Genomic DNA, 144179 nt, shown 5'->3' with positions numbered 1-144179 from the left:
TCTAGTTTGGAGAAAAGATAAATCTCAGGGAAAATAAGTTCGGCCATAAAAAAAAAACCAACAGAATCCTACAACAGGATAAAGCTCTACCAAGATAGAGCTCTTTATCAGGAAAAAAAAAACACCAAACTTTTTTTGTCACTCATTGTTATGGTTAATATGACTTAAGTGCATTTGCCACAAAGAGGTCTGATCTACGTTTATGTGAAAAGAAACGCTCAAACTCTGGACACAAGTGAAGCGAGAAGACCTCACCTTCTGCTGCCTCGCGTGTCTTTTCCGAGTTGCTGAGCGTTTTATTACACTCAGACTGTGCCAAAATACTGTTGACTGGGGAACTTGCAGAACAACTAAGCAGCACCAGTTGAACGTGAGGTCAGCCCTCTCAAAAAGCTTGGTACAGCACAGTGGAAAACAGGCGGATTGCTGTCAAGAGCCAGTTGTCCGCATCCTGGGATCCGCTGCTCAAGAAATGGAGGGATAATAATGTCGTTTTTTAAATCATTCTGGATAGTGAGCGCGTTTGAAGGGCTTCTGCTGCAGCCTGAGCTTTGCCAGTGACATTATTTGGCTGCTCCTCGTTAGAGAAGCCGATGTCCGCTCCTGGATCCGGCTCATGCGTCCCGTTAGCAGTTCGTTACAAGTCGGGGCACCTACCGGGAAAGCCGTGCACGTTACTGCAGTGGGTTTTCTTCATTTTGTTTTTAGGAAATGTCAGAAGAGAAGCAAAGGTTACTACAGAAGAGGAAAATGCTTGCAGAAAAACTAAAAGAAGAAGTTATTAACAAGCGGTAATTTTAAGAAGCTCATTGCAGAACCCAAGATCATAAGTATGTTTTTAGAATAAATTATATAAATAATAATTGGATTTGTTTTCCAATATTACATCTAGTTTTATAGAACTTTCAGACAAGCAACTCAGTACTTTATATATAAAAATATTTAAAATGAAACTGAAATACACTAAAACCACTTATTTTCCAGAATGCTGGAAACTCACTGACTTTAACTGGAATGTGTGGAACAGTGAGGCCACTGAACAGACCTTCTAACTACTGCCTCAGCCACTTGACATTGTATAGAACAAAGATCTGTGACAATAATTCCTATGTGAACAGTTCTGAATGAGTTAGAAATTCTAAGATTTTTTTATTTTCAAAATTATGGAACTTTCTTCCTTTTATTAGAGTATTATAATCAAATTACTATTTTCAGCTGTGCAATGTAATAAAGTCTAATTTCACAAAGAAGTGCAACTGTGACCATCTTATTTTCGAGTACCAGATAACGCAGCTCGCAGTTGAGATGTTTCCATATTTCTGGATTATGTTATTTTACGCAGTTTCGGGGCTGTTGACCAGTCTTTAGGTCCAATTTTAATATAAATGCAACTTTAAATAAAAATAGTTGCTTTACTCGCAAAGTAAAAGCTTGGATGTCATGAGCAATTCCATTTCAAATCAGAAATCTTTTAAGATAGTTACTGGTTTGGCTTTGACAGACTTGACCCAAGGCAGGGAAGAGAGGCTCTTGATGGCACCTCATTACGTAGCTGCCTGCAACAGAAACTTAAAAGAAGTATTAAAAATCAACAGAAACAACCCAACCAATTCAAGTTTCATGTAACTTTTTATTAAAATAGCATTTATAACTGATACATGTTGGCAGATGTTCTGTTCTTTTCCAAAAAGAGTGGTAGTGGAAGGACCCTGGGCACGGGAACGCAGCTGCCCGTGGGCAGCACCCACCAGCTCAGCCTGGGAAACAGCATCTGGGGGGGTGACAACCCCAGACAACAGCCAGTTGAAGAGCGCTGCGTGTCACCACCCACAGGGATGTGAAATATTTTTTCCAATGGGACATCTAATGCCACTTTACACAGTCTTTTTCTAGTAACTATAAAAATTCATGACATTCTTGTTTTCGCTGTAAAAAAACCCTCATGTTGGTCTGAATGTTTTTTTTTTTTTTTTAAAGCTCCTGACGGTACTTCAGGGTTGAGTTGGGGTGTTGGGGAACACTGAGTAAGGACTAACACGTCAGTCAGAGACCCTCCGAGAACTCGTTTGGGGCAGCTGTTAGCGAGCCATGGGGCCGACTCGGGGCCGCAGCCCAGGCGACGCAAGTTTTCAGCCTCGGGTTAGTAAAGGCACATACTGCGTAAGTGCTGCCGGAGTAGCGCTGGAGGACGTTACTCATCGTTGGCGCCGGAGAGAAACGACTCCTCGGGAGGAAAACCAGATGATGGTCAGCAGGAGAGCGAGCGCACGGCGAGGAGACTACGGCTACGCTTCCCCAGCAAACGCTTCCTCGGATCCTCTGCGTCGGGAGCCGACGGGACGTTTCGTTGCACAGGTGGAAAATGAGGAGTCCCGTTCCGGGCTGCCTGGAGCAGCGCCGTTGTCCCCAGGTCCACGTGCGTGAGCTCATCCATCAACGCTCGTGCGGAGCTGACGCGTCGGTAAGAACGCAGGCGTTCCCTTCGGGATGTCGTCTAGTGGTACAGAGTTGCTTTTTAAAAACTGCACGGATCACTAATCTTAAAAAAATATTCTAAAACGGCCACATTTAGAATTCTGAGTTAACTTACCATGTACAACAAACCAAACAAAAGCAATAATTATGGAATTACAGGGTCACATTTTAATTCCTGAATTTTACAGTTCAGCATTAATATCACCACATGTATACAAATGGTGTAAAACAAGTACAGTGGTATTTTTAATACAAAATAAACTTCTGTTTTATGGAAAAAAACTATACTTCATATCTACACAGACAGCCCATCTTTTTCCAAACAATAGCTAAAATTAAAATTAACTACAAAAATCTCCAAAACAGAGAAACTGCTTCTGTTTAAACTATTCCAGGAGAAATGGACCCATAACACATAGTACAAGAGTGATCGATGTGGTGGATTGCAGCTGGTCTCGTCTTTTACCATTTCTGACACGTGAATCGTCGCTGGGAAGTTCCCTCTCGCTTCGTCATGATCTCAGACCACCCACGGGCAAACTAACATTAAAATATTTACAGTTCACTCGCTGCTCTTGCCACAAGACCCGCACCGTTTGCCTCTCTCGACTCGCCATCAACTCACCGATTTTTGTCGCCGTTTGCTTAACCTACTACGTGGAATGTGCTTTTATTTTTTTAAAAAAAGCAGCTTTTGTGTTACACCCGGATTCAGGTGCTGCTCGTTGGCTCTGCCTCAAAGACCGGTGTCCCGTTAGTCGGAATTCTGTCTTGGTCCAAAGTGACTTTGGTGTTAAAACGCCGCTAAATTCATCGCTACGGAAAACCTGTTGGTGTTTCTTCTTACCGCCTCAGTTACGCAATTTCAGCTCGCAAACAGGGAAAGGGTTTGCTGCTCCGAGAAGAGACAGCTCCTTCAACACTCCGAAAAGCCATTCCCGTTCCGTACCCTCCCCACGGTGACGCCGACAGCTGCTCGAGGGTGCCATGGAAAGCGCCACTTTGACACCAGCAGCTCCACGAGCTCTTTTGGAACCATCGTTCCCCGGCGCAGATATTGCTGGATCTCTCATCAAAAAACCAAGCGAAACCATCCGTTCTGAATCCAGCTTCCATTTTCTCCTCTTGAAAAAATGCAAATTAAAACTGATTTGTAACTGTTTTAAACACTCAACATGCGCTGTAACGGCAGCGTCCCTCCCTCCAGCCATGAGAAATGCGATTTAATTGGTAATAAATGGTCCCAAAAATCCGGATTGTTCTTATGCAAACAGTTAGTTTTTCCCTTAGATTTTTTTAAAAAGAGGCATTGCGAAGAGAACACAGCTGACAGCACCATTACAAAATTAAGATTACTGGGTTCAAAATTTAAGCTTGAATTTTTTTTTCCTAGTTCTGTTAAACACTTGGGGAAACCCTGCAATATTTTTGACAAAGTGTTTACCATACCTTTCCCCTCCCCCTGCCCTCCCGACACCTGAGACTTTCCTTGCTGAGAAGCCATCATCCAGGTTCTGTGAATACTAACCCACTTTTTTTTTTTTAATTTTTATTTTTTTTGACAGCCTGAACGGCAGACTCCTTATTTACTAGAAAGATACCAAGTTCCTTGGAAGCCTTGTGTTTACAGAACTAACCCTTTCTAGCTGATATACTGAGTTTCTTTTGCTACTCCTTGTATTATCTTATATACTCATGGGAGAAAGCTTTCTCAATCAGATTCTTTTTAGCTCTTAAAACAGTTGCAGCATTTGAAACCCCATAATAAATGTTTTTATTCCAAAGTTTTGGTTTCATTTATGAACCCAGACGAGGTCTTTTCCGCGGAGATGTCTCCTCCTCTTCATCATCATCTTCATCATCAGGATAATCCACTAGGCCAACTAGACTTCCCTGCCAATTTAAAAAAAAAAAAAAAAGAAAACCAAAAAACTTACATTGGAAAAACCACCCAGGAACGTGCAAGTTTTGTACAGAACCCCCAGCCAGCCTGTCTGGGACGCACGAGCCTGCAGAAGGTTTCTAGGTGACGCCTTTTTCCACTCAAACACCCCTTTGTCTCGAGAATGTTTTTGAACCTTGAGGTTAAAAAAGTCCTGGTACTTCCTTGCTCCTCTGGGCCTGGCCTCAGAATTGTCACTTCCTGTACTTCATCTGCTTAAAACCACTTAACTCCCCAACAGAGGGCAGGCCGCTAACATAATTCAGACAAAACCAATCCCGTATGTGCATCACACACGGAGCAGCAACTGGCCAGTTCAAGCTGAGGAGCAGGAGCAGCCAAATTGATGCACGATCAAACTGTGCCCACCAGATCACCAAGAGCCTCCAGTCCCGCCTAATGCTTCCTTAAACCTTCCCCAAACCCAGTAAAAACCAGTAAAGGTTTAACTAGGCAGGGCTTGGATGAACTTGGAGGTAACTACACACCCTGCCCCGAGGCTAATGCTGACCTTGCCACATTACAACTGCTAAAGCCTCCCGCCACGGCTCCGCTGCCCCGAGCGAGGGCAGCAGCTCTTGCACACGAGCTCCCACCTTCGTGGCGGTCACCGCCGTGGTCAGGGTCGCGTTCTTTGAGGAGGAGCCGTTGGAGCTTGCTGGTGACGTCTGAGCTGCCACGGATTTACTGTTTGCGCCGTTTGCACCATTGGCTGCGCTGGCTGAGTGGGAAAAAGTGAATTTGAATCCCCCAGCTGAAGTCCTTTTTGGAAGATTCTCTTTGTCTTCACTCTCCTTAGCTGAGGGACAAACATTTCCGTACTTAAATATCAGCTGCACACCACAGAGTACAATCCACATCACAGTATAATTCCAGGGCAAAAGCCACCTTGTTTGTTGGTTTTTTTTAAAATTCAGATTACATCAACAGCTCACCTGACCTCATCCAAAGCCCGGCAACATTCACCCTGAGAATCTGCTGCGGACACGGGACGGGGCTCACTCAGCCCACACGAGTCCATATAGAGTTTTGCTTCGGAATGTCATTTAAACTAGATGCTCCCTTGGAGCAATTTAAATTCATTGGTTTATTCATTCATAGATTTCTAGGTTGGAAAAGACCTTAGAGATCATCGAGTCCAACCGTCCCTAATCCCCATTAAACCATATCCCCAAGTAGATCATCCACCCTATTCTTAAACACATCCAGGGATGGGGACTCAACCACCTCCCTGGGCAGCCTATTCCAGTGGCTGACAACCCTTTCAGAGAAGAAATGCTTCCTAACATCCAACCTGAATCTCCCCTGACTGAGCTTATACCCATTTCCTCTTGTTCTATCACCCAACACTAATGTAAAGAGCCCTTCCCCTACCTTCCCACCATCTTTTCTCAAGTATTTGTAGGCTGTAATCAGGTCTCCCCTCAGCCTCCTCTTCTTTAATCCTAAACTGGCTGGCAAAGACACGGTAGGAATTCACCGCTCAGCTGTATACAACACCCTCGCTCCTGCTTGTGACACCGAGCACGAGCAGCTGGTTTGTTTACACGACACTCCACATATCTGGCACAGAGCACTTTGGTGCTGACAAGCTGAAATAGAGTAAATACCTTTTTTAGTTTCCATAAATTTTTCATAGCTATCTGGAAAATCATCCTCCTGTTTCGACTTCTCGACTGGAGGCACAACAGCTTCACCTTCTTCCTCTTCGTCTTCATTGAACCACATTTCTTCATCCTCCTCTAAGGCTCTTGCATCTCTGCGAAATCTATTGCTACGCAATATAGATGGAACACTGTAAGAGACACAGGACACGTGGTTCAGGTTTTGCCTGCTGTTCCAGGCTCCGCCGGGATCACAGACGGCCTCTGACGCTTCCGAGTGATCTCGGTGCGTTTGAGAGGCAGTCCAGCGCCGTCCCCAGTTCTACCATCAAGGTAAGCTTCCCCCAAAGCCCAGCTGACGGTAAGGCAGACCGAGTCCTAACTCCCAGTGACAGAAGATTCTGCTCTTCCTAAGCTGAGAGTTTTCTGAATGTAACGCTGAAAACACTGACAAAATTCCAACCGTGCTACAGCAGGCCACGGGGAAAGCCAGGCGGGGCTTTATTCTAACTGAAGAACTTTTCATCAAGAATGAACACCCCACCCCAATCCCAGCCTTCTGCTTTTTCTGCCCTCTAGGAAAGAAAAAAACAACCAGCAGTAAGCAAAGATACATAATGGCACCCGATAAAAGCCTGGGAATACATCAACTGGGTCGTACCTGTTCAATTTCTGGGTTTGTCGGTCTTTTTCTTGCTCATATTTTGTCTTCAATCCCTTGAACGTCTGAACATATTCAATAGATTCAAGTGCATTATAAAAGTTTTCAACTATATGTGCAATAAGGGACTTAATATCTTCCTGTGTAAGAACAAAACGGGGTTTCAGTCTCAAATATGAACACGCAGAAGTTCAGAAAGCTTTAAAGTTTCAAAGTAACTGGAGTCAAAACGTTATTGTAAAGAACAAATGTGAAGTAATCAGATCGATCTTTAATAAAAAAGCTGAAATCTAGAAATAATTATTAAATTTCCCATATAAATGGACAAGACAGTACTGTCCCAATTCTCTTTGTGATAGTTTGAATAAACCACGATGCTTGCTCCCTAGGATTAAGCCTTCTTCAGATAAAGAGGAGTTTGGCTGTGTGTTCCCACAAGTTTCCCTCTCTTTCTAGCCCCCAGCAGCACGCATAGATATCCTACGCTTAAAAACTGCCCTGCATCTCCACAGACCACAAAGATTCCTGAGAAGACTCCCCCACATCAAGGCATTCGAGCAGCTCAGGAGCTGGTGCAAGTCCTTGTGTTCTGCCCCAGCACCACACGGAACTGGGCGCTCCTGCTCGTCCTGTCTGTCCTGTCCACACACACGTCGTTCCCGCAAACGCTGCCGGCGGAAAAGCCACTGATTCAAAGCTGAGGCTGGCTAAGAAAGCACATGTGTAGGATTTTCAAGGACAATGATCATGCAAGTTCATAGTCAAATCAGTCTCATTTAGACCAAACAATACCCAGATTTACTCCCACGTTACATATTTCATTTATTTCCTCACTTCAAAGTTTGGTCCAGAAACAACACATTCCATCACTTGGAACACTGTAACCTACAGGAGCTTTTACACAGACTTGTGTGTAAATAGTGCAGAGACGTGCTCTGTGATGGGACAATCGAGCAAAACAAACAGGAAGCAGCTCACGGGCTCCTTTCAAGTTGAATATTTATCTGTGGGATTTCGGTTTGTGGTTTTACCTGGTACAACGCTACTTCATGTGAAACGTTGACATTTGGTATTTCTACCCAAGAGCTGAAGTAGCTGCTCAACTCACCACTCTGATGAATTCAAACAGCTCAATGACAGCAGAGTTGAGCAGGTTGTACCTAGTTCCATTATCCAACAGAGCATTTATAACTGGTTCAAACAGGTTTCCCTTGGTGATATAACGGTTATAAAATTCATCTTTTAGGCCAATTATCCTCCTCATAAAGCGAAGAGCACCTATATGAAGAAAGAAATGCAAGAATTTAATAACTACACACCAGGGCTCCAACCTGCTTCGCCTGGAAAGAACTTAAAACCCCTGATGTTACTGAGAGGAAGATGCACCCCCAAACCAGAAGCATTAAGAAGCACTTTCTGAAAGTTCAGAAGAAACATTTGCTGACAGGTAACCTTTCTTTCATTCTTTGACTTTCCTGGGCATTTGAATGTGATCAGGGTCTATTAATTTCTTTTTGAAATATAACAGTAATAAACTTCAGGACACATCAAATTAAATTATTGGCTCATTGCTGTGCTTTTCTGCGTGCACCTGCAAGAACCAGCCCCTATTCCTTAAATACCTGGTGCACACCACTTCACCCACTCCCCACAAGGAGCACTGGGTTTACGATGTTGTTACGAAATGACAGCGTTTCCATTTAAACGAGGTAAGACAGCTGCTCACAAGTGATCCTTACAGTCATAAAGACTTGAAAGATCACTGTGGACTTCAGAAGACACAATTCTCCTTCCACCATGAGCTGCATTGGCCTACCTGAACAGACATCTGCTACCTCTTTTCAAAATTGCTACACAACTAACCAGTAATAAATAGGAATTTAACATGAATTTTGAAGTACACTCTTGTACTTGTACGCCCTCCACAAAGTACGTGCAAAGCCTCAAAGGCGATCACAACAGCTCCATACTCACACAGGGCCAGAAACGTGTGTTTTGAATTCATCAAGACCAGTACTCTTCTTAGCAAATCCTTGTTCATAATGTAATTCTTGATGTGATACGTGTGGTGTTCAACACAAAAAGTAAGCAGCTCCAAAATTAAGGCAAGCAGTTGTGCCGTTTGGTAATTATCTACAAGAAAAATCGATGCCTTAAGTTACACTCAAACCGTGCTGGCACGTACCAAATCATCACCGAGCTCAGTTGCCATTACAGTTCCTGACGTGTTTTTGGTGGCACACTGAGCTGCTTTCGGAAGTGAGAACAAAACAACACAGAATAATTTGGCCTCCCCTCCTCCCCAGTCACAAAAACCATCCTGAACTGGCAGTGAGACTCCTTCCAGGATCAGCGAGGTCCCGGTTACAGCAATCCAGGTTAATGGTACGTGGTTAAAAGAAGAAAGGCAGTTAGACCTGCATTCATTGGCAATGTCTTTTCACAAGGCTCAAAAAAGATAAAAATCCAAACTGTCAAAGCTCAGCCATGTCTCTTTAGTGCATATTCTACTAAACTGATTTAAACTTTCACTATCAAGGTAGACTAGGGGAAAACAAGTGAAACCCAGTAATTCAAAACCAGACAAAAACGTTCCCTCAGCTTCCTGTCGTCTCACATGAAGCAAAGCACCTACATCTATTACAATAAAAAGTATTTTAAAAAATTAAATATGGACATAAACAACTTTTTTTTTTTTTTTAATTTAAAACCCCATACACAGCATTTTAACTTTTGTCAGCCCTGAAGTGGTCAGGCAGTTGGACTACATGATCGCTGCAGGTCCCTTCCAACTGAAATACTCCATTCTATTCATACAAGACAAGTTTCAAAATTCAACATCCATTAAAACTTACCAGGACAAATTGTATTACTCTTAGTGGACCCAACTACTGCATCTGATAAATAGAAAATGAAAACAAAAATCAGAAAAAGGTTTTCAAAGCACTGTAAATATTTACAAGATGGGGATAAACAACCAACCAGCTGTTCAAACTTTTCATTGAATCGAAAGTTTCTGTAAGCTACAGGGAAAAAAAAATGTAGAGCAAGAATGCACGCTGGATGAGATTTCTGTATTCAATTTACATTACAAAGTTTCAAATTCAACCAGGTGAAAATTCATAATCTAATACTTTGGGATATTATCCCTACCTAGACTAAAAGAAAGTGCCTAGTCTAAATTTTTCAAATATTATAAAATAAGTACTACTGATATTCTACAAGCTTTATTTTCATGTAAAATGCATAAAACATTTATTTTTTGACTTAATATGAGAACATGGGTAACATGAAATAAATGTTTTTACCAAACACATATTGGTTTGATTTAACCTCTTGAAAGAGAACTCAGAAAAAAGCCTAACTTTTTTCTGAGGTTCCAGCCTAAAAGAGGCTGTAATGATGTTAAATTTCTGTTTGTAAACCACTAGAGACAAACTCACAAGGGTTATTTGTGTGCACCAAACGAGATTTCCAATTCATTTACTGTTACCAGGAAAAATAATAAAAAAAAAGAAACAAGATAACGGAGCTCCAAGTTGTGTTTGTCCGAATAGTTTTCTTTCAGCCTTGCTATGCTACAGCCAAGTGAAAACTAGTTTTTGGAGTTCATCACCCAAGCTCACCCGATGCTTGAAACCATGTAACCACTGATGACTGTCACAGTATTTGGTTAACTTTTAGAAAAAAGTACCTGTGAACTAAAGACACACTCTGCTTTGCAGCAAACACTCTTTGGAATTATACTAGTGGAACCAGTATCCAATTAACAACGCACATCAGGGAGATACATATTTTAAAAAGATACGTTTTCATTCAAAGCTGCCAGAAAGGGCTTTTAGAACTTCTGCCCACAGAAGCCCTACCACTGGGGGAACCACAGTTCCCAGCAAGCGCGTTCCCAGCTTGCGTCGCAGCCTCACCGCTGCTACCAGGACTGAAGTCACTCGAAAACATCACAAGATGTACAGCAAGGGGAAAAAAAATAAAGTAACATTACCTTTTTCACATTTATCTTCTGATGTATTAGCCAGAAGTGGTGCAGTAAGAACATGCATACAATGGTTGTAGAAGAAATTGAGAAATTCACTTTTTTCTGTTTTCTAAAACAAATACAACTTTATTAAACACTCGCATTTGTATACTTCCCTTTCAACAACAAAAAGACATAAAAGACAGCCTGCAAATAATTCTATCAGCTCCCTCAAGCCTGCCTGTATCTTTCTGGTTGGTCCTGCAACATCATCTTCACTCCATAACACACATTTCTTTATTTTTGTAAAAGATCTGAGACACACGAAGCCAACCTCACTATCACAACCCCCCCCCACGGATGCAGATACGCTATTTCACTGAAGCACGGAACTGTTTAGTTTAATAAACACTTGCACAACATCCATTACCTATGCCTTTTATTGTCAAAAGTTAATGGAAATTTTAGCTTATTTTTTAGCTTGTTTAAATTCAGTATCAGACCATACACGACACTGTCAAAAAAGAATAAAAACGTCTTTTTTTTGATCCTCCCACCACAACAACAGCAATAAATATCAGGCTTTTAATGTTGCTGAGACAGTAAAGTGTCTTTACCCCTTTGTATTTTCTTACATTAGCTGTGGCCAACATGTTCTCTGGATCGATCAGAGTACGCAAGAGCCCCATTAACTGAACGGCTCCTCCAAGTTCAGGATCAGTATCGCAGATCATCTGCTCAATGACCACATTGATGAGGAGGATATCCTGAAAAAAAACAACCAAAAATAATTAGGCATTCTTTCAACAGTGGATGATTTCTTTAGTTTCTGTATTAGGTGCCTTTTTTTTTTTTAAAAACAGAATTTAAGTGAAAAAGCAAACTTAAGAGTTGCATTTAGACACTGGAGCTCTGTCAGGCACAACCCTCCCCACCTAAAACTGTAAATCTACTTTTTCCTGTTTCTAGTATTTACATTTTTGGGCTAACTGTATCCCAAATTCTGGTGACGTTTGTTTTGCTGTTTCTTCTAAAACTATTCCATTCAACAAACTCCAAGCCACTTTTACTTACATCGTCGCTCTGCTGGGCCTCTTGCATTACGAATTCTCGGACCATGGATGGACTAAATTCTACTAGATAAGAAAATATATCTGTAGCAGCAGATCTAACTTGCAGATCATCCATCCCCTAATAAAAAACGACGAGATTCGTTTATTAGAGTAAATCAAGTTTGGTATTTATCATCAAAAATATTATTTATTATTTTGGACAAATCAATTTGTACACAAGTTTCTATACTTGTTTATAGGCAACAAGAATGAATAATTTTGCTTAGGGTATGGGGTTTTCTCTAATAACTGTACAATTTCTAAGCCCAAAATATTAACGTAACAGGAAACATTTGGACTGGGCTAACCCTGGAAAAGAATAATAAGATTAGAGTTCATCTAATCACTGAACATCTACACGACTTTTATGTTTCTGTAACAGTCAGTGTCCTTTGGTAAGTTCACAGGTTGTTATGCTGGAATATAAAAAATCCTTGAATTCACAGTTTGAGCGACAGCAGCACTGACAGAAGAATTGCAATGGTCAGGCAGCAACAGCTGCTCCAACCCAAGGAGTGAAAAAAAGAAATTATGTTTTCACATTGCTGATTAAGATAGATTAATCAGCTTTGTACCTCTGAAAAGACAGGATTACGTGATCTTTTGGAGAGCAACAAGCTAACAGTTCAAGATTATCTAAAAATACCTCTTTGGCACCGTTCCAACAACAACAGGAAAAAAAAAATAATCAAGCTGCCACGTGAAAGAGAGCGTCTTTCAATTTTTACACTGCATTTACCACAGACTCCTCCATCATGCAAAGTAAAAATAATAGCAATAAAGTTAGGCTACTTCTGAAAACCGGGGACATCTTTTGGATTCTGAATGTTACAATAAACTTCAACTTTCAGCAGAGCAAAGCTGTCCATCCAAACTTAAACAAAGGTGCTTAGCAGATCTGAAAAATGGTTAAATGGCTGGGGTTTTTTTATTTTTATTAAAATCAGCTTGAAGTTTTGACTTACCATTACAATTTCAAGAGCTGGAAGAATTCCCAACTTTGCCAAAGTTTTGAAAAACGCATCTCTGTTCTGAGGTTGTAACGTCTGAGAAAACGCGCAGAATTCCTTGAAAAAGTTAACCTATGGTATAGGAAAAAAACCTTTAAGGTGCATTTGATTCAGAAAACTCTCTGAAAATAGGAAACCATTACAACTTGTGTCAGAGTTTGTGTACTGGCTGGTATATGCCTTCCTAGAAAATGGTATTCTAGTTCTCTCTTCTCTAACCTTCGACCTCAGAAAGAAACAGTCACCTTGCAGCTATTTTATCACCAAGTGCACAAAGGATTTAAACTCCTGCCTGGTGTGCCTTTTGTTTGAAAGAACAAAGATGCTTCCCTGGCTGAAGGCAAGATTTTAACACGGCAATTTAAACATCTTCAAGGATAAATAATGTTTGTGATATATATATTAAGGGACTACTGGCAATCCTCAGTCAGAGGACTTCAAAGATCTTTTTGAGTAAAGTAGAGTGAAAAAAAGGAGTGTTTGTATGACAAATATAAGGGATGTGGTACGTTGCAGAGTATCAGGAAGGAAGTTCACCTTTAAGTCTAGGATGCCAACTTAGTGCTAGTACTTTCTCAACAACAAAATAATTATGCAGGACAAATAAATCCGAGCTTACCTTGCAAGAAAGGCTGAGCCTTTCTAGCCTAGAATCACTAGGAAGTGATTCTAGAGTCACAGAAATACCTCAATGACCACAGAACTAGCAGAACAGTTTCAATATTTCTACTTAACTTCTGTAGTTTAAAGCATTCAAAGAACTATGAAGACCCACTGACTTACCAATTCACACCGTTTGTCATCGTCTGTAGCTTCATCTGTTAACTGTGCAAAAACTTCAGACAAAAATTTCTCATCTTCCTGCGTAACACATAAGAAGAACATGACTTACACAATGCATCTTAAAAGTGAAAATATCGATCTTTATTGGATCCCCCACTGTAGAAAGTCAAACTTAATTGAAGCTTAACTAGAAACAAAGAAACAAGAATTGGTAGATTTGGTAGATAAGGTGGGTTTTTTTCGTTTTTTCTCCACACCTACGTTATTTTATCACAAAAAAGGGAAACGCAAGACACGCATTCAGGAGCTCATCTCCAGTGTACTATTTCAGCGCTCATTCTGTGCAGTGGAAGCAGGTCCAGAAGACCAGAACCATACGTTAAAACCACCTTCTGAAGGACTTGTCTCTATAGAACACGTCCTTCCTTTCCCTCTCTGCCACGCCGCCCGCTGCACGGTTTGCCACGCACCCCCGTGCACCAAAACTGCTGAAAGTGCCAGCGGTGGCTGCAGGCTCCTTCCCCACACCTCGCGTGGGACCTTCCTGCACGTTCCTACACTAGGAACGGCCGAGCCAGGTGCAGTTTTCACCACGCTGCATCGGTGCCGTTCACACCACGCTGTGAACATCACGCCTGTATCGCTCACCCTCTGTGGATCTGCAGCACTGCAAATGTTTTTCCAGTCCCCCTGTGCAAGGGTGACTGGAATATCTACTACCGAGAGAGACTTATTTTTAAGTGTACTTAGAGCAACATTTCCCTTCTTGTTAAGCATTTCAGTTTCACCATTGCTTAAAACTCAAGAGGTACAAGAAAACCAGGGTGAACATCGTCGTCTCTCAACTGTTTGGGCACTTTCTGCCCTCGCAGTACATCAATTTCTCTGCACTCCTTCACGGGGAAAATAGCGTTGGCGTTCTCTCAAATCAAATATCTCTGTTGGCTTTCAAACACAACACCAATCCTAAAGCAAACAGAACATTTTACTACAGCGTTACAAAATTACGCATCGCTGTACGGGTTTAAGTCTGTGAACTTTACTTATGCATTGACCAAGCAGGAACAGAAGAGCAAACGGAAGAGCAGCATTCCAATAAATATATATAAACATCGCATGGCGTAACGCAGAGGGTGCTTGCTTCTCTGTCGTTCTGTGTGCTGTCGCTGAAATCTGGGTGCTTTATTGGGCTAACACAACACAGAACTGGTACAAGTTGCAGGAATGCCAGCCAAAGGCTCACAGAATTTGTTTTCCTGAAAAATGTTCAGACGAGGGGAAAGAAGTGCTTTACAAACAAAGGACACCTGGAATCAACATCAGAGTGCCTGCAACATACACAGACTTAGCAGTTTATTCTAAGCTTTGCTGGCTTTAACAGCTTAATTGAGCCTGTTAGAAAAAAAAACACCCACCATACCACAATCACCAAGAGAAAACCCCACTACAGAACACTTGGCAACGGAGAGATCTCTTGCTTGCAGAGAGCTGCCCCACAGTCTAGCCCTGATGTCCCAGAGCACAGGAGGGATCCAGGTTTGTTTTCCGTGCTCGCTCCGTTTCCCACGCGGCTGCCCTTCACCTACAGCAGCGCTGGGATCGACTGCTCCGCGGCACGTAGAAAGGAGCTTTACTGCCGGAGCAAACTCAATCTCTTACTCCTATAAACCACCTTCTCCTAGGGAGCTTTGCCAGAGTATTTAGGGTAACAACACTTCTAATGTGTTCACCAAACTCCAAGGAGCTTTAGAGCTCTTGTGCCCCAACAAAAAGCTGATTTCCAACAGGGAACTAACTGTGAAAACAGTCCTGAACCTGAGGTCCACACTACCAGATAAATTCCCCAAGCGTGCTATCAATAACACCTCTTCCACGTGTGCTTCCTTCTTCGTTTGGAAAGCTCAAGGCAGCTCAAGTGATGTATGGCATAGACATGATTTGTAAATCTACACGCGCGGCAGTTTTATGTTAAGGCACAATTAAGCATCCAGTACAGTAAAATTTATCTGGAAAAAAAAAAAGGAAGTTTACAGAGTTAAAAATCTCTAAATGGAAGCAGGACTGTGACCTCAGGAGAATGATACTGCATTTATTTTTAGTTTTAGAAAAGTAATACATGCAAAAAAATAAAATAGGAAAATATGTATTAATAAAAAGTCATTAATTTTGCAAGTGGGATTTACTTTTTAGTTTCCTTCTGCCATTCAACCAAAGTAGAAAGAAGCCCAAAAGCTTATTCGTGCAATTCTATAGTTTTGATTTTTTTCCCAGTTCTCTACTGCATTCTTTAGAAACATTCCTTATAGCAATTTTCCTTCTCCAGTGCCTCTCTCTTTCCACAATTTTACTGCTCTCTTCTTTTTGACACATCTTCCTATTTCCCAGAGACTATCCACACTCAAAACAAAACCTAAGAGGTTTTTGACATTCTATCCTACACAGACGTGCCAGTTTTCTAAGGACACGGATCAGAAACAGAATACACCCACTCTGGCACCCGTTAGTTTGCACAACGAAACGTGAGCAGAACACATCCCAAATGTCCCCAAGTTCACACACGGCTCTTCAGAAGGCTCCTCCTGCAGCCCCACTGCGTTCTCACACCCAACCACCTTTAAGCCTGCTTCTGACTACAAATAATTCACTAAGTTTTTCCACATAGTAACATGTTGGTTATGTATTAATTATTACTTTTGGATATCAGTATGAGGAAAAAGAGAGAATTACTTAATACTACAACATGAACATTTGAAATTAATACCAAAGTAATAGTATAACAGGAATTATTCTATTCTGAACACGCTCTTTCGAACCACAGATTTAGAATTTGTTATAAAGATGTCACAAATGGCCCTGACATATAACACAAAAAGTTGCTTGTTCCCTAAACATCTGTATAAAACCAGCTCAAAACGCGTATGTTGCTTCTGAATCAAGGAGAACCTTTAACTCTTTACAGTCCATTAAAAAGAAATACACACTCCTGAAATCTACCATTTTTAAAAATAAAAAAAGTAAAAGGCATCAGAAATAAGGGGAAGCATTCAGAACATTATGCAAATGAAAGCAGTACGATTAACTTGCACAGTGGTAAAGACCCGTAAACAATTTCAAAACTACAGCTAGAGGCATCTATCCATAATCCATCAGTACCATATCAAAAACCACTTACCTGCAACATACTGACAATCTCAACTTTGTTGAAGAAAATAAAGGAAGTGAGGGTAGAAAGAAAATTCTCTTCAAAAACAGATGGTGTCGGCAAGATGATGTCCTGAATATACTGTACCCTGTAAGTCTGGTGGATTTTTTGCCTGAGTTCGGAGTCTGTTATAGGAATAACCTCCTTAAACTTTGCTGTTTTGGTCAAGAACTCCCTGTGCCGTTTTGGCTGAGCCAAAGAAGGATCGTACTCAAGGCATCCAACAACATCCATAATACACTCATCAGAAAACATCACCTCAAACAGAGTCGCTTTGTTGAGGAACAAAATCCCTCTAATAATTTCATACAAATGATGCAAGCCTTCAGTGTTCTCTAAATTCTCGCAGACTTGGAAAAGCTGTAGTAGTTTTTTAATATAGCCTTCATTCTCCAAGGCCAGCGCTAGCTTTTCTCTACGGATGGGTGAGGAGAGAACAGAGGTAACTAGGTCAGCAATCTCTTCAAGTTTGTTGAGTTCACAAGTAGGAAGGTCGATCAAAGGACTAGTTTCAGGCATTTCTTCTATGTGTTCCTCTTCTGACTCAATAAGGTCCTGCGTGACTTCCACTGAAGGATCCTTACCTTGAACCTAAGAAGAGAGCGCGCACAGTTACTGCCTCATCCCAAAACATTCATAAAAATAATCAGGTCAATAACTGAAATAACACGTGCGTAAGCACTTTTACACCTTCAACAGCCTGGAAAACACCTGCCCGTGCAGAGGAGTAGAGTCTGCTGCCTCTAACTCTGCTGTCGCTACCGTTATCCTCAATAGCACATCTGTCAAAAAATCCAACCATCCTATACTTTTCATTGCCCCCACTGACCCAGAATTCACAACTCTTGTTGTGAACTCCGTCACAAAGGATCACACTCATGCCAGAGTCTCAAAGGACAGAGCAGGAAGAGTTTTGGAGCCTGACGGTTTATGTTATCCGATCACAAGACCACCTCCCTCTCAGACTGGTCATCAGCTCAGCCCCAATTTAAAACCTGGCCTATCTATTAGATGCATACACTTGTGGTAACTACGATCCGTTCCTTTTAGCAATGGTACTCCAGAACTGGCTGAGAGAAGACTTTAATACCCCAAAACATGCCGAGATTAAGAATGCACCTAAATTGCCTAGTTTGTTCAAAGGAAACTGCTAGGAAATCCAAGTTCTATGTTTCTTTAGTCCTAAACAGCTTTACATCGCATCATTTCCAAATCCGAGAAGGTTATGATAAATTCCAACATGAAAGCCCAAGTTTCTTCTTTTAAGTACACATAGTGCAAGTCCACTGACTTGTTACTTCCAGAGCTGAAAGTGTAAGATCTAAACTGTTTTGTAAATATCCAAAAGATACAAACAGTCAGTAAGACTTAGGTGTTGATGAAAAAAATCCCACTGAGATTTCTGAGCTCACACAGCAGTGTCACCTCCTCGTCTTTCACAGCAAAATATCTCACTCCTTTGGCATTGTAACACAGCTATTTCCAGTTCCTCCTAAGGCCACCTGGGAGAAGGACAACTCAAACCTGGTACTCTGGCATTCCTCTTTTTAATAAAAACAAACAACCCCCTCCCTAAACTGCCCAGCAGCACCTGAGTTTCATGGTTACATTGATTCTTCAAAAGTGTGAAATTCACTTATGAAACAACAACTGGTGTTCTGAACATCAGCGACTTAAGATCTTATGCAGAAAAGCCATAGAAAATAATGTTAAATATTTGCTTATTTCACAAGTAGGTTTAAAAATTACAGCACAAAGACATGAAGTCACAAAAGACACTAAGACATGTGGAAGAAACAGAATATTAAAAGTTAACTGTACCTGGCAGATTTTTTCCCAAATTTCATCGCAGCCAGCTTTTTCTTGAAAACTCAGTGCTAAATCATAGTTTTCCGCTTCTGACCAAACAATCAGGGTGTCCTGTTTAAGAGAAAAATAACTGTTTCTGAAAGAGGTCTACGCTGCATATTCATCCGTATTCCGCTCAGTCATATGTCTGAAGAAGAACTGTAATTAAAGTTACACTTGTCAAAAAAGAACCCAACACACTAAAATATTAAATCACCTGCTCTGCCATAAGTGACATCACCTTTCTTTTTTGCTATTTTGTGACTACTACCTTACACATCATCCATTTAAATATACTTTTTTTCATATCCAAACCACTTATATCAGCATTGCTCCAACATGCTCCTGAGCCAACTGTCTGGAAAAGGGAACGCACAGCTGGGAGGAGATTAAGCAAACTTGCAGTATAGCCATTTAAGCCTTTTCATATTGTAGAAACCAAACCCCAAGATTTCAGTGTTTCCTCCTCAGAAAGGGTTTAATACAGCCTTAGCAACATGAGAAATAATGCTAAAATATTCTTTTCTGAATTAAAAGACATACAGTCTGAATCATGTAAAACTCCTAAGTTCTTTCTGAAGTTCCAAAGGTTTTGCCAATAGGTATGTTCATTTGAGCCATTTTTTTTCCTCTGCCTTTATCAATTCGAGCTGTGCACTTGCACAATGTATCTGAAAGATTTGCTTGAATTTCTGAAGAGACTAAAAAGGGGTTTTAGGAGGTTTTAGGCCACTTGCTGCTGCACTGTAAGGAACGGCAGCCTGTGCTTTGACACTCCATATGCAGTTCAGCATCCTACAGGAAATTCACCTTCACGTTAAAACCTTCAAACCCAGCAGCTCTCTGCTAAATTCGCAGCAGACTTGATGAGCTCCAGCAAAACAATTCAACATTCTGCCAAGTTAATTGACCTCCTGAACTGTTACCACACCTTTTGGGTTTTTTTTCAAACACCCACAAGCCCTTGCTTAATGCTCAGTAAGGTAATTTACTTCCTGCGTTGACAAAGGTCAATATTCGCTGCACCATTTATCGAGGCTTGTAAGCCTTTACCTTATGCATCACTTTTATCATCAACAAAATATTCGGAGTGGTACCTTTGAGCTTAGCACCACAGGCGAACAAACATCTGACTGGCTTACAGATACCCAACGTACTTGAGGAAACGTCAGGGGCACCGAGAAACAGACACTGCCGTTGTCACAGAATCACAGAATGGTTTGGGTTGGAAGGAACCTCAAAGATCATCCAGTTCCAACCCCCCTGCCATGGGCAGGGACACCCTCCACTACACCAGGTTGCTCAAAGCCACATCCAGCCTGGTCCTGAACAATTCCAGGGATGAGGCAGCCACAGCTTCTCTGGGCAACCTGTGCCAGTGCCTCACCACCCTCTGAGTGAAAAATTCCTTCCTTATATCCAATCTAAATCTCCCCTCTTTCAGTTTAAATCCATTCCCCCTTGTCCTGTCACTACACGTCCTTGTAAAAAGTCCCTCTCCAGGTTTCCTGTAGGCCCCCTTTAGGTACTGGAAGGTCTCCCTGGAGCCTTCTCTTCTCCAGGCTGAACAGCCCCAACTCTCCCAGACTGTCTCCATAGCAGAGGTGCTCCAGCCCTCAGATCATCTTCGTGGCCTCCTCTGGACCCGCTCCAGCAACTCCACATCCTTCTTGAGGTGGGGACCCCACAGCTGAATGCAGCACTGCAGGGGGGTCTCACAAGAGCAGAGTAGAAGGGCAGAAGCCCCTCCCTCAATCTGCTGCCCACGCTGCTTTGGATGCAGCCCAGTTGGCTTTCTGGGCTGCGAGCACACAAGCCCTTTTCCTCAGGGCTGCTCTCAATCCATTCTCCACCCAGCCTGTACTTGTGCTTGGGATTGCCCCGACCCACGTGCAGGACCTTGCACTTGGCCTTGTTGAACTTCATGAGGTTCTCACAGGCCCACCTCTCCAGCCTGTTGAGGTCCCTCTGGATGGCATCCCTTCCCTCCAGCGCGTCCAGAACTTGGTGTCATCTGCAAACTTGCTGAGGGTGCACTTGATCCCACTGTCCATGTCACCAACAAAGATGTTAAATAGCACTGGTCCCAGTACTGACCCCTGAGGAACACCACTCGTCACTGGCCTCCACGTGACATTGAACCACTGACCACAACTCTTTGAGTGCGACCATCCAGCCAATTCCTTATCCACCGAGTGGTCGATCCATCAAAACCATGTCTTTCCAGTTTAGAGACAAGGATGTCATGCGGGACAGTGTCAAATGCTTTGGACAAGTCCAGGCAGATGACACCAGTTGCTCTTCCCTTATCCACCAACGCTGTAACCCAAGGTAGAAGGCCACCAAATCAGTCAGGCAGGATTTGCCCTTAGTGAAGCCATGTTGGCTGTCACCATCACCTCCTTATTTCCCATGTGACTTAGCATAGTTGTCAGGAAGATCTGCTCCATGATCTTGCCGGGCACAGAGATAAGACTGACTGGCCTGTAGTTCCCTGGGTCTTCCTTTTTCCCCTTTTTGAAGACAGGGGCTATGTTTCCCCTTTTCCAGTCAGTGGGAACTTCACCAGACTGCCACAACTTCTGAAATATGATGGATAGTGGCTTAGCAACTTCATCTGCCAGTTCCCTCAGGACCTGCAGATGCACCTCATCAGGTCCCATGGACTTGTCCACCTTCAGGTTCTTTAGATGGTCTCGAATCTGATCTTCTCCTACAGTGGGTGGTTCTTCACTCTCCCAGTCCCTGCCTTTGCCTTCTGTGACTCAGGCAGTGTGGCTGGAGCTCTTGCCAGAGAAGACTGAGGCAAAGAAGTCACTGAGTATCTCAGCTTCCTCCATATCTTGGGTAACCAGGTCTCCTGTTTCCTTCTGGAGAGGGCCCTCATCTTCCTTAGTCCTCCTTTTATCCCTGACATACCTATAGAAGCTTTTCTCGTCACCCTCAATGCCTGTGGCCAGATTTAATTCTACCAGGGCTTTAGCTTTCCTAACCCGACCCTTGGCTGCTCAGACAACTTCTCTGTCGTCCCCTTGCGTCTCCACTCCCCAAGTACTCCCTCATTCCCTTCGTGCACCAAATGACAGGCAAGATGAAGGTGACTGATGACTATCTGTAAGGTGTTCACTATGCTAAAAGGCCAATCCATGACATAGTATCATACAACAACTACCTGGTCACCGTCCTTTACGCATCCCCCAAAGACAGAGGGACAAAGACATAACTAACACCAAGTGATCATCGCGATTCTTGAACCTACTATCAGCATTCCTTAAGCACTTTCCATCCAAATCAGGTTAGTTTAGATGGTTTAAACAGACCCTTGTTAATGCAGTTACCTGGGCTTACACGGGTCAGGGAGCACTCCTAAGTGTTTCCACTGAGAGATGTGAGGGAACTAACATTTGGGACAGGACTGCTGACAAGCAGCTTGCATGGGACAGTAGGTAAACTCCTTCACCAGCACAGCTCTCTGAAAAACACACGTCTGTCTCAAACACAACTTGCCACCCGCTACAATTATCACCCTGGAATATGAATAAAAATTAGCATGGCTGATGTGGCATTCATTCTTCAGTTCATCTCTACAATCATCTTAATCTCTCAATATCAACATGTAGTTGTGTGTTTTGGGGGTTTTGGCTTTGGCTTTTTATTTTTTGTAAAAAAAAAAAAAAGTTTAGCATAACAGCTTTTCTTACAGCAACATTGTTGACAAATGCCTAACAACAGATCAGCTTCTTTCTCCCAAAACATTATCACAGGCCACACTAAAAACAACAGCATTCGCACAAGCTCAATTTTTTTTTTTTCTTTCTTTCTCATTTTTACACATTCCTTTAAAGAAACAAAGGTTTCCTGTTCAGGAAAGAACTGAGCTCGCTGCACTACCATTTTAATGCCATTCATGAGAGTTGTTTATTTATACTACAGTGTCCTGTATTACATTTGCTACAGTCACAAATATTAATAGGTGGTCTCCCTGCTCCAATTCACGTGTGCAAATGGTACAGCTTCATGTAGCTGACAGGGTTTTTGCTTACAGCTGTCTGCCCTCATCTCCAGCTCACGGACAGCTAGATCTCTGTGTTTACAGTGTGCCATTTCAGAGTGAGCACTTGAACTGGGCTTCAAGGAAAAAATAGTAATTGTCAACTGCAGGCACTGAAAAGTCTTATCAGCTCACTGATGCGGCTCTCAGGTTAATAAAAAAATAAGAATTCTTAAGAACAAGTTTATGGCTGTTACAGAACTCAAAATCTGAAATGCTTATCTTGAGATGTTCTGTGAAATTACTGATGCCCTGACACTCAAAATCAATACGCTTCCAGGTGAGCTGAGGCTCAGAGGTGCCCCAATGAACAAAGAAGGACAAACACACGAAGAAGTCCTATTCATAGCCCACAATGATTCAAGTAGGAGATATATTGCAGTAACTCAAATGACTGCATGCCTCCAGAGACTGCACTCGAAATTTTTGTTAGAATTTCGAGTTACTGAATCGTACTCGCTACAGTCTGTACTGCCCACACAAAGCAGAAGTTACGTAAGCTTCTCCAAAAATATTTCTGAAAGACTAAACAATAGTTTCTTTAGGAAATAATTGTTCAACACCAATATAAAATTTACTCATCCGGCGTACACTTCCTGCATGACCTAAGACAACCCACGAAGACCACAGACAACATCTTCCAGGCCTAGTTGCTGTGAGAGACTACTGCTCCCACCTGCTCAGATCAGCACTCACAATGCTGCTCAGCCAACGAGCAACAGCAACGTTCCTTAATTCACTCAAATGCAATATAAGACAAAAAACCACAAGTGATTAATTCAGAACAACAATTTTGACTAAAGAGACTAGTTCGAATGCCACCTCAGTGTTGACAGGGGTTTGCACTATGTCTGTTTTGTCTGCAACATGTCTAGTTTGCTACTATGTCTACCTCTCCTTGTTCCTGCACCAGCCCCTCATCTCCCTCTTGGGCCAGCACAAGCGCGCTATACAGTGACCCAGACAGGGGAACACATGCAGATAAAAACTACTCCAGCAAAAAGGGGTATTTCAACTGGATCAGTTCCCACATCTAACCTGTCACCCAGTTAACACGAATAGCCATGCTGGGATGAAAGAGGAGCGATGCAGCCCTCTGGCAGCTGCTCAGGCTGGCTTTGACAGCACCCCTGGAAACGTGGTAAATCCTGGCCTCAGGTAACTCTGATTTTGCCTCCAGCAAATCACTCTGTTGTCACGAGCGGTGGAAACTCCATGCAAAAGACAGTATTGGCACATGTTCTTCGTCTCAGATCTGAAAATGGATAGAGCACACCTAAAGGAGAGTTAGCATCAGAAGGCAGTGTCCACAGGAAGGATTTCTGTGGCAGTTCCAAGTCTTTCAGCCACCCAACTGAAAATTACCGCCCTGGTAACTGAGCTGGAGAAACAAAGCACACCCAGGGATCCATCTGATTTCTCACTGACGACACGGTCTTCTGCCAGTTTTGCCAGGGAACAATAACCTCAAGCAGAGGGTGGAACAACCACTGGGTGTGGTAACAACTTTTTAGAGCACTCCTGCTAGAGCCTCCAGAACACATCTGACCCTGCCCTTTGGCCAATATGGGGTGTCCAGTGAGGGGTACGTAACTCTCAAAGCCTATGTCCAAAAACCCAGGGGGATCTAAAGCTCTTCAGGCTCTCATATTCTTTGCATGCACAGAACAAGAGATTCTTCTATGTTGTATTGGGCACCTATGTCCAATCCAAGTCCTATTTCTCTTAAGAAAGAGGTCACGACTATATTATGCCTAACACCCTGACAGAAACTCTGGACGACAGCTAGTGACCACAAACATGATTAAAAAAGGCAGGTAACAGGTCTGTCCTCTTTACAGTTAGCCAATAGTTACAGCACTACTTGGCACAAACAGTGTAACGTTGGGAATCACAGACCAATGCACAACAACTAAAAATCAGTTGGTTTTCTTCTTCTGCAGAATGTTGTTATGCAAATCGCAATTTAAGCAATGACTATCCTGTAAGTCCACTCAAGTCATTTGCATGAAGACAGATGTGTAGGCAGGGCATGTTTCCTTTCCATCCAGCTGCACCATCTCGTGGCTTTCCCCAAACCCAAGGTGATCAGCACCTTACTGAAAACCTGCAAGGGAACTCTAGCAAGTAGAAGAGAGCGCGCTCCTCCATGCTGCCAGTCAGCTCCCAGCATCTGCCCTGGGCAGACTGGTACAGCCTCCCAGTCTTCAGGCTACCTTCGTAAGACTTCACCGTTCAAGTAGGAATGACAAGGAAAGACCATCTCTCTTCATCTCCAGCTAGCTAACATAATTTACCTAAATCTTTCCACCGTTGTTAAGAAGGATCTGCTCCCGAGACACCCAGGTTTGAATACTGCAATCGCTGAGTGACGAGACTGAAATCTCACAAAACTGAGAAAAGCACGGGAATGCTACATGAAGGTCTGCTTTTTGCTGCTCTACTCAGAAAGGAGCACGTGAAACTTGAGGACAAAGCTCTGTCAACTAAAAGCTGTATGACTTCAGAGGGTAGGCAAACCTAGAAACAGTCCTTGGAAATCATCAATCATGATTCCTCTTCGAAAAAACCCAAACTTCTTCAAAAGAGTGAACAGTGAAGCAAACACTTTCAGCCACGAGGACGCAGAAGTATTAGAATCAATAATAAAAAACAACCAAAATAAACCTCAGCCTGAGCTTTTCAAAACTACAACCTACAAAGACTCCCACAAGAAAAATGACAACAAAAGCTACGGAAGTCACTTGAAACTTTCTTACCAGTTAAGTAAAGATGGCTTTCAAATAATCAGTTACATGAAGTTTCAGAAAACAGGCTGCAACAAGAAGCAATTTAGAACTTTACAGCAACACAGTCTGCATTCATGTTTCATGATGTATCAGTTTCCTCTACTACAGGAAGCAGTTCAAGGCTCTTGACTTTTAGAATCCTGCAGAGCTCCATGAACATCGTCCTCCTTCCTCAGCACAGCCTGCCCGAGGAAAGTCTACAGCCACCATCCACCTGACCACAACCACCAGTATCTAACGAGTGAGAAAGTGAAAACGACAGAAAACAGAGCCTTCTGAAAAGCCAGGCCTGAGACTGACTCGCTCCCAAGCTGATGTCAGCTGACCCGTGCTCAAGAGCTAACGAAGTCTCCTTCCTCAAGTTCTCCTAACATAACCTGTCACCTTCCATTGGGGGGGAAAAAAAAAAAAAAAAAAAAAAATCAATCCACACAAAATCCTTAAAGATTTGTCTCTTTATGATTTAGGAAGCACAAAATTACTGTTTTCTAGTGCTGAAACACTTCTGGATACAATACTGACAAAGAGCAGTATAAAACACTGAACAAAAGCAACAGAGAATCTACTGTAGAACAAAGGAACAGACAGGAAAAAAAAAACAGTAAAAACCATGAGAACAATGAAAGAAGAGACACCAAAAATTAATGCAGAGAAAGGAAAAGGCAATATTAGCGAGCTCGTTTTTTTAGTGGATTAAACAAAAATGACCTATTAACACAGCTCCCTGTGCTTTACTACTGCTTTACTACTTAGTAAACTTTAGTTCTGCAGAAGGTTATTCCCAGGAAAGGCAACCGTGCAAGGAATTCTCACCACAGCTAGTCACTTTACTTAGGACAGCTGAAGTTTTCAAGGCTTAAAACAGAAACTAAAGAGCAACAATTAAAGAAGTCCCACAAAGACAAATTCTTTCATGTTATTTCCCAAAAAAACACCTCAAGAAGTAAATACGCTGTAACAGAGGTGCCAAAGTTTTGCCTTCCTAATTCAGCAATTATTTCATATTGCCTAGGACGGGAGACAAAAATTACAAGTCTATGTTGCTAACTATTTTTCCTGTAATGAGCTCAATATTTATCCAAATTGTGTATGTTCTCTTCAAAGCCTGAAGTCTAAAAAGGGTTTTTTAGGAGACCTACATTTTAATTTCTAGAACGCGAAGTATTATAGCACCTACAGGCTTCTAAGCAAGTTTTTCACCTCCATCGAGGTGAAAAAACCATCAAAAACCACCATCGACAATTCCATGCCACGCTGCTTTCCTTTTTTTTTCTGAAAAATCCAATTACTCTGAGCATAAAACAATTCTTCAGCATCAGTAATGAGGAAAAAATAAATAATACTCACCTGCTGTTTTTGATATGCCGTATTTGGGTTTATCTTCGATTCTAACAGTAGTGAACCTGAAAAAGATATGATGAGATATTTACTGAGTTTAACAAAATAAACATCTCCATCTATCTTACAACCACCACCCGTGTGCCAGCCGACACGTGCTCAACTTCATCTGCATCTCACAGAAAATCCAGGAGAACCATCTTCTTTAGACATAATTCCCTAAAATAAGCCAGGTAAACCAAAATTCAACAGAAACAACCAGATTAAAATGTACTTTTTTCTTCTAATTTAGGCCATAATTCTCTGTAGTGCTGGTTTTTTTCCCCGACATTTGGCGAGACAAGTAGCTTGTTTAAGGGCTGCGTAGCAAACCCATACAAATTCGTACCAGGCAACACGCTGCCCAGCATAAAAAATGGTTTTGCCCGCAGAAGCCACGTGGGCCCTTTGCTTTTATTTCCTTCAACTGTCCTTCCGAAGTGAATCATCCCGATACTATAAACCCAGGGACTTTATCTCGTGTATGCGAGTAGTGTGTGTATCCTGGCAACGGCTCCGGAGTAACTTACACCAGTCTTAGGTGGTTTATTTAGCACATTAGCACCTGTTGGCCGACACAGTGGCCAGCGGGCACGCTCCCCCCCGCAAAAGAGACCCTTAAGGTGACTGTAAAGTGCAATAAAACACGAGGAACGCCCCACGACTCCAACACAATCAGGGAATTTCTAGGGGGGAAAGAAAACAAGCAACTTTTTCTAGTAGTAAGGGGAGTGCGAGAGCACTTGGAAAGCGAACGAAGCGACTCCGAAAGCGAACAAGATGTCGCCACGCTAACAACTTCCATCTCATTCAGTCGGGAGGGATGCAGCCGCCGGGGGAACCGGGGAGGAGAAAGGCTGCGGCCACGGCGGTAGGAAACTTTGGGCAGAGCCGCGAGCTAAAGCAAAGAAAGGGGAAAAAAATAACCGTCCGTGATACACGCGGCGGTAGGGCGGCGGGAAGGCACCGGCAGCCGAGCGCGGCCGCGGCGGGTGTCAGCGCTGGCGAGCGCCGGTGCGGCGGGGAGAGGAGAGGAGGGGAGAGGAGGGGAGGCCCGGGCCGGGCGGCGGCGGGGAGCGCGGGGAAGGAGGCCCGGGCGGCGGGGAGCGGAGCGGAGGGGAGGGGAGGCCCGGGCCGGGCGGCGGCGGGGAGCGCAGGGGAGGCCCGGGCGGCCCAGGCCTCCGCGCGGCCCCGGCCACGCTCTCACCGTCCGACTCGGCGCGCACCAGCAGCGACATCCCCTTGAGCCGCTCCACGTAGGTGGAGGAGACGTGCCCGGTGCCCCTGTCGTCCCATTGCCGGTCCTCGTTGAGGGTGTAGACCTTCACCCGCCGCCGAGTGTCCGACATGGTGCAGCCCCGGCCTCGGGCCTCCGCGGCGACCCCGGGCCCGCTCCGCCTCCGGGGTTGGGGGGGTGGGGGGGGAAGCGACGGAGCGAGGGCGGGGAGAGGAAGCGGGGCCGCCGGGCGGCTCAGGGGCTCCGCGGGGCCTTTAACGCGCCGCTTTTCATGGCTCGGCGACGGCGGGAGAGCGGCCGCCGCGCCCCGGCTCGGGCCCTCGCTGGCGCCGCGCCGCCGCCTCAGCAGCTACCGCCGCGCCGCCGCCATCTTGTCCGCCGCCTCTCGCCGCCTTTCTCTTCCTCCCAGCGCCGCCACGGGCTCCCCGCGCAGGGGCTACGGCGGCCGGCAGCTGCCGCCGCGCCGCCGGCAGCACGGCGGCGGCGGCGGGCGGGGCCGGGGGGACGAGGAGCCCGCACCCCCCCCCCCCCCCACCCCGCGGGGAGTTTTCCGAGGGAGACGGGAAGCGGGAGAGCGCGCGCACGTTTCCCGGCCGTAGAACGCGCCTACGGCCTCCGGTCGATGCGTGAACGATTTTCACCCCCGTTTTAAAAAAAAAAAAAGCCCAGAACCTCGCGGTGGTGAAACAAAAACGGTCAAGTGGCTCCTACGAACGCTGCGCGACTTCAGACAGAGCCTTGCCAGGCGGCGCGGAGCCCGTAAATCTCAGTTTTCCGTACCAAAAACCAGCTACGCGCTTCCTCTGTGCTAAGAACAATAGTAAAAAATGATTATAAAGTGTTTGCGTGGGAATAGGGGAAAAGGAGACAAAAACGTGCAAGAAGTCAAGCTGTGTGGATTAGTGAGGGCTCCGGGGCAGAAGGGAAGTGTGGAAGTGGCTCGGGAATAAAATGTTTCGGGCTCAGAAGTGGAAGGGAGATGGGAGGGCAGGTGCTCCCCGGGCCAGGGTGTGCCTCATTCCCAGACAAAGCAAGGCTTTTCCAGCTCCTGCCTAATGGCAAAAGCAGTTACACCGGTATAGCTCTTACGAGACTGGCATTGCTCTGGTGTAAATCCAATCTTGTTCCAGATGAAGGGAAAGAAAAAGTTTACTACGGAATACGCTGCTGTAAGTAACTATGTGCAACTTCTCCAGGGGTTAGAGAAACATTCTCTAGGCAGATCTGGAAGATGTGCATCTATGTAACATTTAAGCCTCTGCTTTTGCTCCCCCATTTATTGTAACAGGCCTCCTAGGATTTACTGGCATTCAGCACAGGGAGTGTTGGTGCAGTTCTCAATCAGCTGCAATGGTGCAGCTGAACAGCTGAGAAGTCTTTTCCATTCCTGAGGAGCAGTCAGTCTGCTTATTTCACACCTGCAAAGCATCCAACTCTACAGAAGGTTGAGAGAGGCTCCCTTAACAGGGTTCTGCAGGACTAGGGTTCAACCTCAGCCAAGCCCTTGCTTTAATTTTTAACATGGGCCACTGAAGACACATTATGAGTTTTCTTTGCAGAACATGGCAACTGTAAGATACACCTCTGAGAACCATCATAAACACTTCTCTTTAGCTCTATACAGTATAGGAACATACTTTAGTGTATATGCATCAGGTCATTACGGATAACTAAGTCAGTAACTGTACAAAAGGCCACATTACGTTAGTGGTTCCACCAACCATGGTTTGAGAGTCACATGAACCAGTTTACAGTTGGGTTCCACACAAGCCTTGCCCGCTACACATCAGTGGCTTTTTCCACATTCCATGGCCTGATCCCCTCAAGGTTTTACACATCGAGCGCATTGCTGCCTCAGTGAAAACTCGGTAAAAAGAAAACACACAACAAGAAGCACAAAACCCAATGGCCACAGCATATTGCTGCTTCAGGACGTCTGCCACTCGCAAAGTCTCTCTCCTTTCTGCAAGGCTTCTATGCACGCTCTCTAGCTCTGCAAACCGAGTGCAAGGAACTAAGCATGATCTCCTAAGTATGACCCACCCTAAAGCAGGCTTGCAAGAAAGCTGGAGAGGGACTTTTTACAAGGGCATGTAGTGATAAGACAAGGGGCAATGGCTTTAAACTGAAAGAGAGGAGATTTCGATTAGATCTAAGGAATAAATTTTTTACAATGAGGGTGGTGAGGCACTGGACCAGGTTGCCCAGAGAAGCTGTGGCTGCCCCATCCCTGGAAGTGTTCAGGGCCAGGTTGGATGAGGCTTTGGGCAACCTGATCTAGCAGAAGGTGCCCCTGCCCGCAGCAGGAGGGTTGGAACTCAATGATCTTTAAGCTCCCTTCCAACCAAACCACTCTATGATTCTATGACTACCACAAAGCCACAACATATAGCCGTTTATCTAGACAGATGTCTCTGTTCTTGATTAAAACAAAGAATTTTGTTAGGGTAGGCTGCACACAGAGCAAGTCGTCAAGTGTCACAACACAGAGCAGCAGGGAACTCTTAATTTTTTTTGTTGTTTTCAGAAGCAAGACGGAAGACTCATTCCTAAATCACTTAAAATTTCCTGGAGTGAAATTAAGAGACTGTATCACTCCCTCCGGCATGTAATCCCAGGAGTACAATCAGGCCAGCTCTTACGCTTTTATTATAGTACTTGTAATATTTATTGCTGGCATTTAAAGACACCCCAGCTCGTGACGCTGCGTGCCTGTGTGAAAACTTCAGCTTTGTCAAACACATTTCTGGCCCTCTTGACCTGGTGGAATGCTGGGACTGCCCAGCTTCACTTTCCAAAGCAATTCCTTTCAATGGCTCCATTTAAGACGGGTCATTACAGAAGCTAATTACCTAGAGCAGCAGAGACAAAAAGCACTATTTCAACCATGAAATAACAGCTACTGCAATAGGGCTGAGCTTGCTCTCTCAAGCACTTTTAACCTACTTGCTCTCTGATCACAGCTGGTATCACCTGAGAGTCAAGTATCTCCTGCCACCATCCAACCTGCTGCTACGGATGGCTCTTGGGTGAACCCGGGACATCTGAAGCCAGCCTGCCTTCCCTCTGGGGAGGTTCAGACTATCACACACTTACTCAAGTTCTTGGCTCCCATCGAGCTTCTCTCCTCAGGTAAGAGCAGCTGGTTTGTGCTCCTCCCAGACAGTTCGCAAGCAAACTTTTTTCTGGCCCTTCCCATAGGGCCTAAAACTTGTTACAAGCGCGGAAAGTCAGGCTGACTGTACAGGTTCTGTCACAGGCACCTAAAAAGTCTTTTTCCTACTTTAGGAGTTAAAGAGAAAATCCCCCAGCACTGGAACAGCTGATTTACCGAGACCACCGCCTATCACACAAATCATTAATACTCCTGTTACTGCAGGGAAGAAAATGCCTTTACAGGAAAGAGTGGGATTCTTTTGGCTCCTACATAATACATTTTCACAGACTCAAATGCAAACATCCTACTCGTAATGTGCTAGCTAAAAAAAAAGTTTCTAAGGTTAGTATTTGATGTAGTATTTTAGTAACTAGAGCATCCATCTGTTCTACTACAAAAAAGAGCCTTGCAGAATTATTTCTAAAAGAGAAGATGATAAACCTTGGAAAACCACTTAGATTGCAGATGTCAGTTTCTGAGAACAGTTATGAGAAAGGGAAATGTTTGAGCTTCTGTTTGGGAATTTTAACATTTGTCTACATTATTTCATTAACACTATTCAGGATATGTAATGAACAAGATACCAGTCAATTAACTCATAGTAAGCAAGGACATAAGGACACTAGAATTCTTACTAAGAAGTAACAGAATACAGTCCTCAAAGAGGAGGAGAAGATTGCTAGGGAAAACTTTTCAATCTTACATGATGAAAGACAGACAGACAACTACAAAGAAGAGCACCAGTCATTTCTTTCTTTCTTTAATATTTTACCTTAGAATAAAAAAAAGCAGAACAATTTTTACTGTACATTCACATTTCTCCTCTCCCTAGTGGTTTGTTTTTTCTTTCAGGAGGTTCAGAGCCCACTTGCCATCAGGTGGGAAGCTGATTTTTCTTACTAGGTCTAAATACAAATTGGTGAACATCAGAAAAGACACGTCTGATTTTCAAAATCTGTACCTCACAGTAGAAGAACAAATTGTTCTCGTGAGCCCCTGGGAAATATTCAGATGTTTAAGAGATATCAGTGAACCCAACGATGGAACATAATCAGTAGAGGAATTCTGACACTCTTAATGAGAGTGTTTTAGGGGGAAAATTTATCATATCAATTGTTTATTCCAAAACAATTATTTTAATCTTAATATTTTAATTATAAATTTTAAAATTCAGTGTTAGCGCACTCAGATAATAAATGATGATGTTTCAGCCAGGTTGTTGCTTTGTCCCCGTTCTGCTCAGATATTTTACCAAGTCTGAATCCTAGGACAGTTATTGTATTATCTGAAACAGTGTCAATCATGCTAAAGGTGATACTTCTAAGTCTTTATGTTTTACCTGACATTTCAATCTTGTACTCTGAAAAGCCACTAAAACTTTGGCCAAGTGTGCCTCTCAACCAAGTACACAGGATAATTCCTTCTCCCAGGAAATAACTGGTAAGCACTTGCTTCTCATCTTTATATTTTTATTTTGAGATGATAGTGAGGAGAATCTTAAGCACTGAAGTGTAATCTGCTCTTCAGTCTGTACAATTCCATGTTCTTAGTTTCTATCTCACCCTTGCTACACAAGGTAAGAGCATTGATTGTTTCTATTTTAAAAGTTTTTAATCAATTTGAAGACTTTGAAGTTGTACATCACCTTTAAGCATAAATAGTGTCTATTTTAAAAATATGAGTCACTACCATCCACCTGCAGATTCTTGCGAAGACATCTACAGATTCTAGCAAAGGTCACTTGTATTTCCACGATCTATCGTGCCTTTTTTCCTGAAAGAGACAGAAAATATTCTGTAACCAGCTAATTATATCAAGGCATAAAATCCAAAAACATGTCTTAAAAAAACCTAATTCTTCAGTGAATTTTAATTTCTTCTAGTGTGGTGAATCATTCCTAGAAGATTGCCAGAGATTGCCTTAAGTTATCATTGCTGTGTTGCATTTCCATTTGCCAATCTCATTGTGTAACTGCTCTTGATTTTATGATTAGGCACCTTCCTGTTCTAGTAGCTTCCTAAAGGAAAAAAAACCTGTACACAACAGTTTTGGCAAAAGTCTAGGCACAAGTCTATTGGCAGTCAAATACAAGCTGGAAAACCAGTTCCAGGGAAGAACTTTAGGCATTTTGTTAACTTATTGAGAAGTTTCCATTAATTGGCTCAATTCTTTCAAGAAAGCAGCTTATATTTTCTTCTCTTCCCCTGTTCTACTTTTTTTTTTTCCATAAAAAATGGTGGCAGGGTAGAGAAGAGGGAATGCTCACACAGATGTTGTAGATGAATAAATAAGTTTGTTTTGGAGAAAGTAGGATGTCTCAGATGCCTGAAACCATCAAGGCACTTGAACCAATTTTACGATATCACGCTCTTTACAACTGCAGCACATGAAAGGGCAGTCACTAACTTACAACACGTTGTAGCATAACTGCCAAGTAGCATTTGCACACCACTGAAGGGTAACTGTACAATATAAAACTAGACTGATACAATTCTTTACAATAGTTGTAAAGAAAGCACAGTACTGGGTCATCTTAAGTTGTGTCTATGGCCTTACCTGTCACTGGGATGAAGTAGATGACTGTGGAACGGGACCTCCCAAGACAATACTGTTTTTGTCAGTTAGGGTTTTAAGTGCAGTTGTGGCTGGTGACTGCAGAATTTTACGTGAAAGCCTCATTCTACCATCAGTCGGATCACGTCCGAAGTATTTAACCTGTTAAGAAAACAAACCACTTTAAGACTGACCGATTTAAAGAGCTGTGATTAGCATTTTCCTTAGAAGGTGGTGATTTTGAGTTTTGGTTTGTTTTTTTTCCAATTTGATGCTAGAAAAGCCATAAACAATAGGCACCATTTAGCCTATATGGCTCTGTCAAGTTGATGTAGTGCCTAGATAGTAAGAGCATGACACTAAATAAACTTAATTTAAAATGATCAGGCCTTTAACCAGCACAAAAAGGGAATCTGACATGGTAAAATATTTTCTACATAAGCACAAAACAAAAAAAAACAAAACCAAGCAAATTCTAAAATAGGAACAGCAGTTTTTTAGCATTTTAATGTTAAAAAAAAATTACCTGAATTTCTTGTCCAACTTCTAATCCCAGGGCACTAGGATGTTTAATCTAGAACAGTGTTTTTCAGAAAAATTTATTTCAGTGTGATTAATTTTGTAAGGTTAGTTATAAAAGTTCCTTCTTTTAGAGATTTTTCATGCTATGCTTCAGATAATCATAGTGGCTCAACCCTACCTTACAAACAACAGGTTTCTAAATGTTACACAGAAAAAACTATTGCAGATCTGAAGAAATTGGTGACGTGCATAAAAGCATAAACAGCTGGATTGTAGCAGGCATATAGTTATAGGTTGTTGGCAGCTTTAAGTACAGGGCAAGCAGAGGTTAAACAAAAAAGTGATGCTAATCCAACACAGCTTTTAACATGAGAACGGACTCTAGAACAACAGTATGTGTCTTACAGCTAACGCAGAACATGTTTAGCGAGACTAGATTAAAATCAAATGTGCCTGGTTTCTACTTGTTAAAGCACGTTATTACCTTTCTTTGATCAAGCTGTGAATTATGAAGCAACACCGGTGTCATGTTTGGATACAATTTTACCATCACGCCAGAATCTCTGCAACAGAAAACAGCGCGGTTCTTTCGAAACACTGACAGGAGTCTGTAGGTATTTCACTCTGCATGTTGACCCCAAAGGAAGCATTAGTGAGCTCTTCATAAACAAGATTCCACTATTCCCTTTTTAAAAATCTTATCTCAACCACAACATGTCCACTCTTTTTACCTTAATTGGAAGTGGATGGAAATTACTTATTTCCGGACACTGTATTTCAGTAATAAGTACCATCCAAGAAGTGCATGTAATTTCAATCCAACATTTGTCTTCCAAAAAAGTGAAAAGTAATTTCCTGCCATCTCTCCCAGATACAGAGATGAAAAAAGGCCTTATGTTTTATAGAGACATTCTAAAAACTAAACAAACAGCAAAAATAAACAGCCTATTAAGAAAGAAAATAATATTTTCAAAAGAGAAAAATCAGGAATGATGCAGGTGCCAATGTCACCAGCATAAGTTTGGCATCCTTAAAAATGAATTCTTTTACATCACATTTAGGTATTGGGAACATAGCTTTGTAAATAAACTAATTTCTACTTCAACTTTTCGTACCTTATTTCAGTTATTGTGGCTGTATAAACTGCACCAAATTCTAAATTAACTTCTTGCTGTAGGGGGAGCAAAGGAAACAGTTAAGACCCAAATCCACAAAACGCAAACTGAAAGAGCTAACAACAAAAGTCTGTCCTTACGTCATCTTTGCAGATTTCACGGATAAATTCTCTTGCTTCGTGCATAGCACCAGGCGTGGGGGCAAACACAGAATACGTCTCTTCATCCAGCTGACTTACAGTTACACCTTAGAAACACAATTTGATGAGGGTTCAGGTGAACGTTGCTACTGTTTCAGCAAGCAGAAGAGTTACATTCAGGAAAGACTTGCATGGAGCAAAATGATTTCACAGACTCCCTAAAATCTCACATACTATCAAATATTCTTCTTCAGATTAGGTATAGGACATCTTTGACTGTAACTGAATGGAAACCACGTTACAGCTATGCCTGCTAAATACCTGGGCAAACTTGTGCTCCATGTGGGACCGTTCACATTTGCAAAGTTGTTATTACAACCCTTCTATGACAGGAAAAAAAGTATTTCAGGTTTTGTTTTTATGACTCAATCTCAGCTTCTACGAACCAATTTCATAGCTGTTTTTAACAAAGCTATAGCTTTCATTAATAGCTGATGAATTTTCAAGTGTTTCAGAGCCAGCACATAGTAAGATTGCACAGTAAAATTCTTTGCGCTTCTAGACTAGTTTTCTGGCCAACAGATTACATAGGCTTGCAACCAAAGGGAAGTAAGATTTTTTTTTTTTCCCCTTCCTTTTCTCCACCCTAACCCCCCTGAGAAGCACTAACCAAGCTACCTAGAGCATTAGAAGAGCTTCAGCTCCAAAGCAGCTGAAGCATAACATCTATTCCATACACTACAGACATCATTTTTCAGTTTTTAGCTTGCTAAAAGTAGGGAACAAGTGAAGAAGTTTTATTGTATTAAGTAACAAAGGAAAGAATTTACATTTACAAAAGAAGTCTGATGTATTTAACAATAATTACAGCAGAAACTCACCTCTACTATAACGGCTGACTATTTGTTGAATATTACCTTCATCGTGTTGGAAAAGTGGTGTCACTGCTTTGATTTGTTTGAACGAACATTTATAATGGTGTAGCCTCTCCAAAATATTTAACCCTTTACAAATTCCATTCACTAATTCCTCAGGACAACCACAAAAATCAAGCTACAGGCCTAATTCTAAATTACTTCCATTACTCTGCATTTATCTCAACCAAAGCATCAATCGCCCTATTTATGACATGGCAGTGAAAAAGGCATCAACTTTGAATTCAGCACTTAGGGCCAGGCAGGACAAATCACTGTGTAAGCAAACAAAACTAATTTATTCCAAGAAACATTAAAAGGTCAGGGAACTTCTGCCACACTACTCGCTACCAGTTTAAGCCTCAGTACAGGTCACTCCTACAACGTGGGATGGATTTCTAACGTGTCACAGCACGTTAACACTGTACACAATCTCTTCACAGAATCCTAGGAAAACAGTCGATGAGCACTGTAGGAAAGAGCCCAATGTCCCCACTTAACCACAGCAAAAACCCTTTAGTTTATAGGAAGAGAAGCTGCATAGATTTGACCTACACTTCAGCATATTCAGGACCAGACCTGCTTGACTTCATGTCCTTCATTCAACACTATTTTGCACTACTGTCTCTGGGTGATCCTTGAACTGCCTCTTCTGTAAGCCCTGAAAAACATCATCACACATGCACCAAACCTCTGGGAATTCCTGCTGCAAGACGAACTGCACGCACACTTACAGAGAGAATGGGCACAACTACATGTAGCTGAAGTGAGCTTCACCCAGCTCTTCAAAACACACCCACCTCGTATCATGACACAGCACAGACTCTGTACTGAGCACTGGAAGAGCTCAACACACAGGTCTGGAAACAAAAGCAAATCCTGTTTTGCAGTCTGCAGCATAAAGCACAAATTAAGCACCTCTCTTTTCTCTTAAGAGTTCTTCCTATCTACTTATTAGGTTGCTGCTGCTGAAGCACAAACGCCAGCTCTATCGAGGTGGTCTGGAGAACAATTTGGGAAGCTTAAGTTCAGCCACTTACAGTTTCTGAAAGGGCAATTAAGACTCAGCAATAGCTGTGCTAGTCATACCTGTGCTACCAAGATCCACTAATTAAAACTCCACACTAGTAATATTCATATGGAGAAGAGAAGCTAGTAACACATTAGGATAAATTATCACAGGAAGCAAGAACGTCTTACCAGTCTGTGCTTGAAGTTTTTTCAAATTATAAGCCCCAGGACCAACAAATCTTAATCTTTTTGATAACGGAACGTGGATAGTTTCTGAAAGAACATTTAAAAACACTTTGAAATGCTAAATTTAATTATCTCAAAAGCTATCATAAAAAAAAGTCACATCCATTTAGGTTATAATCTTCTATAGCTACTTGTATTATTTGCTGATCATTGATGTAATTACATTCAAAAACTGAAGTAAATGAAAACATAGAATCCAAGTACTTTGATGAGTATAAATCGTCTTAAGCCATACCAATACTGACATCTATATCCATCCTGATTTTGTGAGTTTCACACCAGTTTAATCCTGTTTTCTGGTGTACAGTGAAATGGTACAGTGCTGCCCCACATGGCAACAAGCCCCCAAAATTCACCTCAAAAATCACAAAGAAAAAAAAATAACCCCAAGGGGCAGAAACACATAAACATTCATTTAAAAAGGCTGTTTTAAGCAGCAGGTTATTGTTAAAGAGGTGACTATAAAAGACATGAATTCATACCAAAATACAACTAACTAACATTACCTACGACCGGTCCACTTTCTTTTCTGTTAGGTCTGGGTTTTGCCAGAGTTTGGTTCATAATTTGTAAGATCTCCCTCTTTGCAGCTGTGGAGGTTAAGGAGGAAAGGAGGAAGAGAGAAGGAAAAAAGTTTTGCATAAGATTGCATAACAAAAACTGCATAAATTTATTTTAAAGTAGATAAACACCTGTTCATAAAAATCTTTCTCCTGCCTAACTTGAGAATTTATCATGGTAACTTAACACATTTCAGGTAGTACAGGTTTGTTGCAGCATGACATTCTGCTCTGTAGGAAACCTACGCCTTCAGCACACTTACTGGTTTTATGCAGCCCAGAACATTACATAAAAATTCTATGTTTCAGTGTTATTTAAATCAATTAGAGGGCTGACAGGAGCAACAGGGTGTAGCTTTGATTAATTATGATACACTGACCTGGAACTTCAGCTGTTCTGCTCATAGTGATTAGTAGTTCTTATATTTCAATAAGGGTTTTTATTAAAATCTTGCTAATCCAATCAAGTTGAAAATTTCTTCTTACAACTAGTTAAATCCTTATCAAAGCTTGTAGCTTTAGTTTTTCATATGGCTCAAGAATATTTTAGCTGTACACATCAGAAGAGACAGCAGTAAATTTCAATAGTAAATATAGCTGAATTTATTGTAAATGAGAAATAGTTTGTCATCCTTTTTATAACATTATTCTGTTGGATTTTTAAAAAAGTCATGCAATAGGATGTTTGTGTTTGTCCAAATCCATTTCGGTGTTACTGCAACACTTTACATATTTAACTAGCACCAGATGCCTCCTCCCTCTCCCAACTTTCACCAATCAACAGCAATTCAGAGTCTCAGTGGACAAAGCTGCACTTCAGCCTTTACTACCTGTGTTATTCAACGGGTATCGAGCTGCTAGATCTTAACCATGAACTCCCTCCATGAACACAGACTTTTATTTAAGTTCCAAGAACTCCCTGCTCAAGAGACATTTAAAAAATGGTCTGAAGTTACTTTGAAGTTAGCTTGGAGCTTATTTTTAGCAATCCTTTTTCCTGATTCATTGCACAGCAAAGAGCAAACCTTTTCTTCCCCAACTCACCACGAATGGTTTTAATACAGAAGGATAAAATCTTTACAAACTGACATGGCTTAGCAATATCGTACTTGCATCAGTCAAATCCAAAATACTGCATGTAACTATTTCATAGTACATTCCTCCACCTTCATGTTGCTCTTTTGTGTAAGGTCCTTCCCTCCTCGCTTTGCTATGCCACTAATTTTATTGCAATTCTTGAAAACAAGTTACCCCTCGTACTAAACTGGTGACTGTCAGTCTCACACCATTTTTGTCATGCTTTAATAAAAAGCAACTTCCAGGAGCAGCAGATACAGTACATAGTGTCAGTGAAAGTAACAGGAAACTTAAGCGTGCTGGGAAGGGCCTGGCTTTTGGAGACTGAATGCTCTCCCCTGACAAAAAAAGCTATTTATTTTGTATGAAGTGCCTAAACTGAACTATAACAGACAACACCCAAAACCAGACCATTTTTTTGAAGACAGCAGCTTTTTTCCACAGTGAGAACAAAAAAAATTAATACTTTGTTATGTAGTTTCATAAAACCTAGAATTTAATACAATTTATCATTTAATATGGTAAAATGCATGCAAATACAAACATGGACCTACCTGTGGCTTGCTGAATAGCTTCCATTACAATTTTTATTGGTATTCCTGGTAGTTTTAGATCAACCTAATACGAAAAGAGATAAGCAACATCAATATGTAAGGAAAATTCTTTTAGATACATTCCCAGAGTTCCACTTTAGGAAGATTTAATGTTACACTACCTGCAAGGCAGTTATTCCTTTGTTAGTACCTGCCATCTTGAAATCCATATCACCGTAGTAATCTTCAATTCCCTACCAGCATAGACAGAAAGAAAGCAAACTGGAGTAACTTTATGCCAGTGTCAAGTCTCATTATACCCAGAGTACATTCTATGTTTCAATAAGCCACAAAGCAGTTCTGCAGACTTGGAATTACTTCTGAAACTCCAGTGTTTATCTTCAGCCTTATTTTGCTGTTCAGGAGTAACTGTTCCTCCTTCTCCTTACAAATTAACAGCTTTCCCGGGCTAGTTTCTGAACAACAGACCCACAGTGGGCTTTGTACTATCAGTGGCCATCACAGGAAGCAGCAGCAGCATAATGCACTTTCCCTCACCATCAACTGTCAAGCACTCATTCTCCATCCAATATATTGTGTTTTTCAGTAAATTAAAGTATTCAAGATTTAATAATCTCTTTCTCCAAAGAGAAAAGACAAAATTCATTGGAAAGAGAGAGCTTGCTTATAAGAGCTTAAAAGAAACAACTGAGTAATCACAAAAAAGTAAGAAACATGACTGGACATTTCACAGAGATTTTCTGAAATAAGGGAGCAGTTCGGGAGACAAAACAGAGAAGATAAAACTATTCAGTATTTCCAGTAGCTGGAAGACTATAGAGGGTATTTTACAGAATTAAGCAGCAACAACAACAGTGCTAGAAATACTCACCAGGATGTCTGTCAGCAAACGATAGTCCTCAATATCTCCTTTTTCCAGGCTGCATTTGGTAATGAGACCTATTGCTACACCTGCCACTGCACTCGATACTGGAACTCCTAACACAGTGAAAATAAAAATACATTTTCATAACCTTTGGTCATTTCCAAATCTTACAACACATTATCATAGTAGTTTATCCTTGTAAGTGCCATGTTTTGTACCTGCATCCATTAAGGCCAAACTTCCACCACACGCAGAAGCCATTGAAGAGGACCCTACAGAGTTAGAATACAGAGGAAAAAAAAAAGTATTAAACATTGGTCAGAAGTATCTGAAACAAAACTTGCTGGTGATATTCTTCAACAACAGTTCGAAACTTAACTTGCTGGTAGCTAGAAAATACTGTGCAGCAACACATGGACTACAATAAATAATTGCAGTTAGAAATTTTCTGAAGTATTTTTAACAAGAAATGGGTAATACAGTGAGTCTTTCATGATATCGATACCAAAAACCTCAACAAGCAACACAATTAATATTAAATATTCTAGACAAGGAATCTGTGAGTTTTGCACAAAGTTACAAATGGGACTCCTTCCCTTTCTCCACTAACCCCTTTTCCCACCCACCTACTCTTGCTACTGTGCTAGGAAAAAGAAGGGAGGTGGATCTCAGGGAGCTTCTTGCCACACAGGGGAATCTGGAGAAATGGGAAATGAACAGGTCTCTCCCAAACTGGGGAAATGGGGAAGAACAAATACAGACAGCAGGAGAAGTTACCACTAAGCCAGTGAGGGTACCAGCTGTGACTAAACACTGAAGAATGGCTCTCAATACATGCTAATTTATTTTCCTCACTCTGTAGCATAAAAATGCCCCAAATACTATTTTATTAAACTTAGAATTTATGTTTACATCTCATACTGATACTGTACTGTTATACAAATTGAAAGAAAAGTCCACTGTTCATTGACCATATACATCCTTTTTATTTTATGTACTTCAGGTAATAGAGCTATCAAGATGAAGAAGGTTAAAAATGAAATCTATGACAAATTTGAGTTGTAGACATTTTAGGTAAAACTCAAGGTTTTTTTAAGAACCAAATTGATTATGTACCACTAGGTTAAAAACAAGAAAATCCACAATACCATTTGACTCCAAGACTTCAGAAGTAACTCGTATTGTGAATGGGAAATCCTGGGGAATAATTGGTTTCAAAGCTCTCTCTGCCAGTGCACCTGTTTAAAAAACACATCAAATAATCCATAAATAAAAACTATCAGACACAATATTAAAATTTAAAGCATGGGTCTTCTCTAGTCTGAACTTACCATGTCCAAGTTCTCTTCTGTTCACACCAGTAACTTTGCCAATCTCATTAGTTGCATAAGGAGGAAACTATGAAATAAAAAATGTGTATACAGAAAATTAAGTAGTGGGGTTTTATCCCCATTTTAAAACATACACTTAGAAAAAAATTCTTTGAAGTTTTGGTGCATGTCAATGTAAATACAAATAAAAAAATGATTTAAAAAAATCAAACCACCACATGACTTATATCAGTCACTTAGTTTCCTCACCAGGACCTGTTTAGACAGTGTTTATTAAATGTTTTACTTCCACAGAACAAAAGGGAATAAAGCAGTTGCAAGGTAGTTGAAAAACAACACAAGCTTACTCCAATTAAACTTGTCAAACAACATATCTGTTTCTGTCATACAGATAATGGAACAAGATATGCCTGTTGCCTGTCTCAAATACTTTGGGCAAGTTCCAAAGGCTGAGAGAGATCCAAGATGTAAAAGCACTTATTTACTAGTGGTGTAGTATGTCAGCTGAACATATTAATAGAGTTTACTAAAAATAATGGAGCAGGTTAATCCTGCTTTCAGTAATAACCCGTTCTTAAGGAGCTAATGTTAAGATATTAAAAAGGCTGTATAAAATGGCAATTTATAAACTTTCTAGTGCTTTTTAGGAAACCAGCACTTTTGTTCACAAACTGCGGTATAAATTCACATATGAATTAGAATTAATAAATTTTAGCAAATCTAGAGATAATTTATATCCTTGGAAGTGATCCATTTCACCTTTAAAAGCAAGACCTGAAGCCCTTCTGGGAATCATGCAAAAAGCTTGACATAGTAAAACTCTCACCTCATAATGCAGCATGAAGTTTTTATCTTTCACTCCACTATTAATTAAAAACAAAACAGGTCAAAAAAGAGCAACCAAACATGTCTTACATACAATAGGTAATACCTAAGATTATATTCAGTTATGCTTAGAAATAGACCCAGCAACACCAATGAATGAAGAGATTTGCTGATCACCCACATTTTTCATAAAGTTTTCTACATAGGAAACAAATTGAAAAGCATAGTTTACAAAACCCCTCATGTGTTCATCATCATCATCATCATCACAACAGTTTCCTCTGCTGTTTAGAACAGAATAGGCCCTATCAGTTCCTTACGCTGGTTTTGGTGTGTCTGAAGGAAGAAAAACAATTCAAGCTTGAAGAACATCAGCACTTTGCTGTACACATTGCAGGAAGGGCTCAGAAATGTAAGCATTCAGAAGGAAAACAAAGTCTTGGTAATCACAAGAAACCTCTTGATTAAATAAAAAAGTCTGCACTCAAAAAAGGTACCGTTGTACAAGACTTGACTCTCAGCAGTAAATACAAAAGCTAATCGATAAAGAAAGTTGCTTCAAGTCAAGACTTGCCTGTAGTTCCATATAGAAGCAATCTCATTCATGAAGCAACCTAATTACTGCTAATTAAAAAGTATTATTTAACACAGAAACTAATTTCCGAGAATACCAAAATTACAGAATATGGACAAACACCTCTAGGCCAAAAAAATTAGCTAAAGCAAAGCTGGCACACTAAAATGTAAAAGCTCCTGCACTGGTGGGATGAGAGCACTGAACTGCAGGTTTAAAGGGAAGGAGTTTCCCCTTCCCAACAAGTCAGCCCTCAGCAATAAAATGTTAACTTGCTACATGGCAAGTGAAATTTTCCTTACTCCATTAAAAAAAACACACAAATATTTTCACCCTCTGAACATTTTTATTTTGAGACAAAATGAAAATATTTAGATAGGCTAAGTCAATTGGGATTGGAGGGAACTCCAAGCAATTATCTGCTTTTTAATTTTTTTTTTTTCCATTTGAACCAAACTTGACAAACAGAACAGCACTTCATGGGCTATGTGCATCCAACCTATGGAGCAAAACTTCAAAACTTGTGAGAAACAGATGAAATGAGTAGAATACATATCGCGTTCCACGTGTGATGATAAATACTTGGAACAAAGAGAATCACTTTCACAATTGTTCTATTTAAAGAGACTTGATATATGGACACAGTTTTACAGATTCAAGAGTGATTAGCTCTTTTCTTTCTCTTGAAATCAGACTGGATGTTACTTGTAACACCCTCCAATTTCAAATAGAATTAATGTCATCTTAAGAAAAAATAATTGCCAAGATATCTTGAAAATAGGCCACTTCAAAGTCTGATTTTACACATTTTTCACTTCTAACGATTACATATCCATATGTTGAAGTTCAAGGAACTTTTATCAAGTGTGCTTAAATGCTCACCCTCTTTTATTATCACTGACAAAACACCGAAAGATATACATACCTCACTGCTGTTGAGATAAGATCTGATTTTACACTTGATTCTAGAGAGTCAAATGTAACTGTACAGAGAACCTAGAATAAACAGACAGAGAGTAAACAAACTGCTCTTAAACTCTTCCATTTTTCACCACATTTACTGATTATGAAGAATCAAATATGATTTCAGCAGCAAATACGATGCCATCATCTACCACTTCCACAAACTTTATTTCCTTCATTGCATGGATTTACTCATAATCTAAAGATCACACAATCTTACAAGTGATCACATTTAAAAATACTAATTTAATGCTTCCTAACGTGGTAGGAGCCTAGAGCAGTTTGTTCACTAAGAAACCGAAATACTTTAAGAGCCAGGACTAGATGCAGCCATGATGTTGTGCAAAAGAACAAGCCTGTTTATCACATGGACCTGCAGCGTGTGTTATTTTTAGTGGGATATGAGGCGTAACACTGAGGAGTAAATCACTGTTTGCAACTACCCATGTACTCTGTAATAAGTCAGATCAACAGCTGACAGTCTTCTAGGAAAAGGAGCTATAAAAATATAGGAGACCCAATCTTGAGTACAATCTTAATTCAATCCACTCAACATCTGACACTTCTGGCAAAGAGAAAAAAAAAGAAATCTCATTAATGTGATTTTTTTTTTTTTGGTACAATTTCCCTTTTTAGTCCAGGTTCCGTATTTGTGACCAAATGAAGTTCCTTTCAAAAGATTTCTTACGACATGCACAAGTTAGCCCTGCCATACATACCAACAGCCCATTAACTGAATCACTCATTTTTCTAAAAATTAACAAGACTGTATTTTACATGAAAAGCTTTTGTTTCAACAAATAACTTCTTAAATATAAAAATCTACATAGAGGGATGAAAAAGATACCATCTGTCTCATTACAAAACAATTTCACTTTAAGCCATCCTGAATCAGAAAGCTTTCTTCTCCAACCAAGAAACAAACCCAACAAAAACCCACCAAGACAAAACCCAGCCAACCACAAATGCCCCAAATGTGCCAACCCGAACTGAACAAGGAGATTGTTACAGCTTTTAATTTTCGTTACCAGACTTTCTTCAGGAAGTCTGAAGAACAATAATTCTTACCAGACTCTTTCTGGGCACACATGCTTGGAATGTTAGCTTAACATCCGTACTGCTCATGTAGCAAGGAGCCAAGCTTTGCCTACTGCCTTAATGGACTCAGACACTTTAATTAAACTGTCTTCTCGTTACTACTACTTGAATTTAAAGAAAAATGCAAGTCTTTCAGCTTTTGATAAACTAATTTCTAATAAAGATACTACCTGTGTTTGACCTCTCTGAAATAAGGCTGATCCATGAAGCATTTTAAACATGTTCACTTCACATTTAATATCTCTGAGGGAAGTCAAGTCTCTTCCGTCACACCTAGAGTTACAAACGGAAATTATGAGATCAATGAAACTACAGTCTCAGATGAAAAGTTGACAGAAATATTATTCAGTAAGAGTTTGGTATACTTGCCTTCTATATTCATTCAGAACAAGATTTCTAAAAATATCCTTCGAAACCACACTGAAAGATTCCATGATTTCATAAGGCTCAGCTTCCGGAAATTTTTCTGGGTACAAAAAAGAAATTGCATCTGAAGTTGGAAGATGACTTTTCTAGAATTTTTACTAAAATAGCTTGGCTGAAACACACAGTAGCTCAGTAGTGCTAGCTCCATTTAAGCATTCCGTAAATATTAAGAAAGCAGAAAACAATACCTTTCAGCTGTTCTTCTGTTTCAAGCCTTATTTTGTTAATTGCTTCATCTCTAGAAATCTAGAACACAGGATTTGCAACCAGTTAACTCTACAGGGCAGAATAACAAAACAAGTTCAGGTTGTTGGGTTTTTGTTTGTTTTAAAATTCTGTAAAACTCAAGGAACAAGGAACAGGCTCATCACACAAATTCAAAGATCATTAATGTTCTGCAAACAAATATTCTTGTCGACAATAATTTACAGAACAATTTATTACTAATATTGCATATATATTCAGAGGAGGAGAAGAGCTTTTATTAACACTAGCATAAATAAACTAAATCTTACTATAGTTTTGTTATGATATTAATTAAAAGATAATTATATCATGTTTGAATTGATTACTTACTTTATCGTGGCTAGAATCTGTGAACACGGCATAGATCTTGTCAAAAGCAAGCCTTTTGGAAGAAAAGAAAGAACTTCTGAAAACACAGCTTAAAAAACATTTATATAATTAGTTTGTTTCCAGGACTAAACGTTTGATTTCATTAGCAGTTTGAAAGCACCAGACTGACATTTAAAAACATTCCTAGCTCCAAGCTGCCCTTCCTGCCACCTCTCTGCAACTAGTTATCACTTCCACAGCAAGGCTCGTGCTGCAGGCCAGCATCCTGACTCCTGTCACCATTCCACGAGAACGGCATATTAACTGACAATACTTCCACCAGCTTTTCAGAGGATTTGTTTTGCCCTGTCCTTCTTATTAAGTATAAAAGGACACTGAAAGCCACGTTCCTACATTTCTAAGGAAAATGCAGAAATTCTGAACATTCGAAACACGCTGTTGTGCTACACAAAACCCCCAAACTATCTCAGCAGAGCTCATCAAGTTGATTAATAATCAAAAAAGCATTTTGAGTCACTTAACCAAAATTAGATCAAAATTACGCGTTCCGAACTTACTTCTTTGCGTATTCCACAATCTCTTCAGGAGCAACAAATAACTTCTGAACAGTTCTCTTGACAACACCTTGCTCTTTCACTAGTTGTTGAATTCCCTGAATTATTTGCTGGGTATGCTTCACCCCTACTTTGATGGCATGACAGAAGTCTTGTTGCAATATATTCTCAGCAGTTGCTTCCAACATAACTGTCAATAGAAAGTTAAAAATAAGTAAATTACTATTTTATTGTTCAATAGCAACCTAACTCAACTGAAGAAACACAGATTAACAGTAAAATGCATAAATAGAATAGAATTTACATAACCAATAAGTAAATTACTATTTTATTGTTCAATAGCAACCTAACTCAACTGAGGAAACACAGATTAACAGTAAAATGCATAAATAGAATAGAATTTACATAACCAAAAGTCATCTAATCTGTCACTGTTGTTTATTCCTAATATTGTGTAAAAACACAAATTTCAAAAATTAGGCAGATATCTGCAGAGAGGCATCTACTTGATTTTCAAACACTCAACATATATTAATAATTAACCTACTTACCAACTTGACTTTGTGGAGCTCCAGCAACAACTAAATTCAAAGCACTAGAAGACATCTGTTTTCGAGTTGGATTGATAATTGTTTCTCCATCAACCATTCCCACCCTTACTGCACCTACAAAGAAATTCCAGAAAGTTATTATTACTATAAAAAGAAAGTTCTTTAAGGCATCATTTTACTTTGACTATTATACATCTAAAAACCATTAATTAAAGCTATGGATTCATCTAAAAATATTAGCATGTTAGCTATATATTAAGAACAAATCTGGAAGGTAAAAATTATCTATTCTTGAATTTCTTTTGGATAGTATTATTATTTAGGGCATATAATGCCAAGTAGCATTATACACAAGGCTGTAAGGCTATTGGGTTTTTTTTAGTCATTTGAGCATATGTTTTCTAGAAAAAAAAAGCAGGTGAAAGGAAAATACAGCTAAATATTTGTTCTTGGCTAGATCATTTTTCGTCCCCCAAAAATATCCACAATGACAAAGCTCTCGATGAGTTCCTGGAGAAAAAGTATTCTTATCCAGCTATTTTCTAAACCATGCTTTTCAAGACTGAGTTTCTCTAAAGAAAAAAATTAAGTTATTGGTCTCTATACTACACTATTGCTGGATTATAAATCCTTCCAGAACGATATTTAGTCCAGGAAAAATAATGCTTTGAAGTGCAGTAATCTTGTCCATTGTAAAATTATTCTCAACACTTGAAACAAAAGACAGTGGACTTCAGATGCAGATTCTTGTTAAAAAAGAAAGCATGAACTGTGGTCTAAGTCTTCCATTACATTCAAATCATCCATCATTCCAAAGTATTTACTTACCAATAGGACCATTCCATGGGATATCAGATAATGCAAGTGCTGCAGAAGCTAGAACGAAGAGATAGAGATCCGTATTAGACAAAGTGGATCATATTAAATCACACACGAGCAGTAATTTTCGACAGTCCTCTTACCTCCATTAATTGCCAGAACATCAGGATCATTGACACCATCTACTGCTAAAAGATTACAAAGGATCTGGCATAAGATAAAAGACAATGAATAATGTTGACCTATACATTCTTATTAGGTGTCAATACAAAGCTAAGGACATAAACCAAAACATTCCACATATTTATACAAGTTTATTCTGCAAATGAAAATTTGTTCAGGTAACTAAACTAGAAAGCTCATAAAAAACCCACCGATGTGTAATATCTTATGATGACACATATGTCTTTTCTTTCCTCTGTTGCACAGAGGACATTTGAATTTTGTTCCTGCATCTCTGCAACAAAATTTGGAAACCAGCATGCAATAAAAATACTTTAAGACAAGAAGATGACAAACTAAATAGTAGCATTACACTATTAGACCATTTTTGAAAGTGTAAACGCCTCCTGGATGCTAATGACAACTGCTTTTCTTAAAATAGCACCTATATCATGTGAAATTTTCATTGGATGTACCAAGTTTTCCATTCTAAAGGTGGCCATAGCTGAGGACAGTGAGCACGACCTACCTGTGTATCATAAAAGTAGCCTACTGGAAACAGTGGTCTGATTGATCGATCTGCAAAAGAAATAGTCAAAGTCTAAGAAGCATTTGGTTTTCAGTAGTTAGCACTCAGTTTGTCTTGTAATAACCTAACTAGAAACTGACAAAATAGTTTAAATGAAGGACCCAAACAAACAGAAAAGAAGAGAAAAGGCAGAGAACCCAGGAGGAAATTTGGCACGACATATAATCAACTGTAAAATTTCAACAGCACACTCAGAGTAAAATGAGAGTTACTTGGCTGAGCATACCCACTGTCACGTAATGTAAGGTAAAAACATGGAAAAAGTCTTCTATGCTTTAGGATACAAATAACCTATGAAATACTATTTCACCAGAAGTATCTTCGATGAAATGACACAGTCCTCAAAGAAAGAAAAGCAGCAAAAGCACGTATGTTGAAAAGGCTGCATTGCTTCCATGAAGCATAGCTTTCCCTTTAATTTTGTTTCGTGGGCTGTTCCACCTCCTAATTCTTTTCATTGCTGTCTTAAGATGCTGAAGTATTTGACATTGTTTTTATATAAAGGTTGAATTTCAAGGAATTATCTTATTCATCAATGGAGATGGCCACAACGGAGATGACTTTTCAAGCAGGATTAAGAGGGAGAGAAAGAGCCTACACAATCAGTAAGTCTGCCTCTTTGTATTTCAGAGTTTAGCTTGGTTGACGACTCCACCTGTCCAGAGAGATGTGCGACTGCAGAGTTAACATCTCTGCAGTTGGGATGAGATCTTAGATACAATAACACCAACGAAGGCAACAACAGGACTTCTCAACATCCAGACTTATATACAAAGGAATATGCACACAGCCCCAGTTGATACACTGTGTTAAAATCAGTACTGACAAACAAGAAACTACATGTTTGTTTTCTTATAACATTACTACAGAAACAGTCTACTCTGCAAACAGCAGTTATATTTTCAAACATTCAAGAGGATATTACCAAATATTTAAAATAGACTGTAAGTAACGTGTTTTAGCCTACCTATTACTCTGCTTGTCAGAATTTCTTTATCCGTGGAACCAAGTTCTCTTCTTAGATAGTTTGTGGGAATTCTTCCTGCTGCAGCAGCTTTCTGACGATAGTCAACCTTTTAAAAACAAAATGGGGATTCCTAAAGACAACAGATTACTGATTTCAGAGCCACAGAATCACTCAGGTTAGAACAGACACCTCAGAAGGTCTACAGTCCAATTTCCTGCTCAGAGCAAGGTCAGCTCTGAATCCAGATTACATTATTCAAGGCTCTGCCTTGATCCCCAAATGGACCTTCCCATGCTGTATCATATATGGACTGCCCAGCCAGTCAGTTCCCAGTCTGAACTGTTGCAGGGCACTAGTGCACCCCAAGTTCAGGATTTTGTGTTTGTCCTTGCAGAATTTAATAGGGTTCCTGTTGGCCCACTCCTCCAGCCCCTGGTCCCTCCCCTGCAGATGGCAGCCCTGCTTCTGAGAGTACCATCTGCACCCCCTCCCAGTTCGGTGGCATCTGCAAACTTGATGAGCAGGTCACCAGCACAAGTCTGAACCAGGCTGTGACCCAGGACAGACCCCCTGAGGAACTCACTGTGATTCAGCCTCAAGGTAGAACATTAATCATTAGCCCTTAATAACCACAACACTTCGAGTCTCATAATCCAACCAATTTTTCACACGTCTGAAATATAACATCTGAACACAGATGTTGTGGCCAACAAAGGTCACAAGGCTTTTGTGGAAAGCCTGGCTAAAGTGAGGGAGACAACACCCACTGCTCATCCCTCATCCACAGGTCTAGTCATTTTACCATAGGCTGCTATTCTGAAGCCCAGGGTCTGTAGTCTGTTCCTTGCATTCCTCATTCCCCTCAGCCCCTTCAACTCCTCTATTTAAAGTAACTACTGCTAAGGCTACCACTGAAGATCACAAAGCTAATTTTGTTGTTGGTACTCACCACTAAAGGCATAAACTGAGATGCAGAAGGCTTAGTTTTACTGACTGCTGTGACCATCACTGCTGTGTCACCTAGCTAGATTAAGAAAAAAAAATAATTTGAAATTATCTGCAACCAAAATGTTATCTGAAGTCCTAAACTTATTCACAAACTAGAACTCCAGAATATTCCTTGCAGAAGACAACTATATAAATCCATGCTTCACAACATTGTTTTTGCCTTTCAAACATTTTTTTTTCCTACAAAACAGACAGCTGAACATTCATTAGCTGTACATTAAATTACCACTTGAGGATCTATATCCCTTTAACAGGCTCTGATGTCCTAATAAGGGCTGTTCAGATCCAGAAATTTTGAAGCACTAACTTTTTTTTTTACCTGAACAACAGCAGATCCATCAGCAAACCTAGCAAGTTTTCCAGAAGACAGTTCCATCTTTCTATTGGAAAGAAACAATGTGTTATCACAGTGAATGCAAACAAATTTTCCAGTAACTTCTGCATTCATCTACTGTAAGGAACATTGCCTACGCTTCACATTAGAGACAAAAATCCTCATTAGATATGGAAATGGAAACTCTTTGACCATAAGTGGCCAAACCCCCCTACTTTAACATGCTTTTGCCTCAAATTAAGAGCAACAAAACTAGTGAAGGGTTTAGAGAACTTGTCCTACGAGGAGCAGCTGAGGGAGCTGGGACTGTTTAGCCTGGAGAAGAGGAGGCTCAGGGGGGACCTTATCGCTCTCTACAATTACCTGAAAGGAAGTTGTAGGGAGATGGGGGCCGGTCTCTTCTCCCACGTTATCAGTGACAGGACAAGAGGGAATGGCCTCAAGTTACCCCAGGGGAAATTTAGGTTAGATACCAGGAAAAACGTCTTTCCAGAGAGGGTTGTGAAGTATTGGAACAGGCTGCCCAGGGAGGTGGTGGAGTCCCCATCCCTGGAGGTGTTTAAAAACCGTGTGGATTTGGCGTTGAGCAACATGGTTTAGGGACCCTGACAGTGCAGGGTGAACGGTTGGACTCGATGATCTTGAGGGTCTCTTCCAACCAGACGATTCTATGATAAATGCCCTGCTGCTTTCACCTTGAAGCAAAGACTTGCAGCCGCACCAGATGCCACCTGAAGTGAGGCTCAGAGGCGAAACGCTTCGGTCACGCTGGAAAACGCATCACCCACTTGCTCAAGGTGGGTTTGAGCGCCTCGTCACCAGAAAACGCCAGCACACACCTGCTGTCCCCTCACTGAGAAAAGGGGAACTCCTTGCACACCCACAAAACACCTTTCCCCGCCACAGCTGCAGAATATTCTCTCCCGCCCAGCAAATACACCCGCTCTTCCCCCGCTGCGGACGAGGAGCCCCACACAGGAAGGCCGGTGGCGATTTCTCCTCACGTTTTAACCCACCGCCGCGGACAGCGCTCCCCACCGCCTCCGGGGGGCCGCGGCGGCCCTCAGCCAGCGCCGCAGCCCAGGCTCCGGGAGCAGGGGGCACCCGCACGCCCCCCCCCCTCGCTCCCTCAGGGCGCGGACAGCCCCTCACCTGCCGCCCACCTCCACCGTCACCGTCCGGCAGGCGCCGGCCGCCGGCCGCAGCGCGCAGCCGCCCGGGAGCAGCAGCAGCCGCCGCCGCCGCCATCGCGCCGCGGCCCCGCCGCCGAGGGCCACACCGCCGAGGGCGGCGCGGCGGCAGCTCGTGGCGGCGGCCGCCATCGCGCCGGTAGGCAGGAAGAGGCACCCCCAGCGGAAGCCGCCACCCGATTGGCTCCTGGAGGAGGCGGGGGGGCGGGCTGCCGCGCAGTAAGCTCGGAGCGGATTGGCTCTCCTGCCGGCGGGTCGGTTTGGATTCCGCGGAGGGGCGGGCGGCGGGGAGCGCGGCGGCTCCGCGCCCCTCAGCGAGTCCCGCTGGGAAGCCTGAGGTAAAAAGTGGCAGAAAACGCTCCGTGGCGGCCCCTGGGTACGAGATGGCGTTAGAGCCCCCTCAGGCTCCGATGTGGGGGCACCAGCCCAAGGAGGGGCCCGGGCTGAGGGAGAGCGCTCCCGCACCGGGGCGCCTGCCGCCCGCCCTCCCGCCCGCCGGTGGCTCCTCAGGAGACTCCGCGGCGTCTCTGCGACCGTGAGGCCCTGTCCGGCTGCCCCGGGCTCGGCGGCCGCCGGTATCGCTGCGGGGCGAGAGCAGCGGCACGGCCCGGTGCGGAAAAGTTGTTACATGTTACACAGTCAGTCAGAAATGCAGAGCCTTTCCTTCAGAAGCACGGCCGGGTGAGTCAGTGCTGGCTCAAAGGCACGCTTGAAAGGAAAAAAAAAAAAACATATATATTCGGAATTCCTTTGCCCAAAGAATTGTTCTGTGCCTCTGGTTTTCAAAGCTGTAGTACACCCACAAAAAAAAAAAAAAAAACAACAAAACCACACCAAACAAAACCCACCCACATTTCAAAATAAAGAATTGTAATTAAGCCCCCTGAATCTTTTTAGTAATTAATCTTGCAGCGGTACTAACCACAGATCCTGTGGCAGGGTCTGGCGATGGGAGCATGGCAACAGTGTCCAGAGAACTTCGAGGTCACACTTGAGCCACCGAAGGGGTCACTCCGCCACGCCGTTCCTGCTTTTCTCCTTGGTAAGGCAAGAGTAGTGATCCTCAGCACTCTGCTAAGCTAGGAACGTCAAAATGTGTTTCAAAGTGCAAGAGCAGGCTTACAACAGTTGTTGTTGCTTATCACAAAGACTTGCCAGTTAAAATATTTGTTGTGCTGTTACATAGTCGGAGCACAACAGCGTTATGCTCACAAGGCAGCGTTTTTGTTAACACATTAATTATTCCTCAGACAGTTAGATTATTGCCCAGTTGCATAATGCAAAAGAGGTTAATAATTACTTTATTATTATTTATGTCCGTGAGCGTGAACTAACAGTAATGTGGTCATGGAGATCTGATCACCCCAACAGTGAGATCTGTACAGTATTAAATTCATACAAACCATCACACTTAATTTTAAACTCACCTGTCATCTGGAGTTAACAATTTAAATTTGGATGGTATTTAATAAAAAAATTAATGCCATTTATTACACATTTCATTCTAATACTATTTTGATATTGCTTCTTGTTTACTAATCTTTTCTGTTTACTTAACTGGATTTTTCTGTTAAAGCTGCATTTATAGAAAACAGATTCATTGGCTGGGAGAACAGTCCAAGTAATAATTTTTTGTGTGTGCCAACATGTTTCTTATCTTTTTGGCAAGACACAGAAGAGAGAAATAAGGCGACTGATCCAGAAACCTAGGGATTGGCCTGGGCAAAAGGACTGTTAGCTTTATCTATATTCAGAGCTCATTGGTGCAGTTTTATTTGATATAAAAATATATTAGGTGGCAAAACAAGAACGTTCACCGTGTTTGCCTGAATTCACACTTGCTTTGCTGCTGACAAACAGGATTGTTTGGAAAGATTTTTATGTCATTATTACTCATTAAAATTGCTATTCTCTATCTCAGGGCAAATAACTGCTTAAAGCTCTATACTGTTATAAAAAGGTATTTGATTTCATAAGAGAGATAAAGGAGGAGTTGGAAGCATTTATCTAACACAAGAGACATGAGCAACACAAATCTTGTCTTCTGTTAAGCACAGAAGGTGGTTACTTAAGGCTTTTAAAGCTCAAATTCAACTGGGGAAGCCAACATACTTAAAGCAGAGAATTGCAGGATATAAGTGACAAGCAAAGAGGAAGCAGCAGGGTAGCCTTTCATGGAGAAGGAACAAATGAAATGTATGCTGAGGTTGAACAGACTGATGTTGCAGAATTTAGAAAGAAGCATAACAAAAGCGTAGAGGAAGTGATTAGAAGTGAAGATCTTTCTAACAGGCACTGTCCCTTCACCACAAAGGGCAAAAATCACACAGAATTAGTGTGAAAAGTGTTTTACTGATGACAGTAACCAGCATACACCACTTTTGCATTAGCCCCAAGTGTCTGACACTTTGTGTCAATAATTTCTACGTAAAAGAAACCATGACATTCTGCCCTCCTAACTTCTGCCACCAGCAATATTACACAGTCATAACTTGCATTTCGACTTTGTTCTGAGATCTTAGAGCAACGCCATAACTTCAAAACTCTTGAGAAGCAGCCATGCAAAATATATGCTTCAACTTTAAAAAAAGCCATTCATCCACATTACTTCTACCAAAGAATGAATTCTATAGCTGAGATTATGTACGGTTGTAAAAAAAGTCCAGAATAAACATAAAAAAATGTTTTTCAGATGGTGCTTTTAAAATAATTTTTAACCTTGTTATTTTTTCCATTCGAACGTGCATTTGAAGAGTTAAACATTCACAAACAACAGTGAGCATTGAAAACAGGTCTTTTGACTTAAACCAAAATTATTAGACAGCTTTTTCTATACTCACCAAAATGAGAAGCCTCGAGTGGATGCGCTTCATAACTGTCAGGGACTAACATGTTATGGCCATACCACTGCAACAGAAAAAGGACACAAGAACTCAGATTTAGTTCAAGATACTAGGCAGCAAAAAAAAAAAAAAATTGTTTGACCTAATGAAAAAGCAAAGACATTATTCATTTATTCATCAAGATTTGCACTTTATCTCTCTCCATTAAATTTCTTCTCTGGTATTTTTTTCCACCCAGATCCGTATTCAGTTTAATGATATATAATAATAATAGATATCACCCAAGAACACGTGTCACTAATTTCCCCATTCGTGTTTCCCCCATCTACTTTGGAAAGGGGATAAGAGACCTGTTTTTCTTCCAAACTTCTCCTTATGCACAGCAGATGCCAGTAAACTGAGAATAAACCTATTCTGCACCGGAACTTCAAAACTACTGCTCATGAACATTTCAGAAGGCAAAAAATGCTGAAAACTGTGCATCTACAGTCCTGTTTAACACAGATGCTTGATCTTTTCTTAATATACACCACCAGCCCGCACGTAGGACACCATGCTGACGAGATCATTTTCTGTAAGCAACCTCCACAAATACTCATATTGAGGTCTCACCTGGGGAGATCGTGCTTTACTGACTGTATTTCCCATTATCGTCTTCCTAAACCAAGATTGAATGTGGCAACTAGATGGGCCATGCACCATGCTCCAAAGACCAGCACATTTGAACTCCTCATCAAGAGGAATAACACTCTCCAGAGCCAAGGGACCTCTGCCATGAACGCCCTACCCACAGATGTTCAGCAATCATAAACAAGGGCTCATCTCAGCTCTGGTGACAGCACATGTGGAGATAGATTTCTCTTTGCTGTTTTATTGAAAATGTAGCTATCCAAAGTCCTAAGGGCACACTGAAAATGCTAATTAAAATTTTTACACATACTTCTTGGAACAATGTCTAGGACTAAAACCCATCCCAAAATATTTCTCCACCCTGAAATCAGAGATCACTCAAGCTGGCTTTTCTGTCCCAGTAGCCTTGAGGTTGGGTTAGCCAAGCTACACACATAGCACACGCTACAAAGAGGGAGCCTGGAGGCCAAATCCTCTTTCTGTGGGGCAGGTTGTTCCCATCGTGCTGCAGTATGAGGCACATTCCCCCCCAAAACAGCTGCCCCAACCACCACCAGACCCTTTTCCCATGTTTCAGTCTCAGCAGCTGCTACTGCCACCGTTTATCCCATTTCTTGCCCTCTTCAGAAGGGCACCCATGGTACTTCTTCCACGGGCTATGACTTTGTGTTTGCCTGGCAAAGTTATTCCATTTGAAAGCAGGAGGAATCAGTTGAAAATTAAACCAAATAAACCCAAAACAACCAATAGCAACAAAAAAGCCAAGACTAGTGTGGATACCTGCAGCTATTTAGCATAAAACACTTGAGCCTGCCAAGATTTTTTGGAGTCCATCTTTAGTACTTCTTTTTCTGGTGAAATGATTTCAGAGTAGAGATTTGCTGTATTTGAAAATTTAACACCATAATAACATACAAATGCAAATTTCTTAGAGAATATTACATTGCTTTTTCAGAAAGCTTTGCTATAACCATTCCAAAGTCTCCCAAGTCATACAAAGCCTGTGAGTTTCTCCTGGGAGACAGTTGCTCAGAGGAGCAGTGTTAAGAAAAACCCTGAATTCACCAGAGCCTTCTGCTTATTGAAACACCCCACCAACTCAGATGTGTATGTGTAAGTAGCTGTGGAAAGCCTTGAGTAAATATATTGGTCAAGCTTACAAATGACTGGCAATAGTTCTTGAGCCTTTTCTAGGAACCTCTGCCACACTGAAATAAAACCACTTAATATCTGTAATGTCATCATTCCATCATCTTTTGCTGCATGGCTCTTGCTGATATTTATCCCATGGCGGTTATTAGAAGTAGGCATTTCTTTCAGCAGCAACTTTTTGGCCTGGATGTCTACACCCCATCCTCTCCAGCTCACGGGGTGTGCTAGCACAACTGGTGGGAGAGCAGCTGAAAAACTTGTCTGCATTAAAGCTTCCCAAGTTACATAGGGGAATTATTTATGATCCACTTAGCCTTAAGCCACTTATTTATTTTGGCCAGGGTACGTATGTAGCTGATCACCCAATTCTATCCATAGCCTGCTCCCCATCCTGCAGCTAAATAAATATCTCATTTAAAACACTGCCTCCCTGGAAGAAAGAAAAATTAAAAAAAAAAAAAAAGCCACAGACACTTGTAAAAAAGCAATGTGTGCATATTTTAAGTGAATAGTAAGTGTACAGTCAACTTCTGTGCAAGAGGCAGCTACCATTTTACATGTACTCTTCCACTGGATAGCTTCTTATGGCTCTGCTTTCTCCTGGGCTTAAGTTCATATGCTGCTTTATAAGATTAAATTGAGCTCCTTAAACAGCTTTGGCATGAAACTATATGCACTTTTAAAAAAAAAAAAATTTTTTTAAGTGCAAGCAAATGCACAAGCCTAGTTACATGAAAGCAACTCATGGAGAATGACAAAGGTAACGCTTACCTTAAAACAAAAAAAACATCCCAACAGTGATTTATTTTCCTCTTTTGTGCCATCATTACAGATAAGGACAAGGATAGTAAGAAATTGTGCTTCTTGCTGTTGTAGTAAATTTTCCCAGTAGTGCTCCAGCCACACCACCATGCCCAGGTAGGACATCCCCATCTGCCTATCTCACTAGAAGCTATGAAGAACCATTACAGCCTGTGACTGGGACCAGCATTAAATAGCCCTGGGATCCTGTTCATATGCCACACCTGAGCAAGAAACTTTTTTTTTTGAACTGGTGAACTTGTTTTAGTAGGATACGTAGCTCTCCTCCTAGCTTGCTAAGGAATCCTTAGAAGCATTCATTGAAACACAGATTTTAAAGCAATTTCTTTTCTCCTTTACTCCGTCTTCTCCCCCTATTCTCGTCATGGTTATCCCTATTTTAATTCCCTGCTGTCTCTCTTGTGACAGCTCTCAGATGCTGCTAGATTTCCTGTAGTTTGCATTAGCTGTAAGGATTACTTGAGTAAATATCCTTGCTTTCTCCAGAACCCTTATTTCAATGAACTTAGTAATCAAGCCTTCTGTGGCAGCTGGACGTAATCTTTTGTTTGAATGAGATTTCGGAGCAAAAATAAGGAGGTTGGCTGATTGCATTAAACAAGCGACCCAGCCACACCCACCCAACTCCAGGCTTGCATTATCTTGATGGGACACCTGGGTCTCACCCTATTTTAGGCCAACACTCCTGGTTCCCTGTGGGCTGTGCACTGCTCTGCTGCCCAAGCAGAAGGGAGGTGTGTTGCAGCAGTGCCCGGGCCTTGTATATGGGGCCAGAGGATGGATTCAAGCAGAGGCTGTAGGTGACTAAATTTTCAAGCCTGTGATCCTCCCTAGTGCTGCTGGCCTGCTGAGCAAGTTACGGCTTCTGCAACCAAGTGTCTCTCTTAGGTGAGTGCTTGAACCTGTAAGAAACACTTGCAGTTGCATAATCCACTTTTCAGAAGCTAGTGCTGTGATTTCTGAAGTAAGCTGGGTGTATTTTTTTCTTATTGAGTCCTGAGGACCCTGTAAAGTGTAAGCAAGGCAGAGGATTGAATGATTGCTAGAGGAAATTTTGCTTTTTCTCTAGTAAAGCTATTTCCAAATAGCTGTGATCAAACTGTGTGTATATATAGCCTATATGTTTGCATACAGCCTAGTCTGCCATAACTACAGTGTAATAGATATAGTCTATCATACTTTTTTTTTAGTAATAAGGTTCCAAGATATTTGATTTATGATTTTTATTACTGTAAAATCTGAAATTAGTGAAAGACTTTGGGAAAACAGTTGCTCTTTTTCTTCCATTTTGATAGAAAACAAAACAGGCAGAACAACAAAGACAAGACAGGCTCCTCGCTTGAACAAGTGGAGTGCAACTCCTTTGTGTTTACCTGGGCTCTCCTTTGTCCTCCCTATTGTTTTAAGTTGAGAATAAACCAGCCTTGTGTTCCTCAGCCTGTTCTCAAGCAATGTGCCTTACTTGTGTACAGGTTGTGACGTGTCTCTAATCAGACAGCTTTAAGATATGCTTTATGTGGAAAAAAACTTGGGCAACTGGGTCTTTTGTGCTCTTCTGGCAGGTTAAAAAGAGGCTCAGCAGATGCATAGGGTAGGCGGAGTCTTTAAAACCAGGTCTGTAGTGAAAACTTCTGTATTCAGCCGCAGTGACTTTGTAGTTGTGCACAGGCTTTGGCTAAAACATGCTAATGTGAGCTCATAAGAGCAGTTCACGAGATGACTTGGGGTGCCTGTTTGCTGCTAGTAGAAATTGTTATATGTGCTGAGAGAAACTTCTCTAGATTACTTGGAAATAAAGTCATGATTTGTAATTCTTCTTTCTGGAAACTTTCATGTCCTGGCCAGGTGTTGAAGTAGAGCTGTAACAGTTTCTGGGAGTTGTGGATTTGGTCCTTTGGCAGTTGAAGCTACCTCAGTTCATTAAATCTGATGCTTTAAGTCTGGGTTCTTCTAAAATCATTATCTGCATATACCACCAGATTGTATTAGTGTGTATTTCTATCCCTTTCTTAAAGGAAAATCATTCCCTGTAACAATGTCTGTTGTCTTGAAGGGATTACCTTCATATTTTATGCCACTTTTTTATTGAGCCACTTTCTCTTTCACCAGCTCACCTGGAAACAGAAATATTTCAGGTCAGTGTTTGGGACAGGTGGTGTTACCGTGTGGGTCCTGTTTGTATACATTTGTACTTACTTACTACATGTGTATCTGTGTACATGTATATTTATTTACTAAGTACATAGGCCTGTTTGTAGCATTTGAAATTCTGCAAATGTTTCTTTTAAGTATTTGTATTGTGTCTTTGATGTAAATGCCTTTTTTTGAAGTGGTAAATATACTTTGGAAGAGGGTTTGAGCTGGGGCTGAGGCTGGAGCTGGGGGATGCTCATGGGGTCAGAGGAAAGGAATGAGTAGATAGACTTGAAACACTTGTTCCTCCTTTGTTGTGTTGTCATAAATGAGGGCATTTTTGTTGGAAAAAGAAGGAATGTTGTAGTGAGGGGGTATTCATAAATGTAATTTGCAAAAGCTGAGTGAGTACCACTAAGTGTAAAAGTGTGGGAGACTGGTCCCTTTTAGCTGAGGCAGCAGCTGGTAAGGTTGGACAAAGAATGTTGAGGGAAAAAGTCTTTTATTAAAGAAAACCCTGCAAGCAGGCACAGAGGGCATCTACCAAGCAGCACAGGTGTGGCTCTGGAGGTCTTGGCCAGTGCTTCACCAGAAAATCAGAGGGATGAGCAGCTACAGTGAGAGTTACTGGTTTTGAGCAGTTTGCTGGGTAACTGTCTCCTCCAGAGCAGTGTGGAACTCCATGTCTTTGCTGGAGTCTTTTTGGAAGACCCTTGAGGGGTTTCATCATTCCCTGGCCTTTCTGCAGTGAAGAAGTTGAGAATCCCCTGCCCACATTGCAGCAGGCTCCCTGGGCAGAGGAAGACCCTAAAATGCGTTATTTCGTGTATTTTTATTTACTGCTGCCATGCGATGGCGTTGGTTAGCTGGCCAAGGGATGTGCTGCTCGTCTTGCAGTCCCAGCTGCCTTCTGGCTGTTTTATGGTGATGCTCGTACAACTCCTCCACAGCTTGCCTGGGATATTCAGGAGATAGACCCGATATTTGTGGAATAGTGGAACACAACAGTTTGGTTTTCATTACATATTACTTCACAGCTCTTTACTCCTTGAGATAAACCCCCAGCTTGGCTCTTCAGTGTGGTCAAATGAAATATAGGCAATTTCTAACTTGCGGGATGAATGAGTGGCATGTAAAATATAGATTTTTTTAATTTGAAGTGAAGGGGGAAATCTACAGAAATGGTAAATTTGAAATGTACAAGGGACAGTGCTCTCCCCTTGTGTGTGTGCAGCAGCAGTGAAGAGTGGCTGAAGAGCTGCTAAGTCCATGCTTTGAATAGGAGGACCTGGAGGTGTGATTTTACACCTTTTCAGGTATTTACATGAACTCTGAGCATTCAGTGCTGTATTCCTAACAAAGCAGAATTTAACAAAAAGAAATGCAAAAGCACTCTGCCTGGATGAGATGATTTTTAGGTACTTGTTTTCAAAACTGAATTAGCACCACTTCTGATACTACAAATGACTTTTGTGACCTGTATCTTTGGTTATTTTAAAAAGAAATGTAAGTGAACAACATGTGTAATGCACAAAGCTTCCAGATGTGTGTGCTCGTTTACTGTCAATTCAACTTCTGAGTGCTCGAGTCAAAATGGTTTGTATTCTGGCAACTCCTCCCCCAAAATCCCCCCCAGGGGCTGAGTGCTGCTCAGGCTCTTCTCTGTACCATCCTATAAGGCCATGTAGACCTGTGGCTGTGAAGAGCCAAAGGTCTAACTGTAAATTATTATGATAGGAATTGTGATAAATACTAAGGAATAATAGAAATAGGTCTGAAATGACCTATGGGCCCTGAATTACTTGCCCAGGGCTGAAAACTGAGCAGATGGCAGTGACAGAGTGGCATCCTTTCAGGAAGGTGGTTTTTAAAACAAAGCAAAGACCCATGTTTGATGGACAAGCTGCCATCTGAGCAGTATGTAATGCAAAGAAAATGCATATAAAATAAGTATAATTTTTTATGCCTTTAAAAATACCAAACAAACACTATTGTCTGGGATTTTCTTGTGTGCTAATCCATAAATTAGGGAGACTGTACTCATTACTGCCTTATCTTTGACAAATTTTAAAGGCATTATAACTTTAGGGCCTGACGTATTTCTTTCACTGCTTTCCTGTTTCTGTTAGAAACATGAGCTGCCTCTTGCTGTCATGCGGGGATGTGTTTGCCTGATTAAAATCCCCTTGGACACTGCTCTGCTTGGGAGTGTGGCTGTGGGGTCTGCCACTGTCCTGCAGCACCTCATGCAGCCGGTGCCCGTTTTGGGGCGAGACAATGGCAAAAGGCTTTGTGCTGAGGGTTAGTGCACCCAGTGGATGAGTAAGAGGCGGCAATTAAACAAGATGATGAGATGGAGAAAGGCAGCAGTAAGGATTGATGACATGGCTCAAGTTGGCAACGGAGTAGGGGGTGAAGATGTGATTTGAAGGCAAAGAGTGATTGATCAGTGTCACACCAGGTGATGGCATGAAAACAATCAAAAAGGTAAATTTGGAACTCTTCCAGTCTTTTGTTGAAAAGCTACTCGTGATTATTCAGCTGTGAATATGAAATTTTGAAATGGCTATTCCATGATCACTTAGGCTTTCATGTTGGACGTGCTTTCTTTTAACTTAGTGTTTTAATTTTAAAAAGCATTAATAAGGTCTCTCTAACCAAGAGCAAAGCTCAGGAATCCTCCATGTTGCTGATGTACCATCCAGAAAGGCCCCAGTAGCCTCCAAGAAGGACAGGAGGATATAATGTGAAAATCAGGAGAGAAAAAAAAGTAGTGCAGAACTGAAACAGGAGATTGTTTGCCTACAACTTGCCAGTAATTAAAACCTCTTAGCTATTGAATAATTGTTATTTTTGCTGTCTGTGAAACTCAAGGAAAAAATCTTAGAAACTTTGTCAAAAGTTGGACGTTGCCAAAGGCTGAACTTGCAGCAGTGCTGTGAATGTGGAGGACAGCACACTTGAAATAAAGCAGCAGCCTTGCAGCTCACAGTCCTATGGATTGCATCCATTCCCTCTTTCCCCCTTGGCACGATGATTTGCATTTTTCTCTTTAATTTCAAAGTAAAACTATAAATAGGAGTTGGGAACTGTGGATGTGGTGATGGATACTGGTTTTGTTTGCTGTTCTCACCCACTTGCTTTGTAAAGGAGGTCTGAGCTTAAATGAAGAGCTAATGATCGAGCAGTTTGTCAGCCGGTGCCATGTCCTTGATCTGTTTCCAGTGCGATGGCTCCATCCTCTCCTGTGACAAATGTCACTGATTTCAGCAGGGCTGGGTCAAGCCCTTTGTACGGAGCTTTCAGTTTTTACCATGAACACAAATATGGGAGACTCAAAATAAACTTATTTTTAAACTTATTTTTTCAGAATGGCTCCTTGGAATCTCTTTTGCTTTGGAGAAAAAATTAAAAAAAAATCTGTTATCTTTTGGAGCATGTAATAAGAGCTACACCTTTATATGAGTCCTCCTGATCAGAGGAGATAACACATATTCCTATAAAATGAAGGATGAAAAAGGCAATAAAAATTTTCTAAGGCTGATAAAAATATGATTTATAGTTAGGACCCAGTTATAAATCTCATCAACGCTTACTATATTTATACTCGCATGTTGCTGCATTGTTGAAAGAGAGGTTAGCAAAGGAATTAAGTATGTGGTGTTTAATTTGGGCGATTACTTCCACGAGTTGCGACTAGCTTGAAAAATGCCAGCATTGTTATTAAAAGTAGTAAGAGAATAGTGATATATGTTAATAGTCATAGGGATGTCTGCCATTTAAAATTAAGTACAGTCAGCTGTGGTTTAGGATCTGAAATGTGTAGAACATAAACAGTTTTTAACAGGGTAATAGCAGCTGCAGAAGTCAAAGCAGAGGAAGGAGGAACACTTCAGCTCGTGGTGGCAGGTGTTTGCTCCACCACTGATAACAGTTCAGTGCTTCAGCTTCGATTTCTTGTTTAACTTCATCCTGTGTTGTTTGGCCCTGAGCATTTCTCAGGCACTGCCTTGTGCTAAGAGTATCTGAAACCCCCAAACTTAACCTTGGTAAGTTATTTGTAGCTCTGTGTAGTGACTGTAAAGAGCATCTAAAGGAGAAACAGGAGACTGTAGTATGCTCTGATTTTTAACTCTGTCAGTGAACAGATCTTTGTTAAAACTCTCAGTGTAGTATTCCCAGGACAGGTGATACGCTATCCCTCTACCTTTGGTTTTGGAGGTTACGCTTCAGTTCTGAAGAAAACCCTGCTATTAAATTTTTTTAAAGATACTAAAGTGATTGTGGGTGTACAAGCATGTATAAACACACAAACTCAGGGTAGTAACATCCAGTGTACTATGTTAGCCATGCGTGCTTGTTTACTCAATCTTCTCTCAGTGATTTTTTTTCCCTTCAGAATTATGTCTATTTTTTCCAATTCCAAGCAGCTACTGGGTAGCTTCTACCTGCAAAATCTTCACACAGAGGTAATTCTGCCCCTGCTGTGATCCACAAACAAGCTGTCATCTGGAAATGCCTTCTTTTCTTCCTGAGCCTGCTTTGGTCTGATACTTTTACTTTCAAGAGGAGTAATTGTATAAGGTATGCTCGTAAAAACTTTATTCTGTTTTATCAAAAACTGGTGCCATGTAGACCCATCTCCTGCTTGTGTGGTTTATAGCCTGGCTGTTACCATTACCTGCTCTTGTCCCCGTGCACGACACACGTGAGCTCCCCTGCAGGAGTGACACTGGGACCTTCAGGCTTTGTGGCCAAGTATGCAAAAGGAAATACAAAAAAAATCAGGTTACCTCTGTAATCTCGCCTTTGTGGGTATGTGTTGTGTTATAGGCTTTAATTACACGGCTGCAAAATGTTTCTCAAATGCACTACAATCAGCGTTTTCTAAAACCCGAGTTGCTTGCATGAGTTGTATCTCTTTTTTTTGAGCTATTTTACTTTCTGCAGCTTGTGCTGAGGCTGTGATGTGTGGTCAGCTGTGCTTGCACAGCAATTTTTGCATACAACAGTGGTACAGTGCAAGATGCTGATGGGCACCAGCAAACACACAAAAAACGATGCAAAGAAAATCCTTGCTTCCTTCCCTCTGCTTTGTGCTCTGAAAAGGAGTTTGACTTGCCATGCCACAAAATTTTGAGGCCAGGGCTGATTTTTTTGACCCTGGGAAGGATTTAAAACCTCTGCGAGGTTGTGAGCCTCTCGCCTTGAGTGGCTGAGCTGGAATAAAACTGAATTTCTTGGCCTACTCAGCAAGGTTTAGGGATTGTTGGCCTCAGCAGTGGGATCCCTGGCCAGGGCTGGCCCTGAACACCAGTGGCTCCTGTGCCTTGCTTTTATATGCAGGAGGGAATATGCTTTTGAGGACTGCAGTAAAACACTGCTGAGGGTGTGTTTGTGACTATTTGGGGGTCTCTGTTCAGCACCTGACTTCTGCTGGGCAGGTGTTAGTGCTTCCTGGAGGGGATGTCTCTTCTGTGACCAGGCAGCTGGTGATGGCATCTCCTAGCTTGGCCCTACACATGGTACCATCCTGAAATGCCTGAGGGGGCTGGGGCATGGCAGGACCCCACCTGTATGTCCTCTGACTTGTGTTGCTGATGGCAGAAGGATGGGATGGGGCACCCTGTGTGCCTGGTTCAGTCTCAATGCTGAGGAAACATCGGAACAAAGGCTTCCAGAGATTTATTCTTGTTCAGGGAAGAGTGCAAGTCTTGATTACAAAATCAGGAGCACAAATGTTTGAGAGAAGGAAAGTGAAGTGTCAATGCGCACGCTTGCACCATAACTGTGCCTCCAAATTGAGTTAATTATGGATACACTTCCTCAGCCCTCCTATTCTCCATGGGTTTTCCTGCAGTAAATGAACATGGGCCTTTCCTTCCTGCAGTCTGAGTTAGGTGGAGTGAAACCCGTCCTAAATAACACTGCGGAGGAAAGTCTCAGTTGTGATTTGTTGTGATGAGCTTTGCCATAAAACATCATTAAACTCAGTTATCGCAATTAAGTTTGCTTTAGAATTTTGTGTTTTTAATGATTGTTTTATTCGGTTGATTTACTTAAGTGGAGTTTCTGAATACGCAGTTTTAATGTTCCTGGTTTTGTCAACGTGCTAAAAAAAACGACAGGTGTCTTAATTTGAGACCTTCACAAATGCAAGGAGTAGCATTTTTTATTATTATAAAGACACTGGAGATATTGGTGAGTAAATAATTCTCTGTATAATTATAGTATAGGTTGACATGCAAACGTTTCACAAACTGTTCCTCACTGGTTGCTGTAAAGCCAGTATTTTCTGCCTTTCTGGTCTGGAGATCTGAGGGTAGACTCTTTTCGTGGAGGAATTGATCACAGTTGCAAAATTTTCTTGTAAATTTTTTTTCCTTGTAAATATATTCTTTCCACCAATCCAATGCTGATTGTTCTAAATGTTTTTGCATTTAGAGGAACCTTTTTCTCTGTTATGGGTAGACAACAGCCTTTCTTGCAGATCCTAGACCTGGTCTGATACAAACCAATTGCATCGGCAAAATCTGCGTGTAACTGCTGCCATCTTCATGATTTCTGGTCTCCAGTCTTTGTTGTCTCTGGATCATGGCAAATAGATGGTATTCAAGTTTTATTTGAGTATCTGACTACATTGGAAATGAGACTAAATGAGTTCAGCCATCACTAATATGAATAATGCCAAACCCTCAGGAAGTTTCTTTCTTCCTCTGCTTTTCCATAGTCCTGTTTATAACTTACTTTGTTACACAAGGGTGTTTCATGTGAGTGCTTTAACCAATGGCTTTGGAGATGCACCTGTGAAACTTCGATTTGTGAGCTGAGTAGCCATGGTCATGGTTACTGTGTGTACAAGTGTCCCTTTAGATCTGTCTGTCCAGCTGGCACATACAGAAAGGTGCAGAAATTGCATTTAATGCAGAAAAACGCATCTCTGTAGAACAGTTACCATTCTGGCTATGTAAATGCAGCATTTTAATTGTATTTATAACTTGAGCCCAACCACTTGTGCATTAGTAACTGTTTTCCTCACAGCAGTAACCAGCAACAACCGCAGGCATTGGGCTTTATATTTAATCTAATTTTTGGAGAAATTAACGCCCATAGCTGGGTGATACTTGCATAGCATCCAAGTTCAGCTGTACATTTGCCTTTCACAGACCAGACTTGCAAACAAGATCTGGCACCTGAACAGGCCTCTGCTAGACTGAAATTATTCGTGTGTAGTCAGATAAGTAAACAAATATGGAATTTGGAGACTTTTTTTAGACTATTGAACTTTTTTCATTTGGTATCTGCCTCTTTAACTTGGAGCCACTCAGGATAGTCTTGAAGCTGAACTTTTAGACTTAAAAGCTCATTTATTTATTTCTAGGATATGTTGTTGGTACTTGTAATAAACTAATGGGATTGAATAAACCCAGAACAGCCTCAAAAGCAGGAAACTATTCTTCCATATGATGGACATATCTAAGCATACAAGTCCTACACATTTTGCTTTCCAGTTAATGCCAGCCCTGAGTTGAGCTCTATGGCTCTAATGGCTCAGTTCTGCTCTTCAGTGAAATATTATTTCTTTGAATTATCCCTTTGATGTTTTGAAATGCCAGAAAAGGCGTGTGAACACTTAAATGGGAGCAAACACCTTTGCAAGGGTGACATGAGGTGAAAAGGGGAAGTGGCAGTACATGGGTTGTGCCGACTGCTGAGCTGCAGAGCGTAGAAAATGCTCAAAATATCCGATGTGTAAGTTGAAATTGCCTCGAGGCAGCTTAATCTTATACGGGAGGAATTGGCATCGTGCGTAAACCAAGCAGAAATGGGCCTTGGCAGCAGCGGAGGAGCAGCAGTGTCTCCGGGACAAGCTGTTCCGAACAGTTTATCGCTCGTGTGAGCTCACGCTTGCTGTGTTGCTGACCTGGGGAATGTGTCTCCTGGTTGGATCTCATCCTGGTATCCCCCTCAGCAGGGCAATCCTGCACTTTATTCGAAACTGAGCTGGCCTTTTGGGGAAATCCTTGATGGCTGCTTTCTAGCTGGGCTTTGCGGTGGTGGAGGCAGGTGGTGGGAGCAGTGTTAGAGCTGGAAGGGGGAAGACAACAGTTTAATGAAAATAATGCTTGCTCAAATATAGGTCATCCTCTTTTTGTCTTTTTTTTCCCCCCGATCAGGATGGGGTGGGCAGGTTTCGCAGTGATCTGCACATCCCAACGTTCGAATCAACTTGGGCGGTTTGGTGCCTCAGGACTCATTCCTGTTTCGTGATTGCTTCATGCCGGGACACTGCGGTGGGGTTGTTTGGGGGAGAATTAAAAGCTTTTTTTCTTGTTCTTCTGGATGGTTTTTGGAGCTGAGAAAACCTGTAGCTCTTGCAAAACTTTCAGTATCCCTGAACTTAAATACTGTCGTAACATCAGACCTCACTGGATTTTGGCTTGAGACTTGCATCCGGAAGTATTAAAACGCTTGTGTTAGGCAGGAATGTTACCCTCGATATAAATTTCCATATAAAAAACACTCTGCTTGTCGTTTCTCCACATATTCTCCCTGTTTGTCTCACCCTTATTTCTTTTTATTGCTGTTTCTGCTTGGCAAACACCACTGTGGTCTTAGCTGCGTGTCAGCCTTCGAGGGAGCTTCTGCAGACCAATGGGGTTTTAAAAATTAAAAGAAAAAGATTTTTAGGCTTCCTATGGGCTCTCTGGGGCTTTTTACCCCCTTGTCTATGCTTGGTGAATGAAATGTGTGAGCAGTGGAACACACTGCAGGGCTTTGGGTTGGAGGCGACATGGGGGGGAACCCCACAGACTTCTCGCAGTGCCTGGGTGGCCACAGCTGTGGCTTTTCCCTCTGCAATGGGCCACCCTGTCCCTTCCTGGTCCTGTCGTGATGGGCAGGATGACATTTACACCTTTAAAACCTCCTTAGCTCTGCACTGGCGAAGGGCTGTGTGGTTGTTGGCTCCAGCCTCAGCACTTCAGGGCATGATTTCAACCATGTCTATGGAGACCAATTTTCAACATCAAAACAAACCAGTGTAAGTGGAATTTATATTACCTTTTAAAAACGCAAGTCAACAGAGCTGAGGACTCTGCTTCGAGGAAGCCTCTTGGGTTTGTTCAGGGAATTACTACAAATATTTTACATCCTTTTTGAGACTCCAGGCAACCTCAGGAAGCGTCTACTGAGGACAGCTGTTGAAATACCCCAGGTTGTATAGCTGATCCAAGGGGATTTTTGGGCCTGTGATGTGAGAAAGCACCCCCCCATCACCAAATATCCTACACTGCTTGAAAGCATTGTCTAATTTTCAAAGCCAGCCTGATCTTTCTAAACATCTAGAGAGTATTTTTGCCTCCTGAAGCATGGTGTTTTCATTTTGGCTGATGGTGGTCAAGAGCAATCAGAGCAAAAGCTGTGATCCCAGATGCCCGAGTGTGCAATTTGGGTAAGCCCAAAGGCGAAGAAATAATCTACCCTCCAGAGATGGAAAATATCCCTGCAGCAATGTCACAGCAGTGAAAGGGTTGAATTCAGATAAGAATTGAATTCAGTGGTATCTTGCAGGCAGGTGGATTTGAGTGGGATGCTGGTATTTGCTGGATCCTTGTTTCTTTACATATGCCCACTGCATATGTAACGTGCATGTGTGCATAATCTTTCAGGAGAGCTTTATTTTCAGCTTTGATTTCCATGATGTGAGTGTTGTGCCTCTCTAGCTTTTCTTTACTTATATGCAAATAGCCTTTGTGGAAAGTGCAAGGTGAAGCTTCACGAGAATGTCACTGTGGCCTCTTAATTTCTGCCATTTTTTTTCCAGAAATGGGGGGGAAAAAATCTGAAACTGAGCAAGGAAACATATTCCTGAAAAATATTTACTTGTGATGGAACTGGGCAGCTTGCAACCTGATATGATGGAAGTTGTGACAGCCAGCAATGCCTCTACTGTAGCACCAGGGGGGAAAAAAAGGGATGTTGGAGAGGGGGCATCTTCCTGATAAGTGGGAAGCTGAACCCTGGCCAACTTGCTTAGAGATGGAGTGGGCTCTCAAAACGTGATGCTTTTGCAAAGGTTTTGCTATGGTTTCTGTCTGTTTCCCAACGCTGGTGGGGAAAGTGGTGCATGGGTCTGGCTTGCAGTAAGACATAGCACATGTCAGCTTGAGCTGCTCTGTGTTTGCAGAAACCAGAAGAAAGAGCAGCCTTTTGTGATTTACTAGAAGAAACTACTACTTGATCATCCATGAAATCTTAGCGCTCTGAGAGACATTCACTGTATAATTTAGGTCTTCCCTCTTCAACATACCACAGCAAAGGCAGAAATCTTCCGACTCCATTAAAGTTTCATGTTACTGTTTTGATCCTCGTGATTTGGTTTTTAGTACGAAATCACCGGCCGCGCAGTGAGCGCTCGGCATGTTGCTTCATGTTTTCCGCTGCCTACCTACCTTTGCCAGTTTTTGAAGCCCTCATGGAACAAAGCAGACCTACTAAATATTGAGGGGTAACCTTTAGACCGACCCTGGGTTGTAAAATTGTCTGGATCCTGGTCCGTTACGGGAAGATAAAGCAGCAAATGCAAACTTCAGCCTCAGGCTTTGAATCACTTCAAGGGCCAGTTCACATCTAATAAGTGTGTCCAGAAATGGCTTTCTTAGAAATGCCATTATTTGCAATGAGCTGGTTGCTGCTACCTTCCCCCAGGCAGTGCCTTTAAACTGGGCAGAAGTTATTTTTCTCCCTTGAAGCTGATTATTTTTTTCTGCAAGAGTTTGCTGCTCATGGAGTTTGCTTTAATGCTTTTGTGGCCACTGAGCTGGGTGTGACAGCTGGTGGCCAAACCCTGTGCCAGCAGTTCACATGGATTGACTGATGTTACTACTGCAAATGATGGACATACCATCAAAATGCTTTGTACAGGCTACCTATTTTTCTTTTTGGTATGATTTTTCAGTTTTTAGGCATTTGGTGTTGGAACAGACTGTGCTGGTGGTAGAGCTTCAGGCAAAGGTGTGCAGCAGCTTTGGAGCTGCTAATGGCAAACTGCAAGTGCTTGCCCTGTGCCCACAGATGCCAGGGAAAGAGCTTCTGTCCAGGGCAGACATGTATTTAATGGGTCTTGGGCTTTTCTGTGAATTTGTGCAGTTATTTTTCAGACTGATCTGAGCTTTAACACTCCCAATATCCTGCTGTAAGCAGGGATCTGGAGATGGGACCCAAACTGCATGTTGTGTTCAAGGTGTAGTGGATTTACACAACTGTGTAGATATTCAGTTTCATTCCCTGCTCTGTCCCCAGTTTTTTCCTGATGCTGGATTTGCTTTCTGGAGCTGGGGTTTCCTTTGAGTGGAAAGGACACTGTCCTTCTGGGAGGTGGTGGTCGGTTCAGAGGCCTTAGCTGTTCAAATAAAGCTGGGATCACTTTCCCACACATGCATGACTTTATATTTATCCCCTTTGATTTTATTTAGCATTTTTTGCTCAGCATTTGGAGACCTTCCTCAGCACTGTAAAGGCTCTGTTTTCCAGAGGATGCCCATTTTTACCTGAAAAACTGGATATCATTAGCAAAATTTGCTGTTCTTTCTCTCCTCTCCACTTCTTAGTTTGAGGCAAGTCCTTAGATATGCTGCCTGTAAGAACAGCTCTGCCATGGTGGTATTGCCAAGTTCCTCCTCCAGGAACCAAATAGAAACTTTGGCTTAGGTTTTCTGCTGTGGCATTAACTTTTCTGCTTGTTCCCCTAATGTGTGGGTCATTCCTTGGCCTCATCAGCCTCCTGGGAGCTTGCTCCTGCTGTGCTTGGAAGGGGCTTGATTTGCTAGTTGGGGTGTTTGCAAGCTGCTCCTTTGGCCTGCCTTGTTTCTTACGTGTGACCTTCCAGATCTCAGGAACGTTTCTATTTTCCTTGTTCGCATACAACCTTAGCTTCTCTGAGGATGACTTATTGATTTTAATAACGCGTTTTACCCTGCTGTTTTGGTATGTTGGCTTCCCCTCTGCAGCCCTTTCTCTGAGCTTCCAAAATCTGTTTGTTTTCCTAGTTTCCATGCCGCCTGCAAGAATTTCACTCTTTTGACTTCCCACTTGGGTGTTTGTTGTATATATTCTGTATAGAAAACATTCCTATACATTGCACATAGATACTCCAGAAACACTCCAAGTGCAAGAAGAGAATGTGACCCTCAAGAGGAGGTGGTCACAGGTTCAGATGTTTTTCTGGAGTGGCATTGGCAGGATTTAGACCTTGAGGTGTCTGTAACTTTTATGATTGTGGTTTCAGAGTTTAACAGCATAAATATGTTACTTTTGTCAACCCAGCTGGCAGGCTGCTAAATTTGAAAGCCTTTCTATATACTTACTTGGGTGTACACATGGGAATGGTGCATGCCTTTGCATAGGGGATTTTTGTAGAACTGCAGAGGCTTTTGGGGATGTTTTCTTGGGGGGGGATGAATGAATGGTTCATTAAAGCTATGCAATGAAGTGCAGCAGAGTGTGTGCAGGGCAGGAGCTGCTGAAGTGCACAGCTGACAGCTACACCTTTCACTTTGAAAGGTCTGATCTGAAGCATGTTAGTGGGAATGCTTCTCCTGTTTGAATATGTATTTACTGTGTGGTTATGTTAAAATTACAAAATATTAATTATCCAGATGTATTTCTGGGAGGGAGCAGAGAGGCAGAGTGCTGATGTCCCTTCTGAGACTGTTGGGATCCTGGATCGGAAAGCAAAATAATTTCTCTCTCAAGTGAAAGCAGAAACAGCATGACCCACAGAGTGACAAGAAACCAAAACCTGGTCCTTACCGGAGTCCAGTGTTTTGATCTGCAGGAAGCATGGCTGTGTCTTGGCTACACAGCCCCAAATCCAGTATCAAGGTGTTTTCTGACATGCCAGAGAATAAATCGGGAGAAGCCTTTAATACTCCTTTGTCATATTGGTGTGACACAACATTTGCAGCTTTTTCTGCTAAGCAAGTATGCACAACGAATGGAAAGCTTTAAAAAGAGTTAATTTTGAGATCACTTTAAAAAAAATTACTTGTTCAGTGTACATAATCTATATCAATATGAAATCAGACTGTTTTTTCCCATGCAAAAGTGACAAAAGCTGTTGTACTGTCCTTCAAATTTGCTTTGGCAACTATGAGCCAACTCCATTTTATTAAACAGCTCTCTTTCCTCCTAATATATACAGAAATGTTTGCAGTATAAACATCTTAACTAGCCAGCTGCTTTTCCCCAGATATAAAACACAGTTAACTTTTTGCCCTGTTTCTGTTCAGTGCGGCTGATAACTTTTTCTGCTGGCCAGATGAAATAAAACTGGGGTTTGTACCAGATGCAGCACAGCTCAGTGTTGCGTTACGCAGGTGTTCCCCCAGCTGGGAAGTGTGGAAACGTGCCATTTCGCTGAGATGATGGTGAGGTTTAGAAATGTGAGGGCGTTAAAAATAATTCTCTGTGTTAACAGTGGGCTTTGTCCCTGGTGGGCTCCATATGCCGAACAGCTGACTGGGGCAGCAGCTGTTCTATATTTTAATGGGAGAGTTATAAAGTTAGAAACATGGATGATCATTCAAAACATAAGCAACTCTTTGCAGTCATGGAAACGGGATTCAACAATAAACTTGCATTTGTGAGCCTTCCAAACAAAATAATCCCACTGCACTGTGTTCAGGTGGTCTCGGGGAAGTGAATGAACTTGAGTTTCTATTTCCTTAAGTTCTGTTTACTCTAAGTCCTATTTTCTTTTTTCCTTGTTTCTCCCTGTTTTCAGTTTCTGAGAAGATATTAAACTTTGCATGTGATCCTGATTTAGATTCTTGTCCCACAGTGACAGAGATTTATATGAGAATCTTTCCTGGAGCATGTTAGTGATAACGGTCATGCCGGTAGAATATAGTGAAGGCTGAGCAAACGCTTTGCTTCCTTGGGATTTCAGTGTCAGTTTTAACCCAACTGTAGCTGTTCAAACTCTCGTTGCATGTTTGCTGCAGCCCTATATCTTTCCAAGGAACGTATGAAGTCCTGCTTTCCTGGAGAATCAGATGAACCTGTGGGTTTTCCCTCCTAACAACATGGAGGTTTTCTATCACAGTGCAGTGTACAAAAGCTCTTCTTGTTCAGGCTCTGAATCTTCTTCTCACTTTGATTATGGGCTTTTTGGACACTCGCACTCAATCACATATCCCACCCTTATCCAAATATCCAATACCAACCATCCCCTTCCAATTTCTGCACAGCCCTGCTGTAGTCCCCAGCTTGCTCTGCTTGCCTGCTCGTGTTTTGGTTTGGAGGGGCTGCTGTTATTTCAGCTCCCTGCTACCATAAAAGCTCTGTGATTGATGTCGTGCATGGAGAGCAGCACCCACACCCAGCAACCGCCTTTAGGTCTCAACCAACCTGTGGTGATATAACGGCAAGTGCCTGGATCTGTGCTCCTGGGCTGTGAGATAACCTCTGGCTTGGCTAGTGTCTGGTAGAAGTGGTCTCACAAAGACCTGAATACTGCAAACAGACTGGGAGCGGAGCAGTTGGCAGGATAGTTTGTGTGAAAATAAAATGAGTTCTGCCAAGTGTATGAGCATGATACGTGGAGGAATGGGCAGACTGAATGTGGCTTGGGCACATGTATGGGCTGCAATTGCCTCTGCTGTGCATGCCGTTTGATAAATACATAAATGTTACTTTTTTATACATGTAATAACCAATCTGAGTCATTGTCAGATAAGCAGAGATTTAAAAGGAAGACTTAAAGGTGCTGGTGATGAAACCACTGTACATATTGGCAGAGAGTGAAGGTAGAGTAAATCCTTGGGGTAGAGCCTGGCAGCTGGGCATGTTGAGGACAATTTGTGGCTGCATAATTCACTGCAGGGACCAGCCTGGTGCCTGCAAGTCCCAGGGTTGAAGGCAGAGCCACTTCAGCTGCCTCTGGGCACCTATCAGAGCAGCTCTGCCAGATGTGAGGAAAACTGCCTATTTCAAACCTAGAAACAACAGAATTGATTTGTTCCTGGGAATGGGCAATGCTGAATCACACAATTTGGGAGGTTAAAAATCAGTGTAAGAGAACAGTGCCAACACAGGGGGTAGAGGAGATGCTTGGGGGCCAGCACAGCTCGTTTGCGAGGACAGACTACTTAGAAAATGTTTGTTGATGAACGAGGTGTGGAGGTGTGCACTGTTTGCCTCAGGTTGTGCAGTGAGGAGGAGCTCAGAGGCACTTTGTGCAGTACTTGTGCGGGGTGGGGAGTTGCCTTTCAAACCAAGAGGATTCGTAGTGATGACGAATGGGGAGGAATCCCTCTGGGGAGAGGAAGGAGCTTCCTACAAGCCAAACTCTGTGTATCAGAGGGTTTTCACCATGGAAAACACCAATTAAATCCCTTTATAAAGCAGCTGGGTTTGTATTGGTGAGCTCCTCTCTGCAGAGAGGGATGAAGGTGATCTGGGGTCTCATCCCACAGCTCTGGGGCTCCAGGCAAATATAATGCAACCCAGTGCCAGCACTATTTTCTGGCCTATGCCACAACCATGTGCTCTGATCTTTTTGGCAGATGAAGTATTTGTTTAAAGCCACAAATGACTGCCTGAAGGGACGATACTGGGTAATGGGGTCCTGCTCTGCAATTTGTCTGAGCACGGGGTACGTGTCACCCTGAACTACAGCAGCTGTGGCTTGTTCTGAGTTATATTCTGGAGCGGGGTTTTTGCTGTCTTGCTGTGCAGGACCTCTGGGTGCCCAGGTCTCCAGCCATGCCCATTGCTTCTCTTTGGGCACGTCCCCTGAAAGCAGTCACTGAGCGTGACTGACCACTCAATATGGATCTGTAGGTCTGCATCACAAGAAGATTTTTTTATGTATAATGTATGCACTAGTCAAAATATTTTCTGCAGAAAATGAATTTTAAGTAAAGAGGTTCCTTCCTCTAAACCAGCAACTAACTGGCATTGTGTGCATGTTGGTATATTTTTCAACACCCGTAAAACTGAAAGTCAGTAGGTAATATGTTTGCCTTTGTAGAAAGGAATTGTGTGTTTAGTTTTCCATGAGCTAACACCGTATGGACTGAGATCTTCTGGGTCATTCTGACTCTGCGGAACTCGGTGGGTCTTTGCTGACTTCTGCAGTAGCTGATGATTCGGCCCTCTAATGTGGCTCAAACTACCTCAAAAATAGAGCAGGTACACTATGGTAAGAGATCTTTATTAAAAATTTTGTACATCAAAGGATTAATGACTACATTTTAAACAAGAAATAAGATTTTACATATTACAAAAGATGTTAGTTCTTGAATTAGAAATAAATTTTATGAACACTGTACATGACACATCTGAGACAAAGAGCAGGAATAGGCCTGAGTGCCTGAAAATATGACATAACTTAATAAGCAAGTGCACTCGATTCTTAGTATATGACATTATTTCTGGAAAAATTGCATGTTAACTTCTGTCTGAAAATGCTGTATCCCTCTAACCAGTAACTACTGACAGTGTTCTCGGGAGAAAGCACTGACACATGTGCTCAGTGTGGTAATTTTTCCACTTGAAGTTTCATTCATTGTTGGAGAAATCTTCTTCCTATGGCCTGTTTCTCTTGGAGAGAGCAGAATGTTATTCCGTGGCATGGTAAGCACAACCTGCACATAAAAACCGAATGCAAAACACCTCTCGCAATGTTACCTGACCTCCAGCCCAGATTAGAAAAACCAACTGACAGCACATCAATGTCTACAGAAATAGAATTTTATTGACTGTTATCTTTTGTTACAAAGTAGTTAAAAAGAAATATATCTTAGCTTATCAGATAACCGTTACTGTGTATCATTCATACAATATAATTTTTCTTTTTGAGATTGTCAGTGTAGCTGCATTAGAAGTTAAAATAAAAACAACACAGAAGATCACCTTTTAATTGCATGACCTATTTGGCTAGGAAGGGCGTGTGAAGTTTTACATGATAGTATGAACATACAGTTCCCATACAAAAGCGTAGTATGTATCTAGTCCAAGAAAGGTAATAAAAAAAGATGTAAATCTTTATACAGAAAGTGACAATGCCCATGTTATACTATGGAACACATCTACTAATTTTGAATTACAGGTGTAATGTGTGGATTAAAGATATCAACTTACTAAACAAATTTTTTTAAAAAAGAGAGAGAAATCTATAAATAAAATAGTAAGTGCTTTCTTTAAGATAATATTCTTTGGCTGTTTAAGTGCCAGCGAAGGGTCACTGCAAACCACTAAAATGCGTAAGGTCCCACTATTATTGTTAACCTTAACACGGAGCTGGTACGGTAATTCAAACTGTTGACTGTGAGCATCTCCAGATCCACAATGTGTTCTCTTGGGCCCGATAGTGACTTCACCAGCACAAGCATTGCACTGACGGTGCTTGTTTGCTGAAAGAACAACGAAAAAAAGTTCAATTCAGCCAAATCTAAACCGCTTCCCTAGTTGCATCACGAGTACTTGGGTGTTACTACGCTGTAAAAATGCTCTGTCTCAGCACAGAGATACACAATGCAAGTATTCTTTTAACGTTTTTAAATGGCCTTGACTAATCCCACACCTGGCTTTGCTGCAGGGAAAATTTTACCTGACTAAGGCTCAGAGGAATAAACTGCACTGCAAAATCTGTTCCTGGTTATGCTGCCTCTCCTAAAGGACGTGAAAAGTGGTAATCTATCCCAGGATGGTCTTTGTTTTTATCCCCATCTATCAGCTTTTAAAATATATGGAGGATAAGTAAAACAAGAGACCTAATGTCTTTAACAGTGATATAGCTTGTTCAGTGGACGCAAACTAAGTCTTGTGGCTCGTGCTCCCCTTGTAAACATTGGGAATTTTTGCGACTGGTGTGCCTATTGCCATCTCCTTGTACTACTCCGAAGCTCTTTTCCCAGTCTGGGATCATGCTGCTGGGGAACACTGACAGGCCTTGTCTGTGGCATGCTGCTAGTTTAACAGCTTTACAATTTACAGATGACAACAAAAGGGTAAACTCCATCTCTCCCTTCACCTACTACAAATATTTTCTCACCATGTCAAATGAGTAGGGTATACAGAGGAATCCAATCCATCTGCTCTATCTGAGATCCAGCTCAGAGTTGTACTAAAACAATAGGAGTAACTTCTAAGTAAGCCTTTGTTTACTGCAGTCCCTTGGCAGGAATAAACACATGCTTCCTTATTTAAAGCCTGCAATTTCTTGTTGGGTGGCAACAGAGGATTGGCATTGTTTGTCTAAAGAACATCAGTGAAGGCTAGACTGGGGTCCAGCCCAAACTGAAGCAGATGCAATCTTGCTCTTCTTTTAAGCAAATAACAGTTTGTATTTTGGGGGTAGGTATGGATTTTTGATGTGCAATAAATCCAGGGAAAAGCACTGGATTGTAGGCTATACCAGAACAAATCAGATACAGCTGAGCAGTTCCTTCTTCCCATCTTGGGAAATATGGTGTAAATAGGCAATGCTGTACCTTAGTACACTTCTTGGAGGTACTATCAAACCCCCCTAACCTTCAGATTTGAAGAAAAGTAAAAATTAAAACCTTTCAATTATTGAATTTCTGATTTAATTTTTTTTGTGCTGACTCTGTTTTACTGAGTGTAAAGTCACAAATGAAGCAAAAAGAATTTCCCAGGAATCTGTAAATACTACAAACATCCAAGAAACATAGATTTCTTGGAAAAAAAAAAATTTAAAGCAGATGCTATAGGCACTTCCATTCATGTGTATCTACTTGAACGCACTTCTGTTTTCCATCAGGAAACACTGCTATGGTAAGTCATGGAACTCTTGTGTTTTTCTGAAATAGTGGCAAAATACAGGTTTAAGTATGTCTCAACATAAAACCTTTTTTTCAAGTTGGCCTGAACTTGGCACTCTAGAAATGAGTGCCCCATCCCAACCTATTAATTATTTCTTTACTTTTTTGTAAAAATGAGGAAATTTAATAAACAGAATTGCACAAGGAATCTTTCTATAATCTTCTCCTAGATACATCTATATGAGATGTTGGTGCAGAGAATGAAAAGCATAGAGGGATCTCATTTGAATCAGACACAGGTGTTCCAGGATTGCTAAAATATTCACCATCGCTACTACTGGTGTATTCATTCAAAAGAAACAGTTTGATTCTCAGTTCAGAGTTTTCAGGTAGATAAGTAAGAGGCTTTTTAGAATTTGGAAACCAAGCATGTTTAATAATGAAGTATTAAAAAGTTGATAAACTTTGGGATTCGGTGATAGTCCCACCAATACTCACTCTCAGGTAAAATTCTCCATTTTCGTTTCCAGACTTGATCCGGAATGTGTTAATGGTATTGGGGTAAATAGTGGTGGCCTGAATCTGGAAGATATCCGAGGGCACCGTTCTGTCTGAACGGATGCTCATGTATTTGTACACCACGGAGTAAGGCAGCTCTCGGCAAATGGCGTTTGACACGGGGCAGACACAGCGGCTGAAAAACAAAAGGGGATGAAACTGTGACACTTGCAAAAAAAAAAAAATAGTACTTGCTTTCTGTTGTAGTTCATCATGTTGCCTGTTGAGGATGATCCTAAAAAAAAGACTGATTTTTCTCTTACTTCTCAGATGTAAGGACGTAGGGCTCTTGACAAGGATTTCTTGGGTAACAACGAAATCCTCCGTGGTAATTCCAGCAAATTTCATCCTCTCTGCATTCATTAGTAGTCTCACATTCATTTATGTCTAGGAGGAAGGAAAAGGGACAGTGTCAAAGCAGATGGAAACGAGTTTGCTACAAAAACGAAGTCTTCAGAATAACAACTGAAAAAAAAAAAGCCACCTGCTTGTCTGTTGAAACCCAACCGGGTTCTGTGTTCTTCACCTGCTTTTCTGGGGCCTGCCTATAAAGCATTTCTCTATGCAGAAAAGGAATAAATTTGTTTACTGAGTGTTAATTAAGTCTGAACATTTTTTAGTTGACCAAAGATACACATTAATCCTATATTAATGATCAGAAATACTGTAGAACTGCATTTCTGTAGAAATACTACAATATTTCTAATTGTAATACTACAATTTCTACAACTGTAGAAATACTGTAAAGTTTCTACTGAGCCAGGAATGATTTTTATAGCAGAAGGTATCTTGCAGGCAGAGGAAAAAGGTTTTGAGGAAGAATTGTGGTTTCCTGCATTTTGCAGTTCTCATTTTTAATTGCCCGAGTTCATGATGTAACTAAAATGCTTAGTTAATGGCTATGTTTTAACTAAAATAGCTCTGAAAGGAATAATGAAAATGGGTTTATTGTACAAAGCAGAGCCTCCGTTTTTGCTGGGGAGGATAACCCTGACTGGGGTGGGGACTGTCACACTGGCACTGCACTAATGGTCTGATACCCCGTCAGTGCCAGAACCCCAGTGCTGTGTGTCTATATGCTCTCCCGAAATTAACACAGTCACAGAAAGGGTTTGTTCAAATGTCATCTCTCAGAAGGCACAAACAGATTTGTAGATGGTCGAACTAACTACCCCACAATGTTCAGTATCAGCTGATGTTCTTAAAAAGGGAAAGAAATTAATCTGATTTTTCCAGAAAAATGCTAGTTATTTCCTCATCCCTTCTGCCAATAATGAGCACACCTATTTATTTCTAAAAATAAGGACTGTTAAACTGGGTTCTGGATTACACAAGCAATAGTTCTTGCACTTAATATGTTGTTCTGCAATAATCTCAAAGATGCAGAGACATTTAGCACCAGTGAGGAAAACCCACAAGCTTTAAAAGTCTGGCATTTGGTGGCACCTGACCAGAATGTTTATTTTCTAAACACAAATTATCTAAGCTGCTCAAGTCTTGCATTTTCTTCTCCTGTTATCAGAGAAAACATATCTTTCATTTCCACTGTGACTGGATTTAGGAACCTCTATCAAATGCAACATGATATAAAGCCATGTTCAGTGTCAGTAAAAAATGGCCTGATTTTTTTTGAGATATTTATCTCTGAAACTTAGACTCACTACTTAGACATCTAAGAAAAGGTTAAGCCTGAGGGTTGGAAAACTGAAATTTTGCTCTAGGTATCTGAAGGACTTAGAGTTTGAGCTGAAGGATTCAAATAATTATTATAAGATATGCAATTAATCAAAAAATGCTTTATCAACATGCCTTTTGCTAACATAATGGCAATGCTGCCATGAAATATAAGCATTCAGATAACAAGCACTCTTAGTCTTGCTTGAAATGGTGTTAACGATGTGGGTTGGAGACTAAGATGAGGGCACTCACCTTGACATGTTCTGCCTCCTACTACCTGGTACCCTTCAGGGCAGACACATGAGAATTTTCCTGGTTCGTTGACACACTGGTACTGACAGATATAACTTGAGGTTCTGCACTCATCAGTGTCTGCAGAGAGCAAAAGAGCTTAAAGTTACTGGGGTTTAACATCTACCTTGTCACAGAACTAAATATAGTAGTTAAATGCTGGTTCTAACCGGGAAAAAAAAATCTGTCTAAAAAAGTTATCAAAAAAATGAAATATACTGCTGAAGGTCTCAAAGCTGCAAACAGAAGGGCTACTTTGACTTCTGTATTATCAGTAATATTTCAAAAGGATAATTTTGGATTTGAGGAAGCAAAAGCTAAATTAGACTTCAGAACAGGTTTGGGAAAATAACTCTTGAAAGAATTTATACTTTTAACATTCCAAAATGTGATTACTTTCACAAAAAACACAGATCCGAGATTAGTTGGTAAGGCAAAAAAATTTATTTGCATTTGTGCGTTCCTCTAATGGAGTAGGTCTTTGGAAAAGAGGGTACGGCCTCTTTTTGTCTTCAAATAATATTTAGTGTATACCATTCTCTTGCTTTTTTTATCCTTGTGTAACCACCAGTCCCTTGCTAGAGAAGTGTAGTGTGAAACAGAATTTAACAGTATATGCTGTTAACTGGAAATGAAATCAAACCTATCAAAAAAACCTAGGGAATGGCTTGGAAAACAGCGTAGCTTCCTTCTACTACCTCTGAGGTTTGAGCTGGGTTTTTGATTTTTCTCAGGGGTGTCCTGGGAGGCTGCATACTTGCTGCTCCCTGTTCTGTTCACTTGCAAGCAGGATTAGCTTAAAAACTTGGAGAGGGAGCATCTGTAATAGCTCTGCTGGCTTGTTTAGGAGGGCAGTGGTAAACCAAAAAGACCTCTTTGGCTCAAAGGCTGGTAGAAAGGATATGGGCTTTAAGGGTGAGATCATCGTGTGTCCAAAAGGAGATTAGGGGACCCCTGTGGAGGCTCTGGCAGAGGAAATGAAGTGTTGATTGTATAATCATCAGGAGGCATGCTGTTTGTATACACAGGCTTGAAAGCCCCTCAAAAGCACAGTTGTCGGCTCCTTAAAATCAAAAATTTGAGGTTTTCTTTTCAGAGGAGCCTAACAACACACAAAATTGCACTTGTTTTTGGTTTGCATTCCTTTCCAATTCATTTAATGGTCATCAGCATTAGACCACACACAATTTTGTGAAATAAGCATTCAGAAGCTTTATTCTTCCCAGCTGTGATCTGAACTGTAGTCATGTCTGTCCTGTTTTGCACTCTTAGAGTGCCCCATATTCACGTGTACCTGAACGCAGCTACTAAGGTGTGTATTTGCAACCACATTTGCAACAGAATAAGTGTCTTAAGGGTTTTGGCTACCAATTGCACCCACAGTGTTGGGCCCACTAGAATTATATCCCGTAGTTCACAGAAAGTCTTCTGGGAAAATAAGTAAAAAAAAAAAAAAAAAACCCTCTCATCCAAGACACAAAAAATTGCTTACCTTCACAGTTGATTCTGTCACTGCTTAACTCAAATCCTGGATTACACTGACAGATGAAAGAACCCAGTATATTGTAACACTGTTGTGCACACGGGTTATTGGCATCACATTCATTTATGTCTGAAAGGAAAAATTACCGATCTTTATCTTGTGTAGTGGGTAATTAGGCTGATTAAGTGGATTAGTCCTTAGTCTGGGTCTATTGCTTAGCAGAAGCTTAGTTGAATCCCTCAATATAGACCTGCAGTCACTGGAACAATGTCAGGTCTATGCTTTACATTCCATGCAGAAAAAGCGTATTTTTCCAGGAATGAGAGTTATTCTAATGTGTGATGAATTCTTCCAAAAATGTTTAGTGTGGCTATTAAACCCCACATTCCAGCGTCTTTTTTTTCAGGTATGAAATGCCAAGTCTCTATAAATAATTGATATAAGGAACACATACTGATAAGACCTCTCAACATGCAGTGGTTAAGATTTATTTGAGCTATTTATTACTCTTAAAATTTGTTCTTTTAAATTCCATTACAATTATAACATGAGCCTTTGAGGCCAGTGGAGTTTTGCAATGCTGTAAGGCCTAGACTGTATTGGGGGAAGGTATGTTTCTGTCCTAGATTTTTTCTATGATGTGCCCATCCTAAGAACATACATGAGAACACCGTGGTATGAGAAGAGAAGCAATTTTTAAAGGGACGTTTATAAAACTGTAATCACCTCTGGAATCTGTAATGCTTTTTTTCATAGACTGTTGACTAACTGCTGCTCCTCTGTCATTCCCTCTGTAGATTTTAGTCTGTCTTTCCTTGTATTCCTTTCCTGCACGTTTGCCATTCAATTTGTGTTTATCAGATATAACCCTTAGTAGAGCTGCATTTGGAAAAATCATGGAGTTCATGGCTTTTGCAAATGCTTATAAAGGTCAGCAATGCTCAGCCGTTTACAGGTACAACTGAAAGCTGATGAAGATGACTAAGATTAGGCATTCACAAAAACCAAACCAATGAGGAGGATATTAATTTTATACATGATGAACCTCGTCATCCTGAAAATGAATAGTAATAGGGGAAACTGATGACAAAGGTTTTTCTTCTTCCTTTTCATTAATTTCTGGCAATAGTGCAAAGAATGTACATCATGACAATGCTACTAGAAGGAATAAATAAGCTAGCCAAACCAAAATTCTGTTTTTCCTTCCAAGAAATAGTGACCTACTTTCAATATATGCAAAAGTTGTAACACAAATGTAATCGGTACAGCTGTCAAGTGTCACTTCTGCCAGATGACTGTTGCAGATGTGAAAGTCTGTCTTGATGCAGCAACCATTCATTTACAAATTTTCTTCCTGAGATTTATTTCACCTTTCCTGGTGGGAGTATGATGTCTGAGGCTGGAAGAGCAGCAAGCCAGAGAAGGGGCTTTTTGATGAAGCATCTAGCAAACTTGGAGCTGTCATATGGGTTTGTGAGTGTAACTGAAGGAATACACCTTGTGGTTGAGCCATGGAAAGGGTCAAACAAGTAACAACTTGTCACATGGTTACGTTGTGTCCTTGTGCAATTTTTTTAATCCTATTGTTTGGTGAAAAACAAGAAATTCCTCTCTCACTTCAGTGCTATGCAGTGTGCCATGGTACTTGATAAGATATGGTAATGACTGGAACTAATGGTAGAAGCTGGAACCTCAGATTGTGGTGTGTGTATATATTAAAAAAAAATAGATTTTATCTTTACTAAATTTCAGCCATAAAGAACTTCTGACAATCTCCATCACCAGTATCTTGATTTTTTTAATGGCCATTCTCTCTGCACTTCAGCAGACAGCTACCTTTTTATTATTATTCTATGTAATTCTTTTAGAACAGAACTTAATGATTTCCAACTGAACAGCAGTCTTAAAGTTTTACTGCAAGGCTTCTCTTAGTGTTTTATTTCTAAAGGGAGAATCACTTCTAAAGGGTCACTTTTCCTCAGTGACTCTCGTTTTCATTTTTAATATTACTTTCTAGATTTTAAAATGTGACAGTTACAGATACTTTCTTTCATTGCTAAATTTATCATGTGCTGAGGATAATTACACTTAACTGCAGAGGTTTAGTGTTGCTTCCTCTGGTTTCCAGTTCCAGCCTGTGTGTTGCGTGAACTGGGAATATCATGAAAGCACATGAGAATGCAGAGTGATTCTCCAGAACTCAAAGAATCAGTAAATCTAAGATGAAATAACGAATATAAACCTCCAGGGTTCCAGTTGCCAAACTACATGCTCCTCAAAACCCTGCTATGCCATCAAAATAACAGGTTTTCAATAAGGCTTCAACTTTCTCACCCTCCTGTGCTGCTCAGATTACCTGCAGGAGAGCATCTCAATATGGCCACTGGTATGACTTACTGGTTGGTAATTATTTCCTTTAAGTTGAGATGAAGCTACTTAAATTCCAGCTGTGGCAATCATGTGTCAGTATTTGTCTCTGTACTGAGTGAGCTCGTGTGCAAGTACATGCAGAGAAGTTCTTACCTACACAGGTGTGGTTGTTGGATGCTAACTGGAAACCAGCATTGCACTGGCAATAATAGGAACCGGGAGTGTTGACGCATCGATGGTGGCAGTACGGAGGCAGGGTGCACTCGTCGATGTCTGAGTTATCAAAAAAGAGAAATTAGTTCACGTGGAATCACGGCAGTTCACTCTTGCTGTCCTGTGTCCAAAGAAACTGAAAAGTTAATTGCACTTGACTAAAAGCAGGGGGGAAAAAAGCTTATGTGAGGTAGGTACTGCTTGTATGGATATTAATGGGAATAATATCCTACTCTTTCTTTCAAGTAACTTCTGTAAAAGTCTGTTCTATGCTGATTTTCTTCCAGTCACTGAGATCAATCCACATTCCAACTTATTTTTCATTCAGTTCCACAGTACCGCTCAGTCCTGCTTATTTTGTACAGGTAAAACCCAGAACGTTTCATTCTGCTTTTTAACCAAGATTTCTCAGGATCAGACATACAGTGAACGTGGCTTGTAGCTCTTGTTTTTCCAAAAATTTGCACGCAGCACACTTAGCATGTACTAAATCTTTTCAGCTCCATTAGGAAGAGTCCAAATTTTCTGTGCAAGGACAGGGGAATGGTGAGGATAGAAGATTAATGGGCCTGAAAAGGAAACAGGTGGCTGTGCTTCCGCAGGGATTCCCCTGAACCTGGCTTGCTCCTGCGAGGGGCTGCAGTTGCTCCTGTTGCCCTCCCTGCCTCTCTTGCCTGTCCCTCCATGCGGCAGCTCCGGCACCTTCTGGTGCTGAGGAAGGCCATTGGACTGGTTGAAGCTGGTGCTGTCTCAGGCAGAATTGACTTTCCACAGACTCTCCCTGCAGATCAGCCCTGGTTTTGAGGTGGTGCAGGCTGCCTTTCCAACTTCCAGCATTCCTAATGTGCACTGGAGCGGGGTTTTCACCTGCGAACCATATAAAACGTGCAGCAGCCCATTCTTTTACCTCCCTGCTTTTTAAAAGGCTTCCTTGTGTTCTGGAGGAGATACTGCCCCTGGTTTTGTCTGAAAAACATTTTTTTAATTATGCCCCAATGCTGATTGTGCATGTATGTGCAGCAGCCGTCTTTAGTCGTGGCCTGCTTGGGCTTGGTGAAGAAATCCATGCCGTGTTCTGTACATGTTCACAATGTGAGATTTCAAAGGCTCAATGCTCAGACAAATAAGACCAGTTTTCACTGGAACAAAGGCAGGCACTTCCCATATCCATGCCAGATCTTGAGTTTCCTACCTCCAGCTGTTTCCACCATAGATGTGTTTAAAAAGAGGCCAAGACTTTTTTTTATAATGAGGAAAGTGTTTGTTTTAATATCAAGTGAAAAAATAATCTTTAGAAGTTAACTCTTTCTCTGTCAAATTTACAGTCACTGTTTGGGACTAAACTTACAAGTAGTGTTTTGGATAGTTCTGAATGAAAAAGCTTATGCTGGAAAATTCCTGGCTATCCATCCAGTAGCGATTGTAGCTGTAACTTTTGCTGCAGAGAGAAATTTGGAAGTAGAAATGGAATAAATTAGGAGGCACAGGAGATCTCTTCCATCCTTGACTTTCACAGGACTAAGCTCATACAAATTGCTGTTTAAGGATCTGATTATACAATAAATAGGCGTATGAGGGAGGCTTTGCTACTTAGGCACTGCGTTTACACACATAAATGCTTCCAGGATCTGACTCTAATTCAGTGGAAGTTGCGCTTGCAGGATTAGGTACATCAGCTCCATGCACATCTAAGGGCTAAGCACCATCTAATCAATTCAGCCAAATCTTCTGTTAGATTGAATTGTCTTCCAGCATTACTTCAATCTGCAGCCCCATGTTTCAGAAAAACTAATTTTGCAATATATTTGAACAAGCAAATTTAAAAAAAAAATCTCTCGAAAAAAGACAGAAGTGAATAGTGAATTCAGATTAAAATCAATCAATTCTTAGAAATGAGTCCTTTCTCTCTCTACCTTGAAGCCAAAATAGTCTGGAAAAATTTCTTTCAAATTTGAGAAACATTTCCTCCCATATGGAGAACCTCTATCAAGATCTGGCCCCAAGAACATTTTCTGGCAAAGTTGTTATAAAATCCCCAAAGACAGGCTTTATTCTGAAATGCTGACAGTACTAAGCGTAGGGATGTACTTATAATTTAGGTCAATGTGTAATATGTAACACAGGTGTTATTCTTGGTTTTGACCTAAATAGAAAAAGGGAAATTTCACTTTCCAGACATCTTCATGTATAGATTCAGATGCATAAATGTATTCCTGTAGATATAAGGGGGGTGTATCGTTCTGCTTCTTTTCTTTTGAGTGCTGTAATGTGTCCTGTGAGACTTTCAGGTAGTACTATGGGTGTTGACATTAAAACTGCTATTGCATGGCAGTAATATATTTTACCTGCTATAAAAAATCTAGATAAAACCCAGATATTAAAAAAAAAATCAATGACCTTTCAAAACTATTCCTTTACCTACATTCCAAACTACTCATCCTACTCTTGTCCAGAGAACTGAGAGAAATCAGATATATCTGTGTTTACACCAGCTTGACAGTTCAGGGCCTGATACATATCTCTTATCTGTTAAGAGATAAGAATTTTTGGGTTGATTTCTACAGCCCTTGGCTCAGAACTCTAAAGAAAGAGCCATGCACAGAAATTTAAGTGAGTCTAGATGTGTACTGAAATGTCCCCAGCTTCTTTCCTGCAGCTCTTGTTAGGCAGTGACTACCTACAGCCTTTGCAAGGCTTTTTGAAAGAGATTAAAAAAAAAAAATCTTAAATGCTTTCAAATGCAGGATCCTTAACACAAAGAAAAAGAAGAAAGCCTGAAGTTCTGTTGTTCCTGCTCTGCTGAGGACAGACCAAAAAAACAACCTCAAATGCTTTTCTCCTAGGCTGCATAAAACCACTCGTGTCGTATAAGAAGTGGCCTTGAAAATCACCTCCTCATGTGTATATTTGATGCTCTTATTTCATAGTTGCTTTTATTGTCTCTGACAAACCTAAGGCTTAAGGCTGAAGTGCCTACAAATCAATTCATCCACTGAAATCACGATTAAGGAGGTGTTACAGGCTGAGGGAGGACTGCAGGAACAGAGTAATGGCACTTTTGCCTAATGTCTCCAAGCGAGGATGGGATAGGAAAGATGCAGTGTTTACACTGCACTTGGATTTAATTTAATGCCATGCTTGTATAGGTCCCAAGGGTGCTGATAGTTTGTTTTGGCACAAAGAATAAAGCGTAGTGGTTTCTAAGTTGTGAATATCATACACCTGCATTCAAAATTTCCATCTCTTTCATTTATACTCGTAAAACTGAGTACTGAAACAGGCTGTGCAAGGGGGCTCCGCAGAGCAGGGATCAGCGCTGTGTGAAGGTGGTGCTTTGTCCCACGGATCTGGAGTCGAGTCTCACTGAGGTCAGGGGAAAGACAAGCTTTGGTTTGCTGCTGTAGCAGACTTAGGGCTGTATCTGGGACATTAGTCAATACCCCAACACAAACAATAACCACAATGGTAACCATCAGGAAAGTTACTCTTGTGAAGTTCAATTCCAAGTGTTGATTATACTTAAAATAGTTTCTAGTTCCATGTTTTAGTGATTAACTATTGTGATAAAGTGATTATTCCATTGCATTTCAGAGTTCTATAGCTGTTTTACAGTACACGTATCTCTAGGTTTTATAATCAATATAAAGTTTGTCACTGTAGATAACAAAAAAATAATGTGGAGCAACACTTACCGACGCATTGATCCCCTCGTTTCTGATAGCCTGGAGGACACTGGCAGCTGAAGGACCCTCTTAAATTGACACATACTTGGTCAGCTCTGCAATTATGCGTTCCAGTCGCACATTCATCTATATCTTTATAAAAAAAGCAAATACGATATTAGTAATAAAGTTTCCTTAAGATATTTAGCCTGTTGAAATGCTTTATCCATCTTCAGGCTACCTGTAAGTGAAGGCAGCAGAGTTCAAACACACTCCAAAGATGTTATCTCAGTGCTGATTCTATTTGCAGGATGTAAAATGTTATCAGATTTCTAATAGCTTTTAATTCTGATATACTGCATTTGGAAATATTTTCAGATATGGTTATTTTAAGCAATCAGATGTTACTATTTGTCAAATAACATGAACACTTTGTGCTTATCACTATAAAACTTTCTGTAAACTTCTTGCAACTTTATCATATTTTTATCATATTTTAATCATTTGACTTGTTTTTGCATGCTAGTTGTTTGTTGCATGCTGAATTACTCTGGAAAATTTCAGCAGTCATAGTTCAGCCCTTTCTCAAGAACGAGATGAGTTAGAAACATGTTGTTTTGCTGATAGTAGAGACTCTGATGATCTCTTTAGCACGGTTCCCGTGCTCCATGCTTGGGACAGGGGCTTGGAGCTTGGTACGTGGTGGCCTTCTCATCAGCAAAGAGATCTGCCTCTTGTCATTGCCATGAAAATTCCCTTAATTCTGTCAATCTGTTCAAGTCTTTGGAAATGGCTTACATGTGTTTGTATTTGAACAGTACAGCTAAAAATGCAAATTCTCGTCTCCTACTTTTCAGTGTAATTCAGGCAGCTTTTACTTCACTCTAAATGCAGGTTTATACAAGTATAAAAACAACACGATGATTTTGCCTATTCATTATAACTGCTGGAGGTACTTAATTATAATTAAACTGCATGTGCTGACAAATAGGCTGCTTAAAATGGAATTACAATTTGCTTTCTCATCTGAACATCCAAAATGTTGGAGGGCTTTTTATTGTAACCTGACACGGTACAGTGAAAGGACTTTTTAATTTTGGCATTGTACACAATTTGGAGACTCTAGGCTGAATAAACAAATTCCTTAAAACTTATGATCTCTAGTTTACAAATCTCAGCTGACCTCTCTATTTGTATAGGCACTGGGGACGTTAGAACATCACCAGTGGCAGATTCTGGGTGGTGCTTTGGAAAAAATGATGGATTCTTTCTCACAGCAAATGAAAACAATTTTGACCACAAGATTCAATAAAAAAAATAAACCATCAACAGTTTGAATTAATTCTCAGTGTCTGCCCTTTCCCCAAATGTCCAAATATTTTACATATATCTTCTCTTTATCTGACAGGAGAAACAAAGTCCTTTTATGTTAGCCTGCTCTTTGCATCTCTGCAGAACACGAGTGCCAAAGCTGCTGCGTTGATGCAGGGCTTGCTGGCTGTGTTGCTCTGTAGGGACAGCTGAGAAGCACATTCTCAGGTGCAAAGGCTTTTAGTGACTACAGCTGGCTGCCTCGCACCAACCCGACACAGCGGTGGAGTTCAGTGCAAGTCTGTGCAGGGAAGGGACTTCACTGGGCTTTGCATGTACTCCTAGTTTCTAAAAAAGCTGAAAATAAAGTGACTATGATACTCATACAGTTGCAATCCTCTTTGTTGCAGAGTGTACTGGAAGAAAGAGTTTATTTGATCTTTAGGAACTTTAAACTTAACATGAGTCACCTTCTAAAACGGATTAGTTAAAATGCCTTAAGTCCTTTTGTTGCCATTTGCATCTATGGATTGGTTTCTGTTTAGCTTAATTTCTATGGAATAATAACTACTCCAGCTAAAATGAAGTAAACTAGATTGACTTATGTGCTCAGGGTCTCTGATTTTTCCCAATGGTAAGTCCAGTTTGAAAGAAAAACAATTATTCAAAAGCAGTGTTTGACTGCTAGCTGCCTCCTCGTTTGGAAACTCTTGGAGAGTCAATGTTATGGCCACAAAAATCTTTCTTTGTAAGAGCCACCTTTTCTTGAGACTTGTTCAAAGGAATCCTTCAGAGCTCTCCTAAGCTTCTCTCTCAAGTTAGGATCCTGAACTGGGTTGCGTATTTGCTGTGACTGTATGTCTTGTCTGTCTTCTACGTGCTATGAAAATGCTTACCAGTATGTGGCATGTTTTTGCTGGACTTCAGAAGAGCTTTATCAGTGGTCGCTACTCTGCATTGTCATGGTACTTCTTGCTCTTTTGACTGGCTTTGGATGGCTTTTGTTGAGATGCGAGTCCCTAGGCAAGCCAGGGAAACAGAGAAATGGAACGAGGTATTGAAGGGACTTCTCTGAATGCTCCAATCCTTTTTTTTCATTGTGTGTGGACTTACCTACATCTTTACTGAACTGCCTAAGGTGGGAAGTGAGGGTGGACAGGAGAGCAGCCTCCAGGCTTCACTGGGGAAGGGCAGTAGGTTGGCATGCTTGGAGCAGTTTTGTTCACATCTGTGCAAAGGAATTGGTAGAGGAAGGTGGCTGGCCCGAAGATCAAGCTTAAGTGCTTCAGGGAAAATATTGTGGGAGGAGAACAACAGGCAGCCATGCTAGAAAGGTTTCAGTGCTGGAACATTCAGTTCTGAGATTTCTAGTACTGCAATAATTACTGATATATCTACTGTTGTGACTGATACAAGGGTGAGGAAGTGAGTGGAAGATTTCGGTGCTGAAAGTGGTGCCAAACGTGAATTGTACTGGTGTGATACCAGAAGCAGCCCAGCCCTTGTGGAGTACGGAAAGAAGCACTGGTGGATTTTGCAACGTGATGTTGCTGCACAGATCTCTGCGTCTATGCTTTTGGTAAGCGAGGCCCAAAGAGAAGTCTTCAGCTTCTTGGCATTCGATGTGACCTAAATCATCCTCCGTTATAGAAACACTCTTTTTTTCTAACTGTCCTGAGAGTTATTGGAACAACAGAATAGTGGAAGTCATAGGAAGGAAGCAACATGGATGCTGGAAGTCTCCCTGGGATGAGGCAGATCAGCTCCATTTTTCTCTGAGGTGGTAGAGTTAAAGTTACCTACCAATATGCACATACGCTTCTCTCCCCGTATGAAACAGTGTAACTTTACACTGGTGTTGCCAATATTGATCTGGCATTCCCACTTACCTGTCTGTTTGTGGCTCTTGAATGGGCAGACTGTCTATCTGCAGTTGTTTAGGGTATGAGTGAACTCTGAAGCTTCCAGATTGTTTTCCCAGTAGTGACATCTCTGCATGGAAATCAGTAATTCCTAGGTCTTCACTCCATTATTCTAAGAACTTCCTTTTCCAGTTTAAATTAGACTTTTCCAACGCATTAGATTCTTAGCTTGTTTATTGTACTTGCACGATGCCCTCTGGTTCTGTGACAGTGATCTGGAAACTGCTTTTAGTCTGTATCGAATGCAGTAATACTGGGAGGAGGTGGTGGTTATACAAAGCATGGGTTTTTCCTTACATCCAACCATCTCATTCCATTTGATTTTTCTTGACAAAACCCCTGGACTTAAGTGTGAACAGTAAATGAGGGTATTGGGAATCCATACTTTTGGTTTCTCCCCACTGTAGACACCTGTGACCAGACTGATTTGGTGTCTGAAGACATAGCAATCTGGAGCAAGTGTGTGATAGAAACTCCAATAGGAACATCACAGGGCTCACCAGCTTTAATCCTAAGAGCAAGATAAATTTGTTTGACCTTTCCTCTCTCGCACAAATGTTTAATAATGTGTTACGTGCATGTGTATTTACAATAATTAAAAAAAAATTAAATCAAGACACTGCTGCACACACTTGTCTCTCTGGGGAGAGGGTGAGAGAACAAACATGTGACAGATGTTTGTCATGTTGCTTAATGCACTACTGGAAAGCACTCAAGATACCACAGTGATGAGTGCAGTATAAGAAACAGATCTAGAGAGAAAATAATGGGTTTTTACAAGCTCATTCTTGAGCATCTTTCCTCTGCATCCTCTTTTCCAAATTTAGTGTCATCATGATAAAGTTTGTTTTCATAAGTGTTTCAGCAACTGATGCCACAGCTGAAGCTTCTACATTAAGCAAATATCTTCTAAGTTATACCTGAAACACTCGTAACTCATTCCTCATCAGCTTTTTTAAATTTCATTTTTAGATGTTACATGTGTTTTTTTTCAGTCACGTAGGCAATTTAAATTACATTGGTAACCAGTAATGAAAATTTTTTAACGTTACCTTTTTTATTTCTTTGTATTTTCTAATCTCAGCTAACATTTTAAACGGTTGTGCTGTTCTTTACAGATAAACAAGAGCTGTAAGTTTGTATTAAATTGTGAAACAACTTGAATGGTATTTGATTGTTGATGCATGCAACCGGTGAAATATAAAGTAATTCTTAAACTCTCTATCTGAGTACGATCTAAGATGTTGCTCAGGTTTTTATTCCCAGACAGTCATTCTCTGGACAGTTACAGCCTGTGTAGTTGGAAAATTTCCTGTGAAATAGCCTGGGTGTCTCTAACAATTCTTTAGCAGATTGATCTTACTTAAAAATGGAGCTGGGTTACCTTCTGTGTCTTGTTCGTTGTAATAATTGAACTCAGATAATTACATACTATTTGAATAGACCACTCAGAGGATTTATGGGATTTGTCTGTACTTTAAATAGTTGTAAAAATGTAACAAAATTTGTAAAATGTGTTTGCATCAAATATTTTATTTCCTGTATGTTGTTTATAGGTGTTATATCCAGAATACTACAGTGAAGGAATGTGATAGTTTCAAAATCAAGTACTTAGGGAATTGCAAAACACAGAATTCAGGTTCTCTGAGCAGTCTGAATTCAGATCCATTAAGCATCATGACACAGTCTTTAATTACATGAACCTCATTCTGTTTTTCCCATGGGCTTGGGCTCGGTCAAAGCCTACCGTTCCCCAAATGAACTAGGTGGTATGGTCCTCTATCAAGTTGCGATGATTACTGCTATATAAAAACCTTAAATTGATGTAAAGGGTCAGAGTCAATAGAGGAATGGGGGGAGGAACATTACAATTAAGGACACTGGTGTCTCAATTAAATTACACGTAAGCCATGCCGCTCTTTCAGAAATGTTTATGGAAGTCCCCAACTGTACTATGGTAAATATGGCCATCAGACCCCACTGGCTCATCCTAAAATAAATACTGCCTTTTGCAGCAATCTCCAGGGCTACTCTAGAAAGTTCACTTGAGCAGACTTCCATATTGGCGACTACCTGCAGGTTAAGAGAATGCTCTGATTTGCAAAGGCTACTGCGTGAAGCTTGCAGGGTGCCACAGAAACAATGTGAGAACCACGGAGGGGCAGAGCTTGCTCCTGTATTCCTTCAAAATAGAAATCAACTTGCATTTCACAGCTCTAATTCCACAAGCCTCACTAATAGCTATACCCAGTGATTCCCTCATTTTCCAAAAATGTACCCGCGCTCCCTCTTGAAGTGATTTACACAATTATGTCCTTCCACTGCTGACTTTGGCAGCCTCCTCTATATTTCAACCACTGGTGGTGTACAAAAATTTTGCCTGACCTGCTTTTTAGCTATAGCTTTCTCTAAATCTAGTGTACCGTTCCCTGTTTTAGAGCTAGTTAAATTTTCTGCTTCTCTACTGCAATCCATTCTGTCAGGCTCTTATCTACATCCACAAAACTATTTCCTAGTCTCTCCTTCTGAGCTACAAACCTGGCTCTGTTCCTTTCATGCTGTGACTCATTTTTCCCAAACCCCCTGACTCATGCTGCTTGCTCACTTATGCAACAGCTTAATCTCTGCAATTTTCTTCGTATCATTGAGAAGTACATAAATTCATGAGATGCATTTCACCAGAGCTTCAAACTTTTGTAGGAAAAAAAAAATGCAATCCACATCTATCCCTCTTATTTAAGTCACTTACATCTTTTCTCCTCTAGCTGATACCTCCATGTTGTGCTCAGAGCTGGAGAATTGTACACTTAACTAACTTGAGTATCTCTTACTCTTGGGATTTAAGTGCTCAGCTTCTTGTTGCTCACTGGCTCTCAACATACTGCAATTTACTACAGCATCTTCATGCTCTCCTTGTTTATATATTCATCTGTTCAAACCAGTCACACAATGCTTGTAGGTTGCTTTCTCTGCTCTGTAGCAATCTTGTAAGCAGAGCACTCCACTGGCTCAAAAAGAGGGCCTTTAAAATGTCCTTATGGGATTTGAATTCTCATTCCTACCCCTGCTGAGCAGCTGTATGGACCAGCTTCTGAATGGTTTATACAAATCTAACCCCAGAATAATTCCACTGGTGTCAGTGTTGCACTTGTCGTTGACTCCAGTGAAGCTGTTCTCCATTTGTTTTGAATGTAAACGACAAATATTTTAGTTAATCAGTTTAATTTTTTTGAGGTCTCAGTGTGAGGGAGACCAGCAAATGACTTGGTCTATTTTTCTAATAGATTCATCTGAACTGAAAACATTGCCTCCCACATAAGCAATGGCACCAGCGAGTCTGATATCGGACATACAATGATCCGCACAGTCCTGCACATATTGTGGACAATTTACTTCAGGATTCTATAAAAACTTTCACTTTGCTTCATTAGCTTTCCCTCTGTCTGTAAGACATTATATTAGTATTTTTCAGAAATAACCAGCTGAAGGTAAAATATTTGAAGAAATTAGACCACTATAGCTCTTCCATGAGTATGGGCTTACTTTATTTTACCAAATTAAGCATTCTGTCTCTTATTTATGTTTCTTATATTGTTCTTGCAACTGAAGCCAAGCTCACTGCTATGTCGTTTCCTGGATCCTCCCTGATCCTTTCTTACACATAGGAACAACATTAGCAACCTCCAAATTCCCTGGTTCCCTCCCCAGCCTTAGCAAGCTATCAACAATTTCTGTCAAAGGCTTTTCTATTTCCCTTGCTACTTCCTTCAACATTTGGGATGTTATTCATCTGGGCTGGATGCCCAGACAACTTTTAACTCATTGGTGTTGGGAGGCTGTGCTTTGTGGTGGTAAATACCAGCAGAAAATCTGTTACATAACATCAGGTCAGCAGGTACCAAAAGACTCGATATTTGGAGAAATTTCTCACTTCTGGAGTGGCAAAACCTGTTGATAGAGACCTGCACTCTAACAGTGCAGTCACTATCCAGTAGTGTCATGAGGCAGCGTCTGTAATTCCGTATGACTCTGCAGCAGCCCATAAACTCCCTCTTTATTGCTGTTTTTTTTTCTTTTCCCCTTTTAAATTTTCCTTTGGGCCTTTCATGTTAAGTGTATTGGCCTGATTGCCCTGGTAACAAGTTTTCACAGTTGAGCGAAGGTAACCTGCACAAACACTTGTTTGTACAGGAAAAATATAAGTAAGAGCCAAGACCTACATTTAAGCAAATATGTGAGGTACAATGTTTAAATTAATGAGATTTTCATGAAAAACGACACAAATTCTTTTGGTGTGCCGAAATGTTTCCCCTCTCAAATTTGAGAGTACAGCAAAGCACGCTCCTAACAGATTTGTCTTTTAGTACTCCTGGACATCAGGGTACAACGAAGTAGAAGTAATGTGAAGTATTAATGTAGAAAATGTACCCAAAAAAATCGAACGCATTGCAACTCAGTTTCTTGCGTGATTTCTGTATTTGGACTGCAAAAGTGTTAGTGACTACCATGAATTTGGGAAAGTACCCAACCACAGTGACTTCATGAATCTGAAGGTGCAGGAAAAGCATCCTTCTATTTACTCAACAGAGTTAACGAGGGATCAAGCTGTAAAAATCAAGTCTGGACCGCAGTACTTTGTCACAATTATGTATTGTCTTTGGTATGTCCAAACTGAATTGACTTATCACATAGAATAGCTAAATAAAGGAGTGAGCCATAGCTTTCAGCACTAGAACATCTCCCACATGTTTGTTTGGGAGTGGCAGGCAGCTGAAGAGGAAAAAAAATGAATGAAGCTTTGAATTGATGCATTATTTCCTTTCCCCTTCACCCTGCCTCCATCGGTGATGCCACCTTCCTTCTCTAGTGTATGCCATGTCTGTAAACTACACTGCAAAAAGTAAATGGCTTTTAATTCTGAGATTTTTATTTTTACTTTGAAGACTGTGATGCGATATGCAACTGAATATGCTTTTTCTATTCTTTATCTTAACATCAGCTAATACTTAGAGCTGTTATGTTCAAGCCAGCCTTTCAGCGGTGACAAGAGAAGGATGCTTAACCTGAATCAGTGCCCAAACATGTTCTGCCCCTGTGCCTTCTGCACAGTAGCTGTCCATGCTGGAAACGGTATGGCAAGTTAAAAAGCCTCATGCTGCATTACAACTTTCTCTAGCTTGTGCTCCGTACTCTTCCAGACCCCCACCAGTACAAACTGTGGTTCCACGCAGCTTGGAGGAATGTGTTCTGATAAGAAGATACACTTCACTATCAAATCACAACCACTGTGAATGAAATGTGTAACACATAAAACACTGTTCAAGTAAGACAGTAATTAAAACAATTATTACAAATGGAAGTGGTATGGCTAATATGTCAACGATGCTAGTCTGATACAAGGCCACAAAAACTATTCCCAGAAGACATTTAACAATAGTGTTTTCTATCCAATGTTACTTCAACGTGTATTCTTAAAACAAGAACATGGGTATTAATACATATGTCTTTGTGTTTAAAGTTTCTGAAAGGGAAGAGTCCTTTTCCCAATGGAGGACCACAATATTAACTATTAGTCTTCCTGCTCCTCAAAAAGAAAAATAGGCCATGTTTCTGATCTATATTAATTTAAAATTTGTATTTTTGGCTTTGCTTCTGCTGGAGCCATAAACGGAGCCATACTTGCTTTCAAGTTCCAATCCAATAATTCAGTGCAATGTATCCGCAAGTCTGAGTGCTTCAAAATGTGAACTGTCATAATGATAAACTTTTTGATTTACATTGCAATAGCTTATTTTTACTTTCAGTAGAGTATTTCCTGCTGTTGCTTTCTTGTGACTTTATGCTAGAGGTCTAACAACTTGTGCTTTTCGGTTCATGCCTGCCTAAGTGAGGATCACCCACCCATGATGACCAATACACTTGGACTATACTCAAAAACAACAAGGGTGGATTAAGCTATTCCATTATTGCAGATGAAAGAGTTCTCCCCGACATCTGGCATATCATCTTCGAAACTGATATGGAACACTTCCATAAATTCAGCTTAACATTGTTTTTGTGAGTGTTCCAAAGTATTTTTAACATGAAGAAATAGCATGCAAACTAATTTCCTATTTGAAAGTAAATGTCTTGTTCTTATTTCTAATTCACCAAGTTATTAAAAAAGAAAAAAAAATGTTCACTTAACTTGAAGCATACTGTTTTGTTTATTTAAGTTAATGGAAAAGCTAGTCGGTGTTTGATGTAAAGCTGCCCCCTTGCTTGAAAGAAAACCAAACAACTGGTTATGAATTATGAATATCTCCTAATAGTTTCCAGAATTATCTGAAGGATGTATTTTTTTCTTAATTACGTACACTTAAAAGTTCCAAGTTCCCTATTCATTTCCATTTTGTTTATTTCTCTCCTTGGAAACCTCATAAGCATTTTCCTTTAGCTAGGCTTGACTGAACAAAATATTACTGCTACAACCTGTAATATTAGGGAAATAAAGGCCTGAAAGCTCCTTGTGTTTTTTAATTAGGAAGTTGAAGAATCACCCATTAAATCTCTTCAAGCCTTTTCACAGTACTTACACTGGCAGCTGCTGGGTCCCTGCAAAGGAAAACACAAACTTCTATCCAAAAAGTGTGCTTCAGAGCACACTTTTAAAATCAACTTTTATTCTGGGACAACACAGAAAGCAAAGAAATCTTGCTTTTCTCATTTGCTGGCACGTCTTCAACTGTTTTAGCCCTAATCAGACCGTTCCTCCTGTGAGGAACCACGGTGTCCCCTCATGGTGGGGGAGGCTTTGCCACCAGGGAGTTGCTGGCAAAGGCTCTGCAATGGGAGATGCAGGTGAAAACCTGGTCTGTCTGTGTGGCACTACTGTAGTCTGTGTGTCCTTCTGACAGTAAAGGCAGTTATCAACCAAACAAAATCTAATTAACACAGCAAGCAAACTAATGCCCTGATAGCCAACCCTAGCCTGAAATAGCGTGATTTTGGGGTTTTTTTGGTAGTGAATGTATAGTTCATGAGTGCACATTTTGCTAACTTCAGAAACAAGGGACCTTAAGACATGAGGGACTTAAGATCTAAGACAAGGGGCTTAAAATATTTTATATAAGGGACCAATTTTATCAATAAAATCTTCAGCTTTTGCAGGCTGAATGAGCTGGTTTAGGAATTATAATTGCAGTTCCCAAGCTGAGAACGTTGAAGTTCAAGTCGAGTTCAATAGCAACTCTCAGAAGGAGAAGGCTTATCTAAACGATGATATTGTTTTTAGCACTAATCATCCTATCTGTTGGCAGTACCAACACGCTGCAATCTCCACAGCTCCCTACGCAAATAAGCAGATTCCTGATGCTGTTCCAACTTCAGAAATGCCTTTGAAGGCGTTATTTAGTTATGAATTTTTCCTAAATGGCTATGTGATACTTTTAGCGTGTTGCTCTATATACCCACAGATGCCTTGTTTTGAAGAAATGCAGCTAAAACTTATTTACTTTCAAAGTGTAATTGATGGGCACTGGTCTGTATTTTACCTCGTTGTGAAATAAAGAATGAGATGGGTAAAAAATTCACTTTCACACCTTTTACCACTTTTGAATGATAGAAAAATAAAAGCAAATTATGGAAATAGTACTTAAAAAAGACACATGAGTTGATTTGGTCCAAAATATTCTCTAGGGATGGGAGGGGATTGGAAGAGCTGGGATAAGAAAACACAGTGTTCAGGTTGCACAGTTCAAGCAAAGTGAAGTGAAACGGATGTGCAAAAGTTAAGATTGCTGTGGCAATATCGATTTGACTGGGCTACAAACAAGCAGTGTTATGTGGTGCTGATCTAACAAAACCATCAGGAACAGCATCTTTTAAATTTTTGTTTGCCTATCTTGCCTTAAAAATTCACGTTAGCTGGCTTTGCCTTTGAACTTAAGTGGAAAATCCAGTTTTCCATGTAGTTCTTAGCATGAAGAGGGCTTAAAATGAAGTTTTAAAAACTCTTTGTTTGAAAGAGAATAGATACAAGAGGCGAAGCCAGCCAGGATCGCTATTTCCTTTACAGAAATACTGTTTATTAAACACTTTATTACAATTCAAGACTGGCAGCACAATGTGGTTAGATCCCCAAGGTGGTTTTGACCAGAGAGCTGGTAAGTACCTGCCAGTGTCTGTATTTTACTGCTGTTTTTCTGCTTCAAAGCATAATCAGAGCTGTTAGAAGAATGCCTGAACAGCAAGTGCACCCTGTGTAGTGCAGGAGAGCGTGTCCTGCTGCGGGCACACGTGCCTGGGACGTGGCAAGAGCAAGACATAAGCCCAGGGAAGGTGAGGGTGGGCTGTGGGCAGAACAGGGATGGAGAAGAGGAGTAAGTGAAATAAGCTGAGGGCGTGCAGTCTGCTGAGGATTGTAAGTTGGAGCGGTGCTTGGGAAGTATTTGTTGTTCTTTCAAAAACCTGACAAAAAAAAAAATCTTAAAACTGAAAATTATTATTATTTTTGGCCCCAAACTGAGATTTTTCTGGGGTTTAGCCACATTTTTTTTTCTGTGTTTGGGAACAAAAAAGACACCAAAAAAGTACTTTGTTCTTTCAATGAGCCAGTAATAAATAAAAACTAACATTTTAAAAAACAGAAGTTTCCTTGGGAAGAGAGAGCTATTTTTTCTTCCAAAATTACTCTGCCTTAAAATTGTGATCAACTCTGCTCTCAGGCTAAGGATCTGACTTCCCAGCTGCCTTTGAGCAATCAAGTAGGAGTAGCAATTGGGACAGCTTTTCTCTTTTTTTTTTTTTTTCCTGGTCTTTGGCTGGGAAGTTACATGGGTTTGCCTCGGAATAGATGTTGTGCTACCATAATCCTGGCACTTTTCGCTGAAAATGAGATTTCGGCAGTGTTTCCTAGAGTAAGTAGAACACTCTTGAAGTCTGCTAGTAGGGATGGTGAAATGCTGCAACCTGCTTTTGTTTGCCTGATTTTTTTTTTTTTTTTTTAATACCTTGTGATCTTCGCAGACTTCTGGCAAAGCTTAAAAGGTTAGTTTGAGAAGGGAGTGGCTATTGCTTGTTTAGAAAATAAATAGAAAAAAGTAGGCCAAATACCAGTAAAGTTCCAGTTTTAAAACATTAAACTAACACACAACGCTGCTGACCTGAAAAGGTCACAAGAAGTGGGAGAAAGGATGTATTTAGAGGGATTGCCAGGCAGGACATGGGATCTCTCACTGACTTGGCAGGAGATACTTCAGCTCTATTTGTTATTAGTGCTGTTTCTAATGTGCCTTATTTGCTAAGTTCGGAAGTTTGACAAGATCCACGCTTTATTTTCCAGTATTTACTTGGTATTAAGCAAGGGTGTAAATCCATTCAAGAGAGTAACCAAGGCCTATGCCGCCCCTTTTTTCCTGCCTTGTCCTTGGTTAGTAGATAGGATGCTCGGGAACCTGGGAAAATGGGAGTTTTGAGGGGTTTTCCTTTGGGGTGTGCTGTCAGATAACAAGGTTATTTGTAACATGTTTAAACTTGTTAAATATGGTGGAATAGGGTCCTTTGCTTCCAAATTTGTCAGTGAGAGCAAAGGAAGAAGTGACTACTAAATCTACAATAGAGCTGCTACAATTTCATCAGAAGAAATCGTAAGATTCAATGAAAATGTAAGCGTTCCTTTCTCTGGTCTGACTTTAGGGTACTTGGCTAGCATAGAGTAGAAAACCTAACGCAGCAGATAAATAATTGCTGCCACATCATCTAAGCACATCATTATCACTGCTGGATGAGATGAAAGGTATTTACAAATGCGAGTCTGCCAGGAGAACAGAGTCAGCCCAAGCTTGATCCAGCTCCAGCTGTAATCAATAGGAGCCTTCAACTAAACCAGGGCTTAAAGAACAAACTCGCTGCTTTTCGAAATGTGTTCCACTACAAATTTTGCAAAATTAAAGCCGGAGGCCATCGGAAGTGAGGCGCAGAGGGATTCAGTGCCTAACAAAGTTCCTTGTTTTACTCCACACATTGTTTGATGGTCTTCAAAGGTATACTTTCCCCTCTGACAACTCAAGCCCCCGTTTTTCTTTCTCCCCCTTAAATCTCACACTTTTACTTTCCTGCTGTTTTTCTTTCCCTGTTCCTCTGGGTTCTGCCCTTCTAATTTTTCAAGGCAGAGAATGCGCCTTTGTTTGTGAAGAGCAAAGCAAGTTTATGGCCCCCTATTCATTATATTTATGAATCATATCTAACTGAATTTTTCCCATAGCCCAAAGGCAGCTGTTTGCCCAAGGGCACTGCTCTCAGTGCCTGTGTTTTCTATTTATAAGGTGTATTTTAGTTTACATCAGAAGCTGAGGGAAAGACTTCTGCTTGATATCACTTCTGCCAAATGAAACCCACAGAGAAGCTGTGGCCAAAGGAACTCTGTACAAAAGTTGTCTGGGCTCTGTAATTTTGTTCACGTGGGTGCATGGTAGTATACATTAGTTGCCAATAAAAACAATCTAAAATAGATACAGCCCTGTGCAAGTCTCAAGACGATCTTAAAATGTACAGAACACAGGTAAGGGAGCACTGGGAGAGAAACACACTTTGTCAAAACACAGTCTGGTGAGAAAATCAGCTTTTGCAAGACAGTCACGAAAGGACAAGCAGTTCCTCTGACGATCCCTTCTACTCGGAGTAATTTGATCAAATTCCTGAAAGAGTAGTTTACAACTGAACTAAACAAAATTGTTGGTTTTGAAACTATTTGTGGTTGTGACAAAGTGTGGGAGCTCCCCAGAACATGTTGATGTTAAGAAGGCACTATAGCCAAGGACATCAAGGAATTAACCGTTTCAGTGCTCAAAGGGGTCCACTAGTGTTAGTAATTGCTCAATGTCAGGTAAGTCTTTTGGCTCCGGGTCACTGGCAGGCACTGAAAAGCACCAGCAGCACGGGGCTTAATGTGCACCTAGAAAGATCTACTGTGGGACAACTGTTTGCCCATGCAGACCAGGCTTTTTGCCTCCAGAGACCTGCAAGAATATATAGGAATCAGCTTTGTAGCTAACATGGGGAAGGGAAGGAACAGGCCCTGACGGATTCACTGCACAAGTTTAATACTTTGTGGTATGAGTTATTTCTCTTGCTCCGAGCTCCAGGAACAAAAAATGAGCGGGAAGCTTTAGCCATCCTTCCTGAAAAGGTAGCATTGAGCCCCTTCCTTATCTTCATTTTTTTTACAGAAGGTATTTTCCTTGGTTTTCAGTGTATTCCATTCTCTCTTTAAAAGGCATGATGTCCCAGATTTTGATTTTCTTGCAAATTGAGTGTATGAGCCAATTGCCAACGATATGCCGCCTGTCTGCTTCTCAGCATTTCTGAGGGATGCCCAGAACATTCTCAGAACATTGCTCAGCATGACTGTTCCACTGCCCACTTGTCTCTAGCTCTAAGAAGACAGTCACAAATGCTTGATTAAAATCTAATCTAGCCTTTCCATGACCATTGCAGAGGTTAATTAATAAGCTCAAGCCTACAGGGGAACATAAAAGCCTCATATGCTGTTGAATACAGCCCAGTATTGGTTGGTCAAAAAAAATTTTGCTCATAACTTCTTGCAGGGTAGAAGAGATTTCTCAATTTAGACCACCAAAGCTTTGGAAAAAGCTGTCAATCACACTCAAGGGTTTCATAGATGTCTTGCTGCCTCAAATGCCTTGCAGATGGATTTAATTCCAGTGTGATTGATTGTCCACTTGGTTTTGCAGTTGTGTACTTCAGGGGGAAAGTCCATGCCATGCGCATTCATCTGCTGGATGGCAAAAAAAAAAAAGACTAGTGGCTTTTTCTTCATGGAAGTGCTATCTTCCAGCAACTGATGAGGCAAGAGATGAACTGACAGAAAATGAATCTAGGGGAGACTAATTATATGAAAGTAATTAATACCATGAGCAAAGAATAGAACTAAAAGGTAAAGCAAGGGGATATGTACCTAAGTATTAGCAAGGTGGTCTATTTAGAGTGGAGGAAAAGTAAACATCTACAAGCAAATTAATTTCTTACCAATAGGATAAGGGGGAGAACTGCTTACAGTTCTGAAGCTGAAGTGTTTTAAAACAAGGGTGGTTTTTTATGATTTTACCAATCCTATTATTATTTATGTTACTATGATTTTTGTTAACTCAAATAACTCAAGCCACTGTTTGCCACATTAAGCCTTCTCCCTGGCTAATCAACTGCAAATTTATGGCGTAAGCGTAAGAGGTCTAACATGGTGCTTGTATTTCTCTGTGCTGTTAGCTTACAGAAGCCCTCATCATGGGTAAGGATTCCACTGTTCTGCTGATATGCAAACTCTGAACAGAAAGAGAGGGCTGCTTTCAAGCAGCCTACAGTCTCGGAGAGGAGAGAGTGGAGGATTTCAAAGGAGAGCAAGAACCAGTCTGGTGAGTAATGATACTTGTAGCCTGTAAAGATTTTTTTAAAAAGCTTTTGCAAAATACAAGATTTCCAGACAGGGACTACTGAAGAAGAGGGCAAATTTTTTTAAGAGACCGTAAATATGTAGGATTAAGTAGCTTGAAAACTTTTGGATACAGCACCTAACCAGCTCCGTTGATTTAGAGGCTGGTTTTAATTAATCAGGTGTTATCAATAAATATGAGAAACACTGGTGGAAGAGCAATGACAAGATTGGTTTCTGGCAGTTAGCTGAACATCCTCTGCAGCTAGATCTGTATCTAAACTTATTTAGGATCTAACAGACGACGAGTATGCTTTGGAGTTTTCATGGACAGGTGAAAAATAAGAATGAAAGAAAAGAAATACAACGTCTCAGATAATAACAAGATAGGACCTTCTGAGCTGGTTTCAAAGTTTCAAAAACACCTCAGAGAAATGAAAACTAAGTCATGAAAGTTCTTGTATCCTATTATTTTCAAAAGGACTGGGAAGTGTTCAATGTGTTTCAGGATCGAGTCCAAATGATTTTTAAGTCGTTAGGTCTCATTTTCAATGAAAGGAAAATCAAAAGGAAGCAAAGCATAATAGATAAGTAATGGCTGAATACATATTAAACTCAGAAATCTTTTCAAAGCAAAGAACAATGATCTCTTATCTACAGAATGTTCAGTAAATAGGTTAATTCTGCACATTGACCTAAAACTCTTGGGCTTGATTTATTCTTTTTCTTCTTTGTGCACTAATTTTTATTTACCCCATAAGGCTTCATACTTACTACATGAACACGTGCTTGCCCAAAATGTCCAGTAGCAGAGACCAAAGTCTCTCCAGCCAGAAAATTATTCTGAGAAGTTCATGGAACGAACTTGCTGTGAACATACAGCTACGTGTCATTCTGTCCCAGAGTAATCATGTCCACTGCATCATTCTTTTCATCATGAAGAAAATGTATCTGATTTTCAGATCATAGCAATTCTGCAATTCGATTTCTAGAATGGATAAAATATTACAGAAAGGATACTGAGGAGATGACTATTTTAGTCAAGCCAGGCATCGCTTCCCACAAAAGTGGCACGAAGCATCTGGTTAGTAAAAGTGACAGTGTTTTTTCATCTGGCACTGTAAACTGTTTAAAGTCCTATTTACAGTCATAAACTGTAAAGTATCTAGTTTCCTGAAGGAGCAGCTTGATTTCATTAACATTTTGAAACTCACATTGCAATGTTGTTAATTGTATAGTAATTTATCCAGGATCACAGTGTGAATTGCTGTTTTCAGTCACTTTTTGGCACTTGCTGCCCATTTAAGAAAAGAGGAAGAGGGAATAAAGAATTAAACAGACACAAAAATGACGTGAAGAGTATCTGAAAGGGGCAGCACTGCTCGATGTGAGGCAAGCTGAGATACTCAGCGAATGATCTGAGAACTATGTCCCAGCAATTTAACTGCAAGCTGAGTAAATAACACTGTTCCTTCGGATCCAGGCTACTCCCTCCTGTACTTTCAAGCATTTCCTACCCACCCGTGAATAGGATCGGTCTGTGCTTGGTATTGCAGGCTTGCTCTGGCAAGTTTTTTAGTGAGGGTTTTTAAAATAAAAGTTCCTAGCAACAAGGTGAAGGACTAATTCAGGACAGCATTAAGTAATTGTGTGAATTTAGGCATTTGCAAGGATGTCAGTGAAATTGCTGGGATCCAAGCGTGTGCTTTATGTGCTGCCACACAACTAAATGTGTCTTAATAGGACACCTGAAAGTATAAAGAGTGGTTTTGTTTAATAAAACCAGTCTTGATATACTTTCAGTACTTTAAGAAGTTTGGTGGATTGTAGCTAAGAATAAATCTTTGCATTTATTCAGAGCTTTGCATATTAAGTAGCATAGACACTAAGCAGTGAAGCTACATTTTTTTCCTAGTTTGTGGATAGACATTGACATTCCTTTATTTTTTTTTTCTTATGAACTGAAACTGAAAACGCTGCAGAGATTCACTTGTAGCAAGAGATGGGTCATGGGAGGCTGGGAATGACATTCAGCTTCTGACTGGCTAGTCTGCTTCCCACAAAAATGTTGTCATTCAAACCCAGGGCTGCCCCAGAATTGTGTTACTTCCCCTTGCAGAAAGCACTTCCTCACCTTCACCTGTTGTAAGAAAACAAACCGTTTTTCCCATAAATACAGCACTGTTTTATAGAAATTTCACTAGTAGGTAACACCCAAGAAGGTGTATTTTTTAATCTCATTGAAGAAAATAGAGTCAAAAAAAAAAAAGCAAGCCAAATGTTTGAAGTATGAAGTATATACATCTTCCAAAGTATGAAGATGGAAGGTTTTCTCAGGTGAGTTTTTTCACTGTCTCTGTACATACAGTGCCTCCCAGAAGGAGACTTCACTGGTGACTGGCACCCTCTGTGCTACAGCCAAATGAAATAATAACTAATTGCAAATAGTTTGATAAGTAAAATGGAGGGACCAATGCAAACCAGCTAGAAGTATATTGAAAAATGAAGGGGGGGTGGAATAGAGAAGTCTGCATCTTTAGCACATCTCTTTTGTCTGCCTCTATCAATCTAGGGTGAATTGAAAGGAGGGGTTCTGAATGGATACAAGGAAAAACCTTTTTCACCATTAGGGCAGTCAAGAAGTGGAACGTATTGCCCAGAAAGGTTGTGCACTCTCCATCCATGGTGGTTTTCAAGACCTGACTGGATAAATCATTCTGGTCTGAGGGTCTGATGTACCTGGTCTGATCTCAGAGCTGACCCTGCTTTGAGCAGGATGTTGGACTACAGACCTTCTGAGGTCCCATCTCACCTGAATTATTCTAAGATGCTGTAAATATACTCTAAGCTATTAACCAGAATGGAGAACTGTACTACCTTTCCTTCCTCTGACTTTTTACAGATAGTGTTCTTCAGGCCGTGATCAAGTCAAGTGAGGTTTCTGATTAAAACTTTTATGGAGGCTGAGTCACAAAACACTTTTTTATGCAACCTAAACACCAAACTAAATAAATTCAGGACAGCTGTGAACTTGAGAGGAAAAGAAAAAAACTGCAAGGAAGCCATTTGGTCATCACTGAACTAAATTGTGAAATTAGTGCTAAGAATAGTTAACAACGGGACATAAGCATTTAATTTTTCAAATTAAGGACAAATGATAGGGATGGAAAAACCTGCATATTATCATTGCGGTTTTTAAGGGCTGTTGTCTACCCAGCCCATCCCAATTGCATCCCAATGGGACAGTAATGCTGTCTTGAATCTGAATTTGTGTGACTGACAGTTCTGTAACTTTATGCCATAAAGCTGGAGTGTGTGTTGGTGCATTGCATGAGCTTCTGCGGCGTTCTGCAAAGATGGCCTTGAGCTGATCCAAGCAGATCCCACAGCTGTCCCGCTTGGAATGTTATGGCCAAATTAAAAAAAAAAAACAAACATTTTTGTGTCGCCTTTTTGCTATTTTTCATATTTTTAGACACTTAGGATCGTTCTTTCTGGCTGAACCCCCTGAGTGGCCATTCAGCCTGTGAAAATCCCAATTGGTCCCTTTGGTCTCTTTAATATTTCGCTTTCAGCCTACTGATCATAGCTGTCATAGGAGCGTGACTCCACCCTGAGGACAAGGCGCTGTGAAATGGCTCCTTAGTCCCTGTTTGGTCACAGATGAGGCATGTGTATGGAGCCCCCGGGGCTCCCACAGCATCTGCGAGCCAGAATTTCCTGAGGCCAGCTTTTGGCTAGCTTAGACAGGACAGATACTAACACAAAGAATCAAATGCAAAGAATGATATAAGCTGCTGCTTTTGTCCCAAACACAACACCGAACACAGCAATAGGGCTGCATGAAGTGTGTGCCAGTGAAGGTATGCCAGTGCATGCACCACTGAGCCATTGAGAGCAGGACAGGCTGCCTTCTACATGCACATCTTGTCCAGAAGAACAAAGAACAAGTAAGGCCCCTGAAAGCTGTGGCAGTACAAAAAGATGTCACTGAATTTCAGCACAATAACAAACTGTGATTCCGATATTAATACATGGTTTCTTTTCCATATCGAAATGTTTTAAATTGCCTTTGATGGCTGACACTCAGGTCAGATAATTTGTCAGAATTACAGAAATTTTTGTCTAAATTTACTGATGATTTTAATTTTCAACAGATTTAATTTTTTAGATTTACACTGGTTTGCTCTCTTAAAAAAAAAAATCAACCTTCTGCAGCTTGTAGGGCAGGGAATGGTTCCATTATGATACTGAACATCTGATGTCCACCAGACCAATTAATCCAAGCTCTGAGGAACAGGCTTTAAGCTCAATGGACAGGTAGCAGTCACCAAGTGCAGAAAGATGGAAAATTTAGCACACTGTGCTTTCTCAAACTGGGCAGCATGAGATACCTCAGAAGGGTACATATATTGCCAATCTACTTTCCAATAATTAACCTCATCATGACATTTTTTAATAATTAAAGATTGCCTTAAGCATGTAAATTATGTTTATTATCCCTTCCAAAACTTGCTCTTTTTTAACTTCTGGTCTCACTGTATAAAATGTTCAGACCTTTGTTTAATTAAGTTCTTAAATTGTTGGCCCCACTCATATCCCATAGCAATGAGTTCAGGAAGCATTTCCTTTTCTGGCATTCTCTGACTATACCACCTTTCATAAATGAAGTTTTGAATTGTTTCAAAGTGGGAAACAGCAGTTTCTCCAACTCCTTCATTATTTCTGTACGGTTTTTCCATGCTTATCTCTTTTCTCAGTTGTTAAAATCTCTTCTCATGCCCTAACTGTTGCTTCCTCCTGCTGTGAGCTGCTCCTATTTTGCAATATTCCCCTCGAAATACGCTGAGCAGTACTGCAAACAGCCGCGCTCCTTATGAGCCGTCGGATAGGTAAGAAAATGGAGCAAGGAAACTGTTTCTGCCTCACGACCAGCCACTCGCACAGCTCCGGCTTGCTGCTAGCTCTGGAATCCCCCAGGAAGCCTTCGGGAGGGTGGAGAAAGTGGAGACAAGATCAAGCCTAGTGCTCTAAAGCTGTGCTTAGGGGAAGAGGCTGAGGGTGTTCGAGGGTGTTGCTGGGTGGATCTCCTTGGCTAGTTTCTGGGTTTGGCTTTATTACATGGCTGTGCTTTCAATTTATTTCAAAGGTGCCTGGAGCCTTATAAATCTGCATACATAGTAAGGAAGAGATTCTCTTAATGGTGAATACTGAAATTTGAGTGTAAGCACAATGGAGAGAACATTGTGATTTAAATACATAATGAAGCAGCCTTTTCATAAAAATATCGTCCAGAAATGGGGAATTTTCCCTTTTGTAGGCATATAAAGCCACAGTTTCTGATAGAGGAACACTTTATCTTGGAACACAAACGAAAAAGCAGACCTCTCCCCAAAATAATCATTTTCATCACGTTGAATAATAGATTAAAACTTATGAATATATTTTTGTGAATTGTTTAAATAACAGTCGAACAGTGTTTATGATGGGAAAAACGAGTGGTTTCCTCCTGCACCCAACTTTTGCAGTGCACAAACCGTATTGAGAGGATGGTTATAACTCTCTTCCAACTCAGGCTCTCCTGCTTCTGCAAACCTCAGCAGCCCAAGAGGTGCTTAACCAGTACAATGTCATGGACATAAGCCTATCTATTATCTGCTCCCACAGTGCTTTTTGCACTAGGAAAAAAATACTGGGCCTAGAAGTGTCGGCAATATCTCAGGGTCTTGCAACCGTCCTGAACTTCCTTTCTTCCGAAGTAACACAGAAGGAGCGAGCTGGAAAGAAAATCTGTCTTGATCCTTCAAATCAAGCCAGATAAGATTGAGGAAAGACGTAGATGCAGAGTAAATACAAGCAGGATGACTTCAGATAAGAATGTCTTTTTTCTTTACCCCTGGGAAATGGGAATGACTTTTGGATTCCGCACGCTTTCCTGATTTAGTCTCCAACAACTTCTGGGAGGAATAAAGAAAGAGATCTTCCACGGCCTACGGGGGCTGATCAGTGGGTGCTCCAAAGCATTGCTTATTTCTGGTGTAACTATGCACCAACTGCAACGCTGCCTATTGAAATATTACTGCTCCTAACTAGCCCTCAGTGTGACAGGCAATGCTTTGTTTTATCTGCTTCACTTTTATCATCTAAAAGCTATGTGGAGAACTTGTTCCTGATAAGAAAGTCCCTTGAGAATAAATTCATCTCCTAAGAAAGTGCTTTAAAGACTACAAGACACAGAAGTACAAGTAAGATCTGGTGACGCAGGTGCAAAACTAAATGGTTTCAAAATTGATATAGAACTCAGTAATTATTTTTTTAAGGCACTTGACAAAGATATCTGTTTCTTGAAATGATGCTATCTTTATCAACTTAGATGAACTTTCTCCAAATGCTGATCTGTATTTGTTGCTTCTAAATGTGTATTTAATTCCAGCTCTTTTCTAATGCAGCCCAGATACCCAAAATTCTCCACAAAGTCTAGACAAGAAAGAATTTCCCTTTTCAATCTTTCTAATCACGATAGTTTTATAAGCTAGGTCAAGTCAGCTAAAATCACTTAAATTTCTGCTCACTTTGCCACGTTTTATTCCTTTCCTCTGCGCAAGTCTGTTATTAAATGTTAGCTTACTGGCAACCTTTTTAAAACCATACAGAAAATTGTTACCTGTCAAGAGTCCCTGCATTTTCCAATCCTACTTCTGTCAGAACAGGCAGCTGGTCCAGGATGGATAGGGATTTCTTTTCAAATGGTTAATGCTAAGAAATGTGCCGTAATTGATCATGTTACTGTTTTTCTGGCATCATGGTAGTTTTTCATCCCATAAGATGTCTTTTTTTTTTTCCTTCTGGATTTCTTTAACTCTTGTGAATTTTAATGATTGGAAAACAAACTTCTAAATCTCCATATAAACACCAGTTTTACACAGCAATCTGACTTAGCAAAGTTGTACTTTTGGTGCAAGTCACAGCTGGTAGTGGAACTTAGATGTCAATAGTATGAAAGGAGATGAGATGATTATTCACTTGGGGGCCAGCAAATGGCCAGTTCTCCTTTACAAAAAGATCATCTTTTTGAAAGAAAAAATTAATGGGTAGACAATGTCTAATTACTTTGAAAACTCAGGCTGAAGATTTTACTGGTGTTGATGGCCAAAAATACCCATCATTCCTGAAGCCATTCAGGCTTGAAACTTTAAAATCACTGTACTCTGTTGCTTTCCCTATCGACTGAGGTTTGGTTGCACACATTATGACCAGTTACCTGTTAACAGAAATCCCACCCGTGCAGGCATGTGCACATACAATCCTTGAGCAAGTTTTTTTGTACTCAGCAAACTACCTAGAACATCTGTTCAGGCATGGACTAAACGCGCTCAAATGCAATGTCAGATTTGCTTATATCATTCTGGGTCACGCATCAGAAGAGAATTTTACTCCAGATTAAATTCAGCTTGTGAAAGAAAGCTCAGCCATGTCTTCTCCTTTCCAGATGTGTTTTAAATAAGCTTAAATGATGTCTAGATACGTCCACTCAAAGGCATGCATTTTTTAAATCGGGAGTTAATAAAGACAGATTTGGAGCTTCCTAAAGTAAAAATCTCTTCCCAGGAGGTACAGCTTCATACAGTGAATCCTTTATCATCCTGTTTAAGAATTTTACTCATTTCTGTGGTTAGATATGTATGGTCATCACCACTATCCTTGATGAAAAAAGTACACTTTTTCTCACCTCCTAAAAACTAGTGTTTTGATAATAAGAAATGAAAACGAGAAAGATGTCTGAACAAAAAAACTAACCAAAACCAAACACAAAAGAAAAAACCACCAAAAGAACCCAAAACAACCTCCAACTTCTAACTGCAGAATTGTTATGGGGCATTTTTCAGTTAGGTGAAGTTACTTATTTAAGGTATTCAGTAACAGCAAGAGATAGAGGTCTAATGAATATCTAGTTCTAAAAATGCCTAATTAAGAGATTGGGATACGTTATGCCAGAAGAGATCTAATTCATTTCCAGGCCTCAAGAACTTAGCACTGTAGCTTACAACAGTGTGTGTAACACATGCTGTTTTCTTAGTAACTTTTTTCAGCTTCAAAGCTACAGGTTTTACCATATAATTATGCATAACAAAGATTAGATGTTTCTCTACTATACTTATGACAGAACCAACTTTTAACATGATTTCAGATCAACAAATAAAACACAAATGTGAATGAGCATAAAAGGTATTTATAATAACTACATGTAGGCTAAACTACTTCATAGCTCTGTAATTTGCAAATCCCTCTTGTATTTTTAGTAAAGTTAAAACGTAAATGAAGGAAGGTACAAGCAGGACTCTCGCGTGTTTAATATATCCTTTCAGGTTAAATCTTGCTGTATATTGAATAATGGCAAATAGTTTTCTCTCAAAAACTATTACTTTCTGGCTGCTATGAAAACAAAACTTAGCAAAATAAAGATGAAAACAGATCTTTGTGAAATTTCATGCCTTTTATCCATGAACTTCATATGGCTGATTACCTATTCCATGTATTCTTGTCACATACAGAGAGAAGACATCTTACTAGCCAAGTTCAGATCTTTTAATATTGCGCACAGAAGCGATCAAACTTTGGCAGGTATGTCGCAAACTTCCCTTTGATAAGAACCCTTCAGCTGAAAGGATGCTTAAATTTTGTATGAATTATTACAGAACATGCATAAATGATGTTAGTTCAGAAAAAAATAGCTCAAAAAGCACCACAGAGGGAAAATGAGAATAAATATTCTTTAAGTATAATGAAAGGAGATAGCCAAGCTCAACTTATGTGAAACCCATGCATAAAAAGCAGTAGTTTTTCCTCAGTTAACACGTAACAGGACAAAGGGGCTGCCACGACAAAGTGCTGTACAAGAATAGATGACTACACCAAAAAACATGCAGAATGTTAAAGATGCAACCTGGTAAGGTGAACTGCAAAATTACTCTCTTTGTGGTTTCCATCAGACCAAAAATATTTCACTAGTAGGGGATTCTATAATGCTATCTTCTTATTGTCCTTGACAATAGGAAAATGGCAAAAGAGCAAGCCTTAAACAACGGCATCAATTCAAGTAATGGTGGAGACTGGTTCACTTGGCTATAGTGTAGCAGATATTCTTTCTTAGGAAAGAATGTTCAGAGGAATATAGGCATCTCTAGGTGGCACAGGGAAGAATCAAACAGACCACTTCAGTATTTGTGGGAAGCCTTGTTTGGCACACATAGAAAGCTAAAGATAAACAGTAGCTATCGTCTTCCTTTGCCACCATAAAAAAGAAATTAAGAAATCACTTGGAAAGAGAATAAAATAAGGAAAATAACAGTTTCGACCTTCAGCTCTTGAGCTAGTTCTCCCACTTGCTAAACTAGTGTCCCATTGTTGGAGGTGCTCAAGAAATGTCTCGGACCTTTAAAATCTGTGTGTTTGTAATGCTGAGATCCTTTAGAAATGTTCTAGGGTTAGAAAAGATGACTTGGTAACAAAAACTTCAAAAATGAAAATAAAATACAGAGAAGAGTGTTTCCATTATATACCAAGTAATCTGAAGCAGGAGTCAGGTTCGAAAACAGAGAAAAAGTGTTGGTTGAAAGTTACCCCGAGCAAACAACTGGAGAAAGGAGGAACACGCCGCCTTTCTCAGCAGGCTAAAGAACTGCAGTGCAGTAGTCTGGGATGAAATAACTGTCGACCTGCTCAAAGCAAACACATTGAGAACATCGCTCTAATTCTTTCACGGAAGTATGACAGAAAGAATCTAGCCACAACGTGGCAATGGTATCGCTGTAAAATTATCCAAGGGTGCTAAAAGTAGCTGCCAGGATGTTCTCACACTGCTGTTGCTGCCAGGGAAACTTTCTATATGGCTGCAGTGCTGTAGACCACGATTCGTTGACAGCAGGTATGGAAACATGGAAGAAAAGCCAGCCTGTGCTCTCACAAATCATGCTCTGTGCGCTCCGATGCTACTGAATGCGACAGATGACAGCTATCAGTCCTTGTAGGGTTACTGACTTTTAGGATGCTTGTGTCTTGAGCGTTCCTTGAAGAGATAAAGAAATACTCTGTGTCTCTTAATGAGGTGCCAAGTATACTGGGATGCCCAGTCAGGATCAGACATAAGCACATTCTTCCCTTTCGCTATCTAGTGTTATTCCTGACTGTGTTACGAAAAAGACCTCCAACTTAGTGAAATTCTGAAGGAGGACAGATGTCTGGAGGTTTGGACTTTCTTCAGGCCATGTGCCTTCTGAATACATTTGCTATGTTTTGTCTGTCAAAACATTAGCCTCCTCAGAGCTACTAAGCAAACGGGCTTTACAATCAACAAATCAAACCCAAAAGTATGACAGTCGATGTCACTACTGTACGATCCCATTTTTCCTGAACAAGGAACCATGAGAACTGCTAATGAGTTTACTTAAACTGGAAGTTTAGCGCTTGCCTCTACAATCACAACTCAAGAAGCTAAGGTAAATACAGCTTTCAGAAGCTTGCCCGAATCCAGGACACTTAGTGTGATGAGCATATGGTCTGAATCTTTAGCTGCAGTGAACGGAGCACACTCCTGCAGGGGTCAGAATAATGGAAAAGCAGTAAGTAACTAAAGGAAGTGAAGCAGCTGCTAGTATTTACGCTCGTGATGGATGTTCACAGTAAAATGGTCAGACAGAACACAGAATATCTATCCAAGGTCTTGACATGACACTCACAGCTGTGCAAACAGCACAGATGGGAAGATGATTCAGAGTGGCCAAATTTTGAAAATGCCCAGAAACAGGCCCTCAGAACAAAATGGTTTTTTGCAACCTCCCCTCTGGTTCCTCAAGGCTATTAAAGAGATGCTCCAGAAAGGGCTCTTTGCAGCAAAACGCAGCGGTTTCACAGATTAACAGCTTGAACAATTGGTTCAGGATGGGCTGATGAAAGATGATCTCCGCATGATGTGCCCAAACGTACAAGAAATTAATTAGTGTCTATGAACACTTAGTACAAAGAGCTGTGAAAACAGCTTGTATCCTTGAGGATTGTTTTAGACCTGTAAAATTCCTACAGCTTTTCCAAGTAATTAGCATTCAAATGGCACGTGTAACCAGGTCAGTCTCTTAGGGTGGCTACTGCTAGCAAGGAGTTTTCTCCGCTTGCTGAAGAACTGCAGCAAACACTTGTACATATGCACTGTGCCTGAGGAAGCACTTTGATGAACTAATGGCATCCTAAAACAGGTAATTAGACCTTGTTTTTCCTACCACAGCCTCTCTCCTCAACTAAACAGGTCTTGTGTTGTTGAGAGGAACAACTCTGGAACTAAATTTGTCACAAGTCAGGCTCTTTTAAAAGTACTCCTTCAATACAAGAAGCAGGAAAACTTGGGATGGTGCAGGATTTGACAAAAGGCTCTCCAAAACATTCCTGGGGCCAGCCTAAGAAACTGTTACAGGTGTACTTTAGGTTATGTCTATCTTATCAAATAGTGTGGACCTATAGGGGCAGATGAGAAGTCGGTGCAGAGGCTCCAATGTCCCAGTACGTGTATTTCTGAGGCTCTCTGGGCTCTCTCGGCTCTCTCCAATTTGGTCCTGGAGCCTGAACGCTCATTAGTGGTTGCGGCGTATTAGCAGCACTCCTGCAGTGCATTTCAGCTTTAGTTTCATCCCAACAGGATCTGGTTTGCATGTTCCAAGACCGCTCAGTGAGGCAAATCAAAGCGCATTAAGCGGAGCTCATCAGGAGGTGCGTTTCAGAAGCGCGGTCTGCACCCCAGCCAAAATGTCAATGAGGAGCATCCTGCTGGAGGCACATCCTGACTCGCCAGCCTGAGTGCACCTGCACTTATCCAACTTTTGTGTCCTTTATATGCTACTTGAACATCCCTGATACAGATACATACTATAAAGTGATTTCTGAACAGAAAACAAAAGATAATGAACAGCTCCCCCTTGTCCCTCCTGCCTTAAAAAAAAAAAAGAAAAAAATCTAGAGATGCAAAATTTAGACTTATTTGACTCATTTACACTAAGTTAACTTCTTGAGGTAAAAGCCTAGCTTGAGTATGGTAAGTTAGTTTGAAAAGTACTCAAAAACTTAACAAAAAACCCCCTAACCTCTATCAAGGAAGAGATCCCTAAAATCATTTTGCAGGGGAGAAATAACCCAGCACAGAAAACAAGCCTGTTCCTTTCCTCCCCGCACAGAGAAGAAAAAAAGCAACCAATGTCCACCAAGTCTAGGCTGAACTATCTGGAAAAATGTGTCCCTCTTCCATGTAGGTATCTTTTATGACAATCTCCCTCCCACCCTGTATTTTACAGTCATCGTAGCACAAAGGGTTATAAAGAGACTGGAGAAACACAGGAAGCTAATCCAGCTGAGGAGCAAAAAAGTTTGCTTACGTTATTGCTTGTATTGCCAGCGTGATAGGAAGGCAAGAACAAGAGTTCTTTTCCCTTCTCAAGTTTACAAGTTATTTGGTACCTTTGCTTGGTCTTTTTTTTTCATTCAAGTGTCATTAATGTTCTAGGAAAAGCTAGTAGTTTCTTGTAGACTAGATTTGACAAAATTGAATTAATTGGGTGATTTTCTTTTGACTTCAATAGGAGCAGACTCAAATCACAGAGAGCCTGACACCACAGCAGAAAACAATTCAGTCTTGTAGGCAGGCAAGGGTGCAGCTATTTACGTTTTTTATCTGGCAAAAGTTGTCTGTGAATATCAGATCACTCAGTAATTTGCTTAAAAATATTTCTTACTGTTTTTTTTTTTTCTTTTCCCAATCTGAGTGATAGTCTTACAATGACATGTCAGAACATCTGAGTGGCTTCCTCAAAGTGCTGGCAGGTGCCACACATACCGTGGAGTTAAAGGCAAACTTGGAAGTGACAGTGAAGTGTGAACTGACCATACTGAGAGGGAGGATTAATTAAGGTCATAAACTCGGAATTTAAGATATAGTGAAAGTGTTTTAAGCTGAAGCACAACACTCAGTGCTCTGTACGTATTCTACAGAAAAGATCTTCCTCCAAAATCACCCCCTCTCATCTCATCAGTTTTGGGGGTTCCTGGCACTTACTGCTCATGCACAGTCTCTTAAGAATTTCCCAGGAAATTTTTGCTACACGCCCATCTAATATCAACACGATTATACAAGAACGTGTTTCTGATCCCCAGTAGTTATAAAAATGACATGTATCATAAGGGACTGCAGTCATTTCGTGGAGTTGTCTTCTGCAAGGCAGCGTGCTTTGCTATCAGCCTGCCAGCTGGGCTAATCGAGTGCTAGGTGGTCTCTAATAAATAACAGCACGCATTGCGCACAGGAAACTCTCAACACTGACAAATATCAGAGTTATCATTTGTTTTCTTCAGGTCAGAGCTTACGAAGGTATTAAGTATCTGTTGTAACTCAGGCACATGGCCATGTTTTGGTAGACCAAGAAGGGCAGAGAATCGTGCGTCTCTCTGAATGTTTCTCACTGCTGTCACTAGAAATGGGATCTGGCCACACTGCATCATGCTTTACCTGACGATGAAGCTCAGCACATCACTGAAGCCTCTGAAAGTCCAACAGGACTAGTTCATTTCCACGTGCTTATTCCAAGCACAGAAACCAACACGGGTGTGTTTGGCCCATCGTACCCTCATCCTGCCATCTCTAAAAAAGTGAGCAGACATCTGTATTAAAACAGAAGGCCCCTCGTGCTCTAGTGTGATGTCAGTAACACAGCTCCTCAGAGCATGTTATTGTTTTAAACAGAGCTCTCCACACTTTCACATCGGTTATAAAATACTCAGTGCTGCTGGACTGGAAGGAAAATGTCATACATCTGCAAACAATTAGAAGGAGCTGGACTTCATATTTGATTTACTAAACAATAAAACAAGCTTAAGTGTGACTATATGTGTAAGTTACACTCCCTAGGAGCCTCAAGCAGTTATCATAGCAAAGTCTTTTAACCGTAATTAAATAAATCCACAGTGGGACCATTGCTGATCAAGATTATCTTTTATAAGATATTTTCAGCAGTGAAAAGCATGAAGACCGTGAAGTTGAACGCATGCTTTAAGTGCTCCAAAAGTCTTTTATCCTTTCTTTCAAGCACACTGTCCGCTACCCTTTTTCCAGCTGGAATTCATTCAGTACAATATATTTCAGCTTTTAAACGCTAATATTTCCGTGCCTTCTGCATTTAGATTGAAATTTTGGCATGAGGAAATTAGTAGCAAAACTCTGATTCAGTCAAGCCCAAGCGTTCACCACAGTTTGTGTGTCTGCTAGTTAAAAAGTTCTGGTACTATAACAACAGTTAGTGGTTATAAATTAACCAAAGACTTGTGAATTGGAATGGAATATAAATTTTTAGTTGCAAGTTGCAGGAAGCCTGAGCACAGAGTAAAACAACAGTAGTGTATCACCACCAATCTGCTCCTCAACAAAACAAAAACCTCAACTAGTTGTCAGTCTCTAAGTTAACCCTAACTCTCCACCTTGATTTGGAATGTAGGATGTTGGTACTCCACGCTGTTAAACTTTCCTATGCTATCCCCATTTTATACGCCTAAAACATTATAGCAAAAGCGATGGTCGTGTTTGGAAGTTTTCTAGCATTACTTGCATTTTTTAGTCAAACAAAAACGTTGTAATATGCTAAAGTTGAAGCAGTTTATGGCAATTCACCAGTGAAGGTGAGTGCCAGCCACAGTATCACCTGAAGGAGGGATTATCGGATCAAACACAAGAGTCTGGGATTCTGCTCCTAGTTCTGCTGCTACTTTGGTAGGTTAAACTAAGGCAAAAACCATTTGCCATCCTTGGGATTGATTTTTCCCTTGATAACCCTAAATGAATGCTCAGGGTTAAGGGGATCATGGTACTGACCTCCTGCGGTAGGTTCTTTACTTGACGTTCTTGAATTCGAGTGACAGAAATGCAACTCTGAGGCTTTGCCTACGAAAATAACTTATCCAGCCTCCACGATGATTACTATGCTTCAGAATGACAGGGAATTTACTTACTAGTGATAAATAATGTTCTGTATACACGAATACCAGGGAGAAAGGAACTGCCACCGTATATTACAGCTCGCCCTGATTATAGTCACTCCGTACTATTTTGTATGATTATACTGTTATGGGCCACAAAGTGGAAAAGATGAACCAGGGGGTCAAGTTTTGCCCTCTGTTTGCATGGGTATCCCGCTAACGTGCTTGAAAACGGAGGTTGTGAACAAGGAGTAGAATATATTTTTTTATGAAAGACAACAAAACGGCGGACAAAACAGTTGTTACTTCAGCAAGCGTAAGAGTAAACTATTTATATAAAATAATAAATGAAACAGTCTAAGTTTACAGTAGCGCTTGTAAGTCTGGTTCCTGAAGGCATACAATTAGCATTGCTAATACTCTGAGAATTTTGGCACGGTGTGTGGTGTGCGTACGCTCAGATGACAGCTCTTCATTGCCATAGTTTCAAAGAGCGGCTAGACTATGACTAGAAGTAGGCTGGCAGGGTCTGCGTAGAACTACTTCCATAGAGACCAGAAGAGCACGAGCTGTTCAGATGTTTGGTTCCTACCACTTGAGAAATATTCCTCATACGTAATAAAAACACTGTATTCTTCTGCATTACAATCTGGTCTAAGCAAAAGTTCATACAGTGGTTATTTTTTGTTCCATTCAGCATTCATTTACTGAAAAATACATAGTTTTGCAAATCTTTAGAAACTGTCCATCACAGGACTTGCTGTGTTCCCTACTTTTTTCAAAGCATTGCCTCTCCCAGACATAATACAACACAAAATGTTTGACTGAAGTTGCTTACTTGCATGGAGGGCTTTTTTTTGAGGATCTACAGACAACAGAATGAATTCTACTTGTTAGCCCGAAACAGACGGAACAGACTTTAAGGCTGCAACAAACTGCAAGTTTTGTTACCTTGAACAGTAACAACATGCATATATTTTATTTACATAACTTGAGCATGTAGGTGTCCAGTTTAACCGTGCAACATTCTAGTAAATGCAAGAGTTACAGGCTGCCATTTTCCAGGCATCAGGTTTGTTATCACACACACTCCAATTACACTGAAAGTAAAACACACAGCAGCTTGCTTACCTTGGCACACATTGTGATCACTTTGCTCATACCCAGCTGCACACTGAATTTGATGAGTTGGGTTTGGAGGGGCACGGTGAGGATCAGCTGGAGTCCGTCGAATGACGTTGTTTCGACCACTAGTGGATTCAGCTGCTGCTTCTTCTCGCTCATTTACAATAATTTGCGCTGTTCTAGGTAGACAGAGGTATCCTCCATAGTGGTTAACACATTTCATCCCACCTTTACATGCATCTGGGACTATTTCACATTCATCAATATCTGTGGTTAGCAACAACACAAGTCATGCTTTTAACAGTTGAACCTTCTGCAACAGCCATTAACACAAATAACACGAGACATGCGAGCACACCTCCTTGTCCAAAACAGGGCTATTTAATACTTAACAGAACACCAATGGCAAGTCTGTCTTTGAAAATTAAGTTACTGTACCTTTGCACCGTTGCCTAACAGGATCCCATTCATAGCCATCTGTGCATTGCTACAGAGAAGAAAAAAAAAAAAAAAATTAGGCTACTCAGGATTCTTTATTTTGGAAAGATAATTGAGCATATTTCAATGAACTCAAAGCCTGACACTAAGGGACATGCAATGTTTGCATACCTTGGTAAGCTAGAAAAATGGCTCTTGGTACAGCATTGCTGGGCAGGAACAACAAGAAGTATATAGAGCATGAGTCTCTATCTTGGGAAGTTCCTAAGATACCACTTGTTGGGAGTAGGTAGGGTTTGTTTGGGCTGGGGAACAAAGTGAGACAAGCATCACTTTCTCCTCGCCTTGCTCCTGTACGCTGTTTTAAAGCATCTGTCAGCGTCTGAATCCTGGAATGGATGAACCTTTGGATTGACCTAGCTGACTAGTAGGAAAATATTCTTAAAGCAGCAAGTTGTTCTGAAATTTGGTCTTGTTCACTGCCTTCCAACAGGTGAACATCCTCCATTCCTGGGAATGATTTGCCAAGGGGACTAACGGGCCTCTATGTCCCTGTACTCCATCCTCTCTCCCATTTGCACTTTAGCAATGGGGAAGGATCCCATGGCAGCTGGAAATTCATTCACATGCTTTTTAATCACACGACTCCAGGAACTGCAGTCTAGGAAGAACCATTTATATTGTGAGACATACAATAAACGGTTAGAGTTTATAACAGCGGGACTACTTATATAAATAAGACTTTGCAAAATTCCAACAAGACTGTACTCAGCAACTATTCATCTCAACGCAGACTAGTGGCTTCAGGAAAGTTTTAACTGTTCTGCCCTGCAGCTAGGTAGGCATCTTCATTATTTCCCTGCCCAAAAGCATTAAATTGCCTGGAGCACAGTAATTGTAATCGCAGGTTACAGAAACTGATCAGCAAGTATTACAATGCTACCAACTGCAGCAAACACATTTAAAATACCAGTGAATCAACTGAACTGGACTGTGTAGGTGCATATGCATGCCATGCTGCTTAGGGTATTGCTTTAATGGCCCTACAGAAAAAAAGAATCGAGTCGGCTAATGTAATTAGTCACAGTCAAGCAAGCTAAATCTTATTGCAACTCCTCTGCTGCAGAGGAACTATACTGACAAATTTGACCTTCCGATGCCAAGGTCCACTTGTTCCATGTATTATCCTCAAGTTATTTGGAGGAACTTGTTACTAATGGACGTTGACTCAGCATCAGGGTTGAAAATATTTTCTTCACTTGCAGGTGACACCAGCAATCTGCCAAACCTAGCAGCGAATTCTAACTTCGGAGGCTTTTTCTTCCAAAGGGGTAAGTGGACAGCAAATTGTATTACAATTCTCAATCTCCAAAGGAATGACTACATGCTGAGTTGACAACACCAAAGTTACTATAGCTATGAAAACACAAACCCAAAGGAAAACAGCGCCAATTCATGCGTTTACTGAATCACCCAATTCCTGTTAATGCACAACAGAAGTACTGTCTATTTAACTGCAAGGAGCCAAGTCCATCCATTACTGCAGCTGAAGGGACTTTTACAATAGAACAGGATTTGGCCCGAAATGAATACAAGGTACGCATGAGAAACAGTAGCATCCTAAGAGTAAAATTTCAAAAAGCTAAGGGTTTTTTCTGTTAAGTAGTTCTACACGATTAGAGTCTAATAATCATTGAAGCAAATAAATGCTAAGACCTATTTGAAAATGAGCACAGGAACCCAACTCATATATACATGCTAGAAAATTTCCATTGGTACAAACAGAACCATATAGGCTTATCAGAAAATGCTACTTGATTTTTTTTAAAAGAACATGTAATAGATGCAGAAAAGGAGTGGGGTGGAATCCCTATATCAGTCTTAATTTTCAAAAGCTACTTAGATCTTCAGTTTCCACTTTTATATATAAGGACTTAAAAAACAAAAATCACAGAAGCCTCTAAATAGAAGTACTCCTAACTTTCAAAAATCTATTGCTTCTAAAGCCCAGTGTTAATGTATTTTATGACTGACTTCCTGATGCGCACTTTGAGGCTTCTTTGAGCCTCGTCTTCTATGATAAGGTCCAACTCTGCAACATTTACTTGCTTGAGCCATCCCACTGACTTCAGTGGGATTACTTGTATAAGACACAATCTCCATTTTTGGCCGGGGCTCTCTAACTTTTTGCATGTGTGCAGAATTTTCTGCTTGTGTGGCATTGCGCTAATGTCTGTACGCACATTCAGAGGTCCACCCATATGAAGCAAGTTGCAGGGATTACAACTGCAATCAGATGTGAAAATGCAGGTTTTTCCCCAGCCCAAGCCAATGTAATTGCCACTCCTTCTATGACATGCATTATGCAAGCCAAAGACTGAACACAAGCAGATTAAAAAAAAAAAAAAAAAGCCTTACAAAAAAGCTTTTACATCTCTTACTCTATCACTTGGTTACAAGCAGAACCTATTCCACTATTCTTGTACAATATTCTCCCATTATTTCCATACCCAGTGGGAAAGTTTTATCAAGCCATGCAAAAACACTGCTCAAAACCAGCTCAGAAACTTAACAGCCCTATAATCACTCCAGGACTTAGATGCTTCATTAAGAGCAATGAATTCTGAAGGACTTGCATTTTGTTAAAACCAGCTTGAAATATCCAAAAGAAAACACAAAAGAATGTTTGACCTAATTATCTGTCAAATTCAATATGTTTCAAATGAAGCTTCTATGGACCCTGTCGTTATGAAAATGGATTAAAAAAATATTAAAACCCCATAATTTTGTTCAGCACATCAAGCTGAGCACACAGATAAGCTTTTCAGAGCAGGCAGTTGTAGCCCATTTTGCTCAATCTTGTCAACTTCAACTTGAGCACACTGTTTCAGCCCAGGAACAGCTTGTTTTATGGTTAACATTGGAACTCAAAGAACTTTGCACTGCATGCTATACATTGGCAAGAAATTTGGTTTTTCTTAAGGGTCATTTAGAAAAGAATCCCTGCAAAGCAGTAATTATCTCAAACTCTATTAAACCTTACCGTGTATGTTATGGTTTCCTCAGTTTCCTGTGAATGCACTGTAATAAGAATGAGAGCAGCCAAGAACATAGCTGTCAACATCGTGAACCTTGAAAGAAAGGAAAAACAAAGAAAGCGGGAATATTTTTAGGGCTCTCCTTCGCTGGAAGACGCACTCAGCACCTCCGAGAGCGGGTCCTGCCCCGCGCCCAGCCCCTACCTGGGAGAAGCGGCCGGGACGCTGCCCCTGTTCTGCGGCAAGAAGAGGGTGAGGTTTGGCTGTGCTTCCAGTCCCTTGTATTTTATCCAGCTGAGACGGGGCGGGGGGGGGGGGGGGGGGCGGAAATAAAATAAAATAAGTAAACGGAGTTTAAAATAACACAGCGCTTACCGCCATCCCGCGCTGGGGCTGGGCAAGGAGCAGGCAGGGTGGCCGCGCTGCCGCCGCACGTTTTGGGGTGGCAAAGGGGTTTTTCGGTAAAAGCTCACCGTCCGCCAGCAGGGCGGGCGGGCGGGCGGGCGGAGCGGGGACCCGGGAGGGACGCGCCGCGCCGGGACCCACGTCCCTGCGGGGCGAAGGCACGGCCGGGCCGGGGTGCGCCGCAGCACCGGCGGCTCCCGCCGGGCACCTGCTGAGCTCGGCCCGGGGCCGCCCCGCGCTGCCCCGCAAACGCGCCCCGGGGCCCGGCCCGAGGGCGCAGCGGGGCACGCAGCCGCCCCGCGCTGCCCGCTCCTACCTGCGGCGGGGCCGGGGCGGGCGGCGGCGTTGCGGCTCCCGACGGCTCGGCCCCGTCCGTCCGTCCGCTCGCTCCGCTGCGGTGCCGGCGCCCGCTCCTGCTCCTTCTTCCCCCCCGCCCCGCCGCGGGCCGTCAGCTAAATAGAACCGGTGCCGGCTCCTACCGGAGCCCCGCACGCCCCCTACCGACCCCGCGGCGCCCGGAGCCCTTCGGCGGGGCGGGGCACGGCCCTTCGCCGCTCCCCGCGCCGCCCGGGCGCCCCGAGGCGGGGCAGGTGCGGGGTCCCGCCGCCAGAAGGAGCCTCGGGAGCCAGAGGTGGGAAGCGGGAAACGAGGAGGAGCTGATTTCCCCTCTATAGGCTACAGTCGGCCTATGGTGACCCTACTGTATATGGTGTAGCCTATGGTGACCATACTATATACGGTGAAGTTGGGCTGTGGATGTCCGGGCGGCTGTCGCGCTCCGTGACCGATGAGCTCCGCCACCCTCTTCCTAGCTGTTTGAATTTGAACATGGGAAGACTGATGCAGTTTCCCGCCCATCTGAATTTGGTAACTAAAAAACGCCAGGAGTCCTTCACAGAGGAGTGCCTGTTCCTTTAGGCACCATGTCAATTCAGCAATCTTTACTTTTAAGAGCTTCTTCTGTATATGAAATGCCATTATTTCCATACCTGGTGGGAAAGACACTGGACGGAAGGGAGGACGAGGAGGCGTTAACAGAGATTTAGAAGCTCTCATAGATGGCACAGTTACGGTGATGAGCAGTGTGTCAGGGAACTCTTTCTACAGAAGGATGAGCTGGATCTTTATTTAGGTCCTCAATTTTGCTTGTGGAGGCACTGTGCCTTTAGTAGTGCAGCTCTATCCTATTCCTCCAATTCAACATGAGCTCTTTAATTTTCAAAAAAGTTTTAACCCTCTTAATGTTGACCATGAAGGGCTGGGAGAACTTGAGATCTCTTGAAAAAATGTCATACGAGGTAGCAGACCTGTGGCACTGCTGACCTAGAGAATAGCTTTCCTATAGAAGCCCTTAAATTCTTAACATTAACTTATATTTGGCCTTATGTAAGTTCTTTTTTGAGTGGCCATACAGTGCAGATTAATTTTGTCTCTCAACTGAATAGCTTCTTTTCTTACCTGTTTTGGAAAGAGCCAAGTTGGGTAGTTTCAGAATACTTTCAGCTGTAACAGTGTGTTGACTATCTTTTTTTTTTTTTTTTAGGTAGTTATGGGCAAAGACAGGATTTTTCCTCTCTCACTGCAGTTACTGTGCCTACAGGTAAGTGGAAGTCCTGAAAACGTAGACTTACAGTCCATGCACCTCACTGGTAATTAACGCACAGAAGCAACAACATGATATAATAGAGAAAATACAGGTTGACCACATTTTTAGGACATTTCGCATGTGCTTTCATGTGCGGGCCTATTTAACAAGCTATCTTTTGATACCTACTCTCCAGCTCCAAAAAAGATTCCTTTAAAGCCTGTATGTCATTTTTTAGAGATACAACTTCAACAGGTTAGACTGGCTCTAAGTTCTTGACTCCTGTTCGTGTGAACTGGATTTGTATTTGTGACATACCCCCTAATGTATTTTGAAATGTTACTGTTTCGTGCTTACAGAACGCAGTACAGATATTTCCATTAATCTAATGAACGCAGAACAGTAACATCAATTACTTCTATCTACTGGCAACAACACTTTGCAAGTTTTGAATGCATTGTCATATCTGCCGTGCAAAGAGAACTGAATTTAACTTGCTAGATTCCAGATTAAGTCAAAATTGAAAAAAGTTCTGTCTTAATCTACCGCCCAGGGAAACACTACTTGTATCCCAGAACTGCAATTGGGTATTTTCACTCTAGAAAAGCAAAGCAGGGAACTGCAGAAACATAATTTTGGAGGGTGTGCGAACGCTGGCCGAGCATAGATCCTTTACTTGGCTTCAAACAGTGTGGTGCCTTTGCTGAAATACCATATTCTGCCAGTGCTCGTTCTCAATCCTTTAAATGGAGGTGGTGGACTCAGTTAATGGTTTGTGGTTCAGATACTGCCCTCTGAGGCAACTGGAAATTTGCCTGACGTAGGATAGCAGGATTTAGACCCTTGGAAACATTGAGTGTGTGAGGTATGTGACTGAGCTGCTCAGCAGTAGAACAGCTTATTTACATGTCTGAAGACATCATGTAACAAGTGGTGGAACCATCCGTTCTTCCTTGCTGACAGTGCAGCATGGCATTGCTGAGGCCAACCCCTCACAACCGTCGCTGGCACTGCTTCCTATTGAAGCAGCCCCGTGAGGCTGGCCCCTAATTCCGTGCTTTCGGCTCTTTCTGGAAATGGTGCACTCTCTTCCCTACTGCTTCCGTTGACTCTTTGTCACATCTTAGTTTTTTTGCTTTCTTTAAAGACCACAGTCTTAATACTTTCTTTAACTCAAATGTGTTTACGACTTAAATGTTCACATTTTTTCTTCCTGGCAGGAGTCGTTGCCACCCCCCATTGTCCTCAAAAACCCAAGGATAGGTAGGCTGAAGGAAGACTGTGTGTGGTCAAAGTGTCACCGCACTCCAGCTAATTCCGGCTGCTAGAATTGTCCCTGGAGGCAATAGACAGCTGGACATAATTTAGAGCAGGCTGAGATTGATACTAGAGGCGAGCCTGAAAATGAGGAAAACAAAATTGCAGTTTAATCTCTTCTCCTCCCAGATCTGACCCCCTTTTCCTGTTTCAAACATAGCTCACTAGAACAGAAAATCAAGCACACAGCGAATTTAAGCAACTTGTATTTGCCAGCTCAGGGGACTATCAGTGTCAATTTAAGATGATTTCTTTTCCCGAGCATGTCATATCGAGTAACATTGGAGTTGTCTAAACTAAAAGCTGGAATGGTGGAGATGTTATTTTCATGTTGGACTCGCAGGAATTTTAGAACATAAATTATTTTGATAACATGGCAGGCTGCCTTTCTGCCACACTGCCTGCAAATGTCAAAATTTTTTCCACGTTTCAACTTGGAAATGACGTAGTGTTGGTGAAGGATAAATTGTGAAGAATTATGTGTCTGACTTTATTGCTGATTAAATATGACAAATGTTGAACTTTTCTTTGAGGGAAGATTTTACAAGTTTATTTGTCTTCAGGGGAGGTATCGTGAGCATATTGCATATGGCGTGAGGTGTTACTTTACTGTAAACTGAATTTGAAAGAACTGTGTTAGCAAATTACTCTCACTTCTCATAGAAAGCTGACAGTGAGAGGTAAGAATGTGTCGTATCAGTTTCTGATCATAGATGTTGAAATTACAGAAAGTTAATAAGGACCAAAATTTCAGTAGCAAAGGACAGAGAACATATTCTCTCCTTCAGCCTCTCATTGAAATTAAACATATTTTTATTGTTATTACTTGTTTGTTGCTTTGTATTACAGTAGAGTAACAGATGATACAAACACATAATCAGAGAAAACTCCTGCCCCGTAATTCTTGCAATTTGGTGAGGAAAAAAGTGTGAAAGTTGGATTAGAAAACCTAGTAGCTTAGAATTTCAAGCTTTGTTTTGCTCGAATCATCTCCTGTATAAGAGATCTTGCAGGAGTTTTGTGATGCTGGGGTCTTTGGCTAACTTAGACCAACCTGTGATTTTATTTCTAAATGTCTAATGATGTTCTGAGGATATTAAAGTATCATGTTGTTGCCATTTTTTATTTTAACTTGTACTAAAGATCAAGCATGAGGTTTGCACGCGGTTTAGCACGCACGCAGTTTGCTTTTCTTCTGCAATTTATAGGGATGCGATCTTATATTTTGTGTGTTTCTGTGAACTACCGGCAGAAATCTGAATGCCCCGAGAATGTGGTAATTGTGTTCTCACCAGAGTCCTTTGACAGTGAAAGAGAAGGTGAGTGAAAGTGAGCGAGTGAACGAGAAAGGCGTCTCCCAGGAGGCTCTCCGTCTTTTCCATCGGTGCGGTTGTGCAGCCACAATGCATTAGCAAATTGATGGGCTTCAGAAGTGTGAGTAGTTTTCTGATACAGCTGAAAACACAGGAAATGAGGATGTGATGGGGGCGGGGGGGGGGGGGAAGGATGAGTCCATTTTACTTTCCATGTGTGGTTCACCACTTCTTGTGTCTTCTGTGATTAGTATTTTTCAGGACTGTAAACCACTCCTGTTGATTCTTAGGTGTGAGGTTAATTTCAGGTTTCCCTTTGAAAATGGAGAGAATATGGTTTGTTTTCAAGGGCATAACTTTGAGGCTCAGCTAAACAAAGGTTTACTCACAATCCCAGAACCTGTTTTTATAGATTAACCATACAGGTAAAGAGTATTTAACGTGGCGAGAATTTCAGGTGTGACAAATTTGAGCCTTAACTTAAATTGCACCACTATTGCTCTGAAGATTTTGTTGTGCTAAGCAATTGTATCTGGAATTTGATCAGTCTTCCTATCTTTTGCTTGTATGGGTATTTCTAATTCATGCCATCATTTTATTCTCTGTAGCAGCTCTTTCCCATTGCCCTCCCTACCCGTGATTTTCCTTCTCTTTTTCGCATGCCAGACTGGGAAGCATGCATCAGTGTAGATCTGTGGCTTTTGTAACACTGGAGTTGTCATTCCTTCTTTTCTTTTTCTGGAAAACCAGCGTTGCTGTATGCCGGAGTTTAAGTCTGATGCTGTACTAGATTTCGGCCAGTTTGGTTAAAATGAGAACTGTTTAGAACCTTTTCGCAGAACTATAACTCACCTGAGGAATAGGCAACCCTCTTGATATTCAAAATACTAGCTGGAATATATAGTTTTCTTCTGATGAAATGATGTCAATGCAGTTCATTGCTCCGGCTAAGATGCAAACCAGAAATACCAGAATCCAGATCCAGTATTACCCAGAATATGTTGGAGACAGTTTTCATCTCTAGTTTTGGCCTCTCATGAAGCTTTGTGCAAATCATTTAATCTGTTTCTTGGTACACTCTCTGTGAAATGAAGAAAATCTGTGATGCTTGCACAGGGCAGCGGGGTGAATGCATTCTCTTACATACCTGGGGTATCCAAAGACAGTTAATTGTCTTAGATAGCCAGATCCCTTTCATATTTGAAAACCTTTACCTCATGCTTTCTGCACAACCTCACGGACCTAGAACGGAGCGTGACTGTGTTGTGATCTTTCAGCACAACAAAAATGAGACATTCCAGAAATGCTGCAGTGGAAGAGGACCTTAGAAGAACAGATCTGTGGGACAGAGCTCTTGCTAATGGCTGTTCGGCTTCTTCGAATTCATAAGCACCAGGATGAGTAGATGTGTTAAACAATAATTTGGTTTCATAAGCATCTTCTGAACTCTCTGAGTTTGCTTTTCTTTTCTTTCCCTTTTGAGAAAAAGTTAATAATATCGGAGAAGGAGCAGCATTTCTTATTTATGTTGTGTGGGGGTGAATTTGGCAAACAACCTGCCCCGTTAACCTGTTAATTATTGTCCAGAGATGCAACTTTTCTGGTGAGTATCTGCATGTTGATACTAAAGGATCTATGTCAGAGCATTTTAATTCCCTAGAATATTAAACCTACTTAGTGCTAGTCTGTATGCTGTCATATAGAGAGCAGAAGAAAAACATCAGTGGGGATTTTCCTTTTTGTGGGATTAAAGGGGTTATCCTCTCGCCCCTATTTGCAGATACATGTGGTTGAAAAGCATCAAAATCCTGGGAAAGGCTGGAAGATGATACAACTGAAAGCTGGCACGGAAAAGTCCATATCCCTGCATGCTCCCGAAACACGCTCTGTAGGAGTTTAACCACATCAGGGAAGAACTCAGTTCTGGGCGTCAGGCAGAGGGAACACCACTGCTTTAAGTCCTTGAGGTAGCCCTTTTAAGTGTCTGCCCAACAACTCCAAACATTTCGTCTGTGTAACAAACTGGCACATAACTTACAATGTATATTCATTTTAAATTATGTGTAACGTGGGAATTCTCTTTTTATTAGTCAGTTCACCTTCTTGTTCCCTGGAAACCTGAAGCCCTGAGAAATTAATTCCTGCTCATTCACACCTTATTGTGCTTTAAGGACTATTAATATTTAGAAGACTGCTGACGCCAAAAGTGATAAAGGCCCCAAATAAACTGATCGATGCAAAGAAAAACAAATACCCCTCTCCACCGCCATCCAGAGCAGCCTAACGTGGTTGGGTTAACTTGCTTATGTCACTCAAGAAACCTCAGAGCTCTGTTTTGCCAACAATAGCCTCAGTGTGTATGGGGCCATGGGCCTCTTTGGCACCACAGCTGCAGGTCGTAAATACAGTTCTGGAGATTAAGATATTAAAGTGGCCCTCTTTGGAGGCTGCAGAACAGCGCCTGGGGTATTGCCCCCTGCCTCCGAGGCAGCCTGGTAGCTCCCAGGGCTGTCAGGTGACTGTATGGAGCACACTCAAAGAGGTTCCCACGTGTGGATTAGTTCTCAGAAATGTCATTTCTGCCATTTCCTGCGTTAGCCAGGGAGCGTTTGGTACGCTCTGCTTCCATTTCCTGCAGAAGGCTCCTCCAAGGTGGTTAGCGTGGTTTGCTGAGCATGGCTTCGGTGTACGTGAGATAAAGGATGGGTATGTGCTTTAAGAAAAGCCCTGGGTACTTTGTGCCAACCGAGTTATAGTTGAAGCACCAGTCCGTCCTCCTGCCTTTCCATGCATTTATAAAATAGTAACGAAAAAGAAGGGGGCATGCAGAAAAAAATCACTTGCATCAGTGCAAAGGAGGAGATGTGTTTATCTGGATCCTACTCACTGTCTTACTAGTACTTACTTCCAGACTCCTTCTTTATTACCTTTTATCACGTTTTATGTAGAAAAAGTTTTTGCTTCTGAGCTCCATTACTCCGGAAAAAATGTGCCTTTCTCACTGTAATGTTTGACAACACTTTAAACAGTGAACTACGACTGCAGAAATTTTCACTTCTAGAAGGAATAATTAGAAAGTGTTAGAATTTTAGGTCTTGGTCATTCATGCTCATATTCATCAATCATTTTTCAAATGTGTGTCTCTAAGAGAGAACAGACTTTCGTCATATAAATTCAACATCTGCAAGAAAACACTAGAGCAGGAAAAGCAGAATTGATGGAACTCGCCTGCGCTTTTCTCAAATCAGAGGAGAGTTCTTGGTTCAACACCGTGTCAGCAAATGGTGGCTGAGTTATTAATTATCTCTCTCAGGCATTTAATATACAGGTCTTGAATGTTACTGGAGCTCCTGCCTGGTATCTCTAAGTAAGCTGTGGACACTAAGAAGCATGTCATCTTGACGATGGATGAATTAAGCTGTTGAAGTAGATTGTTTGATTGCTGGATTGTAAAATAGCTTTTTTGGCACTTCTTGCTTTAGGACCCAGGGTCAGATTCTTTCTCTTGATTGCACTGGAGATGCATTGAAACTCGTGTGATCCGACTGCGGTGGGTTAGGAGCCCGTTATGTTTTTGTCAGTAACTGGACACAGTGGCTTTTGGGGACAGGTCTTGTAGTTGCTGTTAGCTGGTAAAATCCTGCTGCTTTAAAGAGGAGGGCCCGAAAATGATGGAGGTGACTTTGGCCTTAAGACTGCGGCACTGCAGATATTAAGAAGGACCTTTCCTTATTTTTCCCCTGCTTTTCTTCAGTCCCCTTCGTTACGCTGATTCAAAAGATGAGCCAAAAGCAAAAAGAGGGAAAAATGTGACTACTCGACCACGATGTCATTCAGGGGAGTCATCTCTTAAGACTGTTTTCAGGAAACTGTAATAGTTACTGAACTTAGCAGTAACTCAGAATTGGCTCTTGCCCTGCGTGGAAGCAGAATGTAACTGGTGTGAGCGAGTGTGCGAGTGTATGGGCTTGTGTATGTATCTCCAGCTAAGTGAAAACTCGGAGGGGTTCAGAGTGGCAGGTAATAGACTGTGACAGTCATCGTCCAAGTACTCCAGCTCTCATTTCTACGAGTAGAACTACTTTAAAGTAAGAAGTTTTCTTAAAAAAAACTATAAAATAATCCTGTGAATGGGTGAAAACTTTCTAATGACAGTTCTAAGGAGAAGAGTGTAAGATATTCTTACCAACTATTCTTCCTATAGCTTCCTGCCTTCCACCAAAGATTTTCCTTTCTGCTTTAATTAACAGGAAAAATTTTAAAAGGATATATATAATTTTGTTTCTCTGAAGGTAGAGGGTTGAGTGCTTTTACTACATTCCTTTAGAGCTAATAATGATTCGAAGCAGCCGTCACATAACATTCATTTTAAAACAAACATCTAAAAAATACATCTCTGTAGAAAATCACAGCTTATAGCTGTGGCACAAGCCATTACTTTGGATGGAATTACTGCAGATTCTTGACATGCTTCGTCCAATTAACTTCAGTTTTCATCTCCAACATGCCTGTCATTATTTAGTAAAAGCCTTCCCCAATGCAGGAAATGTACCTGTGCTGTAGAGCTGCAGTGTAGCAAGTTGTCATGTTTAAAAGTTGGCCCCTGTGGGCTGGGTTTTAATTCCTAAACCACACTTGGTTGTGTAAGTCACGTTCAGCACAGTTAGGTGAAGTGATCAGGATAGTATCTTCTCTACAGCAGAACAAATATTTACTTGGGTGGATTAACAGTTTCTCAGTTTTAGGAGTTTTTTTTTTTTTTTAAGTGAGCAGTTTAGGAAGGGAAATAGCAGCTATTACAGTACTTCATTCGGAGTCTGGAGGCCACCTTTCCCTGCATTGCTGCCTTTTCAGAATGATTCCCCAGTGTCAGGCAAATAATATCATGGAGGCATAGAAGAAAGTGGAATGGATTTATCTGCAGTAATGTTTATTAGAGAAAAGCTCTTGACTTTTCCTCCTTTGTTTTCTGGGAGGAAATGAAGATCAAACATGCATTTCCCTCACAAAAATGGAGATTTGGTTTTTGTCCACTTGGAGACCCGAATGAAATCTTTATTCCCAGTTGGCAATATGTGACACAGCATGCCTTTTGTGACAGGCTGCGTGAGGGATTAATCACCTCCTGAGTTTATTAACAGCAGTAATAAATTATTTTACAACTGTTAGGGATCCTCCGTAGTTTTACTAACTTGAATTTGAAATTATGTGAACGATGTGAGTGAATTATGAGATAATACTAAATAGAGATGTTTGCTCACAATTTAACTTCTCGTTCTCAAGCTATCAGTTGTTTACTGGCCTGGACCAATGAAGTGCTAAAAGCTAAATACTGTGAAATGTTAAACTTTGATGAAAGATATGAGGAAAGAAACTGTTTCTTTTGCCAACACTATGGTCAACAGCAGTGCCCCGACCTGATTACTTAAGCTGATGTTTTTCCTAAATCTGTCATGAATCAGTAATTATCAAGTTTTGCAATACTCAATGATTCTCTTGTGAATAGCAGAACGATTTGTTATTGTGGGTTGGTGTTTTCTAAAAAGGAGCGTTGAACTCTTGCATCTGCAAGCTCTATACAGTATGTTTTGCTTTTTTTGCCTGGAGAACTGTGGAATGCCACAACAAATCTCCTGAAGAGTTTCACAAAATGTGAGGAAAATTCAATCTGGCCTCATCTGGAAGTGACCCCTCTGCTGTCTTTTAAAATAAACTTTCCTGTCAGTGTGTTTTTCCATTCACGGTTGGAAGATATCCAGTACAAGTATTCAGTTGTAGGGCTTGACTTGTAGGGCTTTTAATAGGAAAAGGAACTTGTACAATGTATTATTATTAGTGGGGTGTTCTCATAGTAATTTAATACGGTAGTCCCAGAAAAATTTCCCTTTTCTGTTGCACCAAGTGCTATGTGGCAGTGTGGGGTGTGTTGTGGATGGGGTCGGAAGAGGGACTAGGTCCCTGAATGAGGCTGGAAATTCAATCCCTGATTATGGTGGCATAATGCTAACAGCCAACTTCGAATCCTCTGTAATCCTTGCAGCTCCTGGCAGAGTTTTCTAAGAAATCAGGGACAAAAATTAGGGGAACTTCTAGTTAAAGGGAGTGAGAGATGGGGTAACATGACCGTCCCCAGAAGCTTCTCTAAGGAGTGCAGCTGAGTTTGAAGTAAGTGGGACTGTGCCCTCGGCGTGGCAAAGCTCCTGTGACCTGATTGACAGCAGTTGTTTGTTGCCTGATGGGTGAGACTTACAGGGGAGAACGTACAAACACGCAAATCTAAACGCAAATGTTGGTTTGAGGGCATGGTCTAAAATTGGTGGAGATTTATCCAGATGACAGGGTACTTGATAGCAGGGGGGAAAAAAAGAAAAAAAAAAAGGAAAAAAATGAGGAAACTTGAACCAGCCAGTTCTTTTCTGGTGAAAATTGCTTAACATAGATTTGTGGTTTTATGTAAACGTGCACATTAAAAGAACGCTGACCTTTAAAAACAGGGTTTTCGATAAATTGCTATTGTTGCCGTTTAAAGCATACGGACTCACAAGCAACAGCAGCAAATACCATGAGCCTCTGGGATGGGGAATGCGCCACGGAAACAAACAGCACCCTGGCAAAATAAAGAGGAGTTTCCTCAATGGTGCTCTCCATTAAAAAGTCAACTCGGCATAGTTCCTTCTGGGACCTGCACGCAGAGATACTGCGTACCTCTCGAAGATAAACACACAATAAACCAGTGAATTAAATGGTAACCGCTGGGTTTTGCTTTAAAACAAAGAAGGCTTTTGTAAGATTATTGAGCCGAAGTTATAAGTTGTGGAGTCCTCGATTAGGAATGCAATGAAATTAATTCCTGTTTGAGAAAATGAAAAAGATCTAGAAATGTAGAGCTGCCCTCTGGTGGGAAAATGGCAGTATGGGCGGTGGTTGTCTCCTGTGCTCACAGCGGTTGAGGAGCAGAACGTTCACTGGTAGATGAACAAAAATGTGCAAATATTTCTGAAGGTGTTCTATAGTTACAGTTCAATTGTCAGACCAGCAGTGGAGAAGATGGAATATGAGACACAGAGTATGGGCATAGTGCCTTCTGGGGCGGTGGTCTTTCACAATTCTTGTACCATATGACGTATGGAAGAGCTCTGCAGACTTTATATCCAGAGCTTGTTCCAAAAATTCTCAATGTAGTAAAGAAGTTTGGATTTGGGCATTTGCTTCAGATCATTTTGAGAAGAGAGATCATCTATGAAACTGGGATGTAGCTTCATAGCTGAACTTGCCCCAGTCTGGAACAGTTGAAATCGATGGCTTTGTCCAAGGTTATTCTCTGCTAAATGAAAGAACTCTTTCTTGAATGCCACGTTAATCCTCTTCACTTCTAGTTTGTGTAGTCTTCTGCTCTTGTTCGTGAAGAAAGGAACCTTTGTGGATTAAATGAGGCAAAATGATGAATCCTCTGAACTGACTCACCTTAAAAAGGAAGATAATGTCTTTATGGAAAGTGCCAGCATATTCTTACATAATATATGCAATTAAACTAATTTTCCTCTTGTTTAAACTGTGGTAATAACCACCGCCTACCCCCCTTAAGTCAATTTACTACTTTAAAATTACCTGAAAGAGAAAAGAATCAGAGTAAGTTATACAAGTGATGTAGCAAACTGTTACAGGTGAGCATTATGTCCTTTGTGAGGCTCCATTTGTTGCCTTGTCAAAACAATTAACTCTTTATGATGCAGCTATTTGGAAAGGCACCTGAGCTTCTGTAATGACTACAAAGGTGTCTTTCCATGTGGCTTAGGAAGAGCTAGGCTGGTTAGTGAGGACTAAACTTTTCAGTCCTCGTATGGTATTTTCCGAAGGTGCTGCTGTATCTTCATCTTCTGTGCAAAACGTGGTTTCCGTTTCAATTTGGTTAAACAGAAAGTTGGGTGAGATGAATTCAGGAAAAAAAATCTGAACCTAGCAAGACCAGGAATCCTAAATGCAATGATTTGTCTTAAGGTTCGGGATCCGGGAGCAACAAACTGTTTGATATTCACAAGGAGTGCACCACAGAGAATCTGGGAGCGGCTGCATTACTCCCGTGTGGTTTTTGAGATGGCAGTGGGTACATGTTGGGGGAAGAGTGAGATGCAGAGGAGAAGCATATGAAAGGTTCCTGTTGAGGAGTTTCTTTGTGCATATGAATGTCAGTGCGGATAAAAGGAGAAGTAAAGATAATTTTGATTGCAGACAGTTTTAATCAATGTTTACTGCCTGTGCAGAGTCTTCAAAAGATTAAAATGAGAGGGAAGACATCTGCTTGGGGAAGTCAGTGTAGTAAGTAGAGTCAAAGGAGTGTTGATGAATCAGGTTTTCCTTTATCCATACTTATCGGGTACATCTCCCTCCTGTTCATGTTTCCTGCTGCCTCTTTTGTTTTCCTCTTAATGAATGCAATGGTTCTTAAAAGGCAAAAATCAATTTGTGCAGAATTGATTTCTGCACATTGATGCAGAAGTCCTGGAAGTATGGACAGACCTGTGAACACACATGTACCCGTGCTGAAAAGCACACGTATCCATGCATACATACACACAGGGAGCACATGCAGCTGGGTAAGGGCCTTTCTGGCAGCATCTGCTGTATCTGTCTCCATGGGTTCTGTAGGGGCTTCTCTGTGCTAAGCTACACAAAGCAGGTTTGGAGAGAGCTGACAGAACAGGTGGGTCGATGGGGATGCCCCTTCCATATGATGTGAACCAGAATTAATAAAGATAGCGGTGCTCCGAGTTAGCTCTGGGATTAGGAGCTAGAAGGTGGCCCTTTTAACCTGGGTCTAATGTAGCTGCATCACTGGGAAGTCAAAGGGCGGTGCTGGAGGCCACAGTCAAAGACCACTCCCCAGAAAATCCTGACCTCTAAATTGCTGCAAATGGGGCAAAATCTTCTCTTCCTCGGTGGGCTGATGTTGACTGCTGTCTGTGGCTCTTCCCCTCTGAGGGCTTCTCTCTTGCTTTTAGTGTAAGAATGGGCATCTCGGCTCAGTTCCGTTGGTCAGAGTATTCTGTGTCCTGTCCTGAATCTGGTTGAACGAAGAGGCTGACTGTAGTGTCTCACACCGATTTTTGATATGGGGAGGTGCAGATGCTCCACAGGAGCTGCTTAGTGATTTCATAGACACTTAGAGGCAGGCATGGGATGGAAACTTCAGGGATAACCAAGTCCAGTTAGACTCTGTGGTAATGGTCAGAGAGTAGAATATCTGTTGGTTCATACGTACCACTCTGAGGTACATGTAATACTGTTATAACAACAGCCTGAGTCTTCAAAAGTTATCAGACTTCTCTGCTTAGAAGGTTAGACTGACGCACGTGACAGCTGAAGCTAGTATGTGTGCTTTGTTTGAAGCAACAGTGAAATAACTGATAATATTTTGTTACATCTGTCCCTTCACGTGGGATATTTTGTTCCCCCCTCTCACAATGCAACATATCCAGGAGGAGGTGTTTTCCTTGTTTTTCCCACTGGTCCCATCACCTATACCCACTCACCTCCCCAGGGATCAGCGTTCCCCCTCTGCTACTGCGGTTCAGTGCTTCTCGTTGGTGATAGGAAGAGAGTTGGGGATATCTCAAACAAAAGAAAGCAGTCACCAGAGGAGCAGACAACTGCTTTGTACTTAGGAACATCTTCCCGTTTCATCAAGCCTTCCCAAACTGCTCCGAGGCTGGAGCTTGAAGTAGTTGCTGGCACCTCTGGTGCCTTTTTTATTTTGTGCGAGATACTCGATACAGATTATATCTTCACCAGACTACCTGCGGAGGTTAATTTGCGTGAGAGCAACATTTACAGATTCCTTCAGGCGTATGGTAGAGGCTGCAGCCGTTGAATCTCTAGGGAAGTTCACATTGTCCTGTGGATGCACAGCCAAGAATATAACTCAGATTCCCAGTAAAGGTACATGCTGGTTGAGGCTTTCAGTGGGGAGCACAACCTCTGCAGTGGACCTTACTGTTAGTTCCAGCAGGGAAAAAACTGTGAGCGTCATGAGCTGTGATTTGTTTTCTGAAAGGGCTTGGCAGGTTTCCACGAACACTAGGTATCTGTCTTACTGAATTTGCAAGTTCTTCCAGCTGCCCTGGGGAGCTTGTAAGTTCCTTGAACCTCATTCCTGCCCTCATGGAAGTTACAAGAAGTGACTGCTTTGCCAGCAGCGCTGGTAGGTTCCAAGAACCCCAGATACCGGATTCACAGAAATTACAACCCTGCTGGCCACACTGGTCGAACTAGAAATGTTTTGGAGTTTCATGAGCCTTAGCTGTTTTTACGTGTAATTTGCAAGTTCCAGTTGTGCATCTACGTAAAGGACTTTGGCACAAACAGCTGGAGTTTTTGGTGGTTACAATCTCTGCCAGCACAGTGCATAAGCAGGACTTGGAGAAGTTGCAGTGCTGGTGGTTCCTAAGCAGAGCTTGTAAACCTGGTGGTCTTTGGGCAGAATGTTTTTGAGACTGTCCCTGTTGATTTAGCAGCAGAGATGCGACTCTCATGATCCTCATACTTCAGGGATGGGATATAATCTGTCACATAATTAAAGGACCTTGTACTTTTATTGGAGCCTAAAATTAATGATTCGTGGAGATGATAAAGTCTGCCTCTCAGCTGGCAAGTTTGGAAACCTCTCTGTAATGTCTTGGTGTGAAGGAAGATTGGAAATATAAAAGTCATCAATGAAATGAGAATATGAATTCTATGAGTTTTCTACAGAAAGATTTAGATGACAAGAGCTTCTAGCTTTTGTCAGAAAGCTTTTCTCTGATGAGAGACCAGACGTGCGATATTCAGATGGCAGAGGGGGATTTTTGGTTTTGTAAAGTTAGTGTAAAGTGGGTAAAACCATGTCTTACCCAAGTGGTTTGTCTCACAGAATTTAGAAGTTCCATATCAATTCTAGTACTGCATTTAGAAAGAAGTAACACTCAGTGTTCTTATTGTGTCTGACATTTGAAGAATCTCTAGCAAACGAATTATAAAGATGCTGAACTTTTCTTATAGACAGCATACACTGCATTACAATGACAGTTTGGATCACAGGATGCTACATAATCTTGATATCTTTTCCATTCATATTTCATAGACACCACTAAGAGGTAGAAACAACTTTTTTCGTGAGGCTGTGAAAAGGTACAAGTTGAATTTTGCCACTTTGTGACGTTTGGAGTCTGGACTTTGCAACTTCAATGGTCTTTCAACATTATTTTTAGTGTGTGTAGATATATACAGAAGTGTTCATATGTAATATAAATTCATGTGAACCACTAGAGTATGTTAAATATATATAAATAATATGGCTGCCAGAATAGACTGGGAAATGGCAGGAGAAAAAAAGTTTACAGGAGGAGTAAGAAAAATTGATCAAAATGGGGTATTATTTATAGCTGAAGAAAACGTTCTAGAGGCCAAGGCTTTTGAGCCAGTAACCATCCCTTTTGTGACATGGAATAACATTCCTGAACCAGCTACTTATGCTACGATGTGTGTCTCACTCCATCTGTCAGCACCTGACCAAGAAAAATTCATGTCCTCTGTTATAAAAACGTATTCCCTTTGCCTTCCTAAATGTTGTAGAGACAACAAATCCTGTCATCCTCTTCGCTAACACGTGTTTTCTGTGCAAATAATGCTTTCTGAATACAGGTGGGTGCCTGAGAAAGCGCAGCTGCAGAACTGGAGTCTACGTGTAGAGTTTTGTGTTTATTGCTGACTACGTGAAGCGCGTGCCACCGCCTTCACACTTGGCATCGCCAGCTGTGCAAAGGGGTTACTGGGGTTCCATCCTTCCACGTACATTCTTACCTGAAGCTGTGTCTGTGTTGTCAGGCAACAACAGTGAAGATAGACAAGGAGATTGCTAATTGGATCTCCGTTTTCAGTGTCTTCTGTGTTCATTTTGCAAATACGAGCAGTGTAGCTCCAAGGGTATCGCAGTGTTGCGGGGAGGTCAAAGAAAATGATCGGTCATATAAAATATTCTGGAAATGCTTCCCTCATAAAGATCTGTCGTCTGTTAGCTGACACATAGGATGTTAATCTTACCCCTTTCTCTAAAAAAGGGAATATGGCAATATATCTTTATGTCAGAGCAGTTTTTCTGTGTCCATATTATCTCTCCTTCTAGGCCTGTGCGCTGGATTAGTTGAGCTGTGTGCCAACGTAATCTGCTGTGGCCATCTTCTCTTCTGACGTAGCTTTCTTCAAAATGTTGTGGGCAGTTATGAATCTTCTGGGTGGCTGCTCTGCACATGTTTTTTTGATTATATTAGTAGTAAAGTTAACTGGCAGTTGTGAATCTTCTCGTCCTCCCACCCCCCAGCCGCTTTGACTGGCAACTCTTCCTCTCTTTCATAATTAGTGATTGAAGAGTATTTGCTGGAAAAACTATTTTTTTTTGTCAAAGCTATTGATGAATAAAACTTTCCATGTTTTCCTTTGTTGGTTAAAGTTAACTCCTACTTTACAAGCTTATTACTCATCTCAAGTATAATGGTCGCAACTGCTAAGAGAGTAATTAAAATTCAAAGCTATGTTATTAAAGACTCAGCAAGAACACCCAAAAGCAGAAGAATTTGCAGTTAAGACTATACAAATCCGTCCTTAACAAGTCCACAGTGAGTAGGGATTATGTAGCACAGTAATAGCATTTGCTGTACAGAGGATCCCAGCGAAATCTAGACATAATGGAGTGCACGGAATACAGTACACAGCGGAATGTTCCAGGATTATGATTCTGGGATTGTCTTTATTTCTTTTAATAGACATGGTTTTGCCTTAAAGGGTGTAGCTGAAAATCACTTTAAGATAAGCAGGATTCTTCAGTCCAGGATTTTGCCTTGACAGTCATCTGTAAAAAATGTTAGCTGATGTTTCATTCCAAAATAATGAACAAAGGGCTTGATTCTGCTCTTAGATCTGGGTTTATGAATCATCAAAAAGTGCATTAACCCAAGCGCGTGGGTGGCTCACTGCAGCGTGTGCCCCGAGCTGTTGCTCTGTCAGGACTGTGGAGTCATCTCGAAGGGTGGACAGCTTCATGCGCCTTCCCTGCCTGTGCTGAGATATGGTCCAAGTGGGAGGTGGATTAACCAAAACTGGGGAGACGGTGGACCTCCGTGCTAGTTACTCATACCCTGCTGTCTGAAACGGGCATCTCTGGAGCACGTTTCTTGGGTGTAACTTATTTCATGAGCCTGATGGAATAAATATGGCATCTAAACATCTCCAAGTATGCAGTCAGGAGACAGGGGGGCCTGTCATTTAAAACATCTTTCTACTTGCTGAGATACTTGGGCAGAAATTCAAAAGATGTGTAAACTTCCCTGGAAGACTTCTTTGTGTTCTTAAAGCAGGAATTACAGATTCTTTTTTTGATACAATGACCTCTTTCACCACAGACAGTCACGTTCTTTTCTTTCCTCACTGCCTAGGCTTCTTTTTTTCCCATTTTTTTTTTGTTTCTTAGTTCTTTCTCCCATTTCTAGCAGGAATTGTGGAATAATGTAGTAGAATTTACACAAATTTTTAAGAGCAACCACTGTTTTTCATATGCATACTCAGCTGCGAGATTATCAAACAAGGTGAAGCTTGAAGGAAACTCTGCTGATCAGAAGTAGAAAAAAAGTGATGCTTCATTACTATGTGTAGTTAAACTGTGGAACTCCTTGCCTCAGGTATTATGGATTGTGCAGCTTACGTGGTTTTGAGGGGATACAGGACAAGTTCATGAAAAATCAATCTATTAGGGATACTAAATGAATGGGAATGTAGGTCTCGGGGAGTTCATGAGCTACAAATTGTTGGAGCCTGGAAGAACATCTGGGAAAGTACCACGGTGTTTACCTTCTTGCACCTTGTTTTAGTTACTGCCAGGTGAATTAGATGGATCTTTGGTCTGACACCATTATGATAATTTTTATTGTAGGGAATGCCTGCTTCAGATAGTTTTTGTATGTATAAAGGTTCCTAGGAAATACCAGTGTGAATTTTATTGCCTTCAAAAGCAGAGAGAGCAGAGTGGGAGATTCAGCATGCTAGTCTTGAACTACTGGCTTCTCAAATGCTTCCTCCTTCTTCCCTCTTCATTCTTCTTCCAGGTCATACCTGTCATAAATGAGTGTGGTACTCTGTGGTTAACAAACCTGGTGGAACATTGCATTTGCACACTGTCCTCTGGCAGAGGCTGAATCAGGGAGTGGGAGCAAATAATGGAAAGGTTGCTTTCCCCTCTGAGATGGAAAAGGTTTCCCAAGGCAAGAATTACTGGAATCTCTCTTGGCAGTGAGAAGAAGGTAAGTGAGGAGAAATACAGTTAATGCCACTTTTTTTCTGGCTGTCACTGCAGGCTGATCAGACAGTAGCTGAACCGGGATAGAAGTATAAAAGAAGAACAAAAAATAATCCTAGAAGAAGAGTAAATCATCCCTTTTTGCCTCTTCACCGGTTTCCAGCAGCTTCAGTGAGGTTTCTCAGAAGCTGGCACTCAGCAGGGAGGAGGGAGGCAAAGAAGTTATGAAAAAGCAGAGAGAGGAACGCATCGCTGCCTGTGATGGGGATGTGGAGTGAGAGCTTCTTGAGCCCTCTGCCCTATGTTTTCGCTGTGAAATGTCATGTTCCAATGATGTTTCCAACTACGCATCTTTCTGTTTGAGTATGTTTGTTCCTATCTTTCTGCAAATCCTCTCTGGAGAATGCATAGACATTATTGGGGCTCTGGGAAGCTCAGTGGTTTGTTTTCACTGAGAAGCTGTTCCCCTCCCTCCCTGAATCAGCCGAGTTCCCATGGGGGAAGGCTTCCTTCCTCACCCACTTAGATTGGATGATGTCTGTAGGCTGTGGATACTCTTAGCCTGACGCTGTGTGCTGCCACAGCAGCAGCAGCCGTGGCTTTTC

The 144179-nt window shown here is 41.2% G+C and overlaps 4 protein-coding genes across 14 annotated transcripts in view; 1 reads left to right on the top strand and 3 right to left on the bottom strand.

Annotated features, from left to right (window-relative positions):
• CFAP36 (cilia and flagella associated protein 36) overlaps positions 1–809 on the top strand; it is a 16392-nt gene extending 15583 nt beyond the window's left edge. For both annotated transcript variants that reach the window (XM_086631146.1, XM_086631145.1), the window contains exon 10: positions 709–809. In XM_086631146.1, coding sequence (XP_086487272.1) covers positions 709–795 — 87 coding nt within the window. In that variant the 3' untranslated portion in view covers positions 796–809. The remainder of the gene's footprint in view (positions 1–708) is intronic.
• A 2656-nt stretch (positions 810–3465) lies between these two features.
• PPP4R3B (protein phosphatase 4 regulatory subunit 3B) lies at positions 3466–28203 on the bottom strand. 5 transcript variants are annotated; one of them, XM_086631908.1, is made up of 16 exons: positions 28035–28203; positions 26798–26853; positions 18584–18682; positions 16733–17353; positions 13561–13638; positions 12733–12849; positions 11730–11846; positions 11273–11422; positions 10683–10785; positions 9538–9579; positions 8657–8815; positions 7791–7960; positions 6683–6822; positions 6028–6212; positions 5014–5216; positions 3466–4368 (listed from the first exon to the last, which is right to left on the bottom strand). In XM_086631908.1, the coding sequence occupies exons 1-16, from the start codon at positions 28174–28176 to the stop codon at positions 4273–4275; spliced, it is 2478 nt and encodes an 825-aa protein (XP_086488034.1). In that variant the 5' UTR covers positions 28177–28203; the 3' UTR covers positions 3466–4272. The 5 variants fall into 5 exon arrangements, with proteins under 5 accessions (XP_086488034.1, XP_086488033.1, XP_086488036.1 ...); XM_086631907.1 differs by having other exon boundaries at positions 11291–11422; XM_086631910.1 differs by having other exon boundaries at positions 5014–5138; positions 11291–11422.
• Positions 28204–31999: 3796 nt separating this feature from the next.
• Positions 32000–52877, bottom strand: PNPT1 (polyribonucleotide nucleotidyltransferase 1). The gene is made up of 29 exons (XM_086631900.1): positions 52708–52877; positions 51541–51601; positions 51163–51237; positions 50214–50319; positions 49187–49236; positions 48639–48702; positions 48505–48552; positions 47677–47790; positions 47129–47315; positions 46572–46623; positions 46184–46241; positions 45939–46035; positions 45740–45842; positions 44434–44504; positions 42936–42972; positions 42110–42176; positions 41927–42016; positions 40997–41050; positions 40785–40891; positions 40075–40146; positions 39914–39977; positions 38229–38312; positions 37666–37749; positions 35552–35658; positions 35412–35467; positions 34781–34859; positions 34301–34348; positions 33778–33936; positions 32000–32994 (listed from the first exon to the last, which is right to left on the bottom strand). The coding sequence occupies exons 1-28, from the start codon at positions 52875–52877 to the stop codon at positions 33781–33783; spliced, it is 2361 nt and encodes a 786-aa protein (XP_086488026.1). The 3' UTR covers positions 32000–32994; positions 33778–33780.
• Positions 52878–77586: 24709 nt separating this feature from the next.
• EFEMP1 (EGF-like fibulin extracellular matrix protein 1) lies at positions 77587–124720 on the bottom strand. 6 transcript variants are annotated; one of them, XM_009977423.2, is made up of 10 exons: positions 124640–124720; positions 121597–121645; positions 121165–121425; positions 89401–89523; positions 85649–85768; positions 83135–83254; positions 81604–81723; positions 79938–80061; positions 79615–79810; positions 77587–77745 (listed from the first exon to the last, which is right to left on the bottom strand). In XM_009977423.2, exons 1-10 carry the CDS (start codon positions 124718–124720, stop codon positions 77587–77589), a joined length of 1353 nt encoding a protein of 450 aa, XP_009975725.2. The 6 variants fall into 6 exon arrangements, with proteins under 6 accessions (XP_009975725.2, XP_086487266.1, XP_086487267.1 ...); XM_086631140.1 differs by having other exon boundaries at positions 89401–89517; XM_086631141.1 differs by having other exon boundaries at positions 121165–121398.
• Positions 124721–144179: the final 19459 nt, after the last annotated feature.

This window comes from Tauraco erythrolophus, chromosome 2 (assembly GCF_009769465.1).
Source record: "Tauraco erythrolophus isolate bTauEry1 chromosome 2, bTauEry1.pri, whole genome shotgun sequence".
Classification (NCBI taxonomy): Eukaryota; Metazoa; Chordata; class Aves; order Musophagiformes; family Musophagidae; genus Tauraco; species Tauraco erythrolophus.
This window is presented reverse-complemented; position numbering and strand designations above follow the sequence as displayed.

Excerpts from the sequence above, each read along its gene's own strand:
- PNPT1 (XM_086631900.1), bottom strand. The coding sequence starts at position 52,877 with ATGGCGGCCGCCGCCACGAGCTGCCGCCGCGCCGCCCTCGGCGGTGTG. Across the intron at positions 50,320-51,162 it reads CTCAGTTTATGCCTTTAGTG|GTTGACTATCGTCAGAAAGC; the intron begins GTGAGTACCAAC and ends TGTTTTTAAAAG. Across the intron at positions 35,659-37,665 it reads AAAACTTCAAGCACAGACTG|GTGTAACTGTAAGTCAGCTG; the intron begins GTAAGACGTTCT and ends TGTGTTTCTAAG.
- EFEMP1 (XM_009977423.2), bottom strand. The coding sequence starts at position 124,720 with ATGTTGACAGCTATGTTCTTGGCTGCTCTCATTCTTATTACAGTGCAT. Across the intron at positions 89,524-121,164 it reads TGATCACAATGTGTGCCAAG|ATATAGATGAATGTGCGACT; the intron begins GTAAGCAAGCTG and ends TTTTTTATAAAG. Across the intron at positions 79,811-79,937 it reads TACGTCCTTACATCTGAGAA|CCGCTGTGTCTGCCCCGTGT; the intron begins GTAAGAGAAAAA and ends TTTGTTTTTCAG.
- PPP4R3B (XM_086631908.1), bottom strand. The coding sequence starts at position 28,176 with ATGTCGGACACTCGGCGGCGGGTGAAGGTCTACACCCTCAACGAGGAC. Across the intron at positions 10,786-11,272 it reads ATGTAAGAAAATACAAAGGG|AAAACAGAAAAAAGTGAATT; the intron begins GTAAAGACACTT and ends TATTTGTTTTAG. Across the intron at positions 9,580-10,682 it reads AGAAGATAAATGTGAAAAAG|ATGCAGTAGTTGGGTCCACT; the intron begins GTAATGTTACTT and ends TCTATTTATCAG.